A 144,179-nucleotide genomic window follows, 5' to 3' on the forward strand; every position below is an offset into this window, starting at 1 on the left:
CTATAAGAGGGGCTGAGCAAAAGCGGTAACATAGCCAAACAACGGTTTGCTAGGAATGTGGGTTAGACGCTTGACATGGCAATATGGGTGGCATGATAAACAAGTGGTAGGTAGCGCGACATAGCGATAGAGCGAAAACTAGCAAGCAAAGATAGAAGTGATATCGAGGGTAATGGTCATCTTTCCTGAGATCTCGCAAGGAAGAAGAATGAGTCCATGAAGAAGACAAACATACGTAGTCGAACGAATCCTCAAAAACGCAACGTTACCGGAACTGACAAGAAGAAGCAACACCGAAAAGAAGGAAACAACATGGTAAACAACCATCGCATAACATGGCATGATGCACAATCAATCATGATGCATGCCCGGTTTAAATATGCATGGCATGGCAAAGTGCACAAACAAAACTACAAGTTAAGTGGAGCTCAACATGTAACAAGATGCATGTTGATGAAACACCACATTCATTATTTAGTTCACTCCCAGTTAGGTACTCAAAATCAAATGTTGTTAAACATGGCAAGAGGTGAAGCATAATTAAACTAACTATTTAGGCAAGTTTAAATGAGGCCGGAAACAACAAACAACAATTTCGGAAAATCCTCATATGCAATTTATGGATTTGGTACTGTTATGCCCTAAACCATATTTTAGAGTTATTAAACATGCACGATGAGTGCACCATGTTAAACTAGGCATTTTTCTACCCCATTTGCATATAAAGTTTATTAAATTTGGAGCTACGGTTATTTAGTTATGAAATAAATCATTTTAACATGGCGTTTAAGAAAATTTAAAGCAAACAACATTTTTAACATGGATGAAAGTTGGAAATTATGAAACTAGACAAAATTCTAAGCATTTTACATATATAAAACATTTTAATATGTTGCATGGTTCATGAGTTATTAAATGCATGAAGTAAGAGGACTTTTCTGTAAAACTGGTGGTCTCTGGATAATTTCTAAAATCGCTGGACAGGGAAAAAACTAGTCAGGCCGAATCTAAAGTGTACTGGGCTGGCCCAACAGTAAGAAGAGAAAAAAGAGGGGCGCTGGGGTCAGCTCACATTGGGCTGAGGCCTAATCGGGAAGGCGGCCTGCGGGAGGGCGCAATGGAGCAAGCCGACGGGGCTGGCCGGCGTGCTAGGCCTACTGTGGATCTGGGCCATGCGCAGGGCAGCGGTCAACGCCGGCGTGCTGTGTTGCCGTGGTGGTCTGGTGAGGTGGCGCAGGACGGCGGGGAGGGCCAGAGACAGTGGCGGGGTGATGGGGCAACTGGATCCGGGGACGGCCGGCCCGTTTCCAGCAACGACGAGGCCGGGCGGCGATGGGGCAGCAAGGCGCGGCACTCCGGCGGCGGCGCCTGTCCACGGGCAGAGAGAGGTGAGGCACGAGAGAGGAAGGAGGAGGGGAGCAAGCGAGGGCGGTCGGGACCTGGCGCGATCGCCGGCGAGCCGAACGAGGAGGCGAGGAGGAGCGGGATGGGAGCTTGGGCGCTCGGGACGCGGCGGTGGTTCGGGCCAGGCGGGCTGCGCCCGAGCCTGGCGGGCCTGCGGTGGGGGAGCCGGCTCGGAGGCGAGGTGGTGGCGTCGGAGTGGTTGGCGGGCGTAGGGTGGCGACATGGCGCGCCCGGATTGGCTGAAGGGGCATGGCGGCGTTGCCAAGTGGCGGGGAGGGGTTTGGCCGGCGCGAAATGTGAGGAGTGGGGTGGAGGCTGCAGCAGGAGGTAGGGGAAGGGGTCTAGGTTGCCCAAAATGGACTAGGGGTGCTCATATATAGCAAATGTGCTAGGGTTTGGGGGTTAGGAGGGGTTTTCGGAGCCTCCGATCGCGATCCGACGGATCCGATCGAGAGGGGGGGGTTAAGCAGGCCTAGGTGGGCTGTGAAGAGAAGGTTGGGCTAAGATGAGAGGGAAGGAGTGCATCCCGGCAACTGTTTCTGGAGACCGAAAACGTCCGACGATAGACCGGCTATACTGCCGCTATAGTTATCCGTTGGGGCGTCAAACGGACTCCAAATGCGATGAAACTTGGCAGGCGGCCTACCGACAACATAACAACACCGCATGCCAACTTTCAACCCATTCCAAGAACATTTTCTAGCCACTTATAAAATACTATTTCGGACGTGCCACAGGCGCGTGCGAGTGTGCCTGGGCTCAGAACGGACAACGGAGAGAGCTGGGGGAACCCGGACGGATGCAAATTTTGGAAACATGATGATGCTATGCACATGATGACATGGCAAGATGCAACACGCAAGCAGATGACATGTCAACAACAACGAATAACTGGAAGACACCTCGCGCATCGGACTCGGGGCATTACAACACTCCACCACTACAAGAGGATCTCATCCTGAGATCTAAGGATGGCACCGGAGAGAAGCGGAAGAGCAAGAGGTAAAACACAGTTGCTTCTTTGACAAAAGAGTGAAACCATGAACCTTGAGAGGTTGAACGGATTGAAAGAAAGAATACAATGGAGATGGACGAAATTGCAAACACTCTGTTAGCAAAGAGGAACAAGGAACACAACGAGAACCTGAAGGTTGCAGAGACATGAAAAACACACACGGGACAAGAAGAATTTGAAACCATTCCGGTTGAAACGAGGTAGAAAGGAAGAGAAAGAATTCAGACAACACTCCGTTAGAAAAGAGAAGCAAAGTTTGATAAGATGAAAATAACTTGAATAGTGGACACAACACTCTTGTTAAACGGATAAGCAAGGAAAAGGACATGATATTTACAAAATGAGATGATGGGTCGAAGAGATCAACATCACAATGCCTCCAGAACGAAAGAATAGAAGTTGGATTGATGGAAAGAAATGAACGGAGGAGAAAATAATAACTCCTACCACAATCGAATTTCAAAGCATCCTTGCGAAGAAGGATTGAATGGAGTTGTTGGAAAATCAACAACAAAAGATATGATTTCCAATGGTCTTATGGAAAACATCCCAAAATTATGAGGTGAAGACCAGCCACTAACGGAATCAATTAATTTGATTGAGAACACCAAAGAGATGAAAAACTTCTTCCACCAAGATGATAAAGAGATAACTTGGATCATTGTTAAGCACCACAATTAGCAACATTCCTTAGAGAAGGCTTTAGGTGAAATATAACCCAAGATAACTCCAAAAAGATATTGCTCAGTTGAAAAGATCTCATGAGCGAAGAGAAAATGATGGTTTTAACATATCTCATTCCTGACAAGTTGTGAATCATGAAACACGAACTCAAATTATCAATAATGACGTACCGCCAGTTCAAAAGATAAGGTAGAAAGAATTGCACTTCGGAATGCAAGATGAAGAATTCTTGAACTCCTCAAAACAAGACATGTGCTGAGCACCATGTTTATTTAAGAGTATAGCTTGGTGGAACTTAACTTCGAGAGAAATCTTGAAGAACAATTGGACAATGAAAAGAATCCTTGACGCACCACCATGTAGAGCCTCCATGAAGAACTCCGGTAATAAAGGGATGATAAAAGAAAGAGAAGTTGAAAACACAAGGTAAAGCCTTGCGATGATTTAGATGGAGCTTCGCGACGAGATAATGCTAAAAACTTGGAACTCTAGAAAAAGATGAAACATCTCGAACTGAGAAATGTGACATGATGAACAACTCTGGAAAGAAGAAACTAGATCACTTGGATGAAACAATAATAAGAATTACGTTATGTGTATCCTTCACCAATTTAAATTGATGACAAGCAACAGATTTTGCATACTACTTTTTCTCGTAGAAAGGATTAAGAGAGACATAGCGTAGACTTGAGAAGGTCTTCAACGATCCTCCGGTAGGATTTGGAAAGCATGAATGCATTGATACGATGACGACGGAAGAGGAATGTTGGATGAACCACCGTTTGGATTAAAAGAATGAGCACATAAAAATGAACGCATCCCCAGGAAGAATTGGAAAAATAACGGAGATACTTGAGAGAATTTAGATACAAGTGAACGAAGAGATCACGAGCTGATTAGAGAATACTTAAATGATGCATCGGTAAGATTTGGAGAACGATAGCTACACACTGAGAATGAAGAATTATGACATGATGGCCTTTAGAGGAAAGAAATGGAAACAACTCATGAAATGCTCCGGATGGGTGAAAAGAATTCTCACAATCGAAAACAATTATGAGAGGATGGCATCAAGCTAGAACCATGAATCTTCAAGAGAACATATATGATTGAAGAGAAACTCTTCTTCGGTCTTCAAAACCGAGAATGACAACGAGAAACACCATCAAGAATTGTTTAGGCACTCCGGAATGAATAATAGAAAGGTTGAACCAACTACGGAAATAATTTGAAAGATCTTAGAGAAAGACATATGACTGATGACAATTCAACAATTCATTCTTACGTCACACTTTGAAAAGAATTTGGGAATAGCTCCAAGGAAATTAGAAGAGTCAGGTAAGATCCTAGGAAAAGACCTGTGGGTTATGGGCCCACTCAAAAGATACACCATTGAATGATTAATTGAAAACAGAGATTGCACCGGTTGAATTAAATGGCTAGAACGAGATAACATCCTCGAAAGAGCTTGCACGAATCGAGAACGGAAACGTGAATCTTATGATCTATCTTTGACACTTCGGATATGAATAGAGAGAGATGAGCGATTAAGAGGTGCACCGGTATGAGAAAGCATTGTGAAATGAGGAAAGGGTTAAGATTAACACCAAATCTTGAATTGAATCCACCGAAGAAGAAAAAGAACAAAGAATAATAGACTTGAAGCTCCATTAGTATCTTCCTTAGAATCACCGGATAAGAATACTGACGAAAAAGAATGGAGAGACTTCCCATCAATAAAAATGATACTTGATTAAGAAATCAGAGTCCTTGAAGAAAAAGGGTGGGATGGCGGGAAAAACAAAGACAACTTGGGACGGATGACCCACACACCGTTGAGAAAACTGAGAGTTTAACTTGCAAATGGAAAAAAATGATAGGATCATCTTGAAGAGAAGCGCGCCGGTTGAAAATAATTAACATGAAAACCTCGATGATCGCAAGGATTAGCACTCCCATAGAAATATGAGAACACCGCTTAGGAAAGGTATGGAATCAACACTTGACTTCGAAGCAACTTGAATACCATAACTCAAAACAAAACAAAGATTTGGCTTGGAAAATAAGCCGAAAACAAACATATGATAGAGATTTACCTGATCCCATATCATGCATTTGTCGGAAAAGATATTCTAGGACCTACTTGAATTCCCACCTATAAACTCCTGAAACTTTCTGGTTATGCAATCTGGCGTTGGGGATACATGGAGGCACAATATATATCACACAACTAACAAGCCCTACGCTCCAACTGTATCCATCCGTCAACACATAACCAAGAAACCTTCGGAAATCATGTACCTCAACCTTCGAAAAGCATCCGTTATACAAGTTATGGCAATACTCCCGAACTCTTGCCCCAGTACTGGGTGGCGTCGAGGTTATCTCACCAACAACTGCATAAAAGAGATTTTTGATGTTGGCGAGCTCAGGTATTCCAGAACTGCAACGATAAAATTGTGACGACAACACCTCAGATCTCAACTCTCCGGGACACTGCCACAACCCCTAAATGTCAGGAGGCACCAAGAACAATGTTCTCATCACAAGAATATCAGAACGATTCCAAGATACCCACGTGATCCTAATTTTTTTTTCATGAAATTTGACGAGAGGAAAGTCAAAATTTCTACGTCAGGAGGCCTCACCAGAGTGACGAAGGGACTGAGGAGTAAAAAGAAACCTAATCTCCGATATATATAATCCTAAGACTCAAAACATTTTGTTCTAGACTCAACAATGTCAGTGATTTGATCAAGCAGGGGGCTCCTATGTCGGGGATGGCTCTGATTACCAACTTGTAACGCCCACGATGCGACTATATCTCCCACATGTCGAGGCACAACTTAGAGGCATAAACGCATGGTGGTTTTGTTGTAAGAGGGGTAATCTTCACACAATCCCATGTACTAAATAAGAAAGGGATAAAGAGTTGGCTTACAATCGCCACTTCACACAAATACCAAGTTAAACATACATCATCCAGAGTACAATCAAGGTCCGACTATGACACCAAAATAAAAGAAGACAACCCCAAATGTTAGATCCGCGATCGTCCCAACTGGGCACCACTACTGATCATCCGGAAAAGACACATAATAACGACCAAGGTCTTCATCGAATTCCCACTGAGCTCGGTTGCGTCTGCACTGGTATCATCGGCACCTGCAACTGTTTTGGTAGTATTTGTGAGTCACGAGGACTCAGCAATCTCAAAACCCACGAGATCAAGACTATTTAAGCTTATGGGTAGGATAAGGTAATGAGGTGGAGTAGCAGCAAGCGCTAAGCAAATATGGTGGCTAACATACGCAAATAAGAGTAAGATGAGAAGCTACGCAACGGTCGTGAAGCTAGAAGTGATCTAGAAGTGATCCTGTCACACCCTAGCTAGTTCATGCATTAGAGTGCTTGCATCATGTTTAACTTTATCAGAAACTTGGAAATGGGGATGACAGAACCCCCAGCACCCCTTGAAACCAACTAGGGTTTACCAAAAATATTTTCAATGAACCTGAAATGCCCTTCTAAAATGTTCATCATCTTTGCCTTGGTCCTAAACCTCTGACAAAAATGGTGCACAATTTTCTAGGTCATCCTAAGGTCATTGGTTTAAATCATTAGTTATTTGAATTTGAGCATTTGAATGCTAGTAAATATTTTAAATGCTCAAATAATCCTAAACTAAAATGTACCATTTTGGATTTATTCCAAACAGTGGCCATGAGCAATTTGGTGATTTTTTAAAGTGCCTAGGTATTTTTAGAAAAAGCCACAAACTTGCAGAAAAATAGAAAACAGAATTAAATAGAAAAGAGAGAGAGAGAGAGAGAGAGAGAGAGAGAGAGAGAGAGAGAGAAAGGCAAGAGGCCACTTACCTGGCAAGCCCACCTGGCGGCCCAGCACTGTGCTGGCCCATGCCAGCCAGCAGCTTCTTCCCCGCCAGGAAGGTAGGCAGGAGGTGGCGCCGGCCGCTCGAGCTCACCACGGCGCGAGCTGCTTGCCGCTTCGCCCCTAGACGCACTGGTCGGCCTCCACGTTGCCCGTCTGACCGCCCCAACACCTCACTCTCCCCCTGCTCCTCTCTCTCGCTCTCCCCCCACCATGGCCGACGCTACCACGCTCGCGCTGACGTGAAGACCATAGCCACCGTCGCCTCCTCGTCATCTCGGAGTGTCCAGAAGCTCCCTCGTCGTCCTCTCCATCGAGCAGGCCGAGCCCCGAGCGCTCACTCGCCCCGGAGCCACCGCTTTGTCCTCGCCTTCACCGCCCGTCGCCGGAGATCCCCTTCGCCGTCACACTCGCTCCAACTCGTCCCCGACCTCGCCGCCTAGTTTGCCGTCACCACCGTGAGCTCCTACATCTCCCCCTCCTTTCCGTTCTCGCTGCTGTCCACTGCAACGACTACAGCGAGCTCAACCGCATGCGCCGCCGCCGAGCTCGTCGCCGACATGTCTCCGGCCATGCAATGGCCTCGCCACCCTGTCCACTAGCCTCACCGCACCGCATAGACCATGCAGGAGCTGGCCCCGTTCTTTCAGAGCCAACGCAACGACGAGTTCGGCCTCGCCCGAACTCCGGCAGTCGCAAAGCTCGTCGCCGGCATCGTTTCCGGCGACCCCGAGCTCCACCTCCACCACCAATCGACGCGGCTTGCTCCCAGCTGCCCGTAGATGGTCTCCGCCGTCCATTTGGTCGCCGGAGCGCCAAACCCGCACTGCCCCGCCGCGTTTGGCCTCGCCGACGGCTAAACATTGGCGAGTTGACAAAGTTCGACCCAGGGTTGACCCCAGTTTTGACCCCCCTGGGTCAATGACAGGTGGGGCCCCGCCCTGCTAATTAACCTAGGATTAGGACTAACTAAAATTAGTTAGTCTAATAACACTGACACACGGGACCCACTGGTCAGGTTTGACCTGGACCGTCCCCGTTGACTGCCGACATCACCCTGATGCAGTAAATCATTTACTAGATTTATTCTTATACAGGAAATTCCAAAAATGTTATAAACTTCACAAATTCATAGAAATTAATCTGTAACTCCAAATGCAAAGATTTATATATGAAAAATTATCAGAAAAGTCCAATCTTTCCATCTGTAATGGTTTCATGCATGTCAGAACACTTTAACCTTGTTGTTTAACTGAAACAAGCTAATGCATTAGTATGACTTCGTATGATGGGCTTTCATTTGAATCTTTGATTCAAATGGACTCAAATCAACCCGTTTTAGAATGCATTAGCCAAAACACACCCATATTGCCATGTCATAGCATGCACCATATTGTTGCATATTGCCATGTGATGATTGTTTTTTGATGTGTCTTTCATGGTAGGTTCTGCCTCCGAGGATACCCACGAATATCCGACTGAAGGGCAGTATCCTACTACCACTCCATCAGGCAAGCAGCCCCATTGATCATATCGATACAATCCCATGTTCTCGCTCCTGCTCTCATTTACTGCATTTAAGACAACAACATTTCAAACAGCTGTGTGCTGCGGTAGTTGAACCCATTTTCTCTGCATGACCTGTCATTGCCACAGTAACTTGATGAAACCCACTAGCATGTGTAGGAGTTGATTGAGCCATGTCTGTGTTTCCTACCTTACTATGCCTGCTATGCTTAGAGTCGTGTCAGGTCTGGTTCATCTGGGTGATGGGCTAGAGTGAAATGATTATGTCGGTAATGTGAGTGATGTGTTGAACATGATTTGGTAAAGGTACCGATGAGAGGCCATGTAGGAGTACATGGTGGGTTGTTTCATTGGAACCATCCTTAAGCACCGAGATCTATATGTGTGATTTAAGAACCAACTACTACCATGCATTAGGCCCGAAACGAATGGACCCTCTCGGCTTCTTAACCACCCTAGTCCTCTGTCCAGGAGTTGCAACTAGTTTCCGGTATTTATAGGATATGTGTTGGAGGCCGTGCGTAGCGCTGACCCTAGGGGTGGGCTATGACGCGGTAGATACACCATGGTCGGGTATGCCGGGCACCCGTTTGGTGTCTGGGAACCCTGTACACATCGTTCGGGGCCGTATGTGGAAACCTCGGCCGGACTCCCTATGGATGGAACCTGGATAGGCGATAAACCTGGACTAGAGACTTGAGTGTTTAGGTAGGCCATGGCCAACACCCTCGTTGGGCTTCCGCTTGAAGTTTGCCGAGTACATGTCGTGTAAATGGCAGTAAGTGGTGAGAGCGTGTGTGAATAAGTACACCCCTGCAGGGTTAACATCATCTATTCGAATAGCCGCGTCCACGGTAAAGGACTACTTGGTTACCTATACAGTTCATAGACAAGTAAATGAATACTCCTAAAAGCCTCAAGACAAGTGTGAGTGCCGTGGATGGCCCTTCCGTAGGATGACAGGGGAGGATCCACGGTAGTGTATTGTTGTGATGAGTAGTGGACTCATGTGCACAAAACATTTACAAGTTGCTGCCTTGTAGGATAGCTTAGCCAAGAGTCAAAGCTGGCCTGCTGCAATAACCCCACTATCCTTCTTGAGAATGTTGCATGTATAGTAGGATCTGTTGTAAAACTTGCTGAGTACCTTTGTACTCATGTTTGCTTAATTACTGTTGCAGAAGAGAACACCGCCCCTCCGATGGGTTCTATGTAGATCTCAACGTTGACGAGTGACTTGCCACCCAGGTGGTGATCCTGAGCCGTGAAGGGCCTTGTAGATAGATAGGCTTAGTCAAGACTTCTTGCTTTCTAATTGTCTGTACTCAGACAAGTTTGCTTCCGCATGTGCTTGTATGTTTGTATGAATTGAGTGTTGGGTCGTGTGACCCCTACCTGTATGAACATATTATGTATGGCTCTCTGGAGCCTTCTAAATAAAGTACTTTGAGTTGTAGAGTTTTGTTGTGATGCCATGTTGTATTTACACATATCGAGCATATTGTGTGTATGTTTGAAATGCTTGGGATGTGTGGGATCCGACAATCTAGTTGTTTATCCTTGGTAGCCTATCTTATGGGGAAATGTAGTCTGGTGCTTCCACTAAGCCTTGGTAGTCCGTTACAGCCCGGTTTACCGGAGTCCTGCTAGCCCAGCACTACTGCTCCGGAACACTTAGACTGGCTGGCATGTGATTCACTTCGTTCCTGTGTCTGTCCCTTCAGGGAAATGTCACATGGAGACATCCGGAGTCCTGTTAGCCCGCTACAGCCCGGGTTCCCGGAGTCCTGTTAGCCCAGTTACTACAGCCCGGATTCATACGCTGTTGACCGACATGCTCGATGTTGATTCATGTATGCCTGTCCCCGTAAGTTAGTGCCGCTTTGGGTTCACGACTAGTCATGTCAGCCCGGGTTCTCTGTCATATGGATGCTAGCGACACTATCATATACGTGAGCCAAAAGGCGCAAACGGTCCCGGGCCATGATAAGGCGACACCCGTGGGAATACCGTGCGTGAGGCCGCAAAGTGATATGAGGTGTTACAGGCTAGATCGGTGTGACTTAGAATCGGGGTCCTGACAGCATTGGCATCAGAGCCGGACTGCTTGTAGGTTCGTTAAGACAAACTGGTCGATGTCGAGTCTAGAAATGCTTTAGTTATATGTAGGGGAATTGATTGTGGGAGGGACATAAGGCTCTTTTTACTCCTTTACCTTATGCCCTCTGATCTGAGTCATCGTCTTCTCTTTCCACGTGGGTTAAGGACTAGGATCTCATCTTTCTATCAGGTTCACGTGTTACTAATCCGTAGAATCTTAGGATTGTTGGTTCCAGGCCTTAGTTCAGTTTCTACTACTTTTAGTATGTTGTCAGTTGAACCAGAACCTTGATATGATGTTGTTGAGTGGCTTTGCCAACTGTTGTGAATGTCTCAAATTTTTTTCTGAGCATTTACAGCCGTTATGCTGTCCGATTTCTTCTAGAAAATTCTAATGCCTTTGCATTATTTCATGGTTTCAGATGGCCTCCTGCACCCAGAATCAAGTGGTTCGTTTGACTCGATGCCTCGATGTACCTGGTCACACTGCCATGCTGGTCCGCATGATGATCGAGGCTGGCTATCGATGGTATCCTGAGTATACCATTGAGGAGCAGTATCGAGATTTCAATCAGAGCCAATACCTTTGCACAGTCAGGATATACCCTTCCTATCCTAGAGCTACCGAACCCCTCCATTTTTCATATGGACTTGGGGTTACCATCGAGATGTCCGTGCAGGACGCTTCTTACTCGATGATGACTATCATGCGAGCTAGACTTCCCATGCTTCGGAACACTGAGTTCTGCTATATGCCAGCATCAGTCCCTGGGGTAGAAGGTTACTACCAGGCTCTCTACACTGACTCCTCCAATGAGGATTTACTACTCCGCACTACCACAGAGTTGCTTGAGGATAAGGACCATGAGAATCGTGCTTTGCGAATGGAGCTTTTCAACAGTCGATCTAATCATTGGGCCACTCTGACACGGTTTGCACCAGCTGTGCAGGCTGGGTATATGGACATGAGGGATTTGTACCCCGTGCGGTCTGGTCTGCTGAATCGTATGGACTGGCGTGATGTAGGAGGCATCACCCCTCCTCGTGGACCCCATCTGCCACCGTTTGTTGGACCAAGGCCACATCCGAGTCCTTATGGACCGCAAGCTCCATAGGACCGACTGTTTCTAGATGATCATGTTCAGCTCCCAGGACATGGTGGTAATCTCTATGAAGATTACTATGGAGACGTCTGAGTTGGTAGTAGCTTCACTAGTATTGTAACAGTTGTATTTCCACAGTCCTGTGCGTCTGGTGGAATATGACTTAGTGTGTACTGAATTCCGGAGGCGTAGAAAATTAATGTATAGGAGCTTGGAATGCCTCTGATGAGATGTAATGTTCTTCATCGTAGTTTTACTTCAGCCTGGGCTTGTACTAAACTATGTATGGTGTGTATGACTGATGGTATATATATGGCAGTTTCTGTATTACCATGTCGTACAGATGAACATCTTTGCATTCCGTGTCATCCATTACATTCTGCATTCTTATGCCACAGTTTTGCCATCCTTGTCTAAACCGTTGTTTTGTTTTCCTAGGATGGTGAACACCCGAAGCACCCCTGATGTTCATGAGCAGGGTGAAGCCAGTGGAGCTAGGGATGGGAATCTACCCCATCCACCTTCCTTGGCTGAAGTCATGTTAGAGGCAGAAAGGAATAAACGCGAGACCAACCGGTTGTTAGAACGCATCGAGCAGAATACTGCATGTTCCCAGAGGAACGACTTGGTGTCTCTCAATGATTTCATCAAGCTGACCCCACCAACCTTCCATCATTCTATCGAGCCTCTCGATGTGGATGATTGGCTTTGTAGCATGACCCATAAGCTATGTTCTGCACGCGTAGCCGAAGCTGACAAGGTCACGTATGCTGCTTATCGCCTTGAGGGCCCTGCTAGCGTTTAGTGGGAAAACTATGAGGCTATGCGCCTAGCCAGCCAGGTTACCACTTGGGCAAAATTCAGCGCGGCTTTCCGTGAACACCACATTTCGGAGGGTCTTATGGATCGTAAGAGAGAGGAATTCTGCAACTTCACCCAAGGCAGACTGACCGTGGATGCCTACAGCCATGAGTTTGGAAACTTGGCACGCTATGCACTTGAGGAAGTGTCCACTGACGCCAAGAAGCAGGCGAGGTTCCGGAAGGGACTTAGCCCCGAGCTTCGCCGTGACCTTCGTTTGCACGAGTGCACCTCCTTCCAGAAGCTTGTGAACAAAGCCATCAGTGCTGAAACCGGTCAGACTGACTATGAAGCTACACGTAAGCATTCCCATGATTTTGGTTCTTCATCCGTCTCTGGTTCTCAGAAGCGCCGGGTGTGGATTCCAAACACAGCTCTGCCACCCAAGTTCACTCCGAGGCCATTCTATGAGGCGCCTCGCCCAACCCAGCAGTATACACCGCCTAAGGCTTATGGTGGACCGGCCGCCAATGCTGCTCCGCGCACCAACATTGTGACATGCTTCAAGTGCGGAGAGCCGGGTCACTACAGTCGAGAGTGTCCCCAGAACAATAACCCCAACCAGTTTGGAAAGTCCGTTGGTCGTGGTAAGCCAGTGGGAAAGGTGCTTTATGACAAGCCAGCCACCACTGCACGTGGCCATGTTAACTATGTCTCAGTAGAGGAGGCTCATGATGATCCCAACGTCGTCCTTGGTATGCTTCTTGTTAACTGCCATTCAGCATCTATTCTTTTTGATACCGGAGCATCTCATTCATTCATATCCGAGAGCTATGCTCGATTGCATAACACGACATTCTGTGACATGCCCACCACCATGGAAATTCAAACCCCTGGCTCTAGATGGCAAACTTCTAGAGTAAGCCATGGGAATGAAATTCTTGTCGATAGGCTTGTCTTCCTTGCATCCTTAATAGCTCTCAAGTCCTCGGACATAAATATCATCTTAAGTATGGACTGGATGTCAGCCCATTATGCTAAGATTGATTGTGCCACTAGAACTGTTCAACTTACTCACCCATCGGGCAGGACAGTCAATGTCTTAACCCAAGTGGCCAAGCGTCAGCTCTACTCCCTAAATGCCAACCCTCTTCCAGACCTTGAAGATATTCCGGTAGTCCGTGACTTCCCGGATGTCTTTCCAGAAGAATTGCCAGGTGTTCCACCTAACAGGGATGTCGAGTTCGTGATAGACCTTGTACCAGGAACTGTTCCAATCTTTAGAAGACCCTATAAGATGGCACCCCTAGAACTAGATGAGCTTAAGAAACAACTCGATGAGTCCTTGAAAAAGGGTTTCATACGTCCTAGTTCTTCTCCATGGGCTTGCCCCGTCCTCTTCGCAAAGAAGAAGGATGGTACGGATCGGATGGTTGTAGATTATCGGCCCGTCAACTTGGTTACCATAAAGAACAAGTATGCGCTCCCCAGGATCAACGATCTGTATGATCAGCTCGTTGGATCCTCAGTCTTCTCCAAAATGGATTTGAGGTTCGGCTACCATCAAATCAAGATCGGGGACATTCCCAAAACGGCCTTTGTTACTCGTTATGGCCAATACGGGTACACCGTCATGTCCTTCGGTTTAACCAATGCCCCAGCCACCTTCTCTCGGTTAATGAACTCGATCTTCATGGAGTATTTGGATAAATTCGTCGTGGTATACCTCGATGATATACTCATCTACTCCAAGAATGAGGAAGAACATGCCAAGCATCTAAGGCTAGTATTAACGAAACTTCGAGAGCATCGCCTTTATGCAAAATTCTCTAAATGCGAATTTTGGTTGCCAGAAGTGACCTATCTAGGCCATGTAATCTCTGGTAAGGGTATTGCTGTCAATCCCGAGCGAGTTCAAGCTGTCCTTGATTGGACTCCACCTGAAACGGTCAAGCAAGTTCGGAGTTTCCTTGGGTTAGCGAGCTACTGTCGCCGCTTTGTCGAGAATTTCTCTATGGTTGCTAAACCTCTAACTGAACTCCTCAAGAAAGATAAAAAGTTCGAGTGAACCCCACAGTGCGAGTTCATCTTTCAGGAACTGAAAAGATGCCTGACATCTGCTCCTATACTCGTACCACCAGATTTCTCCAAGGACTTTGTTATCTATTGGAATGCCTCACGACAAGGACTAGGTTGCATACTCATGCAAGATCGTCATGTAATTGCCTATGCTTCACGACAGTTGCATCCACATGAGGAGAACTATCCCACACATGATCTAGAGCTTGCAGTTGTAGTCCATGCACTTAAAACTTGGCGACATTACCTCCTCGGTAATCGTTGCGAGATCTTCACCGATCACCGAAGTCTGAAATATATCTTCACCCAACTGGATTTGAATCTCAGACAAAGACGTTCGTTCGAGTTGATTTCAGATTACGACTTAGGGATAACTTACACCCCGGGAAAAGCCAATGTTATGGCTGATGCACTAAGTAGTAAATCCTATTGTAACAACCTGATGTTACAACAAGGCAACCACTTCTCCATGAGGAATTTTGGAACCTTAACCTTCACATTGTTCCTCAAGGATTCCTATCTACCTTGGTGGCGAAACCTACCCTTATGGATCAGATCATCAAAGCACAGAAGGTTGACCCGGGAATTTCCCGTATCAAGATAAACATCAAGAAAGGACTCGCGGATTGTTTCTCCATTGATGATCAAGGTGTCGTGTTCTTTGGAAACCGCTTAGTGGTTCCCAAGGCACGAAACCTGATGCGGCTGATCCTTAAGGAAGCTCATGAATCCCCTCTCACCATTCATCCTGGTAGTACTAAAATGTATCAAGACCTACTCAGAGGTTTTGGTGGACTAGGATGAAGAGAGAAATCGCTCAATATATTGCAAATTGCGACGTCTGTCGTCGTGTTAAAGCAGAGCATCAACGGCCTGCTGGCACCCTTCAACCTTTAGCTATTCCTGAATGGAAATGGGATAAAATCGGTATGGACTTCATCACCGGGTTTCCCAAGACCAAGAAAGGGAATAATGCTATTTTTGTTGTCGTCGATCGTCTTTCCAAAGTAGCCCATTTCCTACCTATTCGTGAGAGTATAACCGCTAGCCAGCTAGCAGACCTGTATATCTCTCAAATAGTGTCTCTTCATAGTGTTCCATTGGAGATTAACTCAGACCGTGGAAGTCTCTTCACCTCTTGATTTTGGGAAAGTTTCCAAAATGCTATGGGGACTCATCTCTCCTTTAGCACCGCCTTCCACCCTTAATCAAGTGGTCAAGTAGAGTGTGTTAATCAAATTCTGGAAGATATGCTCCAAGCTTCTGTTATCTCATTCGGAATGGATTGGGAGAAATGCCTTCCATTTGCCGAATTTGCTTATAACAATAGCTATCAATCTAGCTTGGGCAAAGCTCCTTTTGAAGTTCTCTATGGACAAAGGTGTCGAATGCCTCTTAACTAGTCAGAAATCGGGGAAAGACAATTCTTTGGCCGGGATATGATCCAGGAAGCAGAAGAGGAAGTTCGCATTATTCATGAAAAGTTGAAAACATCCCAATCCCATCAAAAGAGCCAATATGATCGTAAACATAAGGCCATGACTTTTGGAGTCGACGAGAAGGCTTACCTTCGGGTTACTCCTACGAAGGGAACCCATTGATTCTGTATCAAAGGCAAATTGGCTCCTCGTTACATTGGTCCCTTTCGCATCCTTGCCAAACAAGGGGAAGTTGCCTACCAATGGTAACTACCTCCGCATCTTTCCAGAGTTCATGATGTCTTCCACGTTTCACAACTCAGGCATTGCTTCTCAGATCCTATCCATGGAGTGGACCACGAAACGCTTGATCTCCAAGATAATCTCACATACCGGGAATATCCCGTTCGTATCCTTGATCAAGCCGAGCGTACCAATCAACGCCATAACATCAAGTTTCTCAAGGTTCAATGGTCACACCATTCTGAGAAAGAAGCCACTTGGGAAAGGGAGGATCGTCTTCGACTTGAATACCCACCTTCTTCCCAACGGACCCTAAATCTCAGGACGAGTTTCTTTTGAGTGGGGGTGAGTTGTCACACCCTAGCTAGTTCATGCATTAGAGTGCTTGCATCATGTTTAACTTTATCAGAAACTTAGAAATGGGGATGACAGAACCCCCAGCACCCCCTGAAACCAGCTAGGGTTTACCAAAAATATTTTCAATGAACCTAAAATGCCCTTCTAAAATGTTGATCATCTTTGCCTTGGTCCCAAACCTCTGACAAAAATGGTGCACAATTTTCTAGGTCATCCTAAGGTCATTGGTTTAAATCATTAGTTATTTGAATTTGAGCATTTAAATGCTAGTAAATATTTTAAATGCTCAAATAATCCTAAACTGTTGGATTTATTCCAAACAGTGGCCATGAGCAGTTTGGTGATTTTTGAAAGTGCCTAGGTATTTTTAGAAAAAGCCACAAACCTGCAGGAAAATAGAAAAAATAATTAAATAGAAGAGAGAGAGAGAGGCCAGAGGCCACTTACCTGGCAGGCCCACCTGGCGGCCCAGCACTGTGATGGCCCATGCCAGCCAGCTGCTTCTTCTCCACCAGGCAGGCAGGAGGTGGCGCCGGCCGCGCGAGCTCACCACGGCGCCATCTGCTTTCCGCTTCGCCCCTGGACGCGCTGGTCGGCCTCCACGTCGCCTGCTCGACCGCCCCGACACCTCACTCTCCCCTACTCCTCTCTCTCGCTCTGCCCCCACCACGGCCGACGCTGCCGCGCTTGCACCGACATGAAGACCGCAGCCACCGTCGCCTCCTCGTTGTCTCACCGTGTCTAGAAGCTCTGCCGTCGTCCTCTCCATTGAGCAGGCCGAGCCCCGAGCGCTTGCTCACCCCGAAGCCACCGCTTCGTCCTTGCCATCACTACCCGTCGCCGGAGATCCCCTTCCCCGTCACGCTCGCTCCAGCTCGTCCCCGACCTCGCCGCCTAGCTTGCCGTTACCACCATGAGCTCCTGCATCTCCCCCTCCTTTCCGTTCTCGCTGCCGTCCACTTCAATGACTACAACGAGCTCAACCGCACGCGCCGCTGTCGAGCTCGTCGCCGACGTGTCTCCGGCCACGCAACGGCCTCGCCACCCCGTCCACTAGCCTCACCGCACCGCATAGACCACGTAGGAGCTGGCCCCGTTCTTTCATAGCCACCGCAACGACGAGTTCGGCCTCGCCTGAACTCCGGCAGTCGCAAAGCTCATCGCCGGCATCGTTTCCGGTGAACCCGAGCTCCACCTCCACCACCAATTGATGCGGCTTGCTCCTAGCTGCCCGTAGATGGTCTCCGCCGTCCATTTGGTCGCCGGAGCGCCAAACCCGCACTGCTCCGCCATGTTTGGCCTCGCCGGCGGCTAAACATCGGCGAGTTGACCTAGTTTGACCCAGGGTTGATCCCAGTTTGACCCCCTTGGGTCAATGACAGGTGGGGCCCCGCCCTGCTAATTAACCTAGGATTAGGACTAATTAAAATTAGTCAGTCTAGTAACACTGACACGCGGGACCCACTGGTCAGGTTTGACCTAGACCGTCCCCGTTGACTGCCGACGTCACCCTGACGCAATGATGATGCAGTAAATCATTTACTGGATTTATTCTTATACATGAGATTCCAGAAAATGTTATAAACTTCACAAATTCATAGAAATTAATCTGTAACTCCAAATGCAAAGATTTATATATGAAAAATGATCAGAAAAATCCAATCTTTCCATCTGTAATGGTTTCGTGCATGTCAGAACACTTTAACCTTGTTGTTTAACTGAAACAAGCTAATGCATTAATATGACTTCATATCATGGGCTTTCATTTGAATCTTTGATTCAAATGGACTCAAACCAACCTGTTTTAGAATGCATTAGCCAAAACACACCCATATTGCCATGTCATAGCATGCATCATATTGTTGCATATTGCCATATGATGATTGTTTTTCGATGTGTCTTTCATGGTAGGTTCTGCCTCCAAGGATACCCACGAATATCCGACTGAAGGGCAGTATCCTACTACCACTCCATCAGGCAAGCAGCCCCATTGATCATATTGATACAATCCCACGTTCTCGCTCCTGCTCTCATTTACCGCATTTAAGACAACAACATTTCAAACCACTGTGTGCTGCGGTAGTTGAACCCATTTCCTCTACATGACCTGTCATTGCCACAGTAACTAGATGAAACCCACTAGCATGTGTAGGAGTTGATTGAGCCATGTCTGTGTTTCCTACCTTACTATGCCTGCTATGCTTAGAGTTGTGTCAGGTCTGGTTCATCTGGGTGATGGGCTAGAGTGAAATGATTATGTCGGTAATGTGAGTGATGTGTTGAACACGATTTGGTAAAGGTATTGATGAGAGGCCATGTAGGAGTACATGGTGGGTTGTTTCATTGGAGCCGTCCTTAAGGACCGAGATTTGTATGTGTGATTTAAGAACCAGCTACTACCATGCATTGGGCCCGAAACCGATGGACCCTCTCGGCTTCTTAACCACCCTAGTCCTCTGTCCAGGAGTTGCAACTAGTTTCTGGTGTTTATAGGATATGTGTTGGTGGTCGTGCGTAGTGCTGACCCTAGGGGTGGGCTATGACGCAGTAGATACACCGTGGCCAGGTATGTCGGGCACCCGTTTGGTGTCTCGAAACCCTGTACACATCGTTCGGGGCCGTATGTGGAAACCTCGGCCGGACTCCCTGCGGATGGAACCTGGATATGTGATAAACCTTGACTAGAGACTTGAGTGTTTAGGTAGGCCGTGGCCAACACCCTCGTTGGGCTTCCGCTTGAAGGTTGCCGAGTAGATGTCGTGTAAACGGCGGTAAGTGGTGAGAGCGTGTGTGAAGAAGTACACCCCTTCAGGGTTAACATCATCTATTCGAATAGCCGCGTCCGCGGTAAAGGACTACTTGGTTGCCTATACAGTTCATAGACAAGTAAATGGATACTCCTAAAAGCCTCAAGACAAGTGTGAGAGCCGTGGATGGCCCTTCCGTAGGATGACGGAGGAGGATCCACAGTAATGTATTGTTATGATGAGTAGTGGACTCGTGTGCGCAAAACATTTACAAGTTGCTGTCTCGTAGGATAGCTTAGCCAAGAGTCAAAGCTGGCTTGCTGCAATAACCCCACTATCCTTCTTGAGAATGTTGCATGTATAGTAGGATCTGTTGTAAGACTTGCTAAGTACCTTTGTACTCATGTTTGCGTAATTACTGTTGGAGAAGAGAACACCGCCACCTCCAATGGGTTCTATATAGATCTCGACGTTGATGAGTGACTTGCCACCCAGGTGGTGATCCTGGGCCATGAAGGGCCTTGTAGATAGACAGGCTTCGTCAAGCCTTCTTGCTTTCTAGTTGTCTGTACTCAGACAAGTTTGCTACCGCATGTGCTTGTATGTTTGTATGACTTGAGTGTCGGGTCATGTGACCCCTACCTGTATGAACATATTATGTATGGCTCTCTGGAGCCTTCTAAATAAAGTACTTTGAGTTGTAGAGTTTTTGTTGTGATGCCATGTTGTATTTACACATATCGAGCATATTGTGTGTATGTTTGAAATGCTTGGTATGTGTGGGATCCGACAATCTAGTTGTTTATCCTTGGTAGCCTCTCTTATGGGGAAATGTAGTCTGGTGCTTCCACTGAGCCTTGGTAGTCCACTACAGCCCGGTTTACCGGAGTCCTGCTAGCCCAGCACTACTGCTCCGGAACACTTAGACTGGCTGGCATGTGATTCACTTCGTTCATGTGTCTGTCCCTTCCGTGAAATGTCACGTGGAGACATTCGGAGTCCTGTTAGCCTGCTACAGCCCGGGTTCCCGGAGTCCTGTTAGCCCAGTTGCTATAGCCCGGATTCATACGCTGTTGACCGACATGCTCGATGTTGATTCATGTATGCCTGTCCCCGTAAGTTAGTGCCGCTTTGGGTTCACGACTAGTCATGTCGGCCCGGGTTCTCTGTCATATGGATGCTAGCGACACTATCATATATGTGAGCCAAAAGGCGCAAACGGTCCCGGGCCATGGTAAGGCGACACTAGTGGGAATACCGTGCGTGAGGCTGCAAAGTGATATGAGGTGTTACAGGCTAGATCGGTGTGACTTAGAATCGGGGTCCTGACAGATCCTGAAACTACTTACGTTCAAACATAACCCAAAACCGTGTTCACTTCCCGGACTCCGCTGAAAAGAGACCATCACGGCTATGCACGCGGTTAATGCATTTTAATTAAGTCAAGTGTCAAGTTCTCTACAACCGGATATTAACAAATTCCCATCTGCCACATAATCGTGGGCACGACTCTCAAAAGTTTATACCCCGTAGGGGTGTCCCAACTTAGCCCATCACAAGCTCTCACGATCAACGAAGGATATTCCTTCTCCCGGGATGACCCGATCAGACTGGGAATCCCGGTTACAAGACATTTCGACAATGGTAAAACAAGACCAGCAAGACCGCCCGAATGTGCCGACAAATCCTGATAGGAGCTGCACATATCTCGTTCTCAGGGCACACCGGATGAACACTACGTACGACAACCGAAGATACCCCAAGTTGCCTAGGGGCGGCACCGCAAGTGACTCTGTTTTGGACCAACACTCAGAGGAGCACTGGCCCAGGGGGGGTTAAAATAAAGATGACCCTCGAGAGCGCGACTCCCAAGGGAAAAGCTATAGGTGGCAAATGTAAAACCAAGGTTGGGCCTTGCTGCAGTAGTTTTATTCAAAGCAAACTATCAAGGGGGTCCCATAACCCCAACCGCGTTAGGAACGCAAAATCTAGGAACATAACACCGGTATGAAGGAAACTAGGGCAGCAAGAGTGGAACAAAACACTGAGCAAAAGGCCAAGCCTTCCACGCTTTGCCAAGTATATAGATGCATTAATTAAATAAGAGATATTGTGATATCCCAACGTATCCATGTTCCAACATGGAACAAACTGCAAGGCACCTGCAACTAGCAACGCTATAAGAGGGGCTGAGCAAAAGCGGTAACATAGCCAAACAACGGTTTGCTAGGAATGTGTGTTAGAGGCTTGACATGGCAATATGGGGGCATGATAAACAAGTGGTAGGTAGCGCGACATAGCGATAGAGCGAACAACTAGCAAACAAAGATAGAAGTGATAGCGAGGGTAATGGTCATCTTGCCTGAGATCCCGCAAGGAAGAAGAATGAGTCCATGAAGAAGACAAACGGGCGTAGTCGAACGGATCCTCACAAACGCAACGTTACTGGAACTAACAAGAAGCAACACCGGAAAGAAGGAAACAACATGGTAAACAACCATCACATAACATGGCATGATGCACAATCAATCATGATGCATGTCCCGTTTAAATATGCATGGCATGGCAAAGTGCACAAACAAAACTACAAGTTAAGTGGAGCTCAACATGTAACAAGATGCATGTTGACGAAACACCACATTCAATTATTTAGTTCACTCCCGGTTAGGTACTCAACAATATTAAATGTTGTTAAACATGGCAAGAGGTGAAGCATAATTAAACTAACTATTTAGGCAAGTTTAAATGAGGCCGGAAACAGCAAACAATAATTCCAAAAAATCCTCATACGCAATTTATGGATTTGGTACTGTTCTGCCCTAAACCATATTTAGATTTATTAAACATGCAAGATGAGTGCACCATGTTGAACTAGGCATTTTTCTACCCCATTTGCATATAAAATTTATTAAATTTGGAGCTACGGTTATTTAGTTATGAAATAAATCATTTTAACATGGCATTTAAGCAAATTTAAAGCAAACAACATTTTTTAACAATTTTAACATGGATGAAAGTTGGAAATTATGAAACTAGAAAAAATTCTAAGCATTTTACATATATAAAACATTTTAATATGTTGCATGGTTCATGAGTTATTAAATGCATGAAGTAAGAGGACTTTTCTGTAAAACTGGTGGTCTATGGATAATTTCTAAAATCGCTGGACAGGGAAAAAACTAGTCGGGCTGAATCTAAAGTGTACTGGGCTGGCCCAACAAAAAGAAGAGAAAAAAAGAGGGGCACTTGGGTCAGCTCATGTTGGGCTGAGGCCCAGTCGGGAAGGCGGCCCGCAGGAGGGCGCGGTGGAGCAGGTCAACGGGGCTGGCCGGCGCACTGGGCCTGCTGTGGATCTGGGCCACGCGCAGGGCAGCGGTTAACGCCGGCCTGTGGCGTTGTCGTGGTGGTTCGGTGAGGTGGTGCAGGACAACGGGGAGGGTCGGAGACGGTGGCGGGGCGATGGGGCAACCAGATCCAGGGACGGCCGACCCATTTCCGGTGACGACGAGGCCGGCCGGCGATGGGGCGGCGAGGCGTGGCACTCCGGCGGCGGCGCCTGTCCACGGGCAGAGAGAGGTGAGGCACGAGAGAGGAAGGAGGAGGGGAGCAGGCGAGGGAGGTCGGGACCTAGCGCGGTCGTCGGTGAGCCGAACGAGGATGCGAGGAGGAGCGGGATGGGAGCCCGGGCACTCGAGAAGCGGCAGCGATTTAGGCCAGGCGGGCTGCGCCCGGGCGTGGCGGGCCTGCGGTGGGGGGATCCGGCTGGGAGGTGAGGTGGCGGCGTGGGAGTGGTTGGCGGGGGCGGGGGTGGCGACGTGGCACGCCCGAATTGGCTGAAGGGGAGTGGTGGCACTGCCAAGTGGCGGGGAGGGGTTTGGCCGGCACAGAATGCGAGGAGTAGGGCTGTGGCTGTGGCAGGAGGTAGGGGAAGGGGTCTAGGTTGCCCAAAATGGACTAGGGGTGCCATATATAGCAAATGTGCTAGGGTTTAGGGGTTAGGAGGGGTTTTCGGAGCCTTATCGATCGCGATCCGACAGATCCGATCGAGAGGGGGGGGGTTAAGCAGGCCTATGTGGGCTGTGAAGAGAAGGTTGGGCTAAGATGAGAGGGAAGGAGTGCAGCCCGACAACTATTTCTGGAGACCGAAAACGTCCGACGATAGACCGACCATACCATCGTGATGTCTACTACACAACCTTCTTGTAGACGTTGTTGGGCCTCCAAGTGCAGAGGTTTGTAGGACAGTAGCAAATTTCCCTCAAGTGGATAACCTAAGGTTTATCAATCCGTGTGAGGCGTAGGATGAAGATGGTCTCTCTCAAACAACCCTGCAACCAAATAGCAAAGAATCTCCTGTGTACCCAACACACCCAATACAATGGTAAATTGTATAGGTGCACTAGTTCGGCGAAGAGATGGTGATACAAGTGCAATATGGATGGTAGCTATAGGTTTTTGTAATCTGAAAATATAAAAACAGTAAGGTAACTAATGATAAAAGTGAGCACAAACGGTATTGCAATGCGTTGAAACAAGGCCTAGGGTTCATACTTTGACTAGTGCAAGTTCTCTCGACAATAATAACATAATTGGATCATATAACAGTCCCTCAACATGCAACAAAGAGTCACTCAAAAGTCACTAATAGCGAAGAACAAACGAAGAGACTATGGTAGGGTACGAAACCACCTCAAAGTTATCCTTTCTGATCGATCTATTCAAGAGTCCGTAGTAAAATAACACAAAGCTATTCTTTCCATTCGATCTATCATAGAGTTCATTCTAGAATAACACCTTAAGACACAAATAAACCAAAACCCTAATGTCACCTAGATACTCCAATGTCACCTCAAGTATCCGTGGGTATGATTATACGATATGCATCACACAATCTCATATTCATCTATTCAACCAACACAAAGAACTTCAAAGAGTGCCCCCAAGTTTCTACCGGAGAGTCAAGATGAAAACGTGTCCAACCCCTATGCATAAGTTCACGAGGTCACGGAACTCGCAAGTTGATCACCAAAACATACATCAAGTGAATCATGTGATATCCCATTGTCACCACAGATAAGCACATGCAAGACATACATCAAGTGTTCTCAAATCCTTAAGACTCAATCCGATAAGATAACTTCAAAGGGAAAACTCAATCCATTACAAGAGAGTAGAGGGGGAGAAGCATCATAAGATCCAACTATAATAGCAAAGCTCGCGATACATCAAGATCGTGCCAAATCAAGAACACGAGAGAGAGAGAGAGAGATCAAACACATAGCTACTGGAACATACCCTTAGCCCCGAGGGTGAACTACTCCCTCCTTGTCATGGAGAGCGCCGGGATGATGAAGATGGACACCGAAGAAGGATTCCCCCCTTCGGCAGGGTGCCGGAACGGGTCTAGATTGGTTTTCGATGTCTACAGAGGCTTGCAGCGGCAGAACTCCCGATCTAGGTTTCTTTCTGGAACTTTGGGGTTATATAAGAGGTGTTGGAGTCGAGAACAAGTCAGGGGGGGTCCCCGAGGCGGCCACGAGGTAGGGGGCGCTCCCCCACCCTCGTGGTGGCCTCGGGACTCTTCTGGCCCATCTCCGGTACTCCGTGGGCTTCTTCTGGTCCAAAAATGATCTCCGTGAAATTTCAGGTCAATTGGACTCCGTTTGGTTTTCCTTTTCTGCGGTACTCAAAAACAACGAAAAAACATAAACTGGCACTGGGCTCTAGTTTAATAGGTTAGTCCCAAAAATCATATAAAATAGCATATAAAACATCCAAGGTTGATTATAATAGCATGGAACAATAAAAAATTATAGATACATTGGAGACGTATCAAGCATCCCCAAGCTTAATTCCTTCTCGTCCTCGAGTAGGTAAATGATAAAAACATAATTTTTGATGTGGAATGCTACCTAACATATTTATCCATGTAATTCTCTTTATTGTGGCAAGAATATTCAGATCCAAAAGATTCAAGAAAAAAGTTTAATATTGACATAAAAATAATAATACTTCAAGCATACTAACAAAGTAATCATGTCTTCTCAAAATAACATGGCCAAAGAAAGCTATCCCTACAAAATCATATAGTCTGGCTATGCTCTATCTTCATCACACAATATATTTAAATCATGCACAACCCCGATGACAATCCAAGCAATTGTTTCATACTTTTGATGATCTCAAAATTTTTCAATCTTCACGCAATACATGAGCGTGAGCCATGGACATAGCACTATAGGTGGAGTAGAATGGTGGTTATGGAGAAGACAAAAAGGAGAAGATAGTCTCACATCAACTAGGCGTATCAATGAGCTATGGAGATGCCCATCAATAGATATCAATGTGAGTGAGTAGGGATTGCCATGCAACGGATGCACTAGAGCTATAAGTGTATGAAAGCTCAAAAAGAAACTAAGTGGGTGTGCATCCAACTCGCTTGCTCACGAAGAGCTAGGGCATTTTGAGGAAGCCCATCATTGGAATATAAAAGCCAAGTTCTATAATGAAAGATTCCCACTAGTATATGAAACTGACAACATATGAGACTCTCTATCATGAACATCATGGTGCTACTTTGAAGCACAAGTGTGGTAAAAGGATAGTAGCATTGCCCCTTCTCTCTTTTTCTCTCATTTTTTTTCTTTTTTGGGCCTTCTCTTTTTTATGGGCTCTTTTTTTCGTCTGGAGTCTCATCCCGACTTATGGGGGAATCATAGTCTCCATCATCCTTTCCTCACTGGGACAATGCTCTAATAATGATGATCATCACACTTTTATTTACTTACAACTCAAAAATTACAACTTGATACTTAGAACAAAATATGACTCTATATGAATGCCTCCGGCGGTGTACCGGGATGTGCAATGAATCAAGAGTGACATGTATGAAATAATTATGAACGATGGCTTTGCCACAAATACGATGTCAACTACATGGTCATGCAAAGCAATATGACAATGATGGAGCGTGTCATAGTAAACGGAATGGTGAAAAGTTGCATGGCAATATATCTCGGAATGGCTATGGAAATGCCATAATAGGTAGGTATGGTGGCTGTTTTGAGGAAGGTATATGGTGGGTTTATGGTACCGGCGAAAGTTGTGCGGTACTAGAGAGGCTAGCAATGGTGGAAGGGTGAGAGTGCGTATAATCCATGGACTCAACATTAGTCCTAAAGAACTCACATACTTATTGCAAAAATATATTAGTTATAAAAAAACTACTACGCGCATGCTCCTAGGGGGATAGATTGGTAGGAAAATACCATCGCTCGTCCCCGACCGCCACTCATAAGGAAGACAATCAAAAAATAAATCATGCTCCGACTTCATCACATAACGGTTCACCATACGTGCATGCTATGGGAATCACAAACTTTAGCACAAGTATCTCTCAAATTCACAACTACTCAACTAGCATGACTCTAATATCACCATCTTCATATCTCAAAACAATCATCAAGTATCAAACTTCTCATAGTATTCAATGCACTCTATATGAAAGTTTTTATTATACCCATCTTTGGATGCCCATCATATTAGGACTAAATTCATAACCAGAGAAAATTACCATGCTGTTCTAAAAGACTCTCAAAATAATATAAGTGAAGCATGAGAGTTCATATATTTCTTCAAAATAAAACCACCGCCGTGCTCTAAAAAGATATAAGTGAAGCACTAGAGCAAACGACAAACTACTCCAAAAGATATAAGTGAAGATCAATGAGTAGTCGAATAATTATGTAACTATGTGAAGACTCTAACATTTAAAAATTTCACATCTTGGGATATTATTCAAACAACAAGCAAAACAAAACAAAATAAAATGATGCTCCAAGCAAAACACATATCATGTGGTGAATAAAAATATAGCTCCAAGTAAAGTTACCGATGAACGAAGACGAAAGAGGGGATGCCTTCCGGGGCATCCCCAAGCTTAGGATCTTGGTTGTCCTTGAATATTTCCTTGGGGTGCCTTGGGCATCCCCTAGCTTAGGCTCTTGCCACTCCTTATTCCATAGTTCATCGAATCTTTACCCAAAACTTGAAAACTTCACAACACAAAACTCAATAGAAAACTCGTAAGCTCCGTTAATATAAGAAAATAAATCACCACTTTTTGGTACTGTTGTGAACTAAATTCATATTGGTGTAATATCTACTGTATTCCAACTTCTCTATTTCATACTCTCCGATACTACTCATAGATTCATCAAAATAAGCAAACAACACACAAAAAACAGAATCTGTCAACAACAGAACAGTCTGTAGTAATCTGTAGGTTTCGAATACTTATGTAACCACAAAAATTCTGAAATAAATTGGTGTACGTGAGGAATTTTTCTATTAATCATCTTAAAAAATAATCAACCTAATCGCACTCTCCAGCAAAAAATGGCGGCAAATCTCGTGAGCACTAAAGTTTCTGTTTTTTACAGCAAGATCACAAAGACTTCACCCAAGTCTTCCCAAAGGTTCTACTTGGCACAAACAGTAATAAAAACATAAAACCACATATTGACAGAGGCTAGATGAATTATTTATTACTAAACAGGAACAAAAAGTAAAGAACAAAAATAAAATTGGGTTGCCTCCCAACAAGTGCTATCGTTTAACGCCCCTAGCTAGGCATGATGATTTCAATGATGCTCACATAAAAGATAAGAATTGAAACATAAAGAGAGCATCATGAAGAATATAACTAGCACATTTAAGCCTAACCCACTTCCTATGCATAGGGTTTTTGTGAGCAAACAATTTATGGGAACAAGAATCAACTTGCATAGGAAGGTAAAGCAAGCAAAACTTCAAGATTTTCAACATGTAGAGAGGAAACTTGATATTATTGCAACTCCTACAAGCATATATTCCTCCCTCATAATAATTTTCAGTAGCATCATGAATTAATTCAACAATATAACTATCACATAAAGCATTCTTCTCATGATCTACAAGCATAGAATTTCTATTACTCTCCACATAAGCAAATCTATTCTCATCAATAGTAGTGGGAGCAAACTCAACGAAATAACTACCATGTGAGGCATAATCCAATTGAAAATTAAAATCATGATGACAAGTTTCATGGATATCATTATTCTTTATAGCATACAAGTCATCACAATAATCATCATAGATAGCAACTTTGTTCTCATAATCAATTGGAACCTCTTTCGAAATAGTGGATTCATCACTAAATAAAGTCATGACCTCTCCAAATCCACTTTCATCAATATAATCATCATAAATAGGAGGCATGCTTTCATCATAATAAATATTCTCATGAAAACTTGGGGGACTAAAAATATCATATTCATCAAACATAGCATCCCCAAGCTTGTAGCTTTGCATATCATTAGCATCATGGATTTTCAAGGAATTCATACTAACAACATTACAATCATGCTCATCATTCAAAGATTTAGTGCCAAACATTTTAATACATTCTTCTTCTAACACTTTGGCACAATTATCAGAATCCTTATTTTCATGAAAGATATTAAAAAGATGAAGCATATGAGGTACCCTTAATTCCATTTTTTTGTAGTTTTCTTTTATAAACTAAACTAGTGATAAAACAAGAAACTAAAAGATTCGATTGCAAGATCAAAAGATATACCTTCAAGCGCTAACCTACCTGGCAACGGCGCCAGAAAAGAGCTTGCTGTCTACTACACAACCTTCTTTTTGTAGACGTTGTTGGGCCTCCAAGTGCAGACGTTCGTAGGACAGTAGCAAATTTCCCTCAACTGGATGACCTAAGGTTTATCAATCCATGGGAGGCGTAGGATGAAGATGGTCTCTCTCAAACAACCCTACAACCAAATAACAAAGAGTCTCTTGTGTCCCCAACACACCCAATACAATGGTAAATTGTATAGGTGCACTAGTTCGGCGAAGAGATGGTGATACAAGTGCAATATGGATGGTAGATATAGGTTTTTGTAATCTGAAAATATAAAAACAGCAAGGTAACTAATGATAAAAGTGAGCACAAATGGTATTGCAATGCGTTGAAACAAGGCCTAGGGTTCATACTTTCACTAGTGCAAGTTCTCTGAACAATAATAACATAATTGGATCGTATAACAGTCCCTCAACATGCAACAAAGAGTCACTCCAAAGTCACTAATAGCGGAGAACAAACGAAGAGACTATGGTAGGGTACGAAACCACCTCAAAGTTATCCTTTCTGATCGATCTATTCAAGAGTTCGTAGTAAAATAACACAAAGCTATTCTTTCCGTTCGATCTATCATAGAGTTCATACTAGAATAACACCTTAAGACACAAATCAACCAAAACCCTAATGTCACCTAGATACTCCAATGTCACCTCAAGTATCCGTGGGTATGATTATACGATATGCATCACACAGTCTCATATTCATCTATTCAACCAACACAAAGAACTTCAGAGAGTGCCCCAAAGTTTCTACCGGAGAGTCAAGATGAAAATGTGTGCCAACCCCTATGCATAAGTTCACGAGGTCACGGAACTCGCAAGTTGATCACCAAAACATACGTCAAGTGAATCACGTGATATCCCATTGTCACCACAAATAAGCACATGCAAGACATACATCATGTGTTCTCAAATCCTTAAGACTCAATCCGATAATATAACTTCAAAGGGAAAACTCAATCCATTACAAGAGAGTAGAGGGGGAGAAGCATCATAGGATCCAACTATAATAGCAAAGCTCACGATACATCAAGATCGTGCCAAATCAAGAACACGATATATATATATATATATATATATATATATATATATATATATATATCAAACACATAGCTACTGGAACATATCCTTATCCCCGAGGATGAACTACTCCCTCCTTGTCATGGAGAGCGCCGGGATGATTAAGATGGCCACCGGAGAGGGATTCCCCCCTCCGGCAGGGTGCCGGAATGGGTCGAGATTGGTTTTCGATGTCTACAGAGGCTTGCGGCGGCAGAACTCCCAATCTAGGTTTCTTTCTGGAAGTTTGGGGTTATATAAGAGGTGTTGGAGTCGAGAACAAGTCAGGGGGTCCCCGAGGCGGCCACGAGGTAGGGGTGGTGTGCCCCCCACCCTCGTGGTGGCCTCGGGACTCTTCTGACCCATCTCCGGTACTCTGTGGGCTTCTTCTGGTCCAAATATGATCTCCATAAAATTTCAGGTCAATTGGACTCCGTTTGGTTTTCCTTTTCTGTGATACTCAAAAACAACGAAAAAACACAAACTGGCACTGGGCTCTAGGTTAATAGGTTAGTCCCAAAAATCATATAAAATAGCATATAAGACATCCAAGGTTGATAATATAATAGCATGGAACAATAAAAAATTATAGATACGTTGGAGACGTATCAAGCATCCCCATGCTTAATTCCTGCCCGTCCTCGAGTAGGTAAATGATAAAAACACAATTTTTGATGTGGAATGCTACCTAACATATTTATCCATGCAATTCTCTTTATTGTGGCAAGAATATTCATATCCGAAAGATTCAAGACAAAAGTTTAATATTGACATAAAAATAATAATACTTCAAGCATACTAACAAAGTAATCATGTCTTCTCAAAATAACATGGCCAAAGAAAGCTATCCCTACAAAATCATATAGTCTGGCTATGCTCTATCTTCATCACACAAAATATTTAAATCATGCAAAACCCTGATGACAAGCCAAGCAATTGTTTCATACTTTCGATGTTCTCAAACTTTTTCAATCTTCACGCAATACATGAGCGTGTGCCATGGACATAACACTATAGGTGGAATAGAATGGTGGTTGTGGAGAAGACAAAAAGGAGAATATAGTCTCACATCAACTAGGCGTATCAACGGGCTATGGAGATGCCCATCAATAGATATCAATGTGAGTGAGTAGGGATTGCCATGCAACTGATGCACTAGAGCTATAAGTGTATGAAAGCTCAAAAAGAAACTAAGTGGGTGTGCATCCAACTCGCTTGCTTACGAAGACCTAGGGAATTTTGAGGAAGCCCATCATTGGAATACACAAGCCAAGTTCTATAATTAAAGATTCCCACTAGTATATGAAAGTGACAACATAGGAGACTCTATCATGAAGATCATTGTAACATCCCAAATTTTCAATTTGGAATGTTATACACTAGATCATCATTGCATATCATATTTTATTGCATTTTGGCTGATCCTAGAAAATTCTACGCAACTCAAGGACCCTCGGAGAGAGTTGGGGATTTCGTTATTTTCATATTTGAGTTTTGTCAAATTTTGAAAATTGGATCATTTGATTTGATTTATTTTATCTTCAATTATTTCTATTACAAAAATATGAGAGAGGGAATAAAATGACTTCCCAAAATAAAGAAATATTGAGGATTTAATAACAAAATCAAATAAGATTTTATTTTGGTTTTATTTGCTATTTTATTTGAGTTTATAAAAAATGCGCATTTTTCAAAATTGCATTTAGGTCCCAAATAAATGTTCATCCTGTGCGGCTTGATTTTAGAAGCCGGGGAAAATTTATTTCAAGATTTTTGGAGTCCGTTTAGTATTCCTTTTGTTTTTTTTCTGAGCGTAGCTATTTAAAAAAAACGCAACCGACCTAACGGGCCATGTCTGACCTGGACACTTGGCCCGGCCGGCTTTATAAGCCGGGGAGGCCCAGCCGAACCCCCCAAACCCTTACCGCCCTAGCCGCCCCGCCGCCGCCGTCTTTGCCGCCGCCGCCGCAAAGCGCCGCCGCCGCCGCCGCGCCTCGCCGCCCGCGCCGCCACCCCGCTCCGACCCCACCGGACAGCCGCCCCGCCGCTCTCCGGAGGTAGATCTCGCCGCCGCCGGTTTTTCTCGAAAAACCGATCAGTTATCCGTCGGTTTGTTCGGTTTTTTAGTTTTGTTTTTTTAAATAGATCAGTTTTCCGGTTTATTTATTTAGCGAGCGTTCGCTTGGTCGTTCGTTTTAAGAACGCGTTCATCGTTTAGATCCAGCTAACGAACGTCCGTTCGTTAATCTGTTCGTCGTTTTCTTTTTCTCGGATTAAATCCGTGATTTTTCTAATCGCGATTCCTGATCCGTTTTTCGTTCTAGTATAACTTTTCGCTCTTTATCGGAATCAGGCGATTCAAGCACCTGGAGTTTCGTCTCGACACCATCTTTCCGTTTAACCAACTCAAATAAGGTTTTGCTTCTATAAAAATTGCCCTAGATCCAGAATAGTAAACGAAGCCTGTTTCTTTTGCCGTTTGTCTGTCGCTGCTTCGTTCGATTTGATTCTTTTTGCCAACCGGAGTTCTTAAGTTGAACTTTCTGGTTAGATCTCTTATTTGAGTTTTACCTGTGCATTAGTTGAGTACTTATTGTATGCTTGTTTGTTTGCGATAGAGCACCCGGAGTGCACCGCTTGCTACTTCGAATCGCTAGGTTTCCCGGATCATCAGCAAGGCAAGTAACACTTTGATCATACCTCCTACTACCCAGTTTTATTGAAATAGATCAATCCTCACACATTGCATGATTAGGATCTAATTAAATTATGGGTTTGGGAAGTAGTTGAGGTTGTACCTATTACCTATTTATTATCAAACCTTTGGGAGTTACTTCTACGTTGCTTATTATGCTATGCTATGCTAGTAGACGTAGATTGGGTGAGTGTATCCATGACAGATGTGAGATTGTTAAATTAATGGTTTATCTAAGGTGGCAACTTAAATACACATCTGGGTGGATTGAGCCACCTGGGTATTCCAGCGATTGCCTATTTTCTTTTGGACCGCCACCCAGGCTCAAAGGGATCATGAGATTATTCATGCTAGAAACTTCCGTGTGCAGCCACAAGCTACTATGGGCTCTAGCATAGTTGAATAAGTCGTGTGAACTCTTACAGTGGTAGACTAGCAGATGTAGGGGAAAGTAGGTGTAACGGTCTACCCGATCGTAAGGAGCTAGCGCTTCTGAAAGACTATGTCTCGGTCATCCGTTTCTCAAACACCATGTAGTGCGAGAAATCAAATGGAGGCGATCGAGTCTTGTGGGGAAAAGTGCGCAAACCTCTGCAGAGTGTATAAACTAATCATGGTTAGCCGTGTCCCCGGTTATGGACAACTTGAGTATCTAGTACCTGGATTATCATGTGAATCTCATCGTGTTACTCTAAAATTAATTTTGTTGGGTTTTGTTTAATGATGATGCTTAAATGGGATTGAGAATGCTGTCAACCATTCTCAATGTTTAACAACTACCATGATAGTTAAATAAAATTTATTCCTTTGTAGTAGGGAAAAATTGGCTTTATGCAAAACTGTAACCATAGAGCTTTCCACCAGCCAAATATGCATATAGTATAGCCTTATTCTTTCATTGCTCTCTATGTGTTACATTGCCAGCATATTCCATGTGATGACCCGTTTCGGGCTGCAACGTTAATGTTGCAGACTTTTCAGACTACGATTAAGGTGTTTTTAGGTCGTGGTTCTATACTCAGTGATGCCGTTGGAGTTGATGGACTCACTTATCTTCCAAGCCTTCTGTTGTTATCGTTATTAGATGGCCTTAAGCCATATTTATTGTAATAAGTTCTCTTTTGAGACACTCGATGTAATAACTGTGTGATTGCTACTCTGTTATACATCCTTCAAGTACTGTGTGGTGTCAGCATTACTGATCCAGGGATGACACCTGAGCACAGAGATTGGACCGTTTGAGGTCTGGTCGCTACAAGATGGTATCAGAGCACACACTGACTGTAGGACACGACCACTAAGCTAAAGCCCTAGATCACTACTCACTCTCTTCTCATTCTGATTCCTCATCTTTTCTACTCTTTTAGGATGGCAGATGCAAGGAACAAGTTCACGCAACAGGATGAAGATACACCTTTTGGACGTCACTTGAAGGAAGTCACTAGATACCTGAACATAGGAGTACCAAGCTTCACCGGAACCTACAACGCCACTTTACCTGAAGAAGAGCGCTGGATGATTTAAGTTCAAGTTCCAGGAAGGTCATTCATGCCATTCACTGAGCCCATGGAGTTTTCTTTTGATACACCAACTTGGAATCTAGGAAAGAGCATGGCAGCTCACATCGCCATGGGACACATTGGAGAAGTTTACCGCAATGATCTCAAGGATACTATCTACCAGATTTGTGGGCGACGAGATGAGCAATGGGAGATGATCAGAACCAGGAAGGATAGATCAATTGCAACCTTTATCCAGGAGTTAAACCAGCACATTCGATGTCAGGAGAACCAGATGTGCACCGACATGATAGATCTGAAGAAGGCGAGGACAAGAATCAAGGAACTGGTGGAAGAACTCAAGGCTACACGTGAAGATTATGAAGAGGAAATCGAAGTGTTAGTGGAGAAGAATGACGATCTGATCAAGAAGATCGGAATATTTATGGGAGGCCCTACACCAGTAGAAGAAGACGAAGAACCCAAGGAGATTCGCCCGGAAGACTACATCATCATCGACAACACCAACTCGGATCCAGATGATAGCGATGATGATTATGTTGATGAAGCTGGAGCAGATATCATGGAGTCTGCAACCGAAGAATATTTCTAGTAGACCACCCCAACAGTAGTAGTAGTCCACCATGTAAATATAGTAGTCCGAGCACTTTTTCGATAGTTAGATCGATTGTATGCCCTTGTTTGATTGAATGAAGTGAATTGTTTGCTTTTGCCTCATGTGCATATGGGTAGTGTTTTCTCTCTAGACCCCTCTCTATTCTTAAATCTCATCCTTTCTAAACCCTCAGATGCCTCCGAGACTTGACCCCAGATTTACATTTCCACCGGAGCTCACCCAGTTGATCTAGCAGCAGAACACATTGATGCAGTTGCTAGTCCAGAATCAGAATCAGGGAAACAACAACAACAACCCACCACCACCACCACCTGTTTATCACTTAGCCCGTTTTCTTAGGCTGAATCTGCCGGTGTTTTCCAGTAGCACCGAGCCGATAGTAGTAGATGATTGGCTCCGCAAGACAGCAAGGGAGTTGACCACCGCAGGATGCACATATGCGGAAAAGGTGAAGTTTGCCGCAGATCAGCTTGAAGGACCCGCAGCATCATGGTGGGAGAATTTCACAGCCACTTTTCCTGTCGACACTGTCACGTGGGACCAGTTTCGGCAGGCTTTTCGTACTGCCCATGTTTCAGCTGGAGCTATGGCCATGAAGAAGCGAGAGTTTCGCAACTTGCGCCAAGGAGGAAGGACAGTTGGCCAGTATGTGGAGGACTTTAGTAAGTTAGCACGTTATGCCCTAGATGACGTAGCTACTGATGCAGCTAAGCAGGAGAAGTTTATGGAAGGACTGAATGATGAGTTGAGCATGCAGTTGATGGTAGCAACCTTCAACAACTACCAGGAGTTGGTAGATCGTGCTCTTATGATTGAAGGGAAGCAGCGTATGGACAAGGGAAGTACAATTCAGGAGCTCAGCAGAAGCCACATTTTACCCCTAGACCGGGAGGACATTTTCAGCATACCCATGGAGGAGGTAGCTCGCACAATCACAATGGCACCAAGAATGGTAATTGGAATGGAGGAAGCAACGGCCAGAACCGCACCAACCCATCAACCCCAGCCATGAGAGACCTGAGCCAAGTCACTTGCTTTAAGTGCCAGAAGACCGGACATTATGCCAATGAATGTCCTGAATCCCAGAATGGAAATGGCAATGGAAGCTCTGGGAAGAAGCCGAACCCTTTCAACAGGGGACAGGTGAACCACGTTAACCTGGAGGAGGTTGAAGAGCAGCCGGATGCAGTAATCGGTAAGTTGTTAAGTCATTTACTGCACTCGTTCTTTTCGATACTGGTGCATCGCATTCATACATATCAAGGGGATTTGTGGATAAGTATAACCTGCCCACCGAAGTTCTTAGAACACCTATGTTAGTAAGCTCACCAGGAGTGGAGTATATGGCTAGCCAAGGATGTTTTCAAGTGCCATTGAGTATAGGTAGGCATGTGTTTCCCTCGGATTTGATCATTTTGGAATCACAAGGATTGGATGTAATTCTGGGTATGGATTGGCTGTCGATGTATGGAGGAAACATCGATTGCGCCAGTAAGTCGATTTTGCTTACCACCCTAGAAGGGAGAAGGATCAAGTATGTAACCCGGCATGTGCCGAATATGACTCTAGTAAATTGTCTAACAGGAGTTGTGCAGGAGGAAGTACCAATAGTGAAGGATTTCCCTGATGTATTTCCAGAAGAGTTGCCAGGCATGCCATCGGATAGAGATATTGAGTTTTTGATTGAGCTTTTACCAGGCACAGGACCAATATCTAAGAGACCATATAGGATGCCCGCAAAGGATTTGGTGGAGACTAAGAAGCAGATTAAGGAGTTACTGGATAAAGGATATATTCGCCCAAGTTCTTTGCCTTGGGGATCGCCAGTACTTCTAGTGGAGAAGAAGGATGGATCGTTAAGGATGGTTGTTGATTATCGAGGATTGAATGAAGTAACCATCAAGAACAAGTACCCACTACCGATGATCAATGATCTGTTTGATCGATTGCAAGGAGCTAAGGTATTTTCCAAGATCGATCTGCGATCAGGATACCACCAGTTGAAGATTCGAGAACAGGATATACCTAAGACGGCTTGTATATTTTATGAACATGATGAACAAGGTGTTTATGGAATTTTTGGATAAGTTCGTCGTAGTGTTCATTGATGATATCCTGGTTTACTCGAAGAATGAAGAGGAGCATAAGGAGCATTTGCGTTTGGTACTTGGTAAGCTCAGAGAACATCAGTTATATGCCAAGTTTAGCAAATGTGAGTTTTGGTTGAAGGAAGTTGGATTTCTCGGACACGTTATATCCGGAGAAGGTATAGCAGTAGATCCCACTAAGGTTGACACTGTGACAAATTGGGAAGCCCCAACAACAGTTGGAGAAATCCGGAGTTTTCTTGGACTCGCAGGATACTACCGGAGGTTCATTGAAAATTTCTCGAAGATTGCGAAGCCTATGACAGAATTGTTGAAGAAGGATACCAAGTTCATATGGACTGAGGAATGTGAGGCCAGTTTCCAGGAGCTGAAGAAATGTTTGGTTACATCACATGTGTTGATTTTGCCAGATCAGACCAAGTATTATGAGGTGTATTGCGACGCTTCACGTCAAGGACTTGGAGCAGTGCTTATGCAGGAAGGAAGAGTTGTTTCATATGCCTCACGATAGCTTAAGCCTCATGAGTTGAATTATGCTACGCATGATTTGGAGTTAGCAGCCGTAGTGCATGCATTGAATACTTGGAGACACTTTCTCATTGGAAATCATTGTGAGGTGTACACGGATCACAAGAGTTTGAAGTATATTTTCACGCAGAAGGAGTTGAATCTCAGACAAAGGCGATGATTGGAGCTCATCAAGGATTATGATATGATACTACATTATCATCCCGGAAAGGCTAACGTAGTAGCTGACGCGTTGAGTTGTAAGAGCCATGTCAACACACTAATGACGGGAGATTTACCAAGGGAGTTAGTCGAAAACCTTCGTGAGCTATGTTTAGAGATAGTCCCGAGAGGCTATGTAGCAACATTGGAGATTCAGTTGAATTTGATGGATAAGATCAGAGAAGCCTAAAAGACTGACAAGGAGATTGCTTCTATTGAAGAGAAAATGAGCGAAGGAAAAGCTAAAGGATTTCGTGAGGATGAGCACGATACCTTATGGTTTGAAGACCGTGTTTATGTGCCTAATGATTCGGAGATCAAGAAGTTAATTCTGCAGGAAGCCCATGATTCACCATATTCAATTCACCCAGGAAATACCAAGATGTATTTGGATTTGAAGGATACTTTCTGGTGGACCGGAATGAAGAAGGATATTGTGGAGTATGTAGCAGTTTGTGATGTATGTCAGAGAGTAAAGGCAGAGCATCAGAAGCCAGCAGGATTGTTACAGCCTTTGCCAATACCCGAATGGAAGTGGGATAAGCTAGGCATTGATTTTATTACGGGTTTAGCTAGAACTCGTTCAGGCTATGACTTGATTTGGGTTGTAGTCGATCGTTTGACAAAGGTAGCTCATTTCATCCTAGTGAAGACTACCTATACCAGTGCAAAATTGGCCAAGATATACATGACCAGAATCGTATGTCTGCATGGAGTTCCAAGGAGCATTGTATCAGATAGAGGAACCCAGTTTACCTCAAAGTTCTGGAATCAGTTGCATGAAACTTTGGGTACCAGGCTAGAGTTCAGTACAGCTTTCCATCCGCAAACAGATGGACAGACCGAGAGAGTCAATCAGATTTTGGAGGATATGCTGAGAGCTTGTGCACTAGATTACAGATCTAGTTGGGACGAGAATTTGCCATATGCAGAGTTCTCTTATAACAATAGTTATCAATCCAGTTTGAAGATGGCCCCTTTCGAAGCCTTGTACGGAAGGAGGTGCAGGACCCCATTGTCGTGGGATGAAGTTGGAGATCGCTAGTTGTTTGGACCGGATCTGATTAAGGAGTCTGAACAGAAAGTGAAATTGATTCGCGATAGGCTCAAGGTAGCCCAATCCAGGCTGAAGAGCTATGCGGATTCTAAATGCACGGAGACAGTTTATGAAGTCGGAGACCGAGTTTATCTTCGAGTATCTCCACTTCGATGAGTTAAGCGCTTTGGAGTTAAGGGAAAGTTAGCGCCACGTTTTGTAGGACCATACAAAGTTTTGGAGCATATGGGAGAAGTAGCCTACAAGTTGGAGTTGCCCGAAGGATTGTCAGGAGTTCACGACGTGTTCCACGTTTCACAGTTGAAGAAGTGCCACATAGAGATGGCTGATATACCGCTGAGAGACACAGTGCCGCTGGAAGCGATTCAGTTGGACAGTGATTTGACCTATGAGGAGAAACCAGTCAAGATACTTGAGTATGCCAGCCGAGTCACCCGCAGCAAGGTTATAAAGTTTTGCAAAGTTCAGTGGAGCCACCACACGGAGGATGAAGCCACCTGGGAGCGAGAGGAAGAATTGCTAAAGGACCACCCTCACCTATTTTCTAGCCAACCCGAATCTCGAGGGCGAGATTCATCTTAAGGGGGGTAGGTTTGTAACATCCCAAATTTTCAATTTGGAATGTTATACACTAGATCATCATTGCATATCATATTTTATTGCATTTTGGCTGATCCTAGAAAATTCTACGCAACTCAAGGACCCTCGGAGAGACTTGGGGATTTCGTTATTTTCATATTTGAGTTTTCTCAAATTTTGAAAATAGGATCATTCGATTTTATTTATTTTATCTTCAATTATTTCTATTACAAAAATATGAGAAAGGGAATTAAATGACTTTCCCAAAATAAAGAAATATTGAGGATTTAATAAAAAATCAAATAAGATTTTATTTTGGTTTTATTTGCTATTTTATTTGAGTTTAGGAAAAATGCGTGTTTTGCAAAATTGCATTTAGGCCCCAAATAAATGTTCATCATGTGCGGCTTGATTTTAGAAGCCGGGGAAAATTTATTTCGGGATTTTTGGAGTACGTTTAGTATTCATTTTGTTTTTTTCTGAGCGTAACTATTTAAAAAAAACACAACCGACCTAACGGGCCGTGTCCGACCCAGACACTTGGCCCGACCGGCTTTATAAGCCGAGGAGGCCCGGCCAGACCCCCCCAAACCCTAGCCGCCCCGCCGCCGCCTTTGCCGCCGCTACCGCATAGCGTCACCGCCCGCGCCGCCGCCCCGCGCCGACCCCGCCGCCCCACGCCGACCCCGCCGGACCGCCACCCCGCTGCTCGCCGGAGGTAGACCTCGCCGCCGCCAGTTTTTCTCGAAAAACCAATCGGTTTTCCGTCGGTTTGTTCGGTTTTTTAGTTTCGTTTTTTTTAAATAGATCGGTTTTCTAGTTTATTTATTTAGCGAGTGTTCGCTCGGTCGTTCATTTTAACGAACGCGTTCATCGTTTAGATCCAGTTAACGAACGTCCGTTCGTTAATCTGTTTGTCGTTTTCTTTTTCTTGGATTAAATCCGCGATTTTTCTGATCGCGATTCCTGATCCGTTTTTCGTTCTAGTATAACTTTTCGCTCGTTTATCGAAATCAGGCAATTTAAGCGCCTGGAGTTTCGTCTCGAAACCCTCTTTCCGTTTAACCAACTCAAACAAGGTTTTGCTTCTGTAAAAATTACCCTAGATCCAGAATAGTAAACGAAGCCTGTTTCTTTTGTCGTTTGTCTTTCGTTGCATCGTTCGATTTGATTCTTTTTGCCAACCGGAGTTCTTAAGTTGAACTTTCTGGTTAGATCTCTTATTTGAGTTTTACCTGTGCATTAGTTGAGTAATTATTGTATGCTTTTTTTTTGCGATAGAGTACCCGGAGTGCGCCGCTTGCTACTTCGAATCGCTAGGTTTCCCGGATCATCAGCAAGGCAAGTAACACTTTGATCATACCTCCTACTACCCAGTTTTATTGCGTTAGATCAATCCTCACACATTGCATGATTAGGATCTAATTAAATTGTGGGTTTGGAAGTAGTTGAGGTAGTACCTATTACCTGTTTATTATCAAACCTTTGGGAGTTACTTCTACGTTGCTTATTATGCTATGCTATGCTAGTAGACGTGGATTGGGTGAGTGTATCCATGACAGATGTGAGATTGTTAAATTAATGGTTTATCTAAGGTGGCAACTTAAATACACATCTGGGTGGATTGAGGCACCTGGGTATTCTAGCGATTGCCTGTTTTCTTTTGGACCGCCACCCAGACTCAAAGAGATCATGAGATTATTCATGCTAGAAACTTCCGTGTGCAGACACAAGCTACTATGGGCTCTAGCATAGTTGAATAAGTCGTGCGAACTCTTACAGTGGTAGACTAGCAGATGTAGGGGAAAGTAGGTGTAACGGTCTACCCGACCGTAAGGTGCTAGCGCTTCTGAAAGACTATGTCTCGGTCATCCGTTTCTCAAACACCATGTAGTGCGAGAAATCAAAAGGAGGCGATCGAGTCTTGTGGGGAAAAGTGGGCAAACCTCTGCAGAGTGTATAAACTAATCATGGTTATCCGTGTCCCCGGTTATGGACAACTTGAGTATCTTGTACATGTATTATCATGTTATTCTCATCATGTTACTCTAAAATTAATTTTGTTGGGTTTTGCTTAATGATGATGCTTAAATGGGATTGAGAATGCTATCAACCATTCTCAATGTTTAAAAACTACCATGATAGTTAAATAAAATTTATTCCTTTGTAGTAGGGAAAAATTGGCTTTACGCAAAACTGTAACAATAGAGCTTTCCACCAGCCAAATATGCATATAGTATAGCCTTATTATTTAATTGCTCTCTATGTGTTACATTGCCAGCATATTCCATGTGCTGACCCGTTTCGGGCTGCAACGTTAATGTTGCAGACTTTTCAGACACGATTAAGGTGTTTCTAGGTCGTGGTTCTATCTCAGTGATGCCGTTGGAGTTGATGGACTCACTTATCTTCCAAGCCTTCCGCTGTTATCGTTATTAGATGGCCTTAAGCCATATTTATTGTAATAAGTTCTCTTTTGAGACACTCGATGTAATAAGTGTATGATTGCTACTCTGTTATAAATCCTTCAAGTACTATGTGGTATCAGCATTACTGATCCAGGGATGACACCTGATCACAGAGATTGGACCGTTTGAGGTCTGGTCGCTACAATCATGGTGCTACTTTGAAGCACAAGTGTGGTAAAAGGATAGTAGCATTGCCCCTTCTCTCTTTTTCTCTCATTTTTTCTTTTTGTTTTTTTGTTTTTTGGGGGGCCTTATCTTTTTTTATGGCCTCTTTTCTCTCTTTTTTTTATTTTCCGTCCGGAGTCTTATCCCGACTTATGGAGGAATCATAGTCTCATCCCAACTACAGACCCGAAGGTCTACAAAGAACTACTCAGTCATCATCGGAGAGGCACCAATGGTGGTGGTGAACCCCATCCGAGATGGTGTCTAGATTGGATCTGGTGGTTCTGGACTCTACGATGGCTGGATGAATATTTTATCGACTCTCCAAGGGTTTTGGGAATATCGGGGTATTTATAGAGCAAAGAGGCGGTCCTGGGGGCACCTGAGGTGGGCACAACCCACCAGGGCGCGCCCTGGTGGGTTGTGCTCTCCTCGGAGCACCCCCAGGCGTAGGCAGGGCCCATTATGTGTCTTCTGGTCCATAAAAAATCTCCGTAAAATTTCGTGGCATTTAGACTCTGTTTGGTATTTATTGTCTGCGATGTAAAAACATGGAAAAACATCAACTGGCACTTGGCACTATGTCAGTAGGCTAGTACCAAAAAATGATATGAAATGACTATAAAATGATTATAAAACATCCAAGATTGATAATATAACAGCATGGAACAATCAAAAATTATAGATACGTTGGAGACATATCAGCATCCCCAAGCTTAACTCCTACTCGTCCTCAAGTAGGTAAGTGACAAAAACAAATTTTTGATGTGGAATGCTCCCTATCATGTCATATCATATTTCTTTTTTGTATAGCATGGACATTACTTTTATATTTTTCAAATCAATAGTCTAGTTTTGACATGATAATATAAATTCTCAAGCATATCAACAAGCAACCATGTCTTTCAAAATATCAACGCTAAAATAAGTTATCCCTAGCCCATTATGCTCAATCATTGATCCATTCATGAAACACACTCGCATATTAGGTACACCCAATACTCAAGTACGATCATATTGCCTCCTAGTTGGTGCTTTTATAAGAGAAGATGGAGACTCAAATTCAAAAGAAAAGTTGCATAATGTAAAAGAAAGGCCCTTCGCAGAGGGAAGTAGGGATTTGTAGAGGTGCCAGAGCTCAAAGAAAAAAACTTAGAGATAAAAACATTTTGGGAGGTGTATCCTTCCCACCAACGAAAATGACTTAGAGTTCCCAACACTTTCCATGCTAGATATATCATAGGCGGTTCCCAAATAGAAAATAAAGTTTATTCATTTTTCAACCATACTTTCACTTTCCATGGCTAGCTGTATCCACGATTGCCCTCCATACCAACACTTTCCAAGGAATTTATTATTTGACAACATAAAGTAAATTCATTTTTCATTTGGGGACTGGGCATCCCTAATACCTTTGCCTTACTCTCGTGCAATGACAAGTGAATAAACACTCATATTGAGAATAACACATCTAGCATGGAAAATATTAGCCACCCCTCACCGCTCTGCGAGAGAAACGAACACACAAAAGAGAAGTTTATTTTGAAAATTAGAGATGGAACATACAAATTTGCTTAGAATGGCAAAAAAATACCACATATAGGTAGATGTAGTGGACTCATGTGGCAAAACTGGGTTAAAGGTTTTTGGATGCACAAGTAGAGATCATACTTAGTGCAAAATGAAGGCTAGCAAAAGATTGAGAAGCAACCAACCAAGAAACGGATAATCTCATAAGCGAGCATTAAGCATAATTAACACTGAATAATGCACCACAAGTAGGATATAATTTCATTGCATAATTATTAACTTTCGTGCTTGCACAGGGAATCACAAACCTTAACACCAATATTCTTACTAAAGCATAATTACTCATCAACATAAGTCACATATCACATAATCATATCTCAAAACTATTACTAAGAATCAAGTTTATTTTTTCCAATGATCTTCATGAAAGTTTTTATTATATCCTTCTTGGATATCTGTCACTTTGGGACTAATTTTTATGTGTTGCTTTTGACAAGCTCAAACAAATATAAGTGAAGATCATGAGCATAATATTTCTTTCTTTCTCTCAAATTAATTTAAGTGAAGCAAGCGAGAAATTCTTGAAAATTTTACTAACTCTCAAATAAATCTAAGTGAAGCAAGAGAGCATTTCTTCAAAAATACTAATGCACACCGTGCTCAAAAAGATATCAGTGAAGCACTAGAGCAAGTCCATATCTCATAAAAAATTTAAGTGAAGCATAGAGAGTAATTCTAACAAGGCATGACATAATTTTTGCTCTCTGAAATAGTTGTGTCCACCAAGGAATCAAGAATCAAAACAAAAAATAAAACAAGCAAAGACTCATATCATCCAAGACGCTCCAAGAAAAACACATAGTATGTGACGAATAAAAATATAGCTTTGAGTAAAATACCGATGGTCGTTAGAAGAAAGAGGGGAGTCCACTCGGGGGCATCCCTAAGCTTTGTTGCTTGCTCTATTTTGGATAATAGCGGGGGATGCTGGGGCATCCCCAAGCTTAGGCTCTTCTTACTCCTTATTCCTTCATCCATCGTAAGATAACCCAAAACTTAAAAATTTCAATCACACAAAACTCAACAAAACCTTCACGAGATCCGTTAGTATAAGAAAGCAAATCACTACTATAAGTACTGTACCAAACCAATTCATATTTTGTTTTTGCATTATATCGACTGTATTCCAACTTTTCTATGGCAAAAACTCATCAAAGAAAACCATAGAGCCATCAAAATAAGCACACAACGCAAAGAAAACAGAATCTGTCAAAACATAACAGTCTGTAGCAATCTGACTATTTCGAATACTTATATAACTCCAAAAATTCTGAAAAATTAGGAAGACCTGAGAAGTTTGTATATTGGTCTACTGCAGAAGTAATGGGTATTTTATCATTCTCTGGTAAAAAAATGAGAATTATTTTCGTGAGCGCAAAAATTTCTGTTTTTCAGCAAGATCAAACAACTATCACCCAAGAAGACCCTAAAGGCTTTACTTGGCACAAACAATAATTAAAACATAAAAAACACAAATCATAACAGTAGAATAATTGTGCTAACACTCAAGAATAGGAAGCAAAAAAGCAAAAAGAAATTTTATTCATTGGGTTGCCTCCCAACAAGCGCTACAGTTTTACGCCCTTAGCTAGACACAAAGCAAGGATCTAAGTTTTGTCTCCTGAAGTTTTGGCAACTTTTGTATGGGTTTTCTCAAACCCGGGAGGCTCTTTACGCTTCCCTAAATTCTCTAAAAAGAAACCATCTTTAGATCCAAAATATCCAATCGCTTGTTGCAAAGAGTAATCAAGGTATTCAGGCGATTGATACTACCATTGAGATGTTTGAGGGGTTCGTTATATTTTTGTAATTCAACCATGTGTTTATGAAAATCACCAAGTTTGTCCAGCATTTAAACTCCCTCTGGGGTGAAAGGAAACCCCTTCTTTTGAGGTGGAATCCCCAAAATTCCTTCTAAAATTTCATAGGCAGCATTGGCATCAAGCTCAATAAAATTCCCTTTAGCGGCAAAATCTAGGAGATGTCTATGATGTAAAGCCAATCCTATGTTAAAATTACGAAGCAAGACCTTAGTGTTCCCCTTTAAATTGGAAATACGATAAGATTCCATAAGCCTATACCAAGCATCTTTCTAATTTTCTCCACGTCTTTGCTTGAAGTAAAGCACTTCAAAATCTGGAGACAAAGGAGGAGTAGGCACGCTAGCCATTAAGACTAGGAAGCAAGAAAACAGATAGATCCGGCAAGAAAATGGCGAACGGAAAAAGAGGGGCGAATAAAACAGCAAATTTCTGTGAAGTGGATGAAAGGAAAATGAGAGGCAAATGGAAAATAATGTAAATTGCAAGGAGATGCGATTTGTGATTAGGAACCTGGTATATGTTGAAGATCCTCCCCGGTAATGGCGCCAGAAATTCCTTTTGATGGAGATTGAAGCTAAGTCGGTATTTACCCAAAGAGGAAGGGATGATGCAACACAACAGCGGTAGGTATTTCCCTCAGATGTGAAACCAAGGTTATCGAACTAGTAGGAGAACCAAGCAACACAACGTAAACAACACCTGCACATAGATAACAAATCGTCGCAACCTAATGTTACCTCTTGATCACTGCGTTGGTTTTCCCTTGAAGAGGAAAGGGTGATGCAGCAAAGTAGCGTAAGTATTTTCCTCAGTTTTTGAGAACCAAGGTATCAATCCAGTAGGAGACTACATGCAAGTCCCTCGTACCTACACAAACAAATAAGAACCTCGCAACAAACGCGATAAAGGGGTTGTCAATCCCTTCACGATCACTTACGAGAGTGTGATCTGATAGAGATAATAAGATAAATATTTTTGGTATTTTTATGATATAGATTGGAAAATAAAGATTGAAAATAAAATATATTGAAAACTTATATGAAAAAAGATAGACCCGGGGCCATAGGTTTCACTAGTGGCTTCTCTCAAGATAGCATAAGTATTATGGTGGGTGAACAAATTATTGTCGAGCAATTTATAGAAAAGTGCATAATTATGAGAATATCTAGGCATGATCATGTATATAGGAATCACGTCTGCGACAAGTAGACCGAAACGATTTTGCATCTACTACTATTACTCCACACATCGACCGCTATCCAACATGCATCTAGAGTATTAAGTTCATAAGAATAGAGTAACACATTAGGCAAGATGACATGATGTAGAGGGATAAACTCAAGCAATATGATTTAAACCCCATCTTTTTATCCTCGATGGCAACAATATAATACGTGCCTTGCTGCCCCTGCCGTCATTGGGAAAGGGCACCGCAAGATTGAACCCAAAGCTAAGCACTTCTCCCATTGCAAGAAAGATCAATCTAGTAGGCCAAACCAAACTGATAATTCGAAGAGACTTGCAAAGATAACAAATCATACATAAAAGATTTCAGAGAAGAATAAAATATTGTTCATAGATAAACTTGATCATAAACCCACAATTCATCGGATCTGGGCAAACACACTGCAAAAAAATTACATCGAATAGATCTCCAAGAAGATCGAGGAGAACTTTGTATTGAGATCCAAAGGGAGAGAAGAAGCCATCTAGCTAATAACTATGGACCCTAAGGTCTGTGGTAAACTACTCACACATCATTGGAGAGGCTATGGTGTTGATGTAGAAGCCCTCCGTGATCGATTCCCCCTCCGGCGGAGCTCCGTAAAAGGCCCCAAGATGGGATCTCTTGGGTACAGAAGGTTGCGGCGGTGGAAATAGGGTTTCGTGGTGCTCCTGGATGTTTTCGGGGTATATGGATATATATATATATAGGAGGAAGAAGTAGGTCGGTGGAGCTGCGTGGGGCCCGCGAGGACGGGGGGCGCGCCCAGGGGGGCAGGCACGCCTCCCTGCCTCGTGGCCTCCTCGCTTCTTTCTTGACGTCTACTCCAAGTCCCCTGGATCACGTTTGTTCCAAAAATAACTCTCCCGAAGGTTTCATTCCGTTTGGATTCCGTTTGATATTCCTTTTCTGTGAAACACTGAAATAGGCAAAAAAGCAGCAATTTGCACTGGGCCTTGGGTTAGTAGGTTAGTCACAAAAATAATATAAAAGTGTATAATAAAGCCCATTAAACATCCAAAATAGATAATATAATAGCATGTAACAATCAAAAATTATAGATACATTGGAGACGTATCACCTGATGTGTTATAGGGGTTGTCAATCCCTTCCGGGTACGGCGCCTCAAGATAGGCAAATGGACGTGAGATAAATTGTAGTAGATTGATAGATCAAACAAAAAATAAAATAAATAAGAATAAATTTCAGCAAGGTATTTTTGTATTTTTAGTTTAATAGATATGAAAATAAAAGCAAAGGAAGATAGATCTCAAAGGCAAATAATATGGGAAAGAGACCCGGGGGCCGTAGGTTTCACTAGTGGCTTCTCTCGAGAAAAATAGCAAATGGTGGGTGAACAAATTACTATTGGGCAATTGATAGAACTTCAAATAATCATGACGGTATCCAGGCAATTATCATTACATAGGCAACACGTCCAAGATTAGTAGACCGACTCCTGCCTGCATCTACTACTATTACTCCACACATCGACCGCTATCCAGCATGCATCTAGTGGATTAAGTTCATGGAGAAATGGAGTAATGCAATAAGAACGATGACATGATGTAGACAAGATCTATCTATGTAGAGATAGACCCCATCGTTTTATCCTTAGTAGTAACGATACATATGTGTCGGTTCCCCTTCTGTCACTGGGATCAAAGCACCGTAAGATCGAACCCACTACAAAGCACCTCTTCCCATTGCAAGATAAATAGATCAAGTTGGCCAAACAAAACCCAAATATCGAAGAAGAAATACGAGGCTATAAGAGATCATGCATAAAAGAAATCAAAGAAACTCAAATACTTAAATGGATATAAAAAGATAGATCTGATCATAAACTCAAAGTTCATCGATCCCAACAAACACATCACGAAAGAGTTACATCATATGGATCTCCAAGAGACCATTGTATTGAGAACTCAGAGAGAGAGAGAGAGAGAGAGAGAGGAAGCCATCTAGCTACTAACTATGGACCCGAAGGTCTACAAAGAACTACTCACGCATCATCGAAGAGGCATCAATGGAGGTGGTGAACCCCATCCGAGATGGTTTCTAGATCGGATCTGGTGGTTCTGGACTCTGCGGCGGCTGGATGAATATTTCATCGACTCTCCCAGGGTTTTGGGAATATTGGGGTATTTATAGAGCGAAGAGGCGGTCTGGGGGCATAACCCACCAGGACGCGCCTGGGCCTCCTGGCGCTCCCTGGTGGGTTGTGCTCTCCTCGGAGCACCAGCCCCAGGCGCAGCCAGGGCCCATTACGTGTCTTCTAGTCCATAAAAATCTCCATAAAGTTTTGTGGCATTTGGACTCTGTTTGGTATTGATTTTCCGCGATGTAAAAAACATGGAAAAACAGCAACTGGCACTTGGCACTATGTCAATAGGTTAGTACCAAGAAATGATATAGAATGACAATAAAATGATTATAAAACATCCAAGATTGATAATATAATAGAATGGAACAATCAAAAATTATAGATATGTTGGAGACGTATCAGCAACCCACAAGTACTAATCTGAGGTTTTGAGACAAAGATTGAATACAAGAGATGAACTAGGGTTTGAGATGAGATGGTGCTGGAGAATATGTTGATGAAGATAGTTCCTCCCACGATGAGAGGATCGTTGGTGATGTTGATGGCTTCAATTCCCCCTCTCGGAGTGAAGTTTCCCCGGTGGAATCACTCCACCGGAGAGCAAAAGTTCTCCTGCCTAGGTTCCACCTCGATACGGTGACGCTTCGTCCCAAAAGTCTTCTTATTTTTTTCTAAGGTAAATAGCCTCATATGTCAAAAGATGGGCATCAGAGGCCTGCCAGGGAGTGCACAAGCTCACGGGCACGCCCCCTGAGCTTGTCGCTCCCTAGTGGCCCCCCTAAAAGAACATGTGGTGCCCCCATGTGTGGTTTTGGTAATTTATGACATTCTCTATGGACTAATGGTTGCCTTGAGTTATTTTTGTAATATTTGTCCATAGGCTCTTCTTGAAGTCCATTTGTTGGTTTTAAGGAGTTTATGTGTTGGCCAAGGTGCTTTTCAAGGAATTATCCAAAGATTGATCATGTGAGAGTTGAGCTTATTGCAAGCATGTCTTGAAGAAGAAGATTGTGTGAACATTCATGTTTGCCTTCAAGACATCATCCTAATGAAGAGAGTTGGAAAGATTCAAGGTTGATCAAGACTAAGTACAGAGAGTGATTCAAGTTGATCAACACACAAAGCATAGGATATGTACAGAGTGGGTCAAGTGATCCCATGGTACGGTAAGCATTGTCCATTACGCTTTCTGTACTAACCCGTGTTCTACGTGAGAGTTCCATGTGGGATTAGGTGTGTTTCCATGGGCTTGCGTCAAGAGGAAACGTCAAGAGGAAGATGTAATACATCTCATGGAGGATGACATCAAGTGGTGATCATCATCGAGGTTGCGGAGTGCAAGTTCAAGTGGAGCATCATGAAGAGATCATGCTTGAAGCTTATCGTCCATTGTGGTAACAATGGTCTTGTGAAGATGTGAAAGTGCTAGTTATCGACTAGAGGGGGGTGAATAGGCGATTTTTATGAAAGTCTTCAAAACATGGGGGCTTTGAAGACAAACAGAAGAAATGAACCTATTGATATGTAGCGGAAGGTAGACTACACTAGACAAGCCATAGTCAAGTAAGCAATGAAGTGAAAGCACGAGGGCTATCAGCAGCTAGGTAGTATGGATCAGGATGGAAGATAGTATGAAGCCAAATAGCAAACGATCTTCACACAGTGAAGCCAATCAGATCATGCAAGCAGGCAATGACTTCATGAATACAACTGTAAGTAAAGAGATGAGAAGGATAGAACCAGTTGCTTGGAGAGGACACGAATTTGGTAGACCAGTTCCAGTTGCCATGACAACTGTACGTCTGGTTAGGGAGGCTGAGATTCAACTCAGAAGACTGCGTCTTCACCTTATTCCCCTTGAGCTAAGTACACACCGTCCTCGCCCAATCACTCCGGTAAGTCTTCAAGGTAGACTTCCAAACCTTCACAGACTTCGTTCATCAACGATCCATAATGACTCTTGGATGCTCAGAGCGCGACGCCTAACTGGCTAGAGGATTCATAGTCCTCAAGTGTAACAAGTCTTCAGGTCACGCATACAGAAAGACTTCAGTGATGCCTAACACTCTTTGGCTCTGGGTGTTTTGGGCTTTGTCCTTGCAAGGATCTCTCAAACGCTTCGGAGGTGGGTTGCTCTCAAACGATAAAAGTCGTGCACTAACTCTGAGCAGCCACCAATTTATGGAGTAGGGGGTGGGCTATTTATAGCCAGGAGGCAACCTGACCAGATTTGTCTGAAATGACCCTGGGTCACTAAGGAACTGACATGTGTCCAACGGTCAGATTTCAAACACACGCGGCAGCTTGACTTGGGCTACAAGTAAAGCTGACTTATCCAGCTTTGGATAAGTTTTTCTCTCGTATTCTTTGCTCGAAGACATAGGATTTGGTTGAGCATCACTTCAGTCACTCTGACTTTATTCACTTGGACCCCACTTAACAGTATGGTGGTTCCTATGAATCAACAAAGAAGAAAAGGAAACGACGAAACAACTATGTCTTCGTAGTCCATAGTCTTCATATGATGTCTTCTCATGTCATATAGTCTTTAATGTGAATCTCTTCACAGACCACCATTGTCTTCAATGTCTTCACACATTTTTAGGGGTCATCTTTGGTAGGTAAACCGAATCAATGAGGGACTACTACCTGTGTTATCCTACAATTCTCACAAACACATTAGTCCCTCAACCAAGTTTGTTGTCAATACTCCAAAACCAACTAGGTGTGGCACTAGATGCAATTACAATCTCCCCCTTTTTGGCGATTGATGACAAACTGGTTGAAGTTCTCAACGGGGATAAAAGTATGTGAAAGTTGAGAATTATGGCATTGTCTTCATAAGTGGCAAAAGGCTCCCCCTGAAGATGTGCATATAAGTAGTTTGCTTTTGAATGCAAATGCACATGGCAGGTTTTACTTTATGGAGATCCTCTTCAACTTATGAAGACAATTCATCATGCATATAAAGATATAACAAAGATACTGACATGCATAATGAAAAATGGACGTCTGTGAAATGACTTCATGCGGAATTTATCATCGCATCACAGAGTAGCAGAGAAAGTAGCAGATGACCATCGAGTTTATGTGTTACAACCCAGAAAACCAAATGTATCAAAAGACGAGAGTTGTAAACACTTGGCAAAATAGTGCAACCACCCATAAGGACCTGCTTGAAGACTATCAACTCATATGCTTCTCCCCCTTTTGTCAGTAATGACCAAAAAGGTTTGAAGACATAGAGCATCTACTCGTTCCCATCAGGAGTATATGAAGGGGCAGGGTCGACGTTGGAGTTCGGTGGTGCAGAAGGGCCTGGTGCAGTGTGGAGATGCAATGAAGCCATGGTTGGTGAAGTGGTGTCGTCTTCTTCATCGACGACTCTCGAAACAACAGTTGCAGCCAAAGATGAGTACTCAGAATCTTCTATTGATGGAGTGCGGCACCAGCTTGCAATGTGTGGAGGTCTGGAATCAAATTTGAAGCCCTCAGCGAAGCCATCTTCGTGAAGATCTTCTTCAGGGCATAGTAGTGTGAGACTCTTCCAGGACTGCCGATATGCTTCATGGGCTACGAACGAGTTCTTGGTGGCCAAGTTTCTGATGTGATTGACGTCCACCAAGATACTCTGCATCTGACGCTTTAGCCAGTCATGATGCTTATCCTGCTTCTAATGTAAGGCCACAAGAAGCTCTTGGTCACTGAGTGCACGAGAATGCTTCCGAGGCCTTTGAGCAATTGTGTTGTCAGTGGCTTCGGTGTTGGCACGATGTGGCGCACGTATATTGCCAACTAGAGGATAAGTAGGAGTGGCAGCATTGGGGACATGAACTCCTTCTATTGGTTGTGTGAAGCTTTGATGATCAACGTTATGAAGATATAGTGGCTCCTTGGCAGGCTCTGGGTAGATGGCTTCGACAGACAGATCAACCTCAAGTAGAAAGACAAGATGGTTGCGCGCTGAGGGCTGATAGTCAATAGTTGAATGGATCTTGATTAGGTGCATCACCCATGGAGCATAGAACTTCAGGCCAAACAGATCAATTCCAGAGGCAGCAAGTTGCCTGATGAAGAAATCCTGGGTGTTGAATCTGATGCCATTGATGATGTAAAACACCAAAGTCTTCATGGATCCTTCAAGTTTGGCTTCAGCAGTATACCCCTTGATTGGCCATAGAGTATGCCTCAGAATATGATAGACTGTGCTTGGAAAGTACTCGAGGTCTTTGGCGAAGAATTCTTTGGGGTAATCAGCATCTTGGGGTAGTGGCTTCATCATGCTGAGCATCTCGCTCATATTGGGTTCAGGCCTCTGGAAGATGCTCTGTAGTTCATCGCGATGATGCTGACAACCAGGCTCATAGAATTCACCTAGAGTGGGCAGGGATGTAAGCTCGATGATGTCTTGAGCTTTGGATTCATGATGCACATCTCCTGACATCCACTCAAGGACACATGTCTTCCGATCCCTGTTGTAGCCACGAATGTGAAGAGTGGCATAGAACTGCTGAAAGTGCAACTATCCCTAGGTGGTTTCACTACAAAAAAATACACTTCCGTGATGATACATGTTTGTCACAGTAGGTTGCATTTTCTGTCATGCATGTACATCCATGACGATTTTATGACAGAATCAAGATAGTCATACCTGTGCTGTCGTAGAAGTGTTCCATGACATTACCAAAATTATCATCACAGAAGTGTCCACTTCCATGACGATAAATCCCGCGTCACAGAAGTGCTTTCGTCAAGGGTGACCAACATGTGGCATCCACCGTAACGGAACACCGTTAAGCTACCGGGTCGGGTTTTGGATCCGATAACCCGTTAACAACCCCGACCAATGGGGATTTTCCACGTGTAAAATCATCATTGGCTAGAGGAAACGCGTGTCAGCTCATCGTTGGGACAGATGTCATCCACTCATTGGACAGAAGGTGCGTATGATACGTCGACACGTGGCACGGCCCAATAGAGGCCCATTCCTGTGAAAAGGCCGGCCCGTTTGACTTGGTCAAAAGGTGGCGGACCGGCCCATGTAAAGGCTGTTAACGGCCTGTTCGCATATAGCCCATTTACAGCCCGCTAACCCGAGGCCCGTTATGCCCTATCCGAATTAGGCCCAGTAGCGTCATCTGGGCCACCCAATATGATTCCAGCCCGTTTTCACTTCTGGCCCATGTATGGCCCATGACGTCTTTCGGCCCATATGAGGCCCTATGTAACTCTTGGCCTATTAACGGTCCGTGGTGAAACTGGCCCGTAATGAACAGTGTATCACTTTACACCCATTAACGGCCCGTGGTGAAACTGGCCCGTAATGAACAATGTATCACTTTATACCCATTAATGGCCCATTATTCCGTTGGTCCGTTTCCAGCCCATGTTATCTTTCGGCCTTCTCAGAGCCCATTTATTATTGGGCTCATTTCCAACATTCATTTACTTACGGCCCATTACTGTCATTTTCTGCTTATGGGCCAAATTCAGCTCGTGGTTACAGTCGGCCGTTTGTGGTCCGTTAATACGTTGGGCCGTTTTCATAGCGTCATCAAATACGGCCTATTAACGATGGCCCGTTATGGTCGGTGTCGGTGTCAAAACCGGCGGATCTCGGGTAGGGGGTCCCGAACTGAGCGTCTAGGCCGGATGGTAACAGGAGGCAGGGGACACGAAGTTTTACCCAGGTTCAGGCCCTCTCGATGGAGGTAAAACCCTACGTCCTGCTTGATTAATATTGATGATATGGGTAGTACAAGAGTAGATCTACCACGAGATCAGAGAGGCTAAACCCTAGAAGCTAGCCTATGGTATGATTGTTGATGTGTATGTTGTCCTACGGACTAAAACCCTCCGGTTTATATAGACATCGGATAGGGTTAGGGTTACATAGAGTCAGTTACAATGGTAGGAGATCTGAACATCCGTATCACCAAGCTTGCCTTCCACACCAAGGAAAGTCCCTTCCGGACACGGGACGGAGTCTTCAATCTTCTATCTTCATAGTCCAGGAGTCCGGCTTGAAGGTATAGTTCGGCTATCCGAACACCCCCTAATCCAGGACTCCCTCAGTAGCCCCTGAACCAGGCTTCAATGACGACGAGTCCGGCGCGCAGATTGTCTTCGGCATTGCAAGGTGGGTTCCTCCTCCAAGTACTTTATAGAAGATTTTAAACACAAAGATAGTGTCCGACTCTGCAAAATAAGTTTCCACATATTGCCATAGAGAGAATAATATTTACACAAATCTAATCTGCTGACGTATTCCATAGCGTGACACACCACGGCCAAGCCTTTATCCGAGTCGTTTCAGTATCCCACCTCAGCGCGTTATGCGAGGCGGTTTCCTTGGCACGTCTTGTCAAAGCAGAGATCGTGTTCCCTTATTCCGGGATTCTCATCAATACGGGCATGGGTAACCCAACCGCTTCTAGGACTCTTAGATCATAGGCAAGTCCAAACGGACACAGATAGGACGCTTGATATCCACCCTCTTTATAAAGGGACGAGGCCTTTTATTTTTCCCTCCCGTGCTCAATCGAATCCTTCACCCACCTCAAGCTCAAACGCCCAAAGTTCAGGTCAGGTGCTCCGAACCTTCAGTCATGTCCGGATCTGGCCTTCAAGGCCGATGGGTGCCTTCTTCCATCACGGAAGAAGACGTCAAAAAGTTGAGGGAGGCCAGATATCTGACTGCTGAGATTCTGCATCGGCTGCCTCCCCGAGGGCAGGCCGTCCCCTCCCGCGAACCCAACGAGAGCGTTGTGTTCGTCTCCCACTTCCTCCGAGGTCTAGGCCTTGCATTGTATCCTTTTGTCAGGGGCTTGATGTTTTACTACGGGCTAGATTTCCATGATCTAGCCCCGGACTCCTTTATTCATATCACGACATTTATTGTTGTGTGCGAGGCCTTCCTCCGGGTTACCCCTCACTTTGGCCTATGGCTCAAGACCTTTGAAGTAAAACCGAGGATGATCGAGGGGCAACATGCGGAGTGTGGAGGCGCCTCAATACACAAGATGACGGGAGCTGCATGGCCCAAAGGTTCCATTCCAGAGGTGTCTGAATTGTGGCAACAGGAGTGGTTCTACATCACGGCTCCTAGAAGTGCCAAGTGGGCGGCCGCCCCTGTCTTCCGCCCAGGCCCTCCACCACCGCTGATGTCATGGATTAGCAGAGGATTGAGCTGTGATCCGGCCAAGGACGTGCCTATACTATAAAGCCGCATTCAAGATCTCTTTAATGGAGATTTCAGTTTGGTCACGGTAACACAAGTTATGCTAGTTCGTCAAGTCCAGCCTTGCAAACGTCGGCCTCTTCTCTTGTGGGAGTTCAATCCCGAGGGACCGCGCGTCATTCGAAATTTCCTCGGCCTGACGCACAAGGAGATGTACAAGTTGTTCTTCGGACCTCAAGTGGAGTGTCCAGAAATTACCGAGGACGTGGGCCTGAGTAGCAACCGTGCCGCCGAGCAGGTAAGGCATCTTCCGACCGAGCGTACTACCTCTCTTTTGATGCGAAGTTATTTCTGAGAGTTCGCTTTTTGACCAGGACTGGCTAACGAAGGCGAAGTTGATTTGATTCTCGGCCCCCCTCCCTGAGGGTTTGGAAAATCCGATATTGGAAAAGATCCTCTAGACCGCACCTTGCCCGGAGCCCTTGAAGGAAAATGCGGGCGGTCGTGGGCCCCAAACGCTGGCCGCTCCAGCCGAGGGAGCGAGCGTCTTCACGAAGGAAGACGACCAGAAGAGGAAAAGGATTGCGTCTGGGGATTCGGAAGCCGAAGCTTCGAAACGGGAGAAGAAGTCTCCCATAGAGGGTCCTACCCCGGGGGGCGCGGTTGCCGCACAAAGTCCTCGGGGGGATCAATTCTCCCACGAGTCATAAGTGACCCAAAATACCTTAATAGTACAGATATGTCGTCTTTTCTTCTGAGAAGATAACCACTGCATGTATCTTTGCAGTTCGGGCCTTAGCCCCTCTCAAATGAGCTCGTCTTCGGGGGATCTTCTTCCAGAGATGATGGAGAGCGAAACGCCTCCTCCGGACTCCTCCGCTCCGGAAGCGGGCGACCCTGAAGTGTCGTCGCGGAGGGCCTCTCCGAGTCCGGCGAGGCCAGAAGATAATCCCTTCTTCCCGGTGTCCGGCTCCCAAAGAGAGCAAACAAACGAGTCCGGCACCGTCTAGTGTGCGATCGGATGTTCTGAGGGAGTTGGTGGGGCGAGCAGCCATCTCAGATGAACACTGTGTGCTGATGAATACGGTGATGGAGAGAATCTCGTCCGCCGAAAGCGGATTGCATAAAGCTTTTATGAGTCTACTGACATGTTTTGAGGTACGTAAAATGATGTATGATAGTCCTGCACATGCTAAGTGTGCCCTGTGTAGATAGTAGCCCCTAAGACTCTAGTTGTCGTTGGGAACGACGACGATCAGAGGATCATAATCCCAGGTAGTAACCATACTGCTTTTATGAGCAGGTGATGGAAGCTCCGGTGGCTAGCCGGACTAGCGAGTTTGCCCAATTAGAACGGCAGTTGGATGCGGCAGATGCTGACATCGAGCTTGTTAACAAAAGGCTTGACGAGGCGCAGGGTAGGTGTTATTATCTGGTAAACGCCGCATAGTAAGACTAGCATGAAGCCAGTATATTTAACATGTTATTACTGCAGATGGAGCTGCCACTATTGAAGCCTTGCGGGCGGAACTTACCCGAGCCAAGGAACAAGCAAGATTGGGTAATGCGGCTTCTTTGAAGGCGGCCGAAGAGTTGCGAGCCGAGAAGGCCGCGCATGGCGAGAGCCGGGATATGATGGCCAATATGGCCGTAGAATTAAAAGCCGCCGTCAACCGTTGCCGGGCTCTTGAAAAGGAAAACCATGCGAAGGCATCGGACCTTGAGAAGGTTGCTACAACGGGAAAAGACCTCCGCTCTGCTATGAGGGCAAAGAAGGAGGAGCTGCGGGAAGCCGGGGATATTGTAGCCGGGAAATCCTTTATGCTGTAGAGGAAGTTCGGAGATCCACGGTATGCCCCTCTGGATCGGCTGTGGAGTTCGGAGGATGCGTATATGGATTTGGCGGCGAGCGCTGCTGATGCGGCCAAGTACTTCAAGGGTCAGACGGACCGTGAAGTGGACCAGCTATTTTGGACACAATTCCATTCTCCCGAGTGTCCACTTTCGTTGTCTGACCAACTAGCCGAATGGGCCGAACTAAATAGGTTGTCCGGACTCGTCGTGAGGTCTGTTGTGGATCAGCTATGCCCGGAAAGGCTAAAACCGAACATCTATTTTGGCTTGGTGCAACAGTTCCTTGACGTGGTGCCGCGCATTAATGCGATGAAGAGGTCGGCGTGTATAGAAGGCGCACGAATGGCCTTTTCCCGTGCTAAAGCATACTGGGCGGAGATGGATGCTACCACTGTTGCAGCGCAGGATTCGGCCATAGGTCGAAGGGCTGCTGAGCACTACTTTGCGGAAGTTCTTGAGGGTGCTCGTTTGATAGAGACCCAGTGCTCAAAAAATATTATGTTTGAGTGACATGTAATCTCATTGTAAGCGAAATGCTTTTTTAAATTTTCATAAGGCTACTTTTATACTTTTGCCTGAAAGTAATGTGATGCCTCCTGGGCGGCCGTTTATGTATACATGCGTATAACCTGAAAGATTGCAGTCGTCGGCTTCAACCCCCACGCATATAATGCGGAGGTGTTCGCAGAAACACGCGTTCACACTTAACCCAACGTCTTGGTCCTATTAAGGAGGTGATAGCGGAGCGAGCGAGGCAACCAGACTATAATGCTTTAACACTTTCACTTAGCCATAGGAGTTTGACAGTGGGGCTACTAGATAGCCCCTGGTGGCTCCGCACTCTCCCAATCCCGGGGTGCGTATATGCCTGGCCGGAAAGTGTCCCTTCGTTAAGGCGGAGGAATTCTAACATTCCCATGGGTCATCGGGTGGTTGACCAGTCTCACGCTAGATCATGACAGTCAGTTTTCGGCTTTCTCTACTGAGGTGCTCGTCCGAATGAACCAGGGCACAATCGCAGTTGTTCTCCTGGTGCTACCTTAGCCGGTAAAGCGGAACGTAAGGCACCAAAACACAAGAGCCGGGCAAACCCAACATTTGACCAAAGACAATGATTCGGAGCTGATGCATATAGGGCCAAACACACGACGCCGAACACTCCCTAAGGTATTCGGTCTTTGTGGTATAAACCGGGCCTAAATAATGGCCTTCGTAAGAAGCCCCTTATGTCCAGGTACGTGCATTTGTCTGGCGTGGCCACATGCCAAGACATCAGCATCCTTCTCAACGGTGGATATGTATCAACAAGAGATAGTAAAGAAGGTTTACGGAGGGTCTTAATCTAAAAAGAATCCTTGGAGCGGGTCCCTGCTGCACGTCTGCGCCTGTGTCTCCGTTGTGCCATATCCTGGACGGGTGTGGCACGATGATCGTCTGTAAAAGAGAGGAATTTAGGTGAAAAAGGTTGTCGTGCAAAAAAGATAATTAAAGAAACTATGCATAATTTAAAATGAGGAGGAATGGCCACATGTCTGCGTGCGTTGAGCCCCTTGTAAGTAGGGGTGTGACCATTTATTCGGTATAAGTAGCGGCGCCGGACTCGATTAGTTGTGTCTGAGGTCTTGACGACCTATGGGGCGCTTTGGCTAGTCCGGGCGCCTTTAGTGTGTGGCTGCCAAGGCAGCCTCACTCTCTTCGGCGCGCAGAGATCGCTTGATATTTCCGTGCACTGAAATGATGTCGCATGGACCGGGCATCTTGAGTGTGAGGGAGGCGTAGTGTGGTATTGCATTAAAGCGAGCAAAAGCTTCGCGCCCGAGCAGTGCTTGATAGCCACTTTGAAACGGAGCGATGTGGAAGGTTAAATGCTCGCTACGGAAGTTATCAGGGGAGCCGAATATAACTTGTAGAAGGAGGGAGCCCGTACAACGAGCCCCTAGGCCTGGCGTTACTCCTTTAAAGGTAGTATTACTATGGCGAATTTGTGTTGGGTCTAACCCCATCCCGCGGATTGTATCCTGGTATATTAGGTTTAGGCTGCTGCCGTCGTCCATCAAGACTCGTGTGAAGTGATATCCGCCAATTACTGGGTCTAATACCAAGGCAGCCCATCCTGCGTGTCGGATACTTGCTAAGTAATTGCGATGGTCGAAAATGATCGGTTGAGACGACCATTGGCAGGACTTCGCGGTGACAGGCACTTGGGTATGATTTCCTGGGGGTGCCGCATTGTTTTTTCCCTTGATCATGTGTAGTACGTTTACTGTATTGACTTCTGGTGGGAATTTCCTTTGTTCCCCAGTGTCTTGCTTGGGTGGCTCGTCCTCGTCTTCACTTGGTGTATCCTCCCCCTTGTGTACGGCGTTGAGTTTGCCGGACTGCTTGAATACCCAATATTCTCTGTGGGTATGATTAGCGGGCTTGCTAGGGGTACTATGTATCTGACATACCTGGTCCAGAATTCCGTTGAGGCTGGACGGTTCATCCCTGGTGCCTTTAGTGGGCGGCTTTTGACCTGGCCGGGAGCTTTTGAATCCGGCATTTACTGCCGTGCCCTTCATGATGTCTTCTTTATTCCGGCGTTTGCTATTGCTGTTGCGCCGTGATTTCCCGTTTCCATCTCTAACTTCAGATGTACTGGGGTCGCTGGTGCTGCATCTAGCTAGCCAGCTATCCTCACCCGCGCAAAAGCGGGTCATGAGGTTTGTTAATGCGGCCATCGTTCTCGGCTTATTTTGGCCGAGGTGTCTGGCGAGCCATTCGTCACGGACGCTATGCTTGAAAGCTGCCAAGGCTTCGGCGTCCGGACAGTCGACAATCTGGTTCTTTTTAGTGAGAAACCTGTTCCAAAGCTTTCGGGCTGACTCTCCGGGCTGTTGAGTTATATGACTCAAATCGTCTGCATCCGGAGGTCGGACATAAGTTCCTTGAAAATTTGCCCGAAAGGCGTCTTCGAGCTCTTCCCAACTTCCAATGGAGCTTTCGGGGAGGCCTTTGAGCCAGTGACGAGCTGGCCCTTTGAGCTTGAGGGGTAAGTATTTGATGGCGTGGAGATCATCTCCTCGAGCCATATGGATATGAAGGATATAGTCCTCAATCCAAACCCTAGGGTCTGTTGTCCCATCGTATGCCTCTATGTTTACGGGCTTGAATCCCTCTGGAAATTCATGGTCCAGCACCTCATCGGTGAAACATAGGGGGTGTGCGGCACCCCTGTAACTGGGTGTACCGCGTTGTTCTGATGCTTGTTGTGTTGCATTGTATGCTGGGGCGCGCTTGCGTGGTCCATAGATGGATCTTGTTGCGCCGTCCTTTGGGTGGGAACCCTCGCATGGGTCGCGTGTTGTATTGTGAGCGGCATTGTATGCCGTTCTGTGTTGATAGAGGGGTCGTCTATCCGACCAGGTGGTTGCTTTGATATTTGGTTGTGGGGGGTTGGAGGCCTCCTCATCGAATTCGGGTAGCAGCTTCCGCTTTGGGTAGCTCTTTGAGGGGCGATCGTCGCCGTACATTGCTGCTGTATTAAGTATTTTACTCCATCTGAATTGGAGTTTGTTTTGCGCGGCCTTGAGCCTTCGCTTCTGCTTTTTAAGGCTCCTTGCGGTGGCAACGAGCCTTTCGCGGGCATTCTGATGCTCCGGGTGCCTGTCCAGCATTATGTCGTCCGGACCATTATCCCTGATAGGATTTGTTTGTTCGGTTTGGATATCCGGATTGCCGTTGTCCGGCAGCGGTTCGCCCTACTCCAGCGCTGGGTCTGTGTGATCGCTATTTCTGTCGAGGCGGGATTTGGGGCGGCGCTTGCGTCGCCGTTTTGACTGCTTTTCGAGGGAACAGGCCTTCGGTGCGTCCTTCCGCTCCTCGTCGTCATCTTTTGGTGCATCCACCGTGTATACGTCATATGACAAGGTGGCGTTCCAGGGCCCAACAGTCGCTGGTTCTTCATTGTCTCCTTCATCGACGTCCATACCGTCGATGTCTTCGGAGTCGAAGTCGAGCATGTCGGTTAAATCGTCGACAGTGGCTACAATGTGGGTGGTGGGTGGGCTTTGAATTTCTTCATCGTCCGTACTCCAACCTTGCTGACTGTAGTCCGGCCAGGGCTCTCCTGATAAAGAGAGAGACTTCGGTGACTTCAGCATATCGCCGAAAGGCGAGTGCTGAAAGACGTCCGCGGCCGTGAACTCCATGATCGGCACCCAATCGGATTCGATTGACAGGGGCGCGGAGGGTTCGGAGTCCGGAGAAGAATCCGGCTTCGTGGAGTCACGAGTCTCGCAGAGTACGGGGCTGGTGTTCGGCTCAACCGCCGTTGGGATCACAGTCCCCGAGGTGGCGTCCAACCGCCCATCCTCGATCGGCGCGGCTGGCTCCGAACTAAGGGTCAGAGCTGACGCGGGTGCGGCCTCCAGGGCACTATTCGGCGGCAAAGCTAGATCATGCTCGTCGTGACAGTGCGGCGCGCTCGGCGGTGGTTCGAGTCCGTCGAAGATCAAGTCCCCGCGGATGTCAGCCGTGTAGTTTAAATTTCCGAATCTGACCTGACGGCCAGGGGCGTAGCTTTCGATCTGATCTAGATGGCCAAGTGAATTGGCCCGCAGTGCGAAGCCGCCAAAGATGAAGATCTGTCCGGGGAGGAAGGTCTCACCTTGGACTGCATCGCCGTTGATGATCGTAGGATCCATCGGGCCTGACGGCGACGACACAGAGGAACTCTCAATGAAAGCACCAATGTCGGTGTCAAAACCGGCGGATCTCGGGTAGGGGGTCCCGAACTGTGCGTCTAGGACGGATGGTGACAGGAGGCAGGGGACACGAAGTTTTACCCAGGTTCGGGCCCTCTCGATGGAGGTAAAACCCTACGTCCTGCTTGATTAATATTGATGATATGGGTAGTACAAGAGTAGATCTACCACGAGATCAGAGAGGCTAAACCCTAGAAGCTAGCCTATGGTATGATTGTTGATGTGTATGTTGTCCTACGGACTAAAACCCTCCGGTTTATATAGACACCGGATAGGGTTAGGGTTACATAGAGTCGGTTACAATGGTAGGAGATCTGAACATCCGTATCGCCAAGCTTGCCTTCCACGCCAAGGAAAGTCCCTTCCAGACACGGGATGGAGTCTTCAATCTTGTATCTTCATAGTCCAGGAGTCCGGCTTGAAGGTATAGTTCGGCTATCCGAACACCCCCTAATCCAGGACTCCCTTAGTCGGCCCATGAACGGACGATTCCAACTCTAGGCCGTTTACGGCCATAATGCGGTCTGTTATTGGCCCATGTTTGGCCAATCGATCATACTGCCCGTATAAGGCCCATTGATGATACGGCCCGTAGAAGGCCCATTGTTTCTACGGCCCGTAGAAGGCCCATTATTTCTACGGCCCGTAGAAGGCCCACTGTTTCTACGGCCCGTAGAAGGCCCACTATTTCTACGGCCTGTAGGAGGCCCAGTGTCACTACAGTAAATATTAGCCCATGGTTATTGTGGCCTAGTTTTAAAAAATAGGTTATTGCAGCCACTAGCAAACCGCGGAAAAAGAACTGCAATGACTACAAGCAAACAAATAAACAAGACAACAAGGAAATAAATAAGCAAGCAACTTACGCTAGGCTATCACGGCTATCACACATATTACATCCACTAGGCATCAAAGTTCGCCACCAGTGCAAATAAACGCGCCGACAAAAGAATATACAAAACTGAGAGCACTTCAGAAGGCACTAGGCCTGGCCAGGTCGCCCCCCCCAAACAGCTGAAGAAGCTGAGTAGACCTCAGTTGTGTCAATGATAGATGCATCAACACTAGATTTAAGGCATGATGGTGCGCACGGCAGTCCTCTGACATCTTCATTGCATCTTTGACTTCAAGTCGGAGCTGAGCTGAAGAAAGCCTTTCCTCTTTAAGTTGAGACTGAAGAAGTCGAACTGATTGAGGCAGCGACTGCACAGAGGTTGTCTCACACCTGCTGGTGAGTAGCTTCAACTCACTGTCTTCATCAAGACAGGACCTTAGGGTCATCTCGCTGTCCTCAAGATGGTTTGGCTCACTATATTCCCTAAAGTTCTGCCTGGCGTAAGAGATACGAGTCTGAAAGAGAAACCAGGTGACACGTAACAGGTTTCACAATTATATAAGAAAATAAATGGATCTTTTCTGCATAAGGAACATGTTTTTATAACTACAATTTGAAACTCATAGTTGTTGCAAACATCCAATCAGATGTAAACAGCAAAGCAAACAACAGTTGAGGAAATCATGCCTATCCAAATCTATACTAGAACAAAGTTTGAAGGCTTGAGAAGGATTAACTTACATTACATGTTAACACGGGCTGGACAAAGCCCTTCTCCATGTTGATGGAAGGATAATTCAATAAATTCCCCAAAGAAAATTCTTTGTAAGCGTTGCCATTATTCTACATTTTGCAAAGAGTAAATATGGATCAAATAATATTGGAAGAAACAGAGGATAATGAAGCTTAGGTGCAGACTGATGATACATAATCAAATAGCAATTAATTAAGTACAGCGTTACAAGGCAAAAGGGAGGGAGGTACTGACAAGAGCAATGCAGAGCCCATTATTGTTTTGAGATCGTATGATCCTTTGAGCAAGGAGATTCATCCGAAATTAGTTTTCATACAAGAGAGAAGGTAAGGCACAAGCAGAAATTTAGGAGTTCAAATTTTGAATTGATATCATAGACAGTACCTGACGCTAGGCTCCCAGCAGTTCTAATAGGGGTTTGGCCACTGGAGTAGGGGTAAAGTGTGATACAGTTGGGCCTGTGTTTTCTGTGGCTGCTGATCTATCTGATTTAACAAGTATCACTACCTTTTCCAAATACCTAGTTTGTACTCCTTGAGGATCTGCACTCACCCTCTTCCTTTTGGACATCTATTATGAAAGAACAACATTTTACTGGAAAAACATAGTGTGACGACACATGGAATAGGTACAGAAAATGGATAGGTATGGCATATACTCATATATGATGCTTAAACTAAGCAGATGGTGTAACAAAGTAGAAGTAATGCAAGAGGTCAGATGCAAAATATGTGCGACCAATACAACTTTGCAAAGTTAGAGCAAGCACCTTGATGGGTGAATAAGATAGGCCATCCTCCACCATGCCAAGTTTGTTAGCCAGTGGATCGTTCCGCAATATTCCTCTCGTGCGCCCATTCTCATATTCATTTTGATAATGTTCAATATCTGATATGCATGAAAACATAAAAACAAGCGAGATTTTCTTTGTAATACAGAAGTGATTCTAATCCAATACTGCCTCCCTGTAAACCCCTTTGTGCTATCTCTGCAATTCTTTTAAAAGATGCCATGCATGCTGTAATTTGTTGTGTGCGTTAATATAATGTGGCCTACTACTCAAAATATGAGAGCTCCAGAAGTGATGACATTTCGCAGATGATAGCTTCAACATATAGTAAATAAGAACAAGTCAACCTGACCTGACAGATTCAAAATATACTAAGGGAGAACAATTCGACCTGACCAGTCGACCGCAAGAGCCAATGTTTGCAAACCGGACAAAGCTACTTCGCAACCAATGTTTGCTTTCAACTAGCCACTATGATTTGGTACGGACAAGAAAAGTACAGTAAACAAATTACGATCTATTTTCCGGCTGAGATCAATAACTTAAGAACATATGGAAGAGTACCACCTCTCTTGCGGCGCCGTGTAGGCCTATGCTGATACGCTGAGGGTGCTGCGAGTGCGATGGCTGTCGGCGGCGGGGAATAAGACTTTAGACGGCAGACGACCGGGTCGGGGGATATATCCTGTTGCCGTGGACGAGGTGGTCGTAGGAGCGGCAACGACAAGGTGGACGATGGCACCGATGAAGCGAGAGGAGGCGGTGAAAGGATCCTGGTCCAGCACCATGGATGAGAGACGTCCATCTCTTGCAGTGGACGACGGGGTAGGGGTAGCGGCTCCGGCAAGCTGGAGGATGGGGTGGCAGACGAAGGAGGCTGGCCGCAGTGCGGAGGTTGTCGTGCCGCCAACAGTGTATGAATGGGGAAATGGAGGGGAGGGGGATCTCAAACTTTGGTACGCGCTTCTCTGAAATGGGGGAAAGTTACGAACTTATCTCCCATTTAAAATTTCGAACATCGTGTCGGTTGGGGATAGGACGGTAATCTCGCATCTCCCAAATATTTGCCGGTAACTATTTCGGGTGAGGAGAGGGTGTTTTACCGCCCACGGTCGGCGCCCACGGTGTATGAATGGGGCTGACAGGTAGGGCGGTTGTGTCATGTCTGATGGAAGTTACACATCTGCCCCTATTTAAAATATTAGCCTACATCGATTTCGGACGAGGAGAGTTTGTTTTGCCGCCCACCGTGTATGAATGGGCAAATGGAGGAAGAGACACATGTCTTTCAGACGAGCTTGAATCAAATGTGTTTTTCCGCCCACGTTTGGCGCCCACCGTGTCTGAATGGGCTCAGAGACCGTCATGTCATGTCTGATTGAAGTTACTAGTCTACCCCTATCGACAGCAGTGTAAATCCGGTCGATAAGGATGTCAAGTGTAAGGGGTAGACAGTAATTTCCATCTCGCAAGCACTTGCTTCGGGCAGCCCACAAATTATAGTGGGTGTTTAGCCGCTTCGTTCAAAACTTGGGAGAATTAGCATTCACGTTTGCCCTGGGACCTGGCAAACTAAATTCAAATCCAATTTGTATTCGATTACGAATATCCACAGATAATTATACATTTTGTTATTTATTTCTTCAAAACCACAACAAAGATTTATTCCACCTTTATATATGATTATGATTTGGAAATGCCGTGATCTTCGAATTCAGTAGGTTGGATACACTCTGAGTGAAATAGTTATTTCATCAAATACGATATGCTCACACGAAAAACAGTTCACCTTATGTCAATCATACAAGTACTGAGGATTACCTCGCCTAAAAAATTCGGATCATTACAACACATGGACAACATAGGGGGTCTTGCAACATAATCCATTCAGAGACATGACACAACATGCAAGTACAATAATCTAATGACAATTTCAACTGGTATCTAAAGAATAACCGGGATTACCTTGGGCTTCAGGTAGCAGAAACAGCAGGACCTCCCCCGTCTTCAAATGCAACATTCTTACTTCCTCCAATTCTTGGGTTGCTTGCATAATGCATGCCGCTAATTCCGTAATTTCCAGCCTCAGGATAAAGATTACCTCATTCATGGCAGCCACACTATCTCTTTCTGCCTCTAGTAGAGCCTCAAGCACTATAATATCTGTGCTCAGACTGCTCTCTGGCGGTGATGCCTCTGAACTGCTACCATCTGGTAACATAGATGGTGCACTGCTTCCACAAATAGATTCTGGGGTTGTACATTGTGTCCTAGTGTGAACGGCATCCTGAAAGGTTTCCGTTGGACATCAGTAAGAGATAGTTATCGTATGATCCAGGCAGTAAGCTTACATGGTAAATGACGGACGAATTATTGTCGAGCATGGCAAACTATATTTAAATGGTTCGAAGCAGCATCGGCCGAAAAGGAATTAAAATGCTAAGATGAAACTAGGGATGTAAGTGGCAAATAAACGACATCCGCCAGTTCCATCTAGTTAGTTTTTTCTACCTCCCTAGTTCATTTTCCTCAAAAAACAAAAACTCTTTTGAACTATCACACCACTAGTGGACTTTAATCGGGATTAAACGGGACCCAGTTGACATCCCTAGTTGAAAGGGAGTGTACAACCCCTATATTTAAGTTGCCAAGGCATCTAAGTAGTTGAAATAATCTGAGAAAGCACTTAATAGTGTGGCCTCATATAAACTACAAAGACAGTCTTGTGATGAAGTTGAGAGGAAAAGTTAAGGACTCAAATGAAATAGGCATGCATTTTTTACGATAGTACAGCAGGCACTGCTCACATATTGGCCAACTCAGTATAGCGTAACAACAAATAAGCATTCGAATCAAGCAATACAGCAAAGCAGACAACTGAATTATTTGTAATTCTGTAGGATTACATGTTGAGGGCACATGCCAAGAAAGCAGCCCACTCACATTACATTTCACATGTACTAAAACACACTGGCTTACCATATGTTGCTGTGAAGCCTAGCTGCTGTTGCAATGTTCTTTGAAGATATCGTCAGCATCCCGTGGTTGCAAATCTAGTTGTTTTAGTTTATTCTGCACCATCTATTTAGGTAAAATTAATTTTAATTGCATGCACTGGTCTGAATTGATCATCAATGGTTCATCTAAACTAATGAAAGAAGGGTGTGTGCATACACGACAATATATCTGCTTCCCTCTATTTTTATGCTTGTTCGAGGTGCCAGCCCCAAAAGAACAATATTTTGCTTGATGGGGTTGGCAGCTCCATAATTAATAGAAGCATCAAATTAGTCATGCAACTTGGGAAGATCAAGAACACACAAACAAGTAATGAACAGAGGCTCAGAGCAGTGATGTAATAGTTAGCATCAGAAAATGTAGGGTAAAACGAACAAAAAGCAGCGGAACCACATGCTAGTTTGCTGATGTGTAATTAAGCATAGAGAACATTAAGCAGTCTGATGGAACCAACAGGTGGCATCAGAATAAAACTAAAGCATATTAACTATATGTGCACTGGTATGTAATTTAGCACATGTAACATGTTGATACGTCTCCAACGTATCTACTTTTCCAAACACTTTTGCCCTTGTTTTGGACTCTAACTTGCATGATTTGAATGGAACTAACCCGGACTGATGCTGTTTTCAGCAGAATTACCATGGTGTTATTTATGTGCAGGAGCAAACGTTCTCGAAATGACCTGAAACTTCATGGAGCCACTTTTCAGAAAATAAGAAAAATACCTGCAAAAGATGAAGGCCAGGGGGCCCACCACCTCCCCACGAGGGTGGGGGCGTGCCTGCCCCCCTAGGGTGTGCGACCCTACCTCGTGGGCCCCTTGGTGCCTCTCTGACTCTAACTCCAACTCCATATATTGAGTTTCGGGGAGAAAAAAAATGGAGAGAAGAAATTACCACGTTTTACGATACGGAGCCGCCACCAAGCCCTAAAACCTCCCGGGAGGGGTGATCTGGAGTCCGTTCGGGGCTCCGGAGAGGGGAATCCGTTGCCATCGTCATCATCAACCATCCTCCATCACCAATTTCATGATGCTCACCACCGTGCGTGAGTAATTCCATCATAGGCTGGCTGGACGGTGATGGGTTGGATGGGATCTATCATGTAATCAAGTTAGTTTTGTTAGGGTTTGATCCCTAGTGTCCACTATGTTCTGAGATTGATGTTGCTATGACTTTGCTATGCTTAATGTTTGTCACTAGGGCCCGAGTGCCATGATTTCAGATTTGAACCTATTATGTTTTCATCAATATATGAGTGTTCTTGATCCTATCTTGCAAGTCTATAGTCACCTATTATGTGTTATGATCCGTTAACCCCGAAGTGACAATAATCGGGATACTTACCGATGATGACCGTAGTTTGAGGAGTTCATGTATTCACTATGTGTTAATGCTTTGTTCCGGTTCTCTATTAAAAGGAGGCCTTAATATCCCTTAGTTTTCGTAAGGACCCCGCTGCCATGGGAGGGTAGGACAAAAGATGTAATGCAAGTTCTTTTCCATAAGCACGTATGACTATGTTCGGAATACATGCCTACATTATATCAATGAACTGGAGCTAGTTCTGTGTCACCCTAGGTTATGATTGTTACATGATGAACCGCATCTGGCATAATTCTCCATCACTGATCCATTGCCTAGGAGCTTTCCATATATTGTTCTTCGCTTATTTACTTTCTCATTGCTATTGCTATCATCACTACAAAATATTAAAAACATTGCTTTTACTACTTTTACCTTTTGTTACCGTTATCACTACTATCATATTACTTTGCTACTAAACACTTTACTGCAGATATTAAGTTTCCGGGTGTGGTTGAATTGACAACTCAGCTGCTAATACTTGAGAATATTCTTTGGCTCCCCTTGTGTCGAATCAACAAATTTGGGTTGAATACTCTACCCTCGAAAACTGTTGCGATCCCATATACTTGTGGGTTATCAAGACTATTTTCTGGCGTTGTTGCCGGGGAGCATAGCTCTATTCTTTGACACTTGGGATATATATCTGCTTATCATTATGAAGAACTTGAGAGATCCAAAAACCAAGATCTATCCCTCAACTACGAGGGGAGGTAAGGAACTGCCATCTAGCTCTCCACTTGATTTACCTTCTGCTATGAGTAAGTTTGCGCCACCTACACCTGCTTCTGCTATTCGTTCTGATATGTCGCATGTTATTGATGATGCCACTTCTGCTATGCATGATACTTATGATGAAACTACCTCTATGCCTGATACTACTATGCCACTTAGTGATTTTCTTGATGAGCAAATTTCTAGGGCTAGAGAGATTGAAAATATTGAATCTGATGATACTGATGAAAGTGATGATGAAGAATCACTTGTTATTCCTAAGGGTTATGTTTTTGATCAAGAAGCTTCTTTCGCTATCTTAGCTTGCAAAAATAGAAATGAACTCAAAAGGTTATTAGCTAAATGGAGTAAGCAATCTCTAAATGCTAGAATGAAACCTGACCCTGCTTTTGCTACTTCTCCTATCTTTGTTACTGATAAGGATTATGAATTCTCTGTTGATCCTGATATAATTACTTTGGTAGAATCTGATCCTTTTCATGGTTATGAATCTGAAACTGTTGTGGCACATCTTACTAAGTTGAATGATATAGCCACCCTGTTCACTAAAGATGAGAGAACTCGTTACTTTTATATCCTTAAAATATTTCCGTTCTCATTAAAGGGTGATGCTAAGATATGGTTTAATTCTCTTGATCCTGGTTGTGTGCGTAGTCCCCAGGATATGATTTACTACTTCTCTGCTAAATATTTCCTTGCTCATAAGAAACAAGCTACTTTAAGGGATATATATAATTTTGTGCAAATTGAAGAAGAGAGTCTCCCACATGCTTGGGGGAGGATTCTCCAATTACTTAATGCTTTGCCTAATCATCCTCTTAAGAAAAATGAAATACTTGATATCTTTTATAATGGACTAACTGATGCCTCCAGAGATTACTTGGATAGTTGTGCTGGTTCTGTTTTCAGGGAAAGAACACCGGATGAAGCTGAAATTCTATTGAACAATATGTTGACAAATGAAAATAAGTGGACACCTCCGGAGCCAATTCCTGAGCCTATTCCTAAACCAACTCCGAAGAAGAGTTCTATTTCTCAGTCCTGAAGATATGCAAGAGGCAAAGAAATCTATGAAAGAAAAGGGTATTAAAGCTGAAGATGTTAAGAATTTACCTCCTATTAAAGAAATACATGGTCTTAATTTACCGTCTATTGAAGAAACATATAATCTTAATCCATTACCTATTGAAGAAACTCATGGTCTTGATAACCCGACACAGGTAGTAAAGGTAAATTCTCTCTATAGATATGATAAAGCTGAAATCCCATTTACTAAATTTGCTAGCCCATGCTTAGATGAGTTTGATAAATTTATGTCTAAGCAATAAGACTTTAATGCTTATTTTGGTAGACAATTGAAATACAATTCAAATATGCTTGAACACTTGGGTGATTATATGGCTAATGTTAAAGGTGAACTTAAACTTATTAGTAAACATGCTTCTATGGTTACCACTCAAGTAGAACAAGTACTTAAAGCTCAAAATGATTTGCTCAATGAATTGAATAATTAGAATAATGATAATGTTGTTAGAGTGGCTACTAGAGCTGGTAGAATGACTCAGGAACCCTTGTATCCTGAAGGCGACCCTAAGAGAATTGAGCAAGATTCTCAGAGAAATAATATAGATGTACCTAGTTCTTCTAAAAAGAAGAAAAAGAAAAATGATAGGACTTTGCATGCTTCTAGTGATCCTATTGTTGAAACACCTGAGAATCCAAATGATATTTCTATTTCTGATGCTGAAACACAATCTGGTAATGAACCTGAAACTAGTGGTAATGCTAATGATGATGCTCAACCTAGTAATGATAATGATATAGAAATCGAACCTGCTGTTGATCTTGATAACCCACAATCAAAGAATCAACGTTATGATAAGAAAGACTTTGTTGCTAGGAAACATGGTAAAGAAAGAGAGCCTTGGGTTTAGAAACCCATGCCTTTTCCTCCCAAACCTTCCAAGAAAAAGGATGATGAGGATTTTGAGCGCTTTGCTGAAATGATTAGACCTATCTTTTTGTGTATGCGATTAAATGATATGCTCAAAACCAATCCTTATGCTAAGTACATGAAAGATATTATTACAAATAAAAGAAAGATACCAGAAGCTGAAATTTCCACCATGCTTTCTAATTATACTTTTAAGGGTGTAATACCAAAGAAACTTGGAGATCTAGGAGTATCCACTATACCATGCTCCATTAAAAGAAACTATGTTAAAACTGCTTTATGTGATCTTGGAGCCGGTGTTAGTGTTATGCCTCTCTCTTTATAACGTATACTTGATTTGAATAAGTTGACACCTACCGAAATATCTTTGCAAATGGCTGATAAATCAACTGCTATACCTGTCGGTATTTGTGAGGATGTGTCTGTTGTAGTTGTAAACGTTACTGTTTTAACGGACTTTGTTGTTCTTGATATTCCCGAGCACGATAGTATGTCTATTATTTTTGGAAGACCCTTTTTGAATACCGCAGGGGCTGTTATTGATTGCACTAAAGGCAATGTCACTTTTCATGTTAATGGTAATGAGCATATATGGTACACTTTCCGAGGAAACAACCTCAAGTTCATAGTATCAACTCTATTGGAAAAATTCCATCAATTATATTTGGAGGTTTTGAATTTCCTCTTCCTACTGTCAAGAAGAAATATGATATTCTTATTATTGGGGACGTGCATTTCCCCGTTGAGGTAACATAGTGTTATTCGAAATTTCTCCGGTTCCATGTTATTCGGAATGAGTTCGTTAACAAGACTTGATCAACCTTGTTAGTGGATTCCTTTTGATGATCATGAGATGGATGAAACTAGAAGGCACAACCTTCTGTACCCACCTTTACTTTCTGTTACTTATATAAAATAAAATAAAATAAATATTTTTCTGTCTATTATCTGATTATCCGTGTAATATAAAAATACCCCGAAAATAAAAGTTCTCCAAATGCCCTGAAATTTAAATATGATTTTTTCTAGAATATTTGTGAATATTTGGCACTAAGAACACAACAGGGGGGTCAACCACATGCCCACGAGGGTGGAGGGCGCGCCCTACCCCCCTGGGCGCGCCCCCTGCCTCGTGGGCCCATGGTGGCTCTCCTCCACTTATTCCTGCACCCACAGACTTCATCTTCCTCCTACAAACATGAATACCCAGCTCAAGCATGAGTTCTAGCTCACTTTGCTGCCATTTTTGATCTCCTTGCTCAAAGCACCTCTAACAAAACTGCTTGGGGAGATTGTTCCTTGGTATGTGACTCCTCCATTGGTCCAATTAGTTTTTGTTCTAGTGCTTTATTCATTGCAAATTTTTGCTGCTTAGGTGACCCTGTTCTTGAGCTTGCATGTCAAATTTATATGGTCAAAAGTAGTTTTGATGCATGATATAGGCCCTAGGCACTTGTAGGAGTAGTTGCTATCAATATTATTGAGTTTGGTTTACTTTTATTTTGAAGTTACTAAAAAATTTCAGAATTTTCAGAGGAAGAAAAATGCTTAGGAAAATGTTCCAAGGTGTTTCTTCAAGGAAGCAAGGACCCAGGCTTGCAATGCGTGATGCTGATGACGAGCCACCAAGAGATGCTCTAGTGCGTCCTTGTGAATGGCCCTAGGAGAACTTTATGGATCGAGCGGGAATTAAGGAAGAATTCAACGCATATTTGTGTAACGCTGATCTCATGAGCTTCGAGGAAGAGAAGTGCAGCCAGTATCACAACCTCACCAGTACCTTTGTGAGGAGGTTTGAATTTTCAACTTCACGTAATTCCCCAGCTGTCCTGTTTGATCTTTATGATAAATCTTACACTATGGACTTAGAGGATTTTACCACTGGATGCAAACTTCCACAATGGGGTAGTATAAGGGATCCTCGCAAATCTGAATTTAGAGATTTTCTTGCTAGCATAACTTTGGGAGAATCTAGAGATATTACACAAGCTACCATAGGGAGCATTCACTTTCCTGCTATACATTACTTTTCTCTCTTCATAGGTAGATGCATTAATGGTAAAGATGAGGCATGTCACATGTGTGTCCCCATCTTAGTATTCTTAGGAGTGCTGTGTTAGGAGACAAATCATATAATTTGGGAGCCATTGTTGCATGTAGGTTGCATCTTCATAGATTTAATGGAGATTTCTTTGGAGGAATTTATGCAACCCGCATCGCTAATTTTCTTGGTATAGCCATATGCGAAGATGATATTGAATTACCTCCTACTTATCTAGATTTTAATGCTATGGTTCACCACCAGTTTGTCGAGAGGAATGAATCACCTCTCCTGTATCGACTAATCTTTGACAGACGTCGTGCTGTCCATATTACTCTCCCTGCTCCTGCCTTCTTTGATTATCAGGCAAGAGGAGGATATACTATTACCAGAGAGGAGGCAGATGAGTACTAGAGGAGAGAGGAGGCCGCTCGTCGCCACGCTGCAGCTCAGCAGGCGATAGCTGCTGCATCACAGTACGACCCCAACTACTATTATGGATATCCGCCAGGCCAGCCGTGGCCATAGACCAACTTAGGCCAAAAGCCTAAGCTTGGCAGAGTACGTATTTCCCACCAACATTACATTTATGCTCACACACTCATTGCTAGATGTCGATGCTCATACTTTTTCATTGTATCATCCATGCTAGTTTAACTTCCTTTTTATGCTTTCTTCTTGTGTGTTTAATAAACCTTCAGAAAAACCAAAAAATTAGTTGTAGCTTTTAGTTAGTTTAATTTCCATGCTTGTAGTAGTAATTAAAAAGAAAACCCAAAAATATTTCATGTTCTTCTTTTGCTTGTTGGGAGCTTTCCCGTGTAAATAGTTTTATTTCTTTTCTTTTCTTTGGGGGTCGATAGGAGAAGACCATAATTAAATTGTTGAAGTGGCTCTTATATGCATTATTGTTTATCTGACAAAAGAGCCCATATTGCCTTGTCTTCTCCTGTTTATTGAATGCCTGCAGATTCCAACTTAGTCCAATGCACGTGCACTATTATTATTATTCACACTATTCGGTCGTGCAAGTGAAAGGCAATTATGATGATATATGATGGATTGGCTGAGATGAGAAAAGCTGGTATGAACTCAACCTCTTTTGTTTTTGTAAATATGATTAGTTCATCGTTCCTGATTCAGCCTATTATGAATAAACATGTTTGCAATGAAAACTAGAGATCATAGTTTCGTATGCCATGCTTGATTAGCTATGAGTTATAATGGTTTACCTTGTGTGCCAACATGCTATTAAAATGGTTATGATGTGGTATGATAGGGTGGTATCCTCCTCTGAATGATTTAAGTGATTTGACTTGGCACATGTTCACGCATGTAGTTGAAACAAAATCAACATAGCCTTCACGATATTTATGTTCATGGTGGATTATATCCTACTCATGCTTGCATTCGGTGTTGATTAATTTTAATGCATGTTCATGACTGTTGTCGCTCTCTAGCTAGTCGCTTCCCAGTCTTTTGCTAGCCTTCACTTGTACTAAGCGGGAATACTGCTTGTGCATCCAATCCCTTAAACCCCAAAGTTATTCCATATGAGTCCACTATACCTACCTATATACGGTATCTACCTGCCATTCCAAGTAAATTTGTATGTGCCAAACTCTAAACCTTTAAATAAATATCCTGTTTTGTATGCTCGAATAGCTCATGTATCAACTAGGGATGTCTGTATCTTCCATGTTAGGCGGGTTATTCTCAAGAGGAGTGGACTCCGCTCCTCACTCACGAGATAAATGGCTGGTCACCGGGATTGCCAGTCCCATGCTTTATGCAAACTAAATCAAAATAATTGCAAACAAAACTCCCCCTGGGACTCTTGTTAGGTGGAGGCACTCGTTGTTTCGAGCAAGCCATGGATTGATGCTTGTTGGTGGAAGGGGGAGTATAAACTTTACCATTCTGTTTGGGAACCGCCTATAATGTGTGTAGCATGCAAGATATCGCCATCTCTTGGTGGTTATGTTGACAATGAAAGTATACCGCTCAAAATATTATTCACCTCTGTTTCAAAACCGAGCTCTAGCACCTCTACAAATCCCTGCTTCCCTCTGCGAAGGGCCTATCAATTTACTTTTATGCTGAGTCATCATCCTCTTATTAAAAAGCACCAGTTGGAGAGCACTGCTGTCATTTGCATTCATTATTGTTAATTTACATTGAGTATGACTTGACTAGATCTCTTTTTACCATGAATTACAATGTCTAGTTAGTCCTTGGTCTTTAAAGGTGCTCTGCATTTATGTTTTGCGGTCTCAGAAAGGGCTAGCGAGATACCATCTTGTTATATCATATTATGATTGTTTTGAGAAAGTGTTGTCATCCAAGATTTATTATTATGGCTCGCTAGTTGATTATGCTATTGATATGAGTAAACTTGAGACCTATGCGTTATTGTGAATGTGGTTAGTTATAATCTTTGCTGAAAACTTGAATGCTGGCTTTACATATTTACAACAACAAGAGCAAACAGAGTTTGTAAAAGTTTTTCTTTATCACTTTCAGTTTGTCAACTGAATTGCTTGAGGACAAGCAAAGGTTTAAGCTTGGGGAAGTTGATACGTCTCCAACGTATCTACTTTTCCAAACACTTTTGCCCTTGTTTTGGACTCTAACTTGCATGATTTGAATGGAACTAACCTGGACTGACACTGTTTTCAGCAGAATTACCATGGTGTTATTTATGTGCAGGAGCAAACTTTCTCGGAATGACCTGAAACTTCACGGAGCCACTTTTCAGAAAATAAGAAAAATACCTGCAAAAGATGAAGGCCAGGGGGCCCACCACCTCCCCAGGAGGGTGGGGGGCACGCCCCCCTACCTCGTGGGCCCCCTGTTGCCTCTCCGACTCCAACTCCATATATTGAGTTTCGGGGAGAAAAAAATCGGAGAGAAGAAATTATCGCCTTTTACGATACGGAGCCGCCGCCAAGCCCTAAAACCTCTCAGGAGGGCTGATTCGGAATCTGTTCGGGGCTCCGGAGAGGGGAATCTGTCGCCATCGTGATCATCAACCATCCTCCATCACCAATTTCATGATGCTCACCGCCGTGCGTGAGTAATTCCATCGTAGGCTTGCTGGATGGTGATGGGTTGGATGGGATCTATCATGTAATTGAGTTAGTTTTGTTAGGGTTTGATCCCTAGTGTCCACTATGTTCTGAGATTGATGTTGCTATGACTTTGCTATGCTTAATGCTTGTCACTAGGGCCCGAGTGCCATGATTTCAGATCTGAACCTATTATGTTTTCATCAATATATGAGTGTTCTTGATCCTATCTTGCAAGTCTATAGTCACCTATTATGTGTTATGATCCGTTAACCCCGAAGTGACAATAATCGGGATACTTACCGGTGATGACCGTAGTTTGAGGAGTTCATGTATTCACTATGTGTTAATGCTTTGTTCTGACTCTCTATTAAAAGGAGGCCTTAATATCCCTTAGTTTCCGTAAGGACCCCGCTGCCACGGGAGGGTAGGATAAAAGATGTCATGCAAGTTCTTTTCCATAAGCACGTATGACTATGTTTGGAATACATGCCTACATTATATCAATGAACTGGAGCTAGTTCTATGTCACCCTAGGTTATGACTGTTACATGATGAACCGCATCCGTCATAATTCTCCATCACTGATCCATTGCCTACGAGCTTTCCATATATTGTTCTTCGCTTATTTACTTTCTCGTTGCTATTGCTATCATCACTACAAAATACCAAAAACATTGCTTTTACTACTGTTACCTTTTGTTACCGTTATCACTACTATCATATTACTTTGCTACTAAACACTTTGCTGCAGATATTAAGTTTCCAGGTGTGGTTCAATTGACAACTCAACTGCTAATACTTGAGAATATTCTTTGGCTCCCCTTGTGTCGAATCAAAAAATTTGGGTTGAATACTCTACCCTCGAAAACTGTTGCGATCCCCTATACTTGTGGGTTATCACATGTTCACTGCCAGAAGTACGGCCCTACAGGTGCAAGCAGAATAACGCATCTCATGAAAAATAGAATGATGCCCTGAAGAAATTCAAAGGTGCGGTGCTTATGCTAGGAAAGTGAACGTAGGCTCCGGCCGTTAGATAATAGTACCTGATTCTCGGCGGCGTATGGGTATCGTTGTCATACTTGATAGCTAAGTATCGTCGATGGTGCTCGTGTTGCGGTTGAGTTTGGGTCGGTGGTCGCCGTCGCTGAAGCGGCTCCGGTGTTACGGTTGCAGCGCCTATCGACATACAAGGAAGCTCATCTGTGGTAAGTGAACAGTTGCACGATAAAGAGAAAAACCGAAGGAGTACAAATCGAAATAACCTGATGAGGCTGCCGCGACGGTAAAGCAGGGCCGGTGGAGTTGAATATGGCGTCCATGGAGCGGGTCCGGTGCAGTGGACGAAGGCTTCGGCGGGCGCGTTGTACAATGCTTTCGGTGAGGCGGATCTGTTGCGGCGGACGAGGGCTTGTATGAAGGGCCAGCGAAGGGGCGGACGAGGGAGTCAGTGAAGGGCCTGCACTGTGGTGGACGAGGGCGCCGGTTCAGCAGATCTGGTGTGATGGACCATGATGGCGGTCAAGGAGATCTAGAGCGGTGGACAAGACAGTCGCTGAAGCGGCTCCCGTGAAGTGGTGAGTTGGCAGTTGGGGGTTCCAAGGTGCGGAAGGTAGATCCGGTGGGGTGTGAGGTCACCGCTGCGGCGGAGGACTAGATTCGGCGGCTTGCCGTGGTTGGGGGGTCGGGGAGGGGAAGGGGAGGGGCTCTAGGGAAGAATGTTGGGGGCAAAGTGTGATGCCCCGAGACCAATGTGCCAGGTGTCATACAGTTATTCTCTGTCGTTGTCATGTCATTTGCTTGTGTGTTGCATCTTATCATGTCATCATGTGCATTGCATCATCATGTTTTAAAACTTGCATCCGTTCGGGTTCTCTGAGTTCTCTCTGTTGTTCGTTCTGAGCCCAATCACACTTGCACGCGCCCGCGACATGTCTGAAATAGTATTTTATAAGTGGCCAGAAAATGTTCCCGGAATGGGATGAGAGTTGATGTGTGGTCTTGTTATAGTGTAGGTAGACCGCCTGCCAAGTTTCATCTCAATCGGAGTTCGTTTGACGCCCCAACGATTAACTATAGCGAGAGTATAGCCGGTCTAACGTCGGACGTTTTCGGTCTCCGGAAACAGTCACCGGGCCTCCCTCTCTTCTCTTCTCTTAGCTCGAGACCATCTACACAGCCCACGACCTACCGCCAGGTCCAACCTAACCTCTCTCGTTAGCCCGTGGCCCTCCTCGCGCGCGCGCCCGAAAGCTGTCCCGGACCCAACTCGGGCAGTCGTCACCGTTGGATCCGGATCATCCCCAAACATCTACAAAACATCTCCATTTTGTTAATTGGGCTCCCTAGCCTATTTTTCCCGACCGTCCGATTACGATCGGAGGGACGGATTAACCCCTAAACTTCCTCTCTTTCCTTATATATATATATATATATATATATATATATATATATATTTACCCCCTAGTCTAAATCTAGACCAAACCCTAGAAACTAGGGATCTTGTCCCATCCTCCGCCGCCGCCAGCCCACTATCTCCTCCTCCTTGGGATCCCCTCCCGATCCAAACCACCATCCGAAGCCATCATTTTCCTCCTCGTTTTCCAGATCGGACCAACCACTCGTCGCCTGCCCGATCCACCACTGCAGTCAGCCCGAGCGCTCGTGGATCAAGCGCTACCTCCAACTGCAACCGCGTGGAGCTCCTTTGTACCCGAGCTGCACCAGCCCTCGAGCAGCCTCGAGCTCCCCTCACCTCCACCTCGTCACTGCCTCGCCTCGCCAGGAGCTTCCTCCCCCGCCGGCGAGCACCTTCACCAGGCCGCCTCCGGCCAGGTCGTGCCGCCCCTGCCTCGCCTCCTTCCTTTCCCTGCTCTCTCCCGGTCTCTCAATCTTCTCGTTCTTCTCTGTCCCGCAGGTAGCCATGGTTCCAACTGTACCCTGCCGACCTGCTTCGCCGTCGCCGGGAATGGAGCCTCCGCAACGGGATCTGCCTGGATCCGTTCCTCTCCGGTCCTCCTCGCCGCCCTCGCCTGCCGGAGTCGCCGCCGCCCTGCCGTTGACTCCAGGCGCCGCCGTCCCTGTCTCATGCTCCTACGCCTACGCCTGGCACGAGGAGGACGAGTGCCTCAACTCCCTGCAACGCTAGCACGTTGGACCGGCCTGCGAGGTCCAACGCTGCGCAAGGCCCAGCGCGCCAGCACCCCTCTGCGGCCTGCCTTGGCCTCTCCAGCAACCGGGCCGAAGCCCAAGGGGTGAGCTGCTCCCCAGCGCCTCTCTGTTGGCCCAAGAATAGATTCGGCCCAATATATTTTTTTCCTTGTCTGCAATTTTAGCAATTAAACCTGAGACTGCAGTTTTGCAGGAAAACCCTTGCAGTTCATGCATATAATAACTTCACAACCGTGCATCGGTTTAAAACAAACCTTATATGAAAGTTGCTTAGAATTTTGTCTAGTTTAATAATATGCCACTTTTCATCCATGTTTAAAATGTTTAAAATGTTGTTTGAGTAAATTTGCTTAAATGCCATGCTAAAATGCTTTATTTCATAACTAAATAACCATAGCATCAAACCTAACAAACTTTATATGTAAATGGGGTAGAAAAATGCCTAGTTTAACATGGTGGCATCACTTTGCATGTTTAACAACTCTAAAATTGTGTTTAGGGAAGAACAGTACCAAACCTAATATATGCATATGGGGATTTACCGGAATTATTGTTTGTTGCTTCCGGCCTCATTTAAACTTGCCTAGTTAGGTAGTTTTATTATGCTTCACCCTATTGCCATGTTAATCAACATTTAATCTTGTTGGGTACATAAACGAGAGAGAACTAAATAAGTCATGTGGTGTTTTCTTCAATATGCAACTCCGTTGCATATTGAGCTCCACTTAAGTTGTAGTGTTGTTTGTTGCACTTTTCCATGCCATGCCATGTATCATTAAACCGGACATGCATCATACTTGGTTGTGCATCATGCCATATCCATGTGTTGTTTGTTTACTATGTTGTGTGCTTCTTTCCGGTGTTGCTTCTTCGGGTTGGTTCCGATAACGTCACGTTTGTGAGGACCCGTTCGACTACGCCCGTTTGTCTTCTTCATGGACTCGTTCTTCTTCCTTGAGGGATTTCAAGCAAGATGACCATACCCTCGAAATCACTTCTATCTTTGCTTGCTAGTTGCTCGCTCTTTTGCTATGCCTATGCTGCGATACCTACCACTTGTTTTATCATGCCTCCCGTATTGTTAAGCCAAGCCTCTAACCCACCTTGTCCTAGCAAACCATTGTTTGGCTATGTTACCGCTTTGCTCAGCCCCTCTTATAGCGTTGTTAGTTGCAGGTGAAGATTGGAGCTTGTTCCATGTTTGGAACATGGTTATTTGTTGGGATATCACAATATCTCTTATTTAATTAATGCATCTATATACTTGGTAAAGGGTGGAAGGCTCGGCCTTATGCCTGGTGTTTTGTTCCACTCTTGCCGCCCTAGTTTCCATCATATCGGTGTTATGTTCCCGGATTTTGCGTTCCTTACGCAGTTGGGTTATAATGGGAACCCCTTGACAGTTCGCCTTGAATAAAACTCCTCCAGCAATGCCCAACATTGGTTTTACCATTCGCCACCTAGCCTCTTTTCCCTTGGGTTTCGTGGACTCAAGGGTCACCTTTATTTTAACCCCCCGGGCTAGTGCTCCTCTGAGTGTTGGTCCGAACTGAGCTTCCTACGGGGCCACCTCGGGGAAACTTGAGGGTTGGTTTTACTCGTAGCTAGTCTCATCTGAGTGTGCCCTGAGAACAAGAGATGTGCAGCTCCTATCGGGATTTGTCGGCACATTCGGGCAGTGTTGCTGGACTTGTTTTACCATTGTCGAGATGTCTTGTAACCGGGATTCCGAGTCTGATCGGGCCTTCCCGCTAGAAAGAATATCCTTTGTTGACCGTGAGAGCTTGTGATGGGCTAAGTTGGGACTCCCCTGCAGGGATTTGAACTTTCGAAAGCCGTGCCCGCGGTTATGGGCAGATGGGAATTTGTTAATGTCCGGTTGTAGAAAACCTGAAGTTGATCTTAATTAAAATGCACCAACCGCGTGTGTTACCGTGATGGTCTCTTCTCGGCGGAGTCCGGGAAGTGAGCATGGTGTTGGAGTTATGTTTGACGTAGGTTGTTCTAGGATCAGTTCTTGATCATAGTTGTTCGAGCGTGCTTTTGCCTTCTCTTCTCGCTCTCATTTGCGTATGTTAGCCACCATATATGCTAGTCGCTTGCTGCAGCTCCACATCATACCTTTACCTTACCCATAAGCTTAAATAGTCTTGATCGCGAGGGTGCAAGATTCCTGAGTCCCCGTGACTCACAGATACTTCCAAAACCAGCTTGCAGGTGCCGTTGAACCGTGCATATGACGCAACCAAGCTCAAGGAGGAGCTCGATGAAGATCTTGTCCTTTATGTTGTTCCGTTTCCAGTTGATCAGTAGTGGAGCCCAGTCGGGACGATCAGGGATCTGTGTAGCACTTGGGGTTCTCTTCTTTTATTTTGGGTTCCGTAGTCGGACCTTGTGTCTATCTGGTTGATGTAATGTTTTATTCATGTATTGTGTGAAGTGGCGATTGTAAGCCAACTATGTATCTCTCTTTCCCTTATTGTATTACATGGGTTGTTGTGAAGATTACCTCACTTGCGACATTGCTTTCAATGCGGTTATGCCTCTAAGTCGTGCTTCGACACGTGGGAGATATAGCCGCATCGAGGGCGTTACACAAAGAGGGGAAAACAATGGAGTTACCAAAGCAGCCCTTTTCCGTTCATGTGGCAGGGGTAAAACAGGAATATCACAGGGCTAAACTTTTGGGCGCGTGATATTTCGATGTGAGCGGGAAGTTTGAAAACTTTTGGCACCTAAAATTATAAGTATTCTGCTCTCGTACGGCCGACTATGATATCATGGCCGACAATTTGTTTGTTTTGCACGCAAAAAAATGTGCAAGTTTTGAAAATCAATGTGTCCAACTCGAAACTTAGATTGTCCATTCAATTCAAATATGGATCATTGAGCTACTACAAGCAAATACCATCATACGGTCCAATTCAAATGAAATTCCAAATGTGTTTATCCTAAATACGCTGACAAAAGCAAAAATGCGTATGTGTATGAATAAAGTGGATGATTATAAAGTTTGAACATGCTCGTATGTGTATATCTCTAGGTTTGATATATGAATTTGAAATCACGAAATCCCGGCTTAAAAAATGTACCTCCATTTAAATGAATTACAAAAGCTAATGATGGAGTCGAATTCCAAAATTCCAATCTTAGGTTTGTAATTCTGGTACATCAAGGTATATCACACATGTTCAAAAGTATCGTTATCTCATAGTACAAATTGTTAAACAAATTGATCAACCATGAGTGCACAATATCTCAATTACGCTAAAGTCCCTCAAATATAGACACCTCACTCTTTATCTGAAGTCAACCCCCCCCCACCACACACACACACATAGAGAGAAGTCGTTCTCTCCCCCAAACACCAACACACAAGCACATTAACACCCCTCTCTCTTGTAAAGTCCGGACCCCAACATAGGTCTCTATCACTTTGTCTCTCGGGCATGCACACATCTCTTCCCTCACTCTCTAGGTCTCCCGCTATCTCTCTTACCCAAGCACACACACTATGTAGAGTGTATATTTCCCATACACACAAAACGTCGCCCCCAAACGTCTATCTCCCTAGTTATGTGGTTCTCGCACACTCACCTCACACACCACCCCCACTGCAAGCAAGCACACTTTGTCTCCTTGTGCACCACTCTCCTCTTTCTATCTCTCCCACATGCGGACCTGCCCCAACTCCTTCCCTGTATACATATATGTCGTGACTCTTTGCATAGCTCCCTAATGTATAATCGTTCTCGATTTCGCACATTGTTCTCTACACCATCTATTCTGGATCTCTCATGAAGTCCCTATCACACACACGATGACTCGCTTCCCTTGCGTCTCCGTTCATAGGCCAATTTCGGACAACATCAACATTGTCTCCCTATCTATACGCCATTTATGGACACAAACGACCCCTCTCGCCCCCTCTCTTCCTCTCTCTCTCTCTCTCCGTCGCTAGCTCTCTCTTTCTCTCACTCTCACACCCCTCTCCCACACACACACTCGATGTGTCTTCCAAATAGTCTGCTCCCCCCGCCCGCACCCGTGCTTTCTCGGTACTACACATGTCACACCATTCCCCCTTCCCTTATACTAGGTTTACATCATCAGTGGTCTCTCTACTCCACATAAACTCTCTCCCTCTCACACACAAACGCGTGCACAAACACACACAGACATGCACAAACACCCATTTATCTGGATCCTTATCTCTCCTCATGTCCGCATGTGTATCTCACACACTCACTCTCTAATTATGTATATATGTCTCCGCGTTACACAACACAAAGCCCCATGTACATGTCTCTCTCTATCCTCCACACACATAGACACAAATAATCTGTTATCATTGCCTCAGTCTCTAACATATCACACACGCACTCTCTCTCTCTCTCTCTCTCTCTCGCAAACACGCTCAACAAGGGTTTCCCTGTGAATAACTTACCGTCTATTCATAAACAGTCATGGCAGTACATGTGCTTAGACCACCTAGTATGACTACTAGGACTAGAGGAAGCCAAAAAGCGCGCCGCCGTCACCCCCTCCTTGTCGGCGATGGGAAAATCTTTGTTTTACACAGTCGAGAAGTCATTGTGCTAAGGCCCCACATGCCAAGGCGTTGAATAGAATGTAGATGCTAGTTTACGGAAGCAAGTATCGATAATACGTTTGTATCTCCATACTTATATTTCTTCTCTTATAAAAAACTGAGTTGGTGATGATGGTACGTGTGCCATCTTGCAATATAGACCGTCCGATCTATATCTGACGGATGGAAATTAAACTAAAAGATACCCGCACCCCTCTCTACATTTGCAGACAAGGCCTTCCCTCGTTCATCCTTATCTCCAACAAACCTCATTGTTGAGCAATTAAGAAAGGAAGCCTCTGGAACAAACTGGCCTGGTGGCCGCTGCCGGCGTCGTCAATCCCCATGCCTCCGCTCAGTCCGACCACCAACCACCACCACACCCCACTCCTCTGCACCTTATCTCATATTTCTCGAGATATCATTAGTTTTTACACATGGGATTACTCCCAAGGGTCAATCACAACAAGTGTTTTATAAAAAATTGCATCTTGATGTTCCGTGCCATGCACGGATCTTGCTAGTACTCCTAGACAAGACTAAGTTGGTGATGCTGGTGTGTCTGCCATCCGTCGTTTCTGACCATTAGATCTACATCTAACGATTGTGAGGTAAGTTTTTGCCTTTTCTCACCAACATCCCACTTGTCTACCAATTTGTAGAAAACCCCATAATTAGTATCTTAAAACCAACCACATCCCTCCCTGACCTCACCAAAACAGCTCAAGGAATATATTCTAATTGAAACATAATATATCTCTAGTGACATATGTATATCAAAATTAGAGTGTTTTGTACCAAGTTTGTGAATAAGTATTATTCTAATTATGATTCGTTGCAACGGACATGAACATTGCTAGTATTTCCAACCATGCATTTTTTTCCTAGTATTCCATAGTTTCGAGTTTTCCATCAAGATATTAGTCACTCATGGTTGATATTTACTTTCAATCATGTACACATATGCACTATGTAACTATCCTTGCTTATTGGCTTCCAAAGCTTAACTTCCACTCCTACTTACAATATGTAGAGTATTTAACAAAAAACTACCACTTTCAACCAGCCCTAGGAAGAATCTATTGTAAAAAAAAATAGCAAAAACATACCCAAAATTTCTTAATCCACGCCAAAAACTACCTAGTACTCCTACCGATTAGGTTCGTTTAAACCCATTTATGACAGGGTTGGCCCACACGTCCGTGCTGACGAGGCAGCTTAAACTAACACATTTTGTTTGACCGTTGACACGAGGGACCCACATCTGAGCTTCTATCCTGTTATTCCCCCTCAAATCATTATTTTTCCCGAACATTACTTCAAACAGTACTGATGCGTGTTTGTCGGTGGCACCGGTGATGAGCGAGTTGGCCACTGCTCTGCCGGACGGGCCGGGCGCCGCGCTGGCCTCCGCATGGGTTGGCAGGGTGGCCCGAGCGTGACTCACGAGCAGCAAGCCACCGCGCTGGCCTTCGCTCGAGCCAGATGGCTAGCCTTAGCGCGGCGCGCGCGAGCAAGCCGCCGCGCTGCCGTGCCAATCTAGCTAGCAAACCTTGCAGACAAGCAGCTGGACGGAGCTATCTTGGCTAGCTAGCGACCGCGAGTGCCGGACGGAGCTTGCATCCGGGCTGCCGCAACATGGGCTCCGCACCGCCGGCGGTTTTGACCTCACCTTCTACTGGCGGCGGTAGCTGCGTCCCCTGGCCGAGGATGACTAGGTGGACGGGCCGGAGGTAGGAGGTCACTCGAGGATTTTTGTTGGTAAGAGCATGTACAATGGTTGATAAGGTAGTCTTATCTTAAGTCTGCCACGTATGCAAGTGGTAGTAGTTTCTTGGCATTTTAGTGGTTTCTTGCATTATTAGAGCAAGTACAATAGAGCTGAGTCAGCGGGCTATAAGAAATAAACTAGTATATTTCTTCTTAGTTGGAGGAAAGAGAAGAGGAGAGAGAAGGTAAGCGGGCTCTTCGTGAAGAGCCAGCTCTAGCATGTGCTCCTAGGTACTTTGTGAGAATGAGAAGTGGGCCACATAATAAAAAAGTAGTACACTCTTTTGATCTATTATTGTACATGTTGGCTATAAGATGGGCTGTAGATGACATGGCACTGGCTTATAGCCAGTAGCTGGCTATACTATTAAGCATGCTCTAAGGGGTTTCTTGTAAGGAACAATGTACGTACTACTAGCGACAAAAGGCGATTCTAGGTTGCGTTGTACTCCAACGAGTACTACTAGTGGTCGCGGGAAGGTATACCTCTTTTTGTGGGTTCGATCCCGTCCGAACGCACGGCGGCCTTTTAAAAAAATAGTACTACTACACTTCGCTGCGAGCCAATATTTTACACGGGTAGTTTGAGTTTTGAAGTCAAACGGATGTGCGGCCCCACAATCTGGGTGCACTGGACAGCCTAGCCACGTGAACGGGGTTTCCTTCCCAGCATCTCGTGGCTCGCGTGCTCGCCCTAGCTGCACCTCGTTTGCAGCTTCCTCATTAGCTAGTAGCATATTTAAACTAGCGCCTCCCAATTAAGCCCGAGGAGCCAGAAAAGCCTGGCGGGGCATTGGGAACTATGCAATATGGCTCTGTACGTAAAGTGCTCTACTACTACTCTATAGCTTGTGGCGATGCATGCATGGACTTCACTCCATTATTGACTCTACTAAAAAATTTCCTCTTGACGTGTTTTTTTGAAACGGAGGCAAAAGCTTTGCTTCATCTCATTCATAAAGAAGGAACTACTAACAAAGTTCGACGAGATCCATTACACCTCCACAAATGGAAGCGAAAAGCCGAGTCTCGCTGTATCAAATAACTCAAATGTTCTGCCCCCGCAGTAACCATCGCTGATAAACAGGCTGCTAGTGTGTGCGTGAGAGGAGTGGCTGAGTAGGCCAGCTACGTGAGAGGAGCGGCTGAATAGAGCACTGAGAGTACCCACTAGGCCACTACGCAGGTGTACTTCCCCTGCATTGATAGTACAGCGATGGTTCTAGAGAACAGTAGTACCCTCCACTTCCAACTATAGCTCCTTGGCCCTGAGATTCAAGAGTTCAAAACTGGTGCACTATACTAGACTAGACTAGAAGTACAGTACATCGCACTACTAGTTGAGAAAAGTAGTACTAGTACTGCTACAGTACGAGTACGTACTCCTCCGTCACATAATGTAAGACGTTTTTTGACACTAGTTGGCGTGTACAAAAAAAGGCAAAACATACCCAAAATTTCTTAATCCACGCCAAAAACTACTACCTAGTGCCAAAAAAATTCTTACTAGTGCTATTATTTACAGTATAATGCAATCCCATAACGTTCCATAATGCTAGTGCTAGTAGTAAATAATAGCCTCACCCCTTCGCTGAGGAACGATCTACAGTTGGAAGGGACGAGGCCCTGCGGTTACTACGCTCTTATCTCCTCCTCGCTAGTTCCCCTCCCCTCGAAGAGAAGGCAGTTCGTCGCTGCTCCCATGGATTCGCCAGGCGGTTCTCCTCCTCGTCGGGGCTGGGAGACCTTGGACGACGATCCTGTGGGAGAAATCGCACGCCGCTCCGACGTCCTCACCGCTGCAAGACTCGGTGCTTCCTGCACCAACTTTTTCAAGATGCTGCTTAAACAGGCCATGCTTTTTGGTCTTCCATGTGTCCTCGAGGAGACGGTTCTTCTATGGGACAATCCTTCGAACAGTCCACCGCTCCCTGGCCATGGTTGCACATTGACTCTGCTAGAGTTGCCGACGTTGAGAGGTAGTCGGATTTTTTCTGATGAGCAGGTCAGTAATGGAGTTTCATCATGTAGTACTTAGTTATTCCATTTCCATCTCGTAATTTCTCCACTGCCCACCATCTTATATAGGTCTGGGTCGGTGCCAACGAAGATTGGCTTGCATACCTTCGGCCGGATACCACCATCATTTTGCACAACATCCACAGCAGTGCGGCCGTTCCGGTAGACCCCTTCTCCACCATTGGGATCGGCCTTCCGGACTGGCTGGGCTTGAATACGTATGATGATGCCTACATGAGATTGAAGAAGATAGCAATTGAGGACCCACCGACAAAGCGACGTGGCTACGATGATTACTATCTCATCGTGGTGTTCGACATAAGGATTGCCATCAATGCAAGAGGCAGTAACGGCAGAGGCTCGCGCATGTTGGCGGCGGCAGATTTGTACCCCTACACATTCGAAGACGCCGTGCGCCATCTAGGCCGCATCTTCGCGGTGACAAGCCAAGGGACTTGTTTCATCTGGTTGCCATCCTACAGTAGGGAGATTACAAACGGAATGCACAAACCATCATTTGCATCCCTAATGGTACTCCATTATTTTGCAGGGACCAGTCGTCCCCCGATCAAAATAAGATCATAGATCCTTGATGTGCATTTGCATCCGCGATTCGGTCTAACCAGGAACCTTGTAGCTGACTTTGGCATATTGGGATCAACTATCTTAGCAGTTGTTACCCATGGTACCACTGATGTGCAACATGGTCACACAATCTACCACGATCGGACCGTCACCATCTACCCAGGTATTCCATCTTTTAACCCTCTCGCCTTCTCTTTCATTATTGTACTAGTAGTATACTTTGTAGTACTAGTAGTAGTACTTTTTACCTTGGAGGACGCGTATAGCTAGCTAGGCCCTTGAAGACTTGAACCCACTAGCTGCCACCATTTTTGTTTTTCCATGTCTTACTATCTCATCCATGTAGCCAAGAGTGGCTATATATAATAAGCCGGTTATTTTACTTCCTCTATACCGGAGTAGTACTATTTGCTGCACAGTATTACTGACTGCCATATTTGAGCACAACATTATTATGCATGGACCTTGACTATGTGCGTCACCATGTGTCCAGATCTGGGATGCCGCGTGTACCATATGAACGGCGCCGAGTTCGACCCTCGTGATGCTACGTGGGTGCCGAGGAACACTCTTGGAGAGTACTCGCTTTTCATCGGGGACAACTACCCCATTATGAAGCGGATGCCACCTTCTGTGCCCGACACGGAAGGCTTGCCGTTCATGAAGCATGGTTGTGTCTTCAGTGCACACTGCCGGATGAACGACATGCTGGGACACGCTATCCCTGATTTATGCCGCTCCATCATGTGGAACCGGACTAGAAAGCTGCAACAATGATTCCCGTTGCCCACCGCTATGGATCGTGCCATCCATGAAGAACACCTGGGACTGGAACCTGGAGGAGGACATGTAGCCCATCTATAACGTGTAAGTGGAGTACGGTAATTGTGAACGGTAGCGCTGTGAATATATGTAGACTAGTCGTGCACAAATTTATCACATGAATTGGAGATGAACTTGTGTGGCATACTGACATTTGTCCTTTAGAATTTATTACTAGTAAATGTGTTATGTGTACGTGCAACTTGTGTGGTTGTTGCACGGGCTCCAACATGCTCTTTGAGAAAAAAAGGTGGCACAGCTTTGGATATACGTGACGTGGCGGCATCATACAGTAGCATCGTTCGCTATAGTTGTAGTACACTCCTACTAGGATGAAAACTCCTATAAAACCTTGCGCTTGGCTCTTTGCCTCTTCGGGAGGTTCAACAGTTCGTACTCGTGTGAACCTTGCACTTGGCTCTTCGCCTCTTCGGAAGGTCTAACAATGATGATACTAGTGTACAATATGCTTCTGGCAATCTGACACCGATTGAACTGCTGCACGTCCACCACGAGGGTGAGGGAGAGGGAGAGGACGCTGTAGTCAAAACCCTCTCCTCGTCCTGCGAACCACTGCGCGCGTGGGTGAGGGAGAGGCGTAGTAAGCAACCTTCTCCTCGTTCGGCGAGTTGACGGGACACATCAAAGCAGTACTAGTACTAGTAGTAGTAGTCCATACTGCGTCCTTTCCGATTAATATGGCTTAATGTGAAACGAGAAAAATACATTGGCGGTCAATGTATGTAACAATACGCTCTTTACGGTCACTATATATAGTTTTGCGGCGATTATACGATCACTAGCTCATCATAGAGCACCATATTGCACCCTACTGACCGGCCACATAGTCGACGTGGCACTTTGTTGACTAGTTAAATTGTCACCTGGTTTCTGGGTCCCACCTGTCAGTTGGCAGAGCAAAGAAATCAGTTAAACAAAACTTTACGCAGGCGTGACACGAGTCCAACCCTTGCGCGTGAACCGCCCTGGCTGTGTATGTGAGTGCATGCACGTGTCCTCCCTCGGTCTTCCAACAAAGAGTGTACATTGGCTATAAAACAAAGAGTGTAGTACATGATGTACATCTACACTTCCAATGCATTTAGCCTTTAATCTAAATCGATATTGATTGACTAATGCACCAACTTGTGCTGTAGGTATAGGCTACATGTCTATCCTTAATTACAGCATGCAACGGCCTTCATTTAATCTTCTTATCTCAATGGTCGCATGCACACATAAGTCTGCTACTTTTGGGTGTTAATTATGCCCTGGTCAATGTGTAAATCTCTAAATGTATAGTCTTTCACGGACGTAGGGAGTAGGTTGAGCACTTGAGCATGAGCGTGTGTGTTGCTCGTGTGCTGTGTGCCGCATGGGTGCGTGAGTGTTGCGTGCGTCCATGTGTACGTGTGAGTGTTGCATGTTGCATGCATGCATGCATGGGGCTTACTCCCTCCCGTTGACATGTTCATATTTCAAGCTTCCTCTGTTCCCTCCATATGGTGATACTCCATCTGTTCCCAAATAGTACGGAGTAAAAGCCTCCCGTTGTTCCCAAATACGGAGTATTTGTCTTTCTACAGATTTCAACAAGTGACTAGGTACGGAGCAAAATGAGTGAAGTGAGCGTAGAGCCATAGAGATACTGTAGAAAGGAAGTCCTCGCGATCCATTATTCCCTATCTTGGTCAGAGAGAACTATTCAACTAGTCTTCGCAGTGAAGTGACAATACACGCTGCAACAGATGGGACACATAATTAATAAGCTAAACCAGTGTGTTGGTGTTACTAAATCAGCCTTACTCAGTACTGCCATCTCTTCTTCTTCCTCCTCTCTTCCCCATCGTCGGTCGCACACCATTTACCCCCGCTCACTGCTCGCCCGCCCGCACCATCTTCCTTGGTAGCTCGCGCGTACCATATCCCCCCGCTCACTGCTCCGCCACAGGAGGAGAAGCTCTTCGCTCGCCCGCCCAAATCCACTTCCCCGCTGGCTCGCAGGCATCGAAAACCCTAATAGCAGAACCGACTGACACGCAGAGCCGCGATTGGAATTCCCTCCCCGATGTTCTCTTGGAGCAGATCTGTAGTCGTATGGACCGACTCAGCACCGTCCGTCTGGCCGCATGCTTGGTGTCTTTGTATCGTTTACTCGTCTGCAACCGGCCGGCTCTTTTCAAGACACCCTGCTTGCTGATGCCCGATCCTCGCAGGTGGCCCAGACACCGACTTGACCATCCTACGGAGGTTGCCGTGGTGCCCCTCGACATGCTACCACTACTCGTCCACCTGTCCTTCATGCACGGCCACTACTGGGCGGGCATGAAGACCAACTGGATCGTCCTCATCCACCACACCGGTAGTCCGTGGCATTTTGTGGATATCTACACCCAGCGAGAGATCACCCTTCCATCGTTGGATACTGCCGCCATCGAGCCTTGTGGCCCGCCGGACACTCCTGCCTACTACGCACGAGACGCGTCAAGCTTTTGGCTCGACCTCTGTTTGCAGAAAGTTGTAATCTACGAAGTGCCCACACCATCAGAAGACTATATGGATTACAAGCTCATTTCCTTGTTCAACATGGGATTAGTCTATCTGGAATCCGGTCGCCATACATGGTTATGGCTCATCATCAATCCTGTTGAGGCAACATTTCTGTCTGATGCTATAGTGCACGATGGCATCGTTTACACGGTCGACGCACAGATTGGCTGCCTATACTGGCAGAATCTATCGTCGTGTAATTGTTCTATCTCATCTCATCTTTACCTTATGAATACGACTACCTGTTCATTTGTCACAAATTTAGAATGCATAGCATGTCTATAACCACATCATTGCTATATGTTCCTCTCATTTCCTAGATTTTTATGACCACACATGTTATTGTTAGAGTTGATATGAGAACAATTGGCATCTAATGATTGTTAGAATACATATTATGAGCATAACATCATGATTTCTATATGTTACTCTCGTTTACAAGATTTTTATAACAACGCATGTTATTGCTTAGAGTTGATATGAGAACAGTAGTAGTAAGTGCTATGGTAGAATATGAGTAGGGGCTGTCATAGCTGTTTTCCTCTCATTGTTGCATGATGTTTGAACCATGACATATTGCTAGAATATGAAAGCCATTGGCTTATTTTTTAACTTGGGGTATGATTATGACCACGGCATTGCAATTATCTGTCTATGATATGTGTCACTGTTATAATAATCTTAATTCCACACATACTCTGAACATGATTGTTTATTTTTGTCCTTTTGGTCTCCAATTTGAATTGTTGCAGCAGACGCAAATGTGCTGGCCTTCATGATTCCAGGACCTGGAATCATACCAGCCAATGGGTGGTGGTTTATCGCTCGTTCAGCTGACGGCGGTCATTTGATGCTCATTCGCACGTACCAAATTGACCAAACCATTACATCAAACCACATGCAATACAATGCATGGGGCATTCGTGACATTGATGGCTATGGCTGCTTCGTGTTCAAGAAAGATCCCAGCTCCGTTGGGCCAGGCGTATTCAACTGGAGGCGGGTTTACAGCCTCGGCAACCACTCCTTGTTCCTCCGGCTCAATTATCCGATCATCCAACCAATCATCGATCATATCACCGGCGATGATTACTGTGCTATGAAACTTCCATTCGCGAGGGGGGGCTGTGTTTACACATCATACAATGGGTTTCATGAATCACCATATCCAGAGATTCGTTGACATAGCTTGTTGCTAGATAATCTTCAGTGTGTGAAAGGCATCAAGCTTCCATGCGATGGATGGATTTTGCAAACCCGACATGCGGCGATGTGGTTCATGCCAACAGCAAATATGCACAACTTGATTCGTGCTGATATCTAGACTGAGCCATGTATTCTGCTGCTGTAGCACGACCCTCTTTTGTTGGATATTATGTACTATTGTTAGTTTGAAGCACTCCTCTAGTTTGAAGGATAGATACCTTCCTGGGATCAAGTGCATCCTAACTCACCTGCGTAGGATGTACTGATAATGATGATGGAGATGCTGTGCAGAAGCCATATATATATATATATATCAGTTAGGCTTCAAGTGCATACTTGTTAGTTAAACCTATGTATAAATTGTGACACTAAATACGGCTAGTAAGTAGTACAGTAGCAGTACTAGTATACGTCGGTCAAATTATTCATCATGTCCACACATTGAATTGACGTGACAACACGCTGCGCGTGAGGTGACACAAGAATCCTGGCGGCGTGTTTGGGTATTCTGGACTTCAGATTTGGAGTACCACTTACCTGTCGAAATCTTTCATCATTCACTTAAAACAGTCGATTGATCATACATTGAGTACCATATAACTGGAATTACCGATGCAAGTTGAAGAAGTTCGATCCCACGGATCAGGAGCCGATCGAGCACCTTGAGGCCAAAGTGAGTGCTGACAGCGCGAGATTTCAGTCTCTCATCGATTTGTTCATACCAACCATCGATAGCGAGCACGGCATATGCTACACCCAACCTGAGAAACTTCCAGGTAAGACACCGATCGGCCGTCTACTTGCACAAACACATTCCTTTGTTTATAGCTCTATTTTTCTTTTTAGACGCAGACCTGGTGAAGCAATTACAATTTGACAGTTAATAAAAAGTGAAACAAGTGACTGCAACATGCCAAAGATGTTATGAAAATGCCAACTAGGTACACTAAAACATGTATTCCACAATACTGCAGGTATCACACTGAGTGGCCTAAGGAAGCATTTCTTCCAACGCAATTCCAGGGTGTTCAAAAGGGGCACGTGGACACGTCGCAAGATACAGTCGGAGTGCGGCATGCACGCGATGTGGCACAAGACCGGCAATACCTTGCCGGTGATGGTCAACAGCCGGCAGACGGGCAGCAAAAAAGGTTCTGGTGCTGCACACCAACAAGAACTTCGACCAGCAGAGGACCAACTGGGTGATGCACCAGTACCACCTCGGGGACCTAGAGCAAGAGAAGGAGCGGGAGCTGGTCCTCTGCAAGATTTTCTACCAGACAAACACTAGGGCCAGGAGTAAAAAGATTATAAGTTAGTTTGGTATTGGTAGTTGTACTACCTTGTCGTCCGCAAGTTGGTATTTTTGTTAACGATCTTTTGGTATGAACTTGCATTTTCTTCCAACCATCATGCCGAGGGTCGACGTGGATATAAAGCTGAATCATTTGTTTCGAAATGAATTTTCAGGCACCTGATTTTTATTTGATGGGTAGCATAAGCACCCGCCGTTCGAATTCCCAGTTCTCCAATTTCTTCGAAACAAGTGCATGCACTTATTATCACGATAAAAAACAATATCCGTGCTGCATCCCAGTTATCAGTCTGTACTTGCAGAATTCTCTCGTTTATTGAGCACGTATATTGTTTTTTTAGGTCGAGCAAGTTTCAACTGGGCTGTAGACTACCCAGGGTTGGTTTTGTTTTTAACAGGCCCAGCCCATGACGACAACGGGGCACAAAGAGCCAGCAGGTATCTACTGGCCTCTGGCCCATCAGCGTTAGTTATATTTTGTCTTACAACATCCGCAGGCAGTTTTTTTATTGAATCAAACACACAGCCCAGTTCTATTATCCTCTTGAAACACATGTCCTACATCCGTTTTCTAATCTCTACCTATAGTTTTACTAGTTCATATACACGTATCATTATATTAAAAACACATAAAATTCCCTCTTCATATTTACATCCTTATTTTTGTTGTTTTTCCCACCCGGCGCTGATTTTTTACCACTGGTTTTCCCTTAAACCAACTCAATTGTCCCACGTCTTATTTGCTTACAAAAACAAAATGATTTTTTGGCAAATCAATAAGTTCTTAAAAAATGTTTATCATTTCGGGATTACAATAGTTCGGACTCCACCGAATATGCAAAATAAGGTTGACCTTTTTGACCGTGGTCCTGGGCAGAAAATGGGCTGTAATAAATTACTTAAGAATTAACAAATGGGCTGCAAATTATAAAAAATAGCAAATGGGCTTTATGTTGTCTGCCACAGATTTGGAGGCTGACTTGTGGGCCTACTAAGTTCATGCGTACACAAGGTTTCTCAAAAAAGAAACGTAGTCAACAATCGACTCTACCAGCATCAGACCGTTAGATGTCAATCTAACGGCAATCGTGCTTCTTCAGTCTCTGATCTTCCTGCCCCAGCCACCCAAACCAGCGCCATCGGAACCGCCTGCTCCCGCCTCCTGTGGACGGCAGTGCTGCCAGGCAGGCCTCACGGCCCCATCATACTCGCATCCCTGGCCTGTCTATCCCTCTACTCACCCACACCTCCTGTTATTTTCCGGCGACGGCAGCCGAACCAGTCAACCCTCATACTCTCCACCACGTGGGCAGCCACTGCCGTGTCTTTCCCGGCTCCGTGTTGTTCCCTTCGTAGGCCTCGCCGTCGTCCACCGCCCTGGTGCTCTCGGCGCGGCGTGGTTAACGATGTCCATCCAACGGCCGTAGTGCTTCTTCAACCTCTGGTCTTCTTGCCCCAGCCGCCCAAAGCAGCGTCGGTCGTGCCGCATGCTCCTGCCTCCCGTGGACGGCTGTGCTGCTGCGGAGGCCTCACCGTCCCCATACTACTCCCACCGCTGGCCAGGCCATCCCTCCACTCACCCACTCCCCCTGTTATTCTGCGGCGACGGCAGCCTCACACCGCAGCCGAACTAGTGAACCCTTGTACTCCTCTCCGCGTGGGCATCCGCTGCCGCGTCTTCCCCGGCTCCGCGTCATCCCCTTCCTAGGCCTCGCCGTCGTCCACCGCCGTGGTGCTCTCGGCGCGGCGTGGTCAATGTGGTCAATGACCGACTTCCATCGGAAGAGTATTGTACGTGGAGAGGCTAACAGCTGGGTCCACGGCAGCCACAAGGAAGTGCCTCCTTATTACGCGCAAAATAGTTATTCCTCCACCTGACAGCAGGGACCCACCAGACGGGCCACCAGTATTTCGTGGAAAAAATGTTTCCCCCTGACTGCTGGGACCCACCGGACAGGCCACCGTATTTCGTGAAAAAAACGTTTGCCCCTGACTGCTGGGACCCACCGGACGGACCACCGTATTTCGTGAAAAAATGTTCCCCCCGCTGTCAGCTCGGACCCACCGGAAGTGCCTCCTTATTACGCACAGAAAAATAAATACTCCCCCTGCTAGCTGGGCCACCATGGTGGGAGGCTGACTTGTGGGCCTACTAAGTTGACGCGGACGGAGGGCTTTGTCAACTTAGTCAATATGAACGATTCTAGCTCCAGTGACCGTACGATGTCCATCCAACGGCCGTCGTGCTTCTTCAATCTCTGCTCTTCCTGCTCCAGCCGCTCAAACAAGCGCCGGCGGGACTGCCTGCTCCCTCCTCCCCGTGGCCGGCTCTGTTGCCGCGTAGGCCTCACCGCCCCACCATACTCCCATCGCTGGCCTAGCCATCCCTCTACTCACCCACACCTGCTGTTATTCTCCAGCGACGGCAGACGAACCAGTAAACCCTCATATAGCCGTACTCCCCTTCGCGTGGGAAACAACTGCCGAGTCTTCCCTGCCTCCGTGTCGTTCCCTTCCTAGGCCTCGCCGTCGTCCACCGCCCTGGTGCTCTCGGCATGGCCTGGTCAACGTGGTCAACGACCGGCATGCATCTGATTGGACTATACGTGGAGAGGCCGACAGCTGGGTCCACGGCCGCACACAAGGAAATGCCTCCTTATTACACGCAAAATAATGATTCATCCACCTGAGATCAGGGACCCACCGAAAGGGCCTCTGTATTTTGTGAAAAAAAAAGTTACCGCCGCTGACAGCTCGGACCCACCAGCTATATCTTCGCACGCAAGGAAGTGCCTCCTTATTACGCACAAAAAAATGAATACTCCCCCCTGTTAGCTGGGACCCAGTATAGTGGTAGGCTGACTTGTGGGCCTACTAAGTTGACGGGGATGGAGGGCTTTGTCAACTTAGTCAATATGTATGATTCTAGCTCCAGTGATCGTACGATGTCCATCCAACGGCCGTAGTGCTTCTTCAACCTCTGGTCTTCTTGCTCTAGCCGCCCAAACCAGCGCCGGCTGTGCCTCGTGCTCCTGCCTCCCGTGGCCGACTGCGATGCGGCGGAGGCCTCACCACCCCCTACTAGTCCCACCGCTGGTCAGGCCATCCCTCTACTCACCCACACCCCCTGTTATTCTGCGGCGACGGCAGCCTCACACCGCAGCGAACCAGTGAACCCTCATACTCCTCTACGCGTGGGCATCCACTGCCGCGTCTTCCCCGGCTCCGCGTCATCCCCTTCCTAGGCCTCGCCGTCGTCCACCGCCCTGGTGCTCTCGGCGCGGCGTGGTCAACATGGTCAAGGAACGGCTTCCATCGGACGTGGACTGTACATGGAGAGGCTGACAGCTGGGTCCACGGCCGCAGCAAGGAAGTGCCTCCTTATTATGTGCAAAATAATTATTCCTCCACCTGACAGCAGGGACCCACCGGACAGGCCACCGTATTTCACGAAAAAACGTTTCCTCCTGACTGCTGGGACCCACCAGCTACACCTTCGCACGCAAGGAAGTGCGTCCGGGCAAAAAAAACAAAATGATTCGCCCCCTGACGGCTCGGACCCACCAGCTACATCTTCGCACACAAGGAAGTGCCTGACAGTCGGGACCCACCTGGTCGAAGTGTACGTAGCGTTGTCATTCTGTTCGCGAACGTGTACGTACATACTGGTCGATGTAGAGGCGCACACGTGTCGTAGTAGAGGCACGCACGTGTCGTAGTAGAGGCGCGCACGTAGCATGTACACGTACGTACAGCGGCCAGGGTGCACGAAAGAAAATACAGCCACGTATGTGTACATACGGGCGGAGTCTCGAACGCCTACTCGCGCATACGTACGGCCAGGGCTCGTGTACATGGCTGGGTCGGAACGGAGAAATAGCGTCGTCGTCATGTTCATGGAGAGGCAACGAAATGCGTCGTGTTCATGGGGAGGCAACAGAATGTGTCGTGTTCATCAGGAGGCATCGGAACGCGTGGGAGCCAACCGGCTGGGTCGGAACGGAATGCGTGGTCGTGTTCATGGGGAGGGCTTGGACGGAACAGGCGATGGAAACGAGGCCTGGCGTACCGCAGAACGGAGGAAACAGACCTCCTACGGTCGAAACGGGGGTCCTGTTGATCGGGAGGGGTGTGGCGTACCGCAAAACGGAGGAAACATACCTCCTATGGTCGAAACGGGGGTCGTGTTGATCGAGAGGGGTGTGGCGTACCGCAAAACGGACGAAACGGACCTCCTACGGTCGAAACAGGGGTCCTGTTCATCGGGAGGGGTGTGGTGTACCGCAAAACGGGACTCCACGGGATACTGTTCATCTCCACCGTCGACCTCCTCCAGCCTCCATGGGCTACCGTCGACCTCCTCCAGCCTCCACGGGCTCTTGTTCATCCATCCTGCACCGCACGCTACTCCACCGGCTACTGTTCAACCACCCCTCCACGGGCACCCCTCCACCGTCTACTGTTCATCCAGCCCTCCACACCACGGGGTCCTGTTCAACCACCCCTCCATGGGCACCCCTCCACCGTCTACTGTTCATCCAGCCCTCCACACCACGGGGTCCTATTCATCCAGAGGCAACACCACCGCTCACTGTTCATCCAACCCCCCCCCCCCCCCCCTTTCCCCCCCCCCCCCCCCCCCCCGCCGCAATGCTCACTGTTCATCCAATCAATCGGCTCCAGTTAGCAGCAGTAGCGAAGGAATCACTCGATCGAGTTCAGTTAACAACCATTGATCGATCACTCGGGTTCAGTAACGCGTAGCCTGCAGTGCAATCGCTCGGGTTCAGTTAGAGCCCAACGCCTCACTCAGGTTCAGTTAGAGCCAACGCCTCGCACACATGCGCATACGTGTACGAGAGAAACACGCATCGCTCGGCCCCCGACCTCCCACCGTAACCGGGAACTCCCCGAAATTTTCCTCCCCCTCGCTTCTACCATGGTTTTTTCCGTCATGGAAGCCCAAAGAATGTCATGCAGCTGCGTCTCCGGCCCGCCCAGGATGAAAAGCCCATTTTCTGTCATGATTTTTTGTCATAGAAGTAGGAGCCCACCACATCTATGATGACACCGTGTTTTGTCACAATTATCATCATAGAAGTGTCATATGTATGACAGAAAAAAATTGTTATTCCCAAAATGTCATGGATGTGTCTTTTTTGTAGTGTTTTGGTAATTCCTAACAACATATAGCTCATTGAGCTAATACTATTTCAAGATATTTTTTTTAGAAAAGCTCAATGATTGGCATGGCATGGATTATAAATGTGGACCCCTCAAAATGCTAAGGACAAAATATTGGCTCAAGCTCTAAAGCTCAAGACTCTACATTTTACCTTTTAGTGATCCAAGATCACATTGAGTCCATAGGAAAAGCCAATACTATTAAAAGGGGGTGAGGTGTTGCTTAATGGGTTACTTGCTCAAAATGCTTAGTGATATGCTCCAAAATCCTCAACCACTTTCTCATATCCACATATGTCCCAAACCAAATGTCAAACTTGGCCCCACCGGAACTTTCCATCCGGCGCCACCGATTTCAGTTGACATAGCCACTGCCACAAAACCCTAGTCACTTCACTTCCACCGATAGGGATCTCGGTCTCACCGAGATGGGATTGCAAACTCTCTGTTTCCCTTCGTAACGTTTCGGTCTAACCGAGATGAGCGATCGGTCCCACCAAGTTCACAATGCAAACTCTTCGTTTCCCCTTCGTAACGTTTCGGTCCAACCGACACGAGCGAATCGGTCCCACCGAGTTTGCATGACCAACTCTCTGTTTGCTTATTACCAAAATTGGTCCCGTCGAGTTTGCGTAAGCGGTCTCATTGAGATTACGTTATGCCCTAACCCTAATGAAATCGGTCCCACCGAGTTGACATGTCGGTCCCACTGAAAATCCTAACGTTCACATTTTGAACAGAATCGGTCTGACCGAGTTTTCTGATTCGGTCCCACCGAGTTTAGTAAATTGTGTGTAACGGTTAGATTTTGTGTGGAGGCTATATATACCCGTCCACCCACTCTTCATTCGTGGAGAGAGCCATCAGAACAGGTCTACACTTCCATCATACATTTCCTGAGAGAGAACCACCTACACTTGTGTTGAGGTCAAGATATTCCATTTCAACCACATAAATCTTGATTTCTAGCCTTCTCCAAGTTGCTTTGTGATACGTATCCATCGTATCTATAATTTTTGTTTCTTCCATGCTATTATATTATCTGTTTTGGATGTTAATGGGCTTTATTTTACACTTCTGTATTATTTTTGGGACTAACCTATTAACCGAAGGCCCAGTTCAAATTGTTTTTTTGCCTATTTCAGTGTTTCGCAGAAAACGAATACCAAACGGAATCCAAACGGAATGAAACCTTCGAGAACGTGATTTTGGGAACAAACATGATCCAAAGGACTTGGAGTGGATGTCAAGAAACAAACGAGGAGTCCACGAGGCAGGGGGCGCGCCCTCCCCCCTCGTGCCTCAGCCGGCCTACTTCTTCCTCCTATATATACTCATATACCCTGAAAACATCCAGGAGCACCACGAAACCCTATTTCCACCACCGCAACCTTATGTACCCAAGAGATCCCATCTTGGGGCCTTTTCCGGAGCTCCGCCAGAGGGGGCATCAATCACGGAGGGCCTCTACATCAACTCCATGGCCCCTCCGATGATGTGTGAGTAGTTTACTTCAGACCTTTGGGTCCATAGTTATTAGCTAGATGGCTTCTTCTCTCTCTTTGAATCTCAATACAAAGTTCTCCTCGATCTTCTTGGAGATCTATTCGATGTAACTTTTTTTGCGGTGTGTTTGTCGAGATCCGACGAATTGTGGGTTTATGATCAAGTCTATCTATGAACAATATTTGATTCTTCTCTGAAATCTTTTATGTATGACTGGTTATCTTTGCAAGTCTCTTCGAATTATCAGTTTGGTTTGGCCTACTAGATTGATCTTTCTTGGAATGGGAGAAGTGCTTAGCTTTGGGTTCAATCTTGCGGTGCTCGATCCCAGTGACAGAAAGGGAAACAACACGTATTGTATTGTTGCCATCGAGGATAAAAAGATGGGGTTTATATCATATTGCTTGAGTTTATCCCTCTACATCATGTCATCTTACCTAATGTGTTACTCTGTTCTTATGAACTTAATACTCTAGATGCATGCTGGATAGCGGTCGATGTGTGGATTAATAGTAGTAGATGTAGGCAGGAGTCGGTCCACTTGTCACGGACGTGATGCCTATATACATGATCATGCCTAGATATTCTCATAATTATTCGCTTTTCTCTTAATTGCTCGACAGTAATTTGTTCACCCACTGTAATACTTATGCTATCTTGAGAGAAGCCACTAGTGAAACCTATGCCCCCCGGGTCTATTCTCCATCATATTAATCTTTCGTCAACAAGCTATTTCTATTACCATTTATTTTGCAATCTTTACTTTTAATCTTTATCATAAAAATACCAAAAGTATTATTTTATCATCTCTATCAAATCTCACTCTCATAAAGTGACCGTGAAGGGATTGACAACCCCTTTTTCGCGTTGGTTGCGAGGTTCTTATTTGTTTGTGTAGGTACGAGGGACTTGCGTGTGGCCTCCTACTAGATTGATACCTTGGTTCTCAAAAACTGAGGGAAATACTTATGCTACTTTGCTACATCACTCTTTCCTCTTCAAGGGAAAACCAACGCAGTGCTCAAGAGGTAGCAAGAAGAATTTCTGGCGCCGTTGCCGGGGAGTCTACGCACAAGTCAAGACATACCAAGTACCCATCATAAACTCTTATCCCTCGCATTACATTATTTGCCATTTGCCTCTCGTTTTCCTCTCCCCCACTTCACCCTTGACGTTTTATTCACCCTCTTTTCTGCTTGCCTCTTTTTGTTTGCCTCTTGCTTGATTGTGTGTTGGATTGCTTGTCACGATGGCTCAAGATAATACTAAATTGTGTGATTTTTCCAATACCAACAATAATGATTTTATTAGCACTCCAATTGCTCCTCTTACCGATGCTGAATCTTGTGAAATTAATGTTGCTTTGCTGAATCTTGTCATGAAAGATCCATTTTCCGGCCTTCCTAGTGAAGATGCTGCTACCCTTCTAAACAACTTTGTTGATTTGTGTGATACGCAAAAGAAGAAAGATGTGGATAATGATATTGTTAAATTGAAGCTATTCCCGTTTTCGCTTAGAGATTGTGCTAAAACTTGGTTTTCGTCTTTGCCTAAAAATTGTATCGATTCATGGAATAAGTGCAAAGATGCCTTTATCTCTAAGTATTTTCCTCCAGCTAAGATCATCACTCTTAGAAACGATATTATGAATTTTAAGCAACATGATCATGAACATGTTGCACAAGCTTGGGAGAGGATGAAATTAATGATACATAATTTCCCTACACATGGTTTGAATCTTTGGATGATTATACAAAAAAATTATGCTGGATTGAACTTTGCTTCTAGAAATCTTTTAGATTCGGCCGCGGGAGGCACTTTTATGGAAATCACTTTAGGAGAAGCTACTAAACTCCTAGATAATATTATGGTTAATTATTCTCAATGGCATACTAAAAGATCTACTAATAAAAAGGTGCATGCTATAGAAGAAATCAATGTTTTGAGTGGAAAGATGGATGATCTTATGAAATTGTTAGCTAATAAGAGTGTCCCTTCTGATCCTAATGATATGCCTTTGTCTACTTTGATTGAGAATAAGAATGAATCTATGGATGTGAATTTTGTTGGTAGGAACAATTTTGGTAATAACGTGTATAGAGGTAATTTTAATCCTAGGCCATATCCTAGTAATCCTTCTAATAATTATGGGAATTCCTACAATAACTCTTATGAAAATTATAATAAGATTCCCTCTTATTTTGAATCTAATATTAAATAATTTATTAGTTCGCAAAAGAATTTCAATGCTTTGATTGAAGAAAAAAATTCTAAGATTGATGAGTTGGCTAGGAACGTGGATAGAATTTCTCTTGATGTTGATTCTTTGAAACTTAGATCTATTCCACCTAAGCATGATATCAATGAGTCTCTCAAAGCTATGATAATTTCCATTGATGATTGCAAAGAAAGAACCGCTAGGATGTGTGCTAAAAAAGAATGCTTTATAAAAGCGTGTTCTTCTAGTCTTGATGATAATAATGATGAAGATCTAAAAGTGATTGATGTGTCTCCTATTAAATCTTTGATTTGCAATATGATTCTTGATAATGATGGGACTGGAGATGAGTCAACTTTAGTTAGAAGGCGTCCCAATGATTCAGAGTTTTTAGATCTTGATGCAAAAATTGATAAAAGTGGGATTGCAGAGGTCAAAACTTTACATAGGAATGAACCCACTATCTTGGATTTCAAGGAATTTAATTGTTATAATTGCTCTTTTATAGATTGTATTTCCTTGCTGCAATCCGTGCTAAATTCTCTGCATGCTTATAGTCAAAATAAAGCTTTTACTAAACATATCATTGATGCTTTAATGCAATCTTATGATGAAAAGCTTGAATTGGAGGTTTCTATCCGAAGAAAACTTTATGATGAGTGGGAACCTACTATAAAATTAAAATTAAAGATCATGAATGCTTTGCTTTATGTGATTTGGGTGCTAGTGTTTCCACAATTCCTAAAACTTTGTGTGATTTGCTAGGTTTCTGTGAATTTGATGATTGTTCTTTAAACTTGCATCTTACGGATTCCACCATTAAGAAACCTATGGGAAGAATTAATGATGTTTTGATTGTTGCAAATAGGAATTATGTGCCCGTAGATTTCATTGTTCTTGATATTGATTGCAATCCTTCATGTCCTATTATTCTTGGTAGACCTTTCCTTAGAACGATTGGTGCAATTATTAATATGAAAGAAGGGAATATTAGGTTCCAATTTCCGTTAAGGAAGGGAATGGAACACTTTCCTAGAAATAAAATAAAATTACCTTATGAATCTATTATGAGAGCCACTTATGGATTGCATACCAAAGATGACAATACCTATATCTATCCTTGCTGTTATGCCTAGCTAGGGGCATTAAACGATAGCGCTTGTTGGGAGGAAACACAATTTTATTTTTGTTCTTTGCTTTTTGGTTATGTTTAGTAATAAATAATTCATCTAGTCTCTGTTTAGATGTAGTTTTATGCTTTTAATTAGTGTTTGTGCCAAGTACAACCTTTGGGAAGACTTGGGGAAAGTCTTTGCGATCTAGCTGTAAAAAACAGAAACTTTAGCGCTCATGATATTTGCTGCCATTTTTTACTGGAGAGTGCTATTTAGTTAATTATTTTTGAAGATGATTAATAGATAAATTCCTCACGCCCAGAAATTTATTTTAGAATTTTTAGGGTTCCATAAGTATTCGAAACCTATAGATTTCTACAGACTGTTCTGTTTTTGACAGATTCTGTTTTTCGTGTGTTGTTTGCTTATTTTGATGAATCTATGGCTAGTAATAGAGTTTATGAACCATAGAAAAGTTGGAATACAGTAGGTTTAACACTAATATAAATAAAGAATGAGTTCATAACGGTACCTTGAAGTGGTGGTTTGTTTTCTTTTACTAACGGAGCTCACGAGATTTTCTTTTAAGTTTTGTGTTGTGAAGTTTTCTAGTTTTGGGTAAAGATTTGATGGATTATGGAACAAAGAGAAACAAGAGCCTAAGCTTGGGGATGCCCAAGGCACCCCAAGGTAAATTCCAAGTACAACCAAAAGCCTAAGCTTGGGGATGCCCCGGAAGGCATCCCCTCTTTCGTCTTCGTCCTTCGGTAACTTTACTTGGAGCTATAAATTTTATTCACCACATGATATGTGTTTTGCTTGGAGCGTCTTGTATGATTTGAGTTTTTGATTTTTAGTTTATCACAATCATCCTTGCTGTACACACCTTTTGGGAGAGACACACATGAATCAGAATTTATTAGAATACTCTATGTACTTCACCTATACCTTTTGAGCTAGATAATTTTGCTCTAGTGCTTCGCTTATATCTTTTAGAGCACGGTGGTGGTTTTATTTTATAGAAATTATTGATCTCTCATGCTTCACTTAAATTATTTTGAGAGTCCCTTAGAACAACATGGTAATTTTCTTTGGTTATGAATTTAGTCCTAATATGATAGGCATCCAAGATCGGGATAATAAAAACTTTCAAAAAAAGTGCATTGAGCACTAGGAGAAGTTTGATACTTGATAATTGTTTTGAGATTTAAAGGTGGTAATATTAGAGTGTTCTAGTTGAGTAGTTGTGAATTTGAGAAATACTTGCGTTGAAGTTTGCAAGTCCCGTAGCATGCACGTATGGTGACCGTTGTGTAACACATTTGAAACATGAGGTGTTATTTGATTGTCTTCCTTATGAGTTGCGGTCGGGGATGAGCGGTGGTCTTTTCCTGCCAATCTATCCCCCTAGGAGCATGCACGTAATGCTTGGTTTTTGATGACTTGTAGATTTTTGCAATAAGTATGTGAGTTCTTTATGACTTGTAACATCCCAATTTTCAATTTGGATGTTTATAATAGATCATTCATATGCATCCATGATTTATGCATTTTTGCCCCATTTGATTTATTTGATTTTTGATCCAAGGAACTTTGAGCAACTCAAGGACCAAAAGAGAGAGTTGGAAGTTTCCCTAAAAACCAATTTTGAATTTTTTTTCAAAGTTGGGAGTTTGGATCAAATTTGGTTTCATCAAAAAAATCATTTCCATTATATCAAAAATAAAATAAAGAGAGAAGATAAAATGACTTCTTCAAAATCAGAAAAGAAAATATTGGAAATTGAATTTGGAACCAAAATATATTTGTTGAGTTTTATTTGCAATTTATTTTATTAGCATAGCAAAAAGTTTATTTTTGAAAACTTGCATTTTAGGCCAGATAAAAGTTCACTAGGTCATATATAAGACCATATAACTATGTGAATTTTCTGGGATTTTTCAGCTAACTTTTATTTGTATTGTCGGTGTTTCTTTGCTTCTGTTAAAAAAACGTTCAAAAAAAAACACTCAGCCATAGGCCACTTTTCTCACTAAGGCCCATATCTTCCAGCCCAACTGATGGCCATCTCCCTCCTCTCCTTGTTATAGGAACATGAACGCCTCCACCTCTTCCTTAGCAACAGCCATGGCACCACCTCTTCCTCTCCTCCTCCCACTAAATTCTTTCACCCTTTCGACTCTCCACCAACACAAAACTTACAGAGGAATGTAAGTTGAACCCATTCAGAGAATTAAAACCCAACATTATTGTCTTAAATCGCCGAACTGATCCGGAAACGTTCTTGCACAAACAACCATTAAAGGTTGCACTAAGCTCTCGGTGGATCTCGTTGTATAGACTCCCCTGACACCTATAAAAGCTCCCGCCCCTTCCCCATTACCTCCTAGACCGAAGCCCCCTCCCAGTGGGAGTTCTTTCCCCCTCGTTTCCCCTCAATTCCTCGCCGGAGCGCCGTCCGCAGCCGCTATTTTTCAGACGAAACCGGCGCCGTCTGAGGTACCTAGACCCCATTCTTCTCCCTTCCTTCTTGATTCGTCTTGTTGAACCTTTTTGATATGGGTATGCCATGTTTTCGCAGTCGGGGCGCGCCGTCCGCGACGTCCGTGATCGCCGAAGCCGCCGCCTCGCCGGAGCTTGAGCGCCTCCCCAACTCGTTCTTCTTTGTAAGTTGAACGAGCATCCGTTCGCTTTAGTTAAAAAACGTTTAAGTTTTTCTAAATTAGATCGGTTTTCTGCGGCTTAGATCAAACCGGCTACTGTTTTATTTTTTTAGCCACCACGATCAGTTTATCTACGGATCGGCCATCCGCTGGCAGCAAACATGCGCAGCCAATCACAGCACGCCACGTGGCAGCTCATATTGAATCCCGTAATTAATTTCCAGAAAAATGCCCAATCTTCATAAATTCATATCTTTTAATCTATAGATCCGTTTTAGTTGATTCTTTTTTCTACGGTTTCATAGAAATATCCTCTATCCAGAAAACCACACGAAAAATATTTTTGAAAATTTTAAATTTTGAATTCAAACAGATCTGAATTCAAACTTCGTTAGGCCGTAACTCGAGTTTCATAACTCCGTTTTAGGTGATTCTTTTTGCAAATCAAAGCTCGTAATGTGTACTTTCTGTTAGACCCAAACACACATATTTTTGCTATTGTAAAAATTATGTTATGTACAGAAACTTTATTTGGTTGTTTTGGAGTTTTCCGAGTCTTTCATTTGTTTTCTTTTTGGATCTTTGCTTATATGCTTATGTATGTTATTGCTTGCTTACGTTAGATCATCCGGAGTGCGAAGCTTGCTACTACGAATCTTTAGAGTTCAACGATCGTCAGCAAGGCAAGTTCACACTTTGATCATAATCTTCAATACCCAGTTTTCAGTATGCATTAGTGATACGTCTCCAACGTATCTATAATTTTTGATTGCTCCATGCTATATTATCTACTGTTTTGGACTTTATTGGGCTTTATTTTCCACTTTTATATTATTTTTGGGACTAACCTATTAACCGGAGGCCCAACCCAGAATTGCTATTTTTTTTGCCTATTTCAGTGTTTCGGATAAACGGAATATCAAACGGAGTCCAAATGGAATAAAAATCTTCGGGAACGTGATTTTCTCACCGAACGTGATCCAGGAGACTTGGACCCTGCTCCAAGGAACAAAAGAGGCGGTCACGAGGGTGGGGGCGCCCCCCTAGGGCGCGCCCCCTGCCTCGTGGGCCCCTCATTGCTCCTCCGGCGTACTTCTTCCTCCTATATATACACACATACCCCCAAACGATCAGAACAGGAGCCAAAAACCTAATTCCACCGCCGCAACTTTCTGTATCCACGCGATCCCATCTTGGGGCCTATTCCGGAGCTCCGCCGGAAGAGGGCCATCATCACGGAGGGCTTCTACATCATCCTAGCCCCTCCGATGAAGTGTGAGTAGTTTACCTCAGACCTTCGGGTCCATAGTTAGTAGCTAGATGGCTTCTTCTCTCTCTTTGAATCTCAATACAAAGTTCCCCCCCTCTCTTGTGGAGATCTATTCGATGTAATCTTCTTTTTGCGGTGTGTTTGTTGAGACTGATGAATTGTGGGTTTATGATCCAGTCTATCTATGAATAATATTTGAATCTTCTTTGAATTTTTTTATGTATGATTGGTTATCTTTGCAAGTCTCTTCGAATTATCCGTTTGGTTTGGCCAACTAGATTGGTAGTTCTTGCCATGGGAGAAGTGCTTAGCTTTAGGTTCGATCTTGCGATGTCCTTACCCAGTGACAGAAGGGGCAGCAAGGCACGTATTGTATCGTTGCCGTCGAGGATAACAAGATGGGGTTTATTTCATATTGCATGAATTTATCTCTCTACATCATGTCATCTTGCTTAAGGCGTTACTCTGTTTTTAACTTAATACTCTAGATGCATGTTGGATAGCGGTCGATGAGTGGAGTAATAGTAGTAGATGCAAAATCGTTTCGATCTACTTGTCACGGATGTGATGCCTATATACATGATCATGCCTAGATATTCTCATAACTATGCTCAATTCTGTCAATTGCTCAACAGTAATTTGTTCACCCACCGTAGAATACTTATGCTCTTGAGAGAAGCCACTAGTGAAACCTATGGCCCCGGGGTCTATTCTCATCATATCAATCTCCATCACTTTAATCTTGTTTTGCTTTTTTACTTTGCTTTTACTTTTTACTTTGCATCTTTATACCAAAAATACCAAAAATATTATATCTATCAGATCTCACTCTCGTAAGTGACCATGAAGGGCTTGACAACCCCTAATCGCGTTGGTTGCGAGTAGCTATCGCTTTGTGCAGGTACGAGGGACTTGAGCATGGGCTCCTACTGGATTGATACCTTGGTTCTCAAAAACTGAGGGAAATACTTACGCTACTCTGCTGCATCATCGATTCCTCTTCGGGAAAAACCAACGCAAGCTCAAGACGTAGCAAGAAGGATTTCTGGCGCCATTGCCAGGGAGTCTACGCAAAAAGTCAACATACCAAGTACCCATCGCAATCCCTATCTCTCGCATTACATTATTTGCCATTTGCCACTCGTTTTCCTCTCCCGCCAATTCACCCTTGCCGTTTTATTCGCCCTCTCTCTCTCCCTATCCTCCCTCTCTATTTGCCTCTTTTCGCTCGTTGCTTTTTGTTTGCTCGTGTGTTAGATTGCTTGTTTGTCGCGATGGCTCAAGATACTACTAAATTGTGTGACTTCACCAATACCAATAATAATGATTTCCTTAGCACTCTGATTGCTCCTCTTACCGATGCTGAATCTTGTGAAATTAATATTGCTTTGTTGAATCTTGTTATGAAAGATCAATTCGCCGACCTTCCTAGTGAAGATGCCGCTACTTATCTTAATAGCTTCGTTGATTTATGTGATATGCAAAAGAAAAAGGATGTCAATAATGATGTCGTTAAATTGAAGCTATTTCCTTTTTTTCTTAGAGATCGTGCTAAAGCTTGGTTTTCGTCTTTGCCTAAGAATAGTATTGATTCATGGAACAAGTGCAAAGATGCTTTTATCTCCAAGTATTTTCCTCCCACTAAGATCATCTCTCTTAGAAAAGATATTATGAACTTTAAACAACTTGATCATGAACATGTTGCACAAGCTTGGGAGAGAATGAAATTAATGATACGTAATTGCCCTACTCATGGTTTGAATTTGTGGATGATTATACAAAAATTTTATGCCGGATTGAATTTTGCTTCTAGAAATCTTTTAGATTCGGCCGCGGGAGGCACTTTTATGGAAATCACTTTAGGAGATGCTACTAAACTCCTAGATAATATTATGGTTAATTATTCTCAATGGCATACTGAAAGATCTTCTAATAAAAAAGTGCATGCGATAGAAGAAATTAATGTGTTGAGTGGAAAGATGGATGAACTTATGAAATTATTTGCTACTAAGAGTGTTTCTTCTGATCCTAATGATATGCCTTTGTCTACTTTGATTTAGAATAACAATGAATCTATGGATGTGAATTTTGTTGGTAGGAATAATTTTGGTAACAACGCTTATAGAGGGAATTTTAATCCTAGGCCATATCCTAGTAATCCTTCTAATAATTATGGGAATTCCTACAATAACTCTTATGGAAATTATAATAAGATGCCCTCTGATTTTGAATCTAATATTAAAGAATTTATTTCTTCGCAAAAGAATTTTAATGCTATGATTGAAGAAAAATTGCTTAAGATTGATGATTTGGCTAGGAACGTTGATAGAATTGCTCTTGATGTTGATTCTTTGAAACTTAGATCTATTCCACCTAAGCATGATATCAATGAGTCTCTAAAAGCCATGAGAATTTCAATTGATGAGTGTAAGGAAAGAACCGCTAGGATGCGTGCTTCCAAAGATGCCTTTATTGAAGCATGTTCCTCCAATTCCTATGAAAATCAAGATGAAGATCTAAAAGTTATTGATGTGTCCCCTATTAAATCTTTATTTTGCAATATTAATCTTGATGAAACTGAATATGATCTTCCTTTACCTAGAAGGCATTCTAAAAATTCGGAGTATTTAGATCTTAATGATGAAATTGATGAAAGTGGGATTGAAAGAAATAAAAATCTAGATGTTGCTAAACCCACTATATTGGATTTCAAGGAATTTAATTATGAAAATTTCTCTTTAATTGATTGTATTTCCTTGTTGCAGTCCGTGCTAAATTCTCCACATGCTTATAGTCAAAATAAAGCCTTCACCGAACATATTGTTGATGCCTTGATGCAATCTTATGAAGAAAAACTTGAGTTGAAAGTTTATATCCCTAGAAAACTCTATGATGAGTGGGAACCAACTATGAAAATTAAAATTAAAGATCATGAGTTTTATGCTTTGTGTGATTTGGGTGCTAGTGTCTCTACTATTCCCAAGACTTTGTGTGATTTACTAGATTTCCGTAACTTTGATGATTGCTCTCTAAACTTGCATCTTGCGGATTCCACTATTAAGAAACCTATGGGAAGGATTAATGATGTTCTTATTGTTGCAAATAGGAATTATATGCCCGTAGATTTCATTGTTCTTGATATAGATTGCAATCCTTCTTTCCCTATTATTCTTGGTAGACCTTTCCTTAGAACGGTTGGTGCGATTATTGATATGAAGGAAGGGAATATTAGATTTCAATTTCCATTAAAAAAGGACACGGAACACTTTCCAAGAAATAAAATAAAATTACCATATGAAACTATCATGAGAGCCACTGATGGATTGCCTACCAAAGATGGCAATACCTAGATCTATCCTCGCTTTTATGCCTAGCTAGGAGCGTTAAACGATAGCGCTTGTTGGGAGGCAACCCAATTTTATTTTTATTCCTTGCTTTTTGCTCCTGCTTAGTAATAAATAAATTATTTAGCCTCTGTTTTGTTTGTGTTTTTTGTGTTTAATTAGTGTTTGTGCCAAGTAGAACCGTTGGGAATTCTTGGGGGAAGTCTTGTTGAGCTTTCTGTAAAAAACAGAAACTTTAGCGATCACGAGAACTGCTGTAATTTTTATTTGAAGAGTGATATTTAGTTAATTATTTCTGGAGATAATTAATATATAAATTCCTCACATCCAGCAATTTATTTTAGAATTTTTGGGGTTCCAGATCTTGCGCTATCTACAGATTACTACGGACTGTTCTGTTTTTGACAGATTCTGTTTTTCGTGTGTTGTTTGCTTATTTTGATGAATCTATGGCTAGTAAAATAGTTTATAATCCATAGAGAAGTTGTAATACAGTATTTTTAACACCAATATAAATAAAGAATGAGTTAATTACAGTACCTTGAAGTGGTCTTTTGTTTTCTTTCGCTAACGGAGCTCACGAGTTTTCTATTTGAGTTTTGTGTTGTGAAGTTTTCAAGTTTTGGGTGAATTCTTTTGATGGATCATGGAACAAGGAGTGGAAAGTGCTAAGCTTGGGGATTCCCATGGCACCCCCAATATAATCCAAGGACACCAAAAAGTCAAAGCTTGGGGATGCCCCGGAAGGCATCCCCTCTTTCATCCACTTCCATCGGTAATTTACATGGAGCTATATTTTTATTCACCAACATGATATGTGTTTTGCTTGGAGCGTCTTGTATTATTTGTGTCTTTGTGTCTTAGTATGCCACAATCATCCTTTCTGTACACACCTTTTGAGAGAGCCATACATGAATTAAAATTTGATAGAATGCTCTATGTGCTTCACTTATATCTTTTGAGCTAAGTAGTTTTGCTCTATGTGCTTCACTTATATCTTTTGAGCTAGATAATTTTGCTCTATGTGCTTCACTTATATCTTTTGAGCGTTATAATTTTTCTCTATGTGCATCACTTAGATCTTTTAGAGCACAGTGGTGGATTTGTTTTAAAGAAACTATTGATCTCTCATGCTTCACTTAAATTATTTGAGAGTCTCTTAATAGCATGGTAATTTTCTTAATAATAATATGCTTGGTATTCAAGATTTGTGAAACTTTCTTTTGAGTGTGTTGAATACTAAGAAAAGATTGAAGCATGATAATTGTTTTGAGATATGGAGGTGATAATATTAAAGTCATGCTAGTTGAGTAGTTGTGAATTTAAAGAATACTTGTGTTAAGGTTTGTGATTCCCGTAGCATGCACGTATGGTGAACCGTTATGTAACGAAGTCGGAGCATGATTTGTTTATTGATTGTCTTCCTTATGAGTGGCGGTCGGGGACGAGCGGTGGTCTTTTCCTACCAATCTATCCCCCTAGGAGCATGCGCGTAATACTTTGCTTTGATAACTTCTAGATTATTGCAATAAGTATATGAGTTCTTTATGACTAATGTTGAGTCCATGGATTATACGCACTCTCACCCTTCCACCTTTGCTAGCCTCTCTAATACCGTGCACTTTTCGCCGGTATCATACACCTACCATATACCTTCCTCAAAACAGCCACCATACCTACCTATTATGGCATTTCCATAGCCATTCCGAGACATATTGCCATGCAACTTTCCACCATCTAGTTCATCATGACACATTCATCATTGTCCTATTGCTTAGCATGATCATGTAGTTAACATAAGTATTCGTGGCAAAGCCACCGTTCATAATTTCTTCATACTTGTCACTCTTGATTCATTGCATATCCCGGTACATCGCCGGAGGCATCCATATAGAGTCATACTTTGTTTTAGAATCGAGTTGTAATCATTGAGTTGTAAATAAATAAAAGTGTGATGATCATCATTCAATAGAGCATTGTCCCAAAAAAAGAGAGAAAGGCCAAAGAAAAAAAAGAAGGCCCGAAAAGAAAATAAATAAAAAGGGGCAATTCTACTATCCCTTTTTCCACACTTGTGCTTCAAAGTAGCACCATGATATAGCGAGTCTCATATATTGTGCTTCAAAGTAGCACCATGTTCTTCATATAGAGAGTCTCATATGTTGTCACTTTCATATACTAGTGGGAATTTTACATTCTAGAACTTGGCTTGTATATTCCGATAATGGGCTTCCTCAAATTGCCCTAGGTCTTCATGAGCAAGAAAGTTGGATGCACACACACTAGTTTCTTTTGTTGAGCTTTCATACATGTATAGCTCTAGTGCATCCGTTGCATGGCAATCCCTACTCACTCACATTGATATCTATTGATGGGCATCTCCATAGCCCGTTGATACGCCTAGTTGATGTGAGACTATCTTCCCCTCCTTTTTGTCTTCTCCATAACCACCATTCTATTCCACCTATAGTGCTATATCCATGGCTCACGCTCATGTATTGCGTGAAGATTGAAAAAGTTTTGAAAAAGTTAGAGTATGAAACAATTGCTTGGCTTGTCATCGGGGTTGTGCATGATTTAAATACTTTGTGTGGTGAAGATGGAGCATAGCCAGACTATATGATTTTGTAGGGATAACTTTCTTTGCCATGTTATTTTGAGAAGACATAATTGCTTTGTTAGTATGCTTGAAGTATTATTATTTTTTATGTCAATATAAACTTTTGTCTTGAATCTTTCTAATCTGAATATTCATACCACAATTAAGAAGATTTACATTGAAATTATGCCAAGTAGCACTCCGCATCAAAAATTCTGTTTTTATCATTTACCTACTCGAGGACGAGCAGGAATTAAGCTTGGGGATGCCTGATACGTCTCCAACGTATCTATAATTTTTTATTGCTCCATGCTATATTATCTACTGTTTTGGACTATATTGGGCTTTATTTTCCACTTTTATATTATTTTTGGGACTAACCTATTAACCGGAGGCCCAGCCCAGAATTGCTGTTTTTGCCTATTTCAGTGTTTTGGATAAACGGAATATCAAACAGAGTCCAAACGGAATAAAATCTTCGGGAACGTGATTTTCTCACCGAACGTGATCCAAGAGACTTGGACCCTGCTCCAAGGAACAAAAGAGGCGGTCACGAGGGTGGGGGGCGCCCCCCTAGGGCGCGCCCCCTGCCTCGTGGACCCCTCGTTGCTCCTCCGGCGTACTTCTTCCTCCTATATATTCACACGTACCCCCAAACTATCAGAACAGGAGCCAAAAACCTAATTCCACCACCGAAACTTTTTGTATCCACGAGATCCCATCTTGGGGCCTGTTCTGTAGCTCCGCCGGAAGAGGGCCGTCATCACGGAGGGCTTCTACATCATCCTAGCCCCTCCGATGAAGTGTGAGTAGTTTACCTTAGACCTTCGGGTCCATAGTTAGTAGCTAGATGGCTTCTTCTCTCTCTTTGAATCTCAATACAAAGTAACCCCCCTCTCTTGTGGAGATCTATTTGATGTAATCTTCTTTTTGTGGTGTGTTTGTTGAGACCGATGAATTGTGGGTTTATGATCCAGTCTATCTATTAATAATATTTGAATCTTCTCTGAATTATTTTATGTATGATTGGTTATCTTTGCAAGTCTCTTCGAATTATCCGTTTGGTTTGGCCAACTAGATTGGTAGTTCTTGCCATGGGAGAAGTGCTTAGCTTTGGGTTCGATCTTGCGGTGTCCTTACCCAGTGACAGAAGGGGCAGCAAGGCACGTATTGTATAGTTGCCATCGAGGATAACAAGATGGGGTTTATTTCATATTGCATGAATTTATCTCTCTACATCATGCCATCTTGCTTAAGGCGTTACTCTATTTTTAACTTAATACTCTAGATGCATGCTGGATAGCGGTCGATGAGTGGAGTAATAGTAGTAGATGCAGAATCGTTTCGATCTACTTGTCATGGACGTGATGCCTATATACATGATCATGCCTAGATATTCTCATAACTATGCTCAATTCTGTCAATTGCTCAACAGTAATTTGTTCACCCACCGTAGAATACTTATGCTCTTGAGAGAAGCCACTAGTGAAACCTATGGCCCCCGGGTCTATTCTCATCATATCAATCTCCATCACTTTAATCTTGTTTTTCTTTTTTACTTTGCTTTTACTTTTTTACTTTGCATATTTATACCAAAAATACCAAAAATATTATATATATCAGATCTCAATCTCGTAAGTGACCGTGAAGGGCTTGACAACCCCTAATCACGTTGGTTGCGAGTAGCTATCGCTTTGTGCAGGTACGAGGGAGTTGAGCGTGGGCTCCTACTAGATTGATACCTTGGTTCTCAGAAACTAAGGGAAATACTTACGCTACTCTGCTGCATCATCCCTTCCTCTTCGGGGAAAACCAACGCAAGCACAAGACGTAGCAATTAGTTTCACCCTCAAAGATTGCATGAGTAGGATTGGAAACATGTGGTTATGCTATGTAGTTCATGTGGTAGGAACCTATGACCTTTGATCACCCTGGGAATATTCGTTATATCGTATATTTCTTAGCCATGCTTGTAGACGGGGATTGGTATGTGTGATTCATGCAAGTTGCGAGAGATAATAATTTTGGGACAACATAAGGTGGCAACTTTAATACACATCTGGGTGGATTGTTTGGGGCACCTGGAGAAACCAGTGCTTGCCCAAGGGGAATCCTGGAGTACCCGTGTGATTGCCCTAGGTCCGCCACCCAGGCTCAAAGGGATCATAAGATATTTCTTGCCTAGAAACTTCCGTGTGCAGCCACAAGCCATTATGGGCTCTGGCATAGCTGAGTAAGTTGTGTGACCTCTTTCCGTGGTAGACTAGCTGATGTACGGGAAAGTAGGTGTACCGGTCTACCCAGGGTTTGGAGGAAATACTTCAGAAAGGCTATGTCTCGATCTTCCGATCATGGAGGTGGTCGAGTCTTGTGGGGAAAAGTGCGCAAACCTCTGTAGAGTGTACAAACTAATCATGATTAGCCGTGTCCCCAGTTATGGACAACTTGAGTATCTAGAAGGGAATTATTGGTTGATCTCATCACTCTATTTAATGAAATTATTGGGTTACTAATAACTTGGGAATTTTGGGATTGAGTTGGAGGAACCTTCTCAATAATGGCATTTTAATTTAGTAGCAAAAAAATGTATTCCTTTGTTGTAGGGTAAAATTAGCTTTATGCAAAATAAAATTTTGAGCCTCCACCAGCTAAATTTGCATATAGAGATAGTCTTTTCATTTATTATTTTTCTATGGTGTGAAATTGCCAGCATATTCCATGTGCTGACCTACACGGCTGCAACGTCTCATGTTGCAGACTTTTCCGATGAGGATTAAAGGTGCGATAGGTCGTTGTTCTGCACTCAGTTTGCCGTGGAGTTGGATGGACTCATTTACCTTCAATGCTTCCGCAGTTATTTTTATTGAGATGGCCTTTGGCCATATTATTGTAATAAATACTCTTTTGAGGACCTTGATGTAATAAAGTGTGTGATTGAACTCTGTTATAATTCCTCGAGTACTGTGTGTGTCAGCATACCGATCTAGGGATGACACTTAAGCACAGAGACTTCGATCCATTTTGGGTCGCTACATGACTAATGTTGAGTCCATGGATTATACGCACTCTCACCCTTCCATCATTGCTAGCCTCTTCGGTACTGTGCATTGCGCTTTCTCACCTTGAGAGCTAGTGCAAACTTCGCCGGTGCATCCAAACCCCGTGATATGATACACTCTGTCACACATAAACCTCCTTATATCTTCCTCAAAACTGCCACCATACCTACCTATTATGGCATTTCCATAGCTATTCCGAGATATATTGCCATGCAACTTTCCACTGTTCCATTTATCATGACACACATCATCATTGTCATATTGCCTTGCATGATCATGTAGTTGACATCGTATTTGTGGCAAAGCCACCGTTCATAATTTTTCATACATGTCACTCTTGATTCATTGCCCTTCCCGGTACACCGCCAGAGGCATTCATATAGAGTCATACTTTGTTCTAGTATCGAGTTGTAATCATTGAGTTGTAAATAAATAGAAGTGTGATGATCATCATTAATAGAGCATTGTCCCCAAAAAAACAAATAAAAAGGGGCAATGCTACTAGCTTTTTTCCACACTTGTGCTTCAAAGTAGCACCATGATCCTTATGATAGAGAGTCTCTTGTTTTGTTACTTTCATATACTAGTGGGAATTTTTCATTATAGAACTTTGCTTCTATATTCCAACAATGGGCTTCCTCAAATGCCCTAGGTCTTCGTGAGCAAGAAAGTTGGATGCACACCCACTTAGTTTCTTTTGTTGAGCTTTCATACATTTATAGCTCTAGTGCATCTGTTGCATGGCAATCCCTACTCCTTGCATTGACATCAATTGATGGGCATCTCCTTAGCCCATTGATTAGCCGCGTCGATGTGAGACTTTCTCCTTTTTTGTCTTCTCCACATAACTCCCATCATCATATTCTATTCCACCCATAGTGCTATATCCATGGCTCACGCTCATGTATTGCGTGAAAGTTGAAAAAAGTTTGAGATTACTAAAGTGTGAAACAATTGCTTGGCTTGTCATCAGGGTTGTGCATGATGAGAGCATTCTTGTGTGACACAAATGGAGCATGACCAAACTATATGATTTTGTAGGGATGAACATTCTTTTGCCATGTTATTTTAAGAAGACATAATTGCTTAGTTAGTATGCTTGAAGTATTATTATTTTTATGTCAATATTAGACTTTTGTCATGAATCTTTCAGATCTGAATATTCATGCCATAATAAATAGAATTACATTGAGAATTATGCTAGGTAGCATTCCACATCAAAAATTCTGTTTTTATCATTTACCTACTCGAGGATGAGTAGGAATTAAGCTTGGGGATGCTTGATATGTCTCCAACGTATCTATAATGTTTTATTGTTCCATGGTATTATATTATCTGTTTTGGATGTTAATGGGCTTTATTTTACACTTTTAAATTATTTCTGGGACTAACCTATTAACCCAAGGCCCGGTGCAAATTGCTATTTTTTTGCCTATTTCAGTGTTTCGCAGAAAAGGAATATCAAACGGAATCCAAACAGAAAGAAACCTTCGGGAACGTGATTTTTGGAACAAACGTGATCCAGAGGACTTGGAGTGGACGTCAAGAAACAAACGAGGAGTCCACGAGGTAGGGGGGCGCGCCTTGATGGGGAACGTAGTAATTTCAAAAAAATTCCTACGCACACGCAAGATCATGGTGATGCATAGCAACGAGAGGGGAGAGTGTTGTCCACGTACCCTCGTAGACCGAAAGCGGAAGCGTTAGCACAACGCGGTTGATGTAGTCGTGCGTCTTCACGATCCGACCGATCAAGTACCGAACGCATGGCACCTCCGAGTTCAGCACACGTTCAGCCCGATGACGTTCCTCAAACTCCGATCCAGCCGAGTGTTGAGGGAGAGTTTCGTCAACACGATGGCGTGGTGACGACGATGATGTTCTACCGACGTAGGGCTTCGCCTAAGCACCCCTACAGTATTATCGAGGTGGACTATGGTGGAGGGGGCACCGCACACGACTAAAAGATCAAACGATCAATTGTTGTGTCTCTAGGGTGCCCCCATGCCCCTGTATATAAAGGAGCAAGGGGGGTGCGGCCGGCCAGGAGAGAGGGTGCGCCAGGAGGAGTCCTAGTTGGATTAGGACTTGGGAGGGGGAAGAGGAGGGAGAGAGGAAGGAAGGGGGGTGCCGCCCCCCTCTCCTTGTCCTATTAGGACTAGGGGAGGGGCGCGGGGCCCAGCCCTGGCCGCCTCTCCTCTTCTTCATAAAGGCCCGCTAAGGCCCATTAACCTCCCGGGGGTTCCGGTAACCTCCCGGTACTCTGGTAAAATCCCGATTTCACCCGGAACACTTCCGATATCCAAACATAGGCTTCCAATATATCAATCTTCATGTCTCGACCATTTCGAGACTCCTCGTCATGTCCGTGATCACATCTGGGACACCGAACAACCTTCGGTACATCAAAACATATAAACTCATAATATAACTATCATCGAAACGTTAAGCGTGCGGACCCTACGGGTTCGAGAACTATGTAGACATGACCGAGACACGTCTCCGGTCAATAACCAATAGCGGAACCTGGGTGCTCATATTGGCTCCCAAATATTCTACGAAGGTCTTTATCGGTCAGACCGCATAACAACATACGTTGTTCCCTTTGTCATCGGTATGTTACTTGCCCGAGATTCGATCGTCGGTATCTCAATACCTAGTTTCAATCTCGTTACCGACAAGTCTCTTTACTCGTTCCGTAATATATCATCCCGCAACTAACTCATTAGTTGCAATGCTTGCAAGGCTTAGGTGATGTTCATTACCGAGAGGGCCCAGAGATACCTCTCCGACAATCGGAGTGACAAATCCTAATCTTGAAATACGCCAACTCAACAAGTACCTTCGGAGACACCTATAGAGCACCTTTATAATCACCCAGTTACGTTGTGATGTTTGGTAGCACACAAAGTGTTCCTCCGATAAAAGGGAGTTGCATAATCTCATAGTCATAGGAACATGTATAAGTCATGAAGAAAGCAATAGCAACATACTAAACGATCGGGTGCTAAGCTAACGGAATGGGTCAGGTCAATCACATCATTCTCCTAATGATGTGATCCCGTTAATCAAATGACAACTGATGTCAATGGTTAGGAAACTTGACCATCTTTGATCAATGAGCTAGTCAAGTAGAGGCATACTAGTGACACTCTGTTTGTCTATGTATTCACACATGTATTATGTCTCCGGTTAATACAATTCTAGCATGAATAATAAACATTTATCATGATATAAGGAAATAAATAATAACTTTATTATTGCCTCTAGGGCATATTTCCTTCAGTCTCCCACTTGCATTAGAGTCAATAATCTAGATTACACAGTAATGATTCTAACACCCACGGAGCCTTGGTGTTGATCATGTTTTGCTCGTGGAAGAGGCTTAGTCAACGGGTCTGCAACGTTCAGATCCGTATGTATCTTGCAAATTTCTATGTCTCCCACCTGGACTAAATCCCGGATGGAATTGAAGCGTCTCTTGATGTGCTTGGTTCTCTTGTGAAATCTGGATTCCTTCGGCAAGGCAATTGCACCAGTATTGTCACAAAATATTTTCATTGGTCCCGATGCACTAGGTATGACACCTAGATCGGATATGAACTCCTTCATATGTACTCCGCTTCACACGTAGATCCCGCCACGACGCTTTGTATAGAACTGCACCAACTGACAGCTCCACCGTTCAATGTAAACACGTATCCGGTTTGCGATTTAGAATCATCTGGATTAGTGTCAAAGCTTGCATCAATGTAACCATTTACGATGAGCTCTTTGTCACCTTCATAAACGAGAAACATATCCTTAGTCCTTTTCAGGTATTTCAGGATGTTCTTGACCGTTGTCCAGTGATCCACTCCTGGATTACTTTGGTACCTCCCTGCTAGACTTATAGCAAGGCACACATCAGGTATGGTACACATCATTGCATACATGATAGAGCCTATGGCTGAAGCATAGGGAACATCTTTCATTTTATCTCTATCTTCTGCAGTGGTCAGGCATTGAGTCTTACTCAACTTCACACCTTGTAACACAGGCAAAACCCCTTTCTTTGCTTGATCCATTTTGAACTTCTTCAAAACTTTGTCAAGGTATGTGCTTTGTGAAAGCCCAATTAAGCGTCTTGATCTATCTCTATAGATCTTGATGCCCAATATATAAGCAGCTTCACTGAGGTCTTTCATTGAAAAACTCTTATTCAAGTATCCCTTTATGCTTTCCAGAAATTCTATATCATTTCCAATCAACAATATGTCATCCACATATAATATTAGAAATGCTACAGAGCTCCCACTCACTTTCTTGTAAATACAGGCTTCTCCAAAAGTCTGTACAAAACCAAATGCTTTGATCACACTATCAAAGCATTTATTCCAACTCCGAGAGGCTTGCACCAGTCCATAAATGGATCGCTGGAGCTTGCACACTTTGTGAGCTCCCTTTGGATCGACAAAACCTTCCGGTTGCATCATATACAACTCTTCTTCCAGAAATCCATTCAGGAACGCAGTTTTGACATCCATTTGCCAAATTTCATAATCATAAAATGCGGCAATTGCTAACATGATTCGGACAGACTTAAGCATCGCTACGGGTGAGAAGGTCTCATCGTAGTCAATCCCTTGAACTTGTCGAAAACATTTTGCAACAAGTCGAGCTTTATAGACAGTAACATTACCGTCAGCGTCAGTCTTCTTCTTGAAGATCCATTTATTCTCAATTGCTTGCCGATCACCGGGCAAGTCAACCAAAGACCACACTTTGTTCTCATACATGGATCCCATCTCAGATTTCATGGCCTCAAGCCATTTTGCGGAATCTGGGCTCACCATCGCTTCTTCATAGTTCGTAGGTTCGTCATGGTCTAGTAACATAACTTCCAGAACAGGATTACCGTACCACTCTGGTGTGGATCTTACTCTGGTTGACCTACGAGGTTCAGTAACAACTTGATCTGAAGTTTCATGATCATCATCATTAACTTCCTCACTAATTGGTGTAGGTGTCGCAGAAACCGGTTTCTGCGATGAACTACTTTCCAACAAGGGAGCAGGTACAGTTACCTCATCAAGTTCTACTTTCCTCCCACTCACTTCTTTCGAGAGAAACTCCTTCTCTAGAAAAACTCTGAATTTAGCAACAAAAGTCTTGCCTTCGGGTCTGTGATAGAAGGTGTACCCAACAGTCTCCTTTGGGTATCCTATGAAGACACATTTCTCCGATTTGAGTTCGAGCTTATCAGGTTGAAGTTTTTTCACATAAGCATCGCAGCCCCAAACTTTCAGAAACGACAACTTTGGTTTCTTGCCAAACCACAGTTCATAAGGCGTCGTCTCAATGGATTTTGATGGTGCCCTATTTAACGTGAATGCGGCCGTCTCTAAAGCATAACCCCAAAATGATAGCGGTAAATCAGTAAGAGACATCATAGATCGTACCATATCTAGTAAAGTACGATTACGACGTTCAGACACACCATTACGCTGTGGTGTTCCGGGTGGCGTGAGTTGCGAAACTATTCCGCATTGTTTCAAATGAAGACCGAACTCATAACACAAATATTCTCCTCCACGATCAGATCATAAAAACTTTATTTTCTTGTTGAAATTCTTTGAACTTTTCAAACGTTTCAAACTTATGTTTTCATTAAGTAGATACACCCATATCTGCTGAAATCATCTATGAAGGTGAGAAAATAACAATATCCGCCATGAGCCTCAACATTCATCGGGCCACATACATCTGTATGTATGATCTCCAAGAAATCTGTTGCTCTCTCCATAGTACCGGGGAATGGCGTTTTAGTCATCTTGCCCATGAGTCACGGCTCGTAAGTACCAAGTGATTCATAATCAAGTGGTTCCAACAGTCCATCAGTATGGAGTTTCTTCATGCGTTTTACATGGATATGACCTAAATGGCAGTGCCACAAATAAGTTGCACTATCATTATCAACTCTGCATTTTTTGGCTTCAATATTATGAATATGTGTATCACTACTATCGAGATTCAACAAAAATAGACCACTCTTCAAGGGTGCATGACCACAAAAGATATTACTCATATAAATAGAACAACCATTATTCTCTGATTTAAATGAATAACCGTCTCGCATCAAACAAGATCCAGATATAATGTTCATGCTCAACGTGGCACCAAATAACAATTATTTAGGTCTAATACTAATCCCGAAGGTAGATGTAGAGGTAGCATGCCGATTGCGATCACATCGACTTTGGAACCATTTCCCACGCGCATCGTCACCTCGTCCTTAGCCAATCTTTGCTTAATCTGTAGCCCCTGTTTCGAGTTGCAAATATTAGCAACAGAATCAGTATCAGATACCCAGGTGCTACTGCGAGCATTAGTAAGGTACACATCAATAACATGTATATCACATATACCTTTGTTCACCTTGCCATCCTTCTTATCCGCCAAATACTTGGGGCAGTTCCGCTTCCAGTGACCAGTCTGCTTGCAGTAGAAGCACTCAGTCTCAGGCTTAGGTCCAGACTTGGGTTTCTTCTCCTGAGCAGCAACTTGCTTGCTGTTCTTTTTGAAGTTCCCTTCTTCTTCCCTTTGCCCTTTTTCTTGAAACTGGTGGTTTTATTGACCATCAACACTTGATGCTCCTTCTTGATTTCTACCTCCGCAGCCTTTAGCATTGCGAAGAGCTCGGGAATTGTCTTATCCATCCCTTGCATATTATAGTTCATCACGAAGCTCTTGTAGCTTGGTGGCAGTGACTGGAGAATTCGCCCTATAGTGAGTCGTATTACAATTCACTGGCCGTCGTTTTACAACGTCGTGACTGGGAAAACCCTGGCGTTACCCAACTTAATCGCCTTGCAGCACATCCCCCTTTCGCCAGCTGTAGAACTTATTGGAGACTTCATATCTCTCAATTCGGACATTTGCTTGAAATATTAACTTCAACTCCTCGAACATCTCATATGCTGCATGACGTTCAAAACGTCGTTGAAGTCCCGGTTCTAAGCCGTAAAGCATGGCACATTGAACTATTGAGTAGTCATCAGCTTTGCTCTGCCAGACGTTCTTAACGTCGTCAGTTGCATCAGCAGCAGGCCTAGCACTCAGTGGTGCTTCCAGGACATAATTCTTCTGAGCAGCAATGAGGATAATCCTCAAGTTACGGACCCAGTCCGTGTAATTGCTACCATCATCTTTCAACTTTTCTTTCTCAAGGAACGCATTAAAATTCAACGAAGCAACATCACGGGCCATCTATCTACAATCAACATAGACAAGCAAGATACTATCAGGTCCTAAGTTCATGATAAATTTAAGTTCAATTAATCATATTACTTAAGAACTCCCACTTAGATAGACATCCCTCTAATCCTCTAAGTGATTACGTGATCCATATCAACTAAACCATGTCCGATCATCACGTGAGATGGAGTAGTTTCAATGGTGAACATTACTATGTTGATCATATCTACTATATTATTCACGCTCGACCTTTTGGTCTCTGTGTTCCGAGGCCATATCTGTTATATGCTAGGCTCGTCAAGTTTAACCCGAGTATTCCGCGTGTGCAACTGTTTTGCACCCGTTTTATTTGAACGTAGAGCCTATCACACCCGATCATCACGTGGTGTCTCAGCACGAAGAACTTTCGCAATGGTGCATACTCAGGGAGAACACTTTATACTTTGATAATTTAGTGAGGGATCATCTTATAATGCTACCGTCAATCAAAGCAAGATAAGATGCATAAAAGATAAACATCACATGCAATATAAGTGATATGATATGGCCATCATCATCTTGTGCTTGTGATCTCCATCTCCGAAGCACCGTCATGATCACCATCGTCACCGGCGCGACACCTTGATCTCCATCGTAGCATCGTTGTCGTCTCGCCAATCTTATGCTTCTATGACTATCGCTACCTCTTAGTGATAAAGTAAAGCATTACAGGGCGATTGCATTGCATACAATAAAGCGACAACCATATGGCTCCTGCCAGTTGTCGATAACTCAGTTACAAAACATGATCATCTCATACAATAAAATTTAGCATCATGTCTTGACCATATCACATCACAACATGCCCTGCAAAAACAAGTTAGACGTCATCTACTTTGTCGTTGCAAATTTTACGTGGTTGCTACGGGCTTAGCAAGAACCGTTCTTACCTACGCATTAAAACCACAACAATAGTTTGTCAAGTTGGTGTTGTTTTAACCTTCGCAAGGACCGAGCGTAGCCACACTCGGTTCAACTAAAGTTGGAGAAACTGACACCCGCCAGCCACCTGTGTGGAAAGCACGTCGGCAGAACCAGTCTCACGTAAGCGTACGCGTAATGTCGGTCTGGGTTGCTTCATCCAACAATACCGCTGAACCAAATTATGACATGTTGGTAAGCAGTATGACTTATATCGCCCATAACTCACTTGTGTTCTACTCGTGCACATGACATTTACGCATAAAACCTGGCTCTGATACCACTGATGGGGAATGTAGTAATTTCAAAAAATTTCCTACGCACACGCAAGATCATGGTGATGCATAGCAACGAGAGGGGAGAGTGTTGTCCATGTACCCTCGTAGACCGAAAGCGGAAGCATTAGCACAACGCGGTTGACGTAGTCGTACGGCTTCACGATCCGACCGATCAAGTACCGAACGCACGACACCTCCGAGTTCAGCACACGTTCAGCCCGATGACGTCCCTCGAACTCCGATCCAGCCGAGTGTTGAGGGAGAGTTTCGTCAGCATGATGGCGTGGTGACGATGATGATGTTCTACCGACGCAGGGCTTCGCCTAAGCACCCCTACAGTATTATCGAGGTGGACTATGGTCGAGGGGGCACCGCAGGCGACTAAAATATCAAATGATCAATTGTTGTGTCTCTAGGGTGCCCCCATGCCCCTGTATATAAAGGAGCAAGGGGGTGCGGCCGGCCAGGAGAGAGGGCGCGCCAGGAGGAGTCCTAGTTGGATTAGGACCTGGGAGGGGGGAAGAGGAGGGAGAGAGGAAGGAAGGGGGGTGCCCCCCCCTCTCCTTGTCCTATTCGGACTAGGGAGGGAGGGGCGCGGGGCCCAGCCCTGGCCGCCTCTCCTCTTCTTCGTAAAGGCCCACTAAGGCCCATTAACCTCCCGGGGGGTTCCGGTAACCTCCCGGTACTCTGGTAAAATCCCGATTTCACCCGGAACACTTCCGATATCCAAACATAGGCTTCCAATATATCAATATTCATGTCTCGACCATTTCGAGACTCCTCGTCACGTGATCACATCCGGGACTCCGAACAACCTTCGGTACATCAAAACATATAAACTCATAATATAACTATCATCGAAACATTAAGCGTGCGGACCCTACGGGTTCGAGAACTATGTAGACATGACCGAGACATGTCTCCGGTCAATAACCAATAGCGGAACCTGGATGCTCATATTGGCTCCCACATATTCTACGAAGGTCTTTATCGGTCAGACCGCATAACAACATATGTTGTTCCCTTTGTCATCGGTATGTTACTTGCCCGAGATTCGATCGTCGGTATCTCAATACCTAGTTTCAATCTCGTTACCGACAAGTCTCTTTACTCATTCCATAATATATCATCCCGCAACTAACTCATTAGTTGCAATGCTTGCAAGGCTTAGGTGATGTGCATTACCGAGAGGGCCCAGAGATACCTCTCCGACAATCGGAGTGACAAATCCTATCTCGAAATACGCCAACTCAACAAGTACTTTCGGAGACACCTGTAGAGAACCTTTATAATCACCCAGTTATGTTGTGATGTTTGGTAGCACACAAAGTGTTCCTCCGATAAACGGGAGTTGCATAATCTCATAGTCATAGGAACATGTATAAGTCATGAAGAAAGCAATAACAACATACTAAACGATCGGGTGCTAAGCTAGCGGAATGGGTCAGGTCACTCACATCATTCTCCTAATGATGTGATCTCGTGAATCAAATGACAACTCATGTCAATGGTTAGGAAACTTAACCATCTTTGATCAACGAGCTAGTCAAGTAGAGGGATACTAGTGACACTCTGTTTGTCTACGTATTCACACATGTATTATGTTTCCGGTTAATACAATTCTAGCATGAATAATAAACATTTATCATGATATAAGGAAAAAATAATAACTTTATTATTGCCTCTAGGGCATATTTCCTTCACGCCTACCCCCCTGGGCGCGCCCTCCCCCACGTGGGCCCCTCGTGGCTCAGCCGACCTACTTCTTCCTCCTATATATACTCATATGCCCTGAAAACATCTAGAGGCACCATGAAACCCTATTTCCACCACCGCAACCTTCTGTACCCAAGAGATCCCATCTTGGGGCCTTTTCATGAGCTCCGCCAGAGGGGGCATCGATCACGGAGGGCCTCTACATCAACTCCATGGCCCCTCTGATGATGTGTGAGTAGTTTACTTCAGACCTTCGGGTCCATAGTTATTAGCTAGATGGCTTCTTCTCTCTCTTTGAATCTCAATACAAAGTTCTCCTCAATCTTCTTAGAGATCTGTTCGATGTAACTTTTTTTGTGGTGTGCTTATCGAGATCCAATGAATTGTGGGTTTATGATCAAGTCTATCTATGAACAATATTTGATTCTTCTCTGAAATCTTTTATGTATGATTGGTTATCTTTGAAAGTCTCTTCGAATTATCAGTTTGGTTTGGCCTACTAGATTGATCTTTCTTGGAATGGGAGAAGTGCTTAGCTTTGGGTTCAATCTTGCGGTGCTCGATCCCAGTGACAGAAAGGGAAACAACACGTATTGTATTGTTGCCATCGAGGATAAAAAGATGGGGTTTATATCATATTGCTTGAGTTTATCCCTCTACATCATGTCATCTTACCTAATGTGTTACTCTGTTCTTATGAACTTAATACTCTAGATGCATGCTGGATAGCGGTCGATGTGTGGAGTAATAGTAGTAGATGTAGGCAGGAGTCGGTCTACTTGTCACAGACGTGATGCCTATATACATGATCATGCCTAGATATTCTCATAATTATTTGCTTTTCTATCAATTTCTCGACATTAATTTGTTCACCCATCGTAATAGTTATGCTATCTTGAGAAAAGCCACTAGTGAAACCTATGGCCCCCGGGTCTATTCTCCATCATATTAATCTTCCGTCAACAAGCTATTTCTATTACCTTTTATTTTGCAATATTTACTTTTAATCTTTATCATAAAAATACCAAAAATATTATTTTATCATCTCTATCACATCTCACTCTCGTAAGTGACCATGAAGGGATTGAAAACCCCTTTATCGTGTTGGTTGCGAGGTTCTTATTTGTTTGTGTAGGTACGAGGGACTTGCGTGTGGACTCCTACAGGATTGATACCTTGGTTCTCAAAAACTGAGGGAAATACTTATGCTACTTTGCTGCATCACCCTTTCCTCTTCAAGGGAAAACCAACGCAGTGCTCAAGAGGTAGCACTTTCCACTCAAATCATCTTTCCACCAAATACAATCCTATGAGAGAGAGTTGTGTGTTGGGGAGACTATCATTTGAAGCACAAGAGCAAGGGATTCATCATCAACACACCATCTATTACCTTTTGGAGAGTGGTGTCTCCTAGATTGGTTAGGTGTCACTTGGGAGCCTCTGTCAAGATTGTGGAGTTGAACCAAGGAGTTTGTACGGGTAAGGAGATCGCCTACTTCGTGAAGATCTACCCTAGTGAGGCAAGTCCTTCGCGGGCGATGGCCATGGTGGGATAGACAAGGTTGCTTCTTCATGGACCCTTCGTGGGTGGAGCCCTCCGTGGACTCGTGCAACCTTTACCCTTAGTGGGTTGAAGTCTCCATCAACGTGGATGTACTATAGCACCACCTATCGGAATCACGCCAAAAATCTCCGTGTCTACATTGCGTTTGCTCCCTCCAAACTCCTCCCTTTACCTTCGTGTGCAATGTTTTACATTCTGTTTCTATACTCTTAGACTTGCATGTGTAGGTTGTTTACTTGACTGGTGCTAAGTTGCTAAAATCTTCCAAGACTTAAAATTGGGAAAAGGCTAGATTTTTATTTGGTCAAGTAGTCTAATCACCCCCGCTCTAGACATAATTTCGATCCTACAAGTGGTATCAGAGCTTCGGTCTCCATTTGCCTTGATTTCCATTTTGGTGATCATAGCCTTGGTTTCACAACCTAGGAGAGCATGGCGTCTAGCAAGGGAAATTACCATCGTAGAAGTCCTTACTTTGATGGTACAAATTTTGCTAGTTGGAAGCATAAGATGAAAATGCATATTCTTGGACATAACCCTGCCGTTTGGGCTATTCTGTGTATTGGCTTGCAATGTGAATTTTTTGATGGGAGAGAACCGAACCGTGAAGTTAGCGCGGAAGAGTTGAAGATGCTGCAATACAATGCTCAAGCTTGTGATATTCTCTTCAATGGATTGTGCCCCGAAGAATTCAACAAAATCAGCCGTCTTGAGAATGCAAAGGAAATTTGGGATACTTTGATTGATATGCATGGAGGTACCGACTCTGTCAAGGAATCCAAATTGGATGTGCTACAAAGTCAACTTGACAAGTTCAAAATGAAGGATGGTGAAGGTGTCTCTGAAATGTACTCTAGGCTTGCTCTCATCACAAATGAGATTGCCGTCTTAGGAAGTGAAGAGATGACCGATAGATTCATCATCAAGAAGATCCTAAGAGCCTTGGATGGAAAATGTGATACCGTGTGCAAATTGATCCAAATGATGCCAAATTACAAAGATCTCAAGCCAACGGAAGTCATTGGAAGAATTGTTGCTCATGAGATGTCACTCAAGGATAAGGAAGAGCTTCTCAACAAGTCAAGTGGTGCTTACAAAGCCTCGTGTGATGCTCCCACATCATCAAGTGAGAAACAAACCTTCAATGAAGAATTGAGCCTAACGGTGAAGAACTTCAACAAGTTCTACAAGAGTAGAAGCAAGGAAAGAAGTTCCAAGTCAAGGTCCTACAATGACAAAAGATCTTCAAGTCGTGAACGTAATTGCTAAAATTGTGGAAGACCCGGACACTACTCCAATGAGTGTACGGCTCCCTACAAAAGAAGAGAAGATTCTCCCAAAAGAAGAAGTAGAAGATAAGAATCACCACCAAGAGAGAGAAGGAGTAGATATGGACGTTATGAACAAGAACATCAGGGAGAAGCAAGGATTCGGAAAGGAAGGACAAATCATCAAGGAGCTACACAAAACGAAGACATCAAGCTCACGTTGGTGAATGGGTATCCGGCTCCGACTCCGACGATCACTCCGACTCCGAATATATTCAAGATGAAGGTGTTGCTGGTCTAGCACTTGTGTCAACCAACTCCTACGACATATTTGAGTCACCAAATGAAGGAATTGATATATGCTTCATGGCTAAAGGCCCAAAGGTATCACACCCCGAGTATGTTGATTTTAATAGTGATGAAGATGACTTACTAGGTGATGATGATTTACTTGTTGACAATTCCAGTGATGAAAACTATGATGAACTTTCTATTAATCATGCTAATCAAGATAAAACTAATGATGATGATAAGAAGGAGATTGAGCATCTAACTAAAGAACTAAACACTCTTAAGTTAGCTCATGAAACTACCTTAGAAAATCATTGAGAGCTTTTAAAGACTCATGAGAAGTTACGCTTCGAAAAGCTCAACCTTGAGCAAGAGCATGGGTCCTTAAAAGCGATCAATGATGATCTTCGCAGGAAAAGTTCTTCTTACATTGCCAAGCATTTACTCTTGTCTACTAACATGCCACAAGATAAATCTAACAACAAGAGTAAGAAAGATTCTTCTTCTAGTAGTAACAATAATCATGCTAAACCCAATGATGTTGCTTCTAGTAGTTCTCTTGATTCCACTAATGATTCTCTTAGCCAAGTTACACTTGAGCAAGAAAATAGCTTATTGAAGGGAATTATAGAGAAAGGTGTTTACAAGAGCCTTGCCGGAAGTAAGAAATTTGAGGAAATTGTACGCAAGCAAGGATGACACTAGAAGAATCAAGGTGTTGGTTTTGAACGAAAGTTCAATGCCAATGGAGTTGAGTGGGAAGAAGATCAATACCCCAAGATGAAATTTGTTACTCAATAAGAGAAGTATGATCCTACTTCTTTCCAAGGAACACAAGCTCAAGATGATCTTCCACCATAAGACCATAAGCAAAAAGGCAAGGACAAGCTTCAAGAGGAGATTGATGCATTCGAGGAAGCTCCAAAAGCCTTGGTCAAGTGGGTTCCCAAGACTACATCAAGTTCTACTTCATCAAGTACGACTACAACTCCAAGGATTCCCATCAAGATGGTGTGGATCCCGAAGAAGAAGAACTAGAGAGTTCTTGAAGGTGACTCCGCCAACATACTTCACTCATATCATTTTGGCGTGGACAAGTGCAAACAACTTCCACATCTTGCACTAGTTCAAGGAGTCACAAACCCTCTTGTTGGTAAGACAAGGGACAAGGTAACCTAATTCTTTCATGGACATCATCCAATGTGAACATCACTCTATGTCTATGGATATCCTTGTTTGTTCCTTGTGGGACTAACCCGTGTAGGTATTGAAAGTGCAACTCACTCTAATGGATTGCTCCAAATGATCTACATCAACATTGAGCATATACATCTTCAACACCTACATGAAGTCATCATCGACAAAACCCAAGGTTAGTCCATCCCTCTTAGGGGGGATATCACATATAGGGGGAGCTTTACTCTAATCAATTGAGCTAAAGCAACTCTAATGGTGTGAACACAAGAATGCTTTATGGAAAAGTGGCAACCCCACTTGTGCTTAAACGATGAGTATGACCTGCGACCAAATGTTCTCATTTGACCCCTCAGTCAATATACTCATATATAGATGACCTAGTCATCGCAAATTGCTTGATAGATGCTAGAGTGATTGTGCATGCTTTGTCACATACTCCCTCCGTTCCTTTATATAAGGTGTATTTGTTTTTTGATAAAATTCCACAATGTAAGGTGCATTTCTTCTAATTCCTCGTAATTCCGTTGTTAGCCCTTCAAATAAAGGAAAGTATTTCTTCCCTGATTGCATGCATCTCTTCTTGTAAAGAGAAAAAGAAAAGTATCTCTCTCCTGATTGCGTGCATCTCTTACTTTCCTAGCATAAACGATTTAGTTGCCATTAATCAATGATTTAGGCAAGGTTAATTTTGTCCTAACATGTGTAGAATTATGTGCCTTGGTCACCGTGCCGAAAATAATACACCTTACATAAAGAAATGGAGGGAGTATTTCATTTGCCATCTTATTGTGTGAGCATGTTGGTTGCATATTTTACTCATTCAAGGACATCCATTTGTTGCTTTGATTGTTTGGATTTTTCTCTTCTGCCAAATGGATGGACAAGAATGCCTAAGAACCTCCTCTAGCTATCTATGCTTTTCTCGTCTCAAACTCTATTCATGCTACATCATAAAGTTTGATCAAGTTAGATTCGAACCACTCTGTGTGAGGAGCACTCGGAGTTCCTGATTCGTCATAGACTTAAACTTCCAAAACCTCTGTGCATGTCGGTATGACCGAGTCATCCACTTCGGTCACACCGAGTTCACTATGTTGATCTAGGTTTTCAATCTCGGTGCAACCGATTTGAACTTTTCGGTCACACCAAGTTGCAGTAACTGCTCGCGATTCTGCATCTCGGTGCCACCGAGTTGCCCCACTCGTTCACACCGACAGGGTCGGGATATATATACTCATGGGTTGAATTTTGGAAATTTGTCCAAAACTCTTCACCTCGCGCGTGTCACGCTCTGCTTCCTCGGGTGTCCGGATCATCTTCTCGCTGCCAGCGACCTCCCGCCACTGGTCTCTGTCGCTGTCAACAGAAATCTGCCCCACCGTTGTTGCCGTAGCGAACCCCCGCCGAACTAGGGTATGGGTTCGACTTTTGTTCTATTCTTTCACCTTTGATTCATAGCACATTGTTTTGCCATGATCCTTACCACATATGCAAACACTCTATCCACTGAAAACATCCTTTAGGTTAAATTCGATTTGAAAATTTAGGGTTAGGTCTCCGCCGAACTCATCTCGAACCGACCGAGTTGTAGAAATCGGTCTCACTGATTTGGCTTAGGCCATAGCACATGCACTTTTGGTCTGACCGAAAATTGCAAATCGGTGTGACCAAGTTCGATTCTTTGTGAAACCCTAGCAGTCTCGGTGCCACCGAACTGTGACTCGGTTTGACTGAGTTCACTAGTTTAGGTTCCAAAAGCTGCTTCGGTATCACCAAGTTTACAAATCGGTAGCTCCGAAATGCTTTCTGTGGAGAACTAAAACTAAGTTTTTAAGTCATCTGTTTTGCAAAATATCTACACTTTGTGATGCTCATCCACTCTACCTCATCTACATCTATTCACGGGGTCTGCTGTCAGTAAGTTTGCAAAGATGTCTGATCAGAGTGACGGTCAGAACAGGTCTGAGGAACATGTGCAGCTGAGTGAGGGTTCAGATCCCTCAAGCACTTCTGATGATGGCAGCAGGAGCACTCCAAGTAACTTGCCAAAGGCAGCCACCAGAACAAGGAATAAGAGAACCTCAGATTCAGAGGTTGAGTACTATGTGGCTACTAAGGAGGAAGTAAGCTCCAAGAAGAAGGTGCTGATAACGGAGTATGGCACAACTGCTACAGTTAAGCCGGGGATGAATAAGAAGGCTCCAGCAAGAAGGATTCCTATGTCTAAGGCCAGAGCCTCCACTCAAGAGACAACGGAGTTCACTCTTGAACCCAAAGAAGGTGGAGAAGGCAAGAAGAGGAAGGAGAGGGTCAAGAAGACCACTGGCAGAGTTCTAGGGAGATCATCCATGTTCAAGGATCCCACGGAAGAAGAGGAAGAGGAAGAGGATGCTCCAGCACCCAAAGCTCAGAAGCTTATGGGAGATGCTATAGAGTCAGGGGCTGCAACATGAAAGCCCAAAGCTGCTCCAAAAGCTCAAGCTCAGAAGCCTCCTAAGCCCAAGAGGAACACCAGAAGTATTCCTGCCGAAGAGAAGAACAACCCCCAGTGCCTGAAGCTGAAGAAGAGGATGATGAATCCCATGTGTTGAGAAATTTAAAACCCAAGATCCCAGACCAAAATGATACTCATCCAGTGGCTGAAGACAAGCACATCAGGAAAGATGCTGGACTGAGATTGTGGAGACAATCTGATCCCTATGCTGTAAGGAGAAGGACTATAGTTGACTACAGGTTCCACACAAAAGAACAACAAGACTTCTATGAAACTATTTTGCTTGACAAGAAGCCCATTGTGTGTGACATGAGATAGGTTGATTCAGAATTCATCAAGGAGAATGAAGATCACTTCCAGGAGTTTATGACAGATTCAAAGCATGTGGAGTAGATGAGTTTGTTGGACAAAAGCTCACAAAATGGAATGATGAGCTGATCATGCAGTTTTACTCCACTACTCACTTTTACCCACATGGGAAGATCATTTGGATGTCAGAAGGTACTAGGTACCAGTCCACTGTTGAAGAATGGGCCAAGCTGATAAATGCCCCAGAGGAACATGAGGATGACTTGGATGTGTATGCCAAGAAGAAGAAAGACCACAACTCTATGGCAAACATGTACAAGGAGATCCCAGATAAAGCTTTGGAGACTCACAAGCTTGGATCAGTACATTACTTGTTGGTTGGTCTGCCTACCATCAACTAGATCCTTAGGCATACATTGCTACCCAAGTCAGGAGATCACAAGATGATCAGAGGGCATTCTATCAACCTGCTACAGCTTCTTGATGTCCCTCTGAAGTTCAAGGTCATGAGTCTGATTGTAGAGACAATCAAGAGGACCGGCGCTGACCAGAAGAGAAGCTGTGGGTATGCTCCACACATTTAGGAACTTATCAACTCCAAGATGGGCACAGGAACATATATGTTGGATAAGGAGCATCTACCCTTATATCCTGATTTTGAAGACAACACTGTAGTGATGAATGAGGAGGAACCATCATCATCTCAAGCACAGGAGAAGAGAGCCAAAGCAAAGGTTGAGAAAGCTGCCAAGATGCCAAGTGTTGAAGAGGAATCTCAAGTTTTCCTGAAGAGCAAGCAAGACCAACTTGCATATCTGATCCAGTCTACACTGAGGATTGAGAAGGGCTTGGCCACCCTGACTCAAAACCAGGAGAGCTTGGAGAGGATTGTAGAAACCAAATTTTATGATCTCGATCTAAAGGTAACTGAGATTCAAACAATAGTTGATTAGCTCCAAGAGGAAGCAGAAGAGAATAGAGGGAACACAACTATTGATACATTTCAGCGAGTGCCTAGAGGACAGAGGTCTGCTGCAGTGCATGTACTTGATACAAGAGAAAAAACATCAGCACCAGCAGCCACAGCCTCAGTACCACCTCCAGCAGCCACTCCACCAGCTCCAACTACGCCAACAGATGCCTTCATCCTTGGAGTTCTCTCTACACCACCTCCCGTAGACCAAGCCTGAGAGACGCATAGCACTATGCATATTTGAACTTTTTGGTAACTTGTTGCCAAAGGGGGAGAAATATGTATAGATCATAGGGTTCGAGAGAGTGTTTTACTTCTTTGCCTTTTGGTTGAACTTCTTATTGTATGCCTGTGTGAGATACTTTATGTACTTGTGTGATCATGTGATTGATCATATGCTACTTTAATGCTTGCTTGGATGATACTATCTTTTATATCTCTATATGATCATTCACTTTACTTGGTGATGAGTGCATGCTTTTTAAGTTATATCATTTTGAGCACTCCACCAAGATGTATGTGACATGGAAGAGTGACCCATGATCCTAATCGATTGTGCTTTTGCATTCAAAAGCAAATTTTAAATAATGCACAAATTTAGGGGGAGCTCTTACTTATCACATACTTCTCAAAGCGACGATGTATTTCAATCTTATTATCATTTGTCGAAGCTTTGATCCATATGTTGTCATCAATTACCAAAAAGGGGGAGATTGAAAGTGCAACTATCCCTGGGTGGTTTTGGTAATTCCTAACAACATATAGCTCATTGAGCTAATACTATTTCAAGATAAATATTTCAGGAAAGCTATATGATTGGCATGGCATGGATTAGAAATGTGGACCCCTCAAAATGCTAAGGACAAAAGATTGGCTCAAGCTCTAAAGCTCAAGACTCTACATTTTACCTTTTAATGATCCAAGATCACATTGAGTCCATAGGAAAAGCCAATACTATTAAAAGGGGGTGAGGTGTTGCTTAATGGGTTACTTGCTCAAAATGCTTAGTGATATGCTCCAAAATCCTCAACCACTTTCTCATATCCACATATGTCCCAAACCAAAAGTCAAACTCGGCCCCAGCGAAACTTTCGATCCGGCGCCACCGAGTTCAGTTGACATAGCCACTGCCACAAAACCCTAGTCACTTCGGTCCCACCGATAGGGATCTCGGTCTCACCGAGATGGGATTGCAAACTCTCTATTTCCCTTCATAACATTTCGGTCTAACCGAGATGAGAGATCGGTCCCACCGAGTTTGCAATGCAAACTCTCTATTTCCCCTTCATAACGTTTCGGTCCAACCGAGATGAGCGAATCGGTCCCATCGAGTTTGCTTGACCAACTCTCTGTTTGCTTATTACCAAGATCGGTCCCACCGAGTTTGTGTAATCGGTCTCACCGAGATTACATTATGCCCTAACCCTAATGAAATCGGTCCCACCGAGTTGACATGCCGGTCCCATCGAAAATCCTAACGTTCACATTTTGAACTGAATCGGTCTGACCGAGTTTTCTGATTCGGTCCCATCGAGTTTAGTAAATTGTGTGTAACGGTTAGATTTTGTGTGGAGGCTATATATACCCCTCCACCCACTCTTCATTCATGGAGAGATCCATCAGAACATGCCTACAATTCCATCATACATTTTCTGAGAGAGAACCACCTACACTTGTGTTGAGGTCAAGATATTCCATTCCAACCACATAAATCTTGATCTCTAGTCTTCTCCAAGTTGCTTTCCACTCAAATCATCTTTTCACCAAATCCAATCCTATGAGAGAGAGTTGAGTGTTGGGGAGACTATCATTTGAAGCACAAGAGCAAGGAGTTCATCATCAACACACCATCTATTACCTTTTGGAGAGTGGTGTCTCCTAGATTGGTTAGGTTTCACTTGGGAGCCTCCGTCAAGACTGTGGAGTTGAACCAAGGAGTTTGTATAGGCAAGGAGATCGCCTACTTCGTGAAGGTCTACCCTAGTGAGGCAAGTCCTTCGTGGGCGATGGCCATGGTGGGATAGACAAGGTTGCTTCTTTGTGGACCCTTCGTGGGTGGAGCCCTCCGTGGACTCGCGCAACCGTTACCCTTTGTGGGTTGAAGTCTCCATCAACGTGGATGTACGATAGCACCACCTATCGGAACCACACCAAAAATCTCCGTGTCCACATTGCGTTTGCTCCCTGCAAACTCCTTCCTTTACCTTCATGTGCAATGTTTTACATTCTGCTTCTATACTCTTAGACTTGCATGTGTAGGTTGTTTACTTGACTAGTGCTAAGTTGCTAAAATCTTCCAAGACTTAAAATTGGGAAAGGGCTAGATTTTTATTTGGTCAAGTAGTCTAATCACCCCCCCCCCTCTAGACATACTTTCGATCCTACAACTGTAGCAGAAGCACTTTGAGAGAGTCCTGGATTAGGGGGTCTCCGGACAGCCGGACTATATCCTTTGGCCGGACTGTTGGACTATGAAGATACAAGATTGAAGACTTTGTCCCGTGTCCGGATGGGACTCTACTTGGCGTGGATGACAAGCTAGGCAATACGGATATGAATATCCCCTCCTTTGTAACCGACCTTGTGTAACCCTAGCCTCCTCCGGTGTCTATATAAACCGGAGGGTTTTAGTTCGTAGGACAAGATACAATCATACCATAGGCTAGCTTCTAGGGTTTAGCCTCTCTGATCTCATGGTAGATCAACTCTTGTAATACTCATATCATCAAGAACAATCAAGCAGGACATAGGCTATTACCTCCATCGAGAGGGCCCGAACCTGGGTAAAACATCGTGTCCCCTGCATCCTGTTACCATCCTCCTTAGACGCACAGTTCGGGACCCGCTACCCAAAATCCGCCGGTTTTGACACCGACATTGGTGCTTTCATTGAGAGTTCCTCTGTGTCGCCACCGTAAGGCTCGATGGCTCCTTCGATCATCGCTAGCAATGCGGTCCAGGGTGAGGCTTTCCTCCCAGACAGATCTTCATATTCGGCGGCTTTGCACTGCGGGCCAATTCGCTTGGCCACCTGGAGCAGATTGAGAGCTACGCCCCTGGCCATCAGGTCAGATTTGGAAACTTGAACTACACGGCCAATATCTGCGGAGACTTGATCTTCGACGGATTCGAGCCCATGCCAGACGCGCCGCGCAGTCACGACGAGCAAGACGTAACTCTACCGTCGGACAATGTTCGGGAGATCGCATCCGCAGCTACTCCGGCCTTTTATCTGGAGCAAGTCGCACCATCCGAGAGCGGAGGGATGGACCCCGCCATGGAGGCCGCACTCTCAACGGCGATAGAGCCGGATACTGACTTCACCCCTTACGAGAGCCGTGTTGCCGAAACACTGGATTCATCCTCGGCCACGGACTCCGAGCCGCTCGTATCCGTGCACGTCGAGTTCGACTGGGCGCCGATCATGGAGTTCACCTCCGCGGATATCTTTCAGCACTCACCTTTTGGAGATGTGCTAAATTCATTAAGGTATCTCTCCATGTCATGAGAACCTTGGCCGAACTATGTCTGGCCAGAATGGGATGCAGACGACAAAGAAATTCGCTGCCCACCCACCACCCACTTAGTAGCCAATGTCGACGACTTAACCGGCATGCTCGACTTCAGCTCTGAAGACTTCGACGGTATGGACGACGAAGCAGGAGACGAACAGGATCCACCGCCCTCGGGGCACTGGACCGCCACCTCATCATATGATATATATATATATATATATATATATATATATGTGGACACCCCCAAAGAAGCCAATGGCGAGGAGAAAGCGGAGGATGACCCCTCCAAGAAGCAACCCAAGCGCCGACGTCAGCGGCACCGCTCTAAGTCCCGCCACAGTAAGGGCAATGATACTGGCACAGGAGATAATAACACTTCGGATAGCACCGAAGACAACAACAGTCCCCTCCAGCATGGCTAAGAGCTGGAGGACGAACAAGCTAGCCCTCCAGAGCAGGCAGCAGATGGAGAACCAGAGGAGGACAATTACATGCCTCTCTCCGAATACGAGGCGAGCCTCGGCGACGACGAATTTATCGTGCCTGAGGACCCTGTCGAGCAAGAGCTCTTCAAGCGCCGGCTTATGGCCACATCAAATAGCCTAAAGAAGAAACAACAATAGCTTCAAGCTGATCAAGACTTGCTAGCAGAAAAGTGGACCGAAGACCTTGCGGCCAAGGAGCATGAACTCGAGCGCCCGTCCAAGAGTTACCCAAAACGCAGGTTGCTACCCCACCTCGAGGAGGAAGTATTCAAACCTCATTCACCAGTGTACAATGTGGCTGACCGGCCACTACATGGCCGAGACAAAGAGGCGTTTCAGCCCAAAGTTCAGCCCGCACCCCATCGCCACTCAGTCAAAGATACTAAGGCCTGGGGTAACACAGAGGACCTGCGAGACATCTTGGACAGCAAGGCAAAAATTGCAAGGTCAATATACGGGACACGAACACGTGTGCCCACACGGGACGATGATCGTCGCGCCGGATACACCAAGAGTAAATCCGACCGAGCCGAATACAGCAGACAAGGCTCATACGAACTACGTCGGGATATAGCCCGGCACAGAGGCGCCGCACACCCCTTATGCTTCACTGATGAAGTTATGAATCATGAATTCCCGGAGGGTTTTAAACCCGTAAATATCGAATCATATGACGGCACAACAGATCCCGATGTATGGATTGAGGATTTCCTCCTTCATATCCACATGGCTCGCGGTGACGATCTACATTCCATCAAGTACCTCCCACTAAAACTCAAAGGTCCAGCTCAGCATTGGCTGATTAGCTTGCCGGCAGATTCCGTCAGCAGTTGGGAGGATTTGGAAGATGCATTTCTTGACTACTTCTAGGGCACTTATGTGTGACCACCGGATGCTGATGACTTGAGCCACATAACCCAGCAGCCAGGGGAATCGGCCAGACAATTCTGGACACGGTTCCTGACCAAGAAAAATCAAATCATAGACTGTCCGGATGCAGAAGCCCTAGTGGCATTCAAACATAACATCCATGACGAGTGGCTCGCCCGCCACCTCGGCCAGGAGAAGCCGAAATCTATGGTAGCCGTCATAACACTCGTGACCCGCTTTTGCGCAGGCGAGGACAGCTGGCTGGCTTGCAGCAACAACACATCAAGGAATCTGGATACCTTGAATACCAAAGACGTCAATGGTAGGCAACGTCGTAATAGACCAAAGCGCCGCAATAACGGCAATAACACCGAAGATACATCAGTCAACGCCGGATTCAAAGGCTCTAGATCCGGTCAACGGAAAAAGGCATTCAAAAGAAATACTCCGGCTCCGTCCAGTCTAGATCGCATACTGGATCGCTCGTGTCAAATCCACGGCACCCCTAAAAAGCCAGCTAATCACGCCAATAGGGAATGCTGGGTGTTCAAGCAGGCCGGCAAGTTAAATGCCGAAAACAAGGACAAGGGGCTGCATAGCGATGACGAGGAGGAGCCCCGGCCGCCGAACCCAGGGGGGACAGAAGGGGTTTCCCCCACAAGTAAAGACAGTAAACATGATATACGCAACCCACATTCCCGAGAGGGAGCAGAAGCGTGCACTAAGGGACGTCTACGCGATGGAGCCCATCGCCCTGAAGTTCAACCCATGGTCTGCTTGTCCGATCACCTTCGATCGCAGGGACCACCCCACTAGCATCCGTCATGGCAGATCTGCCACACTGGTCCTAGACCCCATCATTGACGGATTTCATCTCACTCGAGTCCTTATGGATGGCAGCAGCAGCCTGAACCTGCTTTATCAGGATACAGTGCGAAAAATGGGTATCGATCCATCAAGGATCAAACCCAGCAAAACCACCTTCAAAGGTGTCATCCTAGGTGTAGAGGCCCATTGCACAGGCTCAATCACACTGGAAGTGGTCTTCGGATCACCGGATAACTTCGGAAGCGAATAGTTAATCTTCGACATCGTCCCGTTTCGCAGTGGCTATCATGCACTGCTCGGACGGACAACATTTGCAAAATTCAATGCAGTGCCGCATTAAGCATACCTCAAGCTCAAGATGCCAGGTCCTCGCGGGGTCATAACAATAAATGGAAACACAGAACGCTTGCTCCGTATGGAAGAGCACACTGCGGCCCTTGCAGCGGAGGCACAAAGCAGCCTGTTCAGACAGACCACTCATTCGGCGTTACAGCCCCCGGACACCTTCAAGCGAGTCCGGAATAATCTACAACAGGATCGCCTAGCGCGATCTGCGCTCGCCTAGCAATTCGGCCCCCGTCCCAGTCCCCGTGCAGCAATGAAATTAGTGCCGCACGTACATAACTACGCATTGAAAATACCATGGACATAGGCGGGGCACAATCAGGACACGCCCCGCATTGTGGCTTAACCACACTAGGGGCTGTATACCTTTGACATTCCTTTTCTCTTTCAGGGCCTAACTCTTCGGAAGGCCTTTCCGGCAGTACGACTACCGGACACATTCCGGAAGCAACAACCGATGCGGCAAGAAGCTAAGATGAACACGGGAACCGCCAGGTGGTCTCTAGTAATGTAACGCCCCGAGACCAACGCGCCAGGTGTCTTCTAGTTATTCGTTGTTGTTGCCTTATCATTTGATTGTGTGTCACATCTTGCCATGTCATCATGTGCATTGCACCATTATGCTTTCAAAACTTGCATCCGTCCCGGTCTCCCCGTTCCTTCCGTTGTCCGTTCTGAACCCAGTCACACTCGCACGCGCCCGTGGCATGTCCAAAATATTATTCTATAAGTGGCCAAAAAATGTTCTCGGAATGGGTTGAAAGTTGCCGTGTGGTCTTGTAATAGTGTAGGTAGGCCGCCTGCCAAGTTTCATCGCATTCGGAGTTCGTTTGATGCCCCAACGGATAACTATAGCGACAATATAGTCGGTCAAACCGTCGGACGTTTTCGGTCTCCGCAAACAGTCGCCGGGCTGCATTCCCCCTCTTTCCTCTTAGCCCAAGCCCTTCTTCACAGTCCACCTAGGCCCAGCCTACCCCTCTTTGTGCAGTGCATAGACCCCTCCCGCGCGTCTGAAACTTCCCCGAACACGACCCGAGCAGTCGTGACCGATGGGTGCGGAACATCCCCAAACATCTATAAAACATCACTATTTTCTTATTTGGACTCCCTAGCCTATTTTTCTCGACCACCCGATTTCGATCGGAGGGTCCTACCTCAATCTTATTTCCATATATAAGACCACCACCTACCAAATCAAGCCAACCCTAAAATCTAAGGGATTTATCCCTGCCGCCGCCGCATTATCTCCCACCTCGGGATCCTCCCCAAATCCAAAAATCCCCCCTCGATTTTCCAACCGGACCATCCCCCTCGTCGCCGCCAAATTCCACCCGCAGGCAGCCAGCCACAACCTCCTCCCGATCCATCCACCATGGCCATCGCCCCACTTCCTCAAGACCAGACGCTGCTGATCTGCATCCATGCCGCCTCCCGCCGTCGACCGCAAGCCAAGGCACCTCCCCGTGCTCCTCCACCTCGCCTCGTCGGCCGGCAACCGGTACTGCCGCCGGCGACCACGTCCAGCCACCAGGCCGTCTCGCACCTTCCCATGCTCTTTTCTCGCTCTTCTTTCCCGTGAACTCTCCCTGACCTCACCCCTCTCTCTTTCTCTTTCACAGACAGGAGCCCAACCCCGGCGTCCGCGTCGCCATGCCGCCGCCTTGCTCCGCCCTCGTCGATGAACAGCACCAGCAGGGAGACAATCGCAGCCGCCCTGGA

The 144,179-nt window shown here is 44.4% G+C and overlaps 1 protein-coding gene across 1 annotated transcript in view; it reads left to right on the forward strand.

Annotated features, from left to right (window-relative positions):
• Positions 1–143,680: 143,680 nt before the first annotated feature.
• The window catches only part of LOC125533650 (serine/arginine repetitive matrix protein 1-like), a 1,256-nt gene continuing 757 nt past the window's right edge, over positions 143,681–144,179 (forward strand). The window contains exons 1-2 of the mRNA XM_048697026.1: positions 143,681–143,958; positions 144,080–144,179. The exon at positions 144,080–144,179 is cut by the window's right edge and continues 757 nt beyond it. Of these exons, the coding sequence (XP_048552983.1) occupies positions 143,882–143,958; positions 144,080–144,179 (177 nt within the window). The 5' untranslated portion in view covers positions 143,681–143,881. The remainder of the gene's footprint in view (positions 143,959–144,079) is intronic.

The sequence above is a fragment of the Triticum urartu genome, chromosome 2, assembly GCF_003073215.2.
Source record: "Triticum urartu cultivar G1812 chromosome 2, Tu2.1, whole genome shotgun sequence".
NCBI classification, from domain to species: domain Eukaryota; kingdom Viridiplantae; phylum Streptophyta; class Magnoliopsida; order Poales; family Poaceae; genus Triticum; species Triticum urartu.